General features: G+C 42.6%; 1 protein-coding gene across 2 annotated transcripts; it reads right to left on the reverse strand.

The window, feature by feature from the left end:
* Positions 1-22,370: 22,370 nt before the first annotated feature.
* On the reverse strand, positions 22,371-64,486 carry LOC132569581 (zinc finger protein 366-like). 2 transcript variants are annotated; one of them, XM_060235798.1, is made up of 6 exons: positions 64,325-64,486; positions 38,800-38,869; positions 35,062-36,260; positions 32,662-32,853; positions 24,517-24,691; positions 22,371-23,087 (listed from the first exon to the last, which is right to left on the reverse strand). In XM_060235798.1, the coding sequence occupies exons 3-6, from the start codon at positions 36,130-36,132 to the stop codon at positions 22,567-22,569; spliced, it is 1,959 nt and encodes a 652-aa protein (XP_060091781.1). In that variant the 5' UTR covers positions 36,133-36,260; positions 38,800-38,869; positions 64,325-64,486; the 3' UTR covers positions 22,371-22,566. The 2 variants fall into 2 exon arrangements, with proteins under 2 accessions (XP_060091781.1, XP_060091780.1); XM_060235797.1 differs by having other exon boundaries at positions 35,062-36,367.
* Between the last annotated feature and the right edge of the window lie 71,029 nt (positions 64,487-135,515).

The raw sequence follows: 135,515 nt of genomic DNA on the forward strand, positions 1-135,515 counted from the left end.
GCCACTCAAAATTCAACAGCAAGTGTTGAACAGTGTCCCACTCATTTTTCTACAGCAAGGCTGATGCTATCTAGCCATAAGTCCAGCACAACTGTTTCCAGGCTGCCATCTGTTCAGCTATGGAAAAAGAAGAACAGAACAAAACGCAAGTTTGTTTGTCAGACAACTTGTTTGTCTTCCATCCTCTGGCAGCTGGTCAGCCATTTAGGGTTCAAGGGTCCTGGGACACCTTGGCAAAGATGCATCAGTTCCATAACAAATCAGACTACTGTGCATTATTGTGAAAAGCGTGGGGTGCAGAAGCTTTGTTATGGTGATGCAAACATAGATGCTACAGTGGTCACCACCCAGAAGGAGCCCAAGTGCAAATAACAGACTGCGTGAACTGGAATCAAGAATCACAGAAGGAGCTCAGGTCACATTCTCTGGAGCATCTACCTGCCTCTTCTTGGTGAGAATGCTACTTCTTAGTGAATTCTACTTTTTAGTTGCCCTGGTGTGAGAGCAGTTTGTCCATTATTTTTCAGATTGTAGAGGTGAAAAGCAAGGATGAAAACTAGCTTTTCAGGAAAACATACAGTCAGGACATCAAGGGCTTATTGCAACTATGGCTATCTCGTGGTATTGTTTCTGTGATCTTTACTGTTAAATGAACAGATAGAAAACTTGATACGTATGCTCTGAGTCTACAGTCTTTATATAGCTGCACTGTCCCAGTTACCACTTTTTCACATTGTAAGTGAAAAAGACTAACTTAAAAGGTATAGGCTGTGGTTCTGCAAATTGACATAGCCATACTTTTTATATGGTAGACTCAACAAAGTGGCAATCCTAAGGGCACTTTGCTGGAAATAAACCCTATTGAATAAAATAAAAATTATTTCTGAGCAGGGCTTTTTTTGTAGCAGGAACTTTGCATATTAAACCACACAACCCTGATGTAGTAAATCCTCCAAGAGTTTACAGGGCTCTTCTTACAGGGCCTACTATAAGCTCTTGGAGGACTGGCTACATCAAGGGTGTGTGGCCTAATATGCAAAGGAGTTCCTACTACAAAAAAAGCCCTGCTTCTCAGTATACCTATTTAGAATTGTTCCCTGAAGCTCTTAATCCTGCTCAGGTGCACATTCTGAAATGGAAGGCAGAATTAAAGGAAATGTATTTCAGGTTGAGATTATAACTCTGTCTATGCAAAAGTACTGAAAAGCCCAACTCTACACCCTCTGAAGACATCATCTGCAGCAGCGGGACCATTTGAGGACTAGGGCTCAGAATTTTTGCCAGCTTTGCGCCCCCCCCCCCCCCCCAAACCTTCCATTAGTGCTGCAAATACTAAAACAGGCAGCTTGGATTAATCTTGTACGCTATTTTTTGTGGCTGCTTTATAACATATTGTCATGGGTGCCAATATTGTCAGAAAGATGAAGGATAAGCAATAAAAATACCAATGTAAGTTTTCTTCTTTTTGCTATGGACAGATGTATAAAAATAGGAATGAGCTATAAACTGTGGTAATCTAATTCATAAATTCCAGAAAGCATAGGGCAACTATTCAAGTGTGATCAGACATTCATCTTTTTCATACACAACCCCATTGTTGCAATCCCATCTGGCAGAAGTAAGTGTGTGAATGTCAGAAGCACTTGTCATCTAGCCAACAACAAGGGCAATGATCAGGTAATAGATGACATATTTGACTCCAACAATGCAGTTTTGGTGTTCCTGTGTATGTCACAGCTGCAATTCTTATCTGCATTAGGATGTTGCTCTCCTCCCATACCATAAAAGAGGAAGTGAAAGGGTCCATTTGGTGTGAAGAAAATCTGTAGCCAGTCAAGAGGTACGTCAAGGATCAGGTGGGATAGGTCAATGCACCCATCCATTGGGAAGGAAGGAAGGAAGGGAGGAGGGAGAGAGGGAAGGAAGGAAGGAAGAAAGGAAGGAAGGAGGGAGGGAGGAAGGAGGGAGGGAGGGAAGGAAGGGAAGGAAGGAGGGAAGGAAGGAAGGAGGGAAGGAAGGAAGGAGGGAGGGAAGGAAGGGAGGAGGGAGGGAAGGAGGGAAGGAAGGAAGGAAGGGAGGGAGGGAGGGAAGGAAGAAAGGAAGGGAGGGAGGAAGGAGGGAGGGAGGGAGGGAAGGAAGGGAGGAGGGAGGGAGGGAAGGAAGGAAGAAAGGAAGGAAGGAGGGAGGGAGGAAGGAGGGAGGGAAGGGAGGAGGGAGGGAGGGAGGAAGGAGGGAAGGCGGGAGGGAAGGGAGGAGGGAGGGAAGGAAGGGAGGGAAGGAGGGAAGGAAGGAAGGAGGGAAGGAAGAAAGGAAGGAAGGGAGGAGGGAGGGAAGGAAGAAAGGAAGGGAGGGAGGAGAGAGGGAAGGAAGGAAGGAAGGAAGGAGGGAGGAAGGGAGGAGGGAAGAAAGGAAGGAAGGAGGGAGGGAAGGAAGGAAGGAAGGAAGGAGGGAAGGAAGGAAGGAGGGAAGGAAGGGAGGGAGGAGGGAGGGAGGGAAGGAAGGGAGGAGGGAGGGAGGGAAGGAGGGAAGGAAGGAAGAAAGAAAGGAAGGAAGGGAGGAGGGAGGGAGGGAAGGAAGGAAGGAAGAAAGGAAGGAAGGAGGGAGGGAGGAAGGAGGGAGGTAAGGAAGGAAGGAAGGCCGGCTGCCCCCTCCCGCCAGCCGCCCCCCCGCTTTCGGCCCCCCCTGGCTTACCTTGTTCTGGGCGGCTGGTGCTGCTGGCGGGGCTGGCGGTGGCTGCGGCAGCCGGGGAGGCGGCGGAGAGGCTGGCGCTGGTCTCTGGAGGGCCTCCAGGGACCAGTGCCGGCCTCTCCGCGGCCTCCGCTGGCCTCTGGAGGCCCTCCAGGGACCAGCGCCGACCTCTCCGCGGCCTCTGCTGGCCTCTGGAGGGCCTCCAGGGACCAGCGGCGGCCTCCGCGGGCCTCTGGAGGCCCTCCAGGGACCCACGGTGGCCTCTCCGCGGCCTCCGCGGGCCTCTGGAGGCCCTCCAGGGACCCGCGGCGGCCTCTCTGCGACCTCCGCGGGCCTCTGGAGACCCTCCAGGGACCAGCGCCGACCTCTCCGCGGCCTCCGCTGGCTTCTGGAGGGCCTCCAGGGACCCGCGGCGGCCTCTCCGCGGCCTCCGCGAGCCTCTGGAGGCCCTCCAGGGACCCGCGGCGGCCTCTCCGCGGCCTCCGCTGGCCTCTGGAGGCCCTCCAGGGACCAGCGCCGACCTCTCCGTGGCCTCCGCTGGCCTCTGGAGGGCCTCCAGGGACCCACAGCGGCCTCTCCGCGGGCCTCTGGAGGCCCTCCAGGGACACGCGGCAGCCTCTCCGCGGCCTCCGCGGGCCTCTGGAGGGCCTCCAGGGACCCGCGGCGGCCTCTCCGCGACCTCCGCTGGCCTCTGGAGGCCCTCCAGGGACCAGCACCGACCTCTCCGCGGCCTCCGCTGGCCTCTGAAGGGCCTCCAGGGACCCGCGGCGGCCTCTCCGCGGCCTCCGCGGGCCTCTGGAGGGCCTCCAGGGACCCGCGGCGGCCTCTCCGCGGCCTCCGCGGGCTTCTGGAGGCCCTCCAGGGACCCGTGGTGGCCTCTCCGCGGCCTCCGCGGGCCTCTGGAGGGCCTCCAGGGACTCGCGGCGGCCTCCCCGCGGCCTCCGCGGGCCTCTGGAGGCCCTCCAGGGACCCGCGGCGGCCTCTCCGCGACCTCCGCGGGCCTCTGGAGGCCCTCCAGGGACCTACGGCGGCCTCTCCGCGGCCTCTGTGGGCCTCTGTAGGCCCTCCAGGGATCCGCGGAGGCCTCCGCCACCGCCGCCGGGCCCCGCGCCCGGGCGGGGAAGGCGGTGAGTGAGGGAGCCAGCATCCCTGCGCGTGCGCACACCGCCGTGCGCACGCGCAGGGACGCTGGCTCCCTCACTCCCCGCTTTCCCCGCCCGTGCGCGCGGCCCGCCGCCTCCCCGCTGGCTATACCGGGACTTCTAATGGTCCCGGTATAGCCAGCCCGGGAGCCGGGAATTGGTGGCCAGAACCGGGAAAGTCCCGGGAGACCGGGACGGTCTGGCCACCCTACACATACCTCTGATGTAGTCAATCCTCCAAGCGCTTACAGTAGGTTCTATAATAAGAGGCCTGTAAACTCTTAGAGGATTGGTTACATATGAAGGGTGTGGCCTAATATGCAAAGGAGCTCCTGCTACAAAAAAAGCCCTGATGGTAGCATTGCTTAAGTAAAAGACCCTGGTGCCTTTGCAGTTGAGAATGAAGGGAGTCTTTCTCCTTGGTCATTTGGTATGAAAGAATTCACTTTGATTAGATGCTGAGCAACTGCCACCCTGTGTGGAACAATTTGAATTGACCATGATATATATACACTAGGCTTGCAACATGTTGCCCTCTGCTATATGAATAAATACTACAGAAAAGAATTATTTGCATTTATTTGTCCTTCTGACAATAAAAACAAATCAGGTCCACAGGAATTCTAAAACAAGAGCCCATGCATTGAGGAAGATGGAAATGAGTTTTGCAAGTTGGGAGACAGGAACTAATTTATTGTGCCACTTCTGACAAGAATAATAGGGAATTATACCTGATTGTCATATTTCCTGATCAAGTATTGGACTTATACTAAAGATGTACAGGTGGTTATATAAAGTGCTTTTATGTCAGTCAGTAGTTGTGTACCTTTTTTATGACAACTATCGAATTACACTCCAGGATAGTCCAACATAAGGCTAGATCAAATAACCCAGTTGTCCTTCTCATGTAATTCTGTTTGAAGCTCTTCTTATCTATAAACTGACATTCCTTGTGATCCCTTATCACCATGGTAAATAGGTTGAAAAGAAACCATTTTCAAGAGTCCAGTTTTTTTCTGTATGATCTAAATATCTAAGCACCTCAGCTCCCACTATCATAATCCCAATACTGAGCTTGCCATGTGATCTTTTATTGCCCTATCATGGGTTTTACTTGGTGTATTATAATAAAGTTATGTGATATCGGCTGTTGGAAAAAAGCAATACATACATTTGAAATAGATTTTTAACGTGAGTTTTAAAGTCATCAGCAAAGCCTTGTGACACTGTCATAGATCTGTGGCCATGAGAGACTGATTCACCCCCCCAATCAGGAATTCAAACAAAATACATTCAAATACAAGTTTATGTAAAATAGGAGGGAGATAACTTTTGCAGCAGAAGAAATTGAATTCAATATCTGTTTGTCTTGATTGATCCTCCACATTATTGTTTTGATTAATAAGGAATATTCTGCATTTCCAAACCAACCAAAGAAAACAATACCAACAGTGTTCTTCCATCTTGCAATGAAGGGGCAACTTTATTTTTAGAAAATGTAAGTTGGAAATTATTTTACAGTAAAGAGGAACTGCCCCATTCCTTCAGAGACCTAAAAAATTCCTGCTCCTTTGCTGATACTGCAACATAAAAATGCATTTAATTTTAATCAGCTGCTTAATTCTTTTGAAAATCTAGACTACAAGATTTTCAGCTTTGGTAGCCCTTGTGGGCTACCTTGATGGAGTTTGCTATTCATCTGCAATCTATTTCAGGAAAGAACTCTTTGGAATCCTACACACACTTGAAAGTCAGTCACATAGTATTCAATTAGACTGCCTTCTGGGTAAACATATCCAATGTTGCCAATGAAATAGGAAGTCTGTGATCTTAGAGTCATCACATAATGCATTATTTGACTTAGCATTGCCAACAGAATATAAAACACCAATTTAAAAATACAGGACCCCTAACCAGAGAAATTTAAGTGCTAAAGTCTCTGATGATGTAAGAGACAATATTCTTACTTTGGAATTTTTTGTCAGTTGGTTCATTGCCTGGGTACATTGATTGACTAAGCCTATAGCTGGAGGCTCAGACAGATTTTGGAGAGTGTGAGATATACATATTTAACATAAATAAATTTCTTCTTTGAATGTTCCTTTGCAAGCAAAATCCATACAAACAGATAACTAGTAAAGGAGAGCAAAAGTCTTTACTCCTTCTCTTTGTTTGTTCACTTAGGGTAGAATTCTACAATGTGATCCTCCACCTGTAGCCTAAAACAGTTGTTCACCCTCTAATTCATGATTCCTGAGCAAAGAGATCTGGCAACTAATATAGGCAATGTACTTCTAAGGTTACAGTGATGGAGTGGAAATGCCCTGTCTCCCAGCAGCATTGTTCTTTTCAGTGAAATGCATCTGGATGATTATTATTTGACCATGATTAAACATCTCCTAAGATCTGGAAATGCTCCAACGGAGACCTCCCACTGTGCATGGCAACATACAAGCATTCAGGTGCCAACATCAACAGGCTAAATGATCACGTACATCAGTTCTGCGAAAATAACTCCACCCAGAATTCATTCACATCCATATGTAAAAAATGTACTTCTATGTAAGTCAATTACACATATTTTTTCTTGACACGTAGGCATGCAGCCCCTTTAAACCTAGTCAATGTATAGCTACCCAGCTAGATCTTGTTGTTCTTTGATCTACATTGTAAAGATAATGCTGTGTTTTCAGTAAGAATGGTGTTTATGGTATCTCTTGTTGCTTGGAATTACTGCATGCAACAAACATGATTATTTAATTGACCTGGAACAAGGACACTAGTACCATCTTTGTGCGTGTTTTTCCATTTTGGCCTTAAAATTGAATGCTTTTCTTTTCTGGTTTGATTGGAAACCTCTCTACATCTCACACTACAAAAAAAGGGAAGGAAGGTCTTCACTGACAGCCATATGGTTTTAAAGAAACAGTTCAATTGTAAATCCAATGGAAATACTACATCACAAAAAGGACCAAGTATCAACACCTCCAAAATCCCCCCTCCAAAATCTCTAGTTGCATTTAGCAAAGAGGAAACAGCAAGAGCCACTGATACTGAGCCAGATAGGACTGAACTGGTCACTCCCAGCTATCAAAGCCACAAAGCTTCCTCCACATGGTGAATGAGTTTATAGTGTTCACAAAACACACAATCAAAACTTGTTCTCTAAAATGAGCTATGCATAGAATTGCAGCCACTAACCTTTGTCTTACAAATACTGCACCATCCTGTTGTTGTTCTTAGAGAGCATGTTTTTTTTTGGGGGGGGGGGTACATGTATTGAAATAATTGCCTCATCAGAACATTCTCTTTCCATGGTGGATTGTTAGAGTTCCACATTTGCTGCAGTAAGACGATGTAGTTATGAAAAGGCAGCCACCAGCTTAACTTTGATGTCAAATCCTCCATAAGATTTGCTCAGTCCAGGAGAATTTCAAAGATGATTTCCAGTCAAACAGCTTGTGCAACTGGAGTTCTGTTGCCCATGCATCCCTATTAATCCCCTTTTCCCCACACTAGCCAACTGATTAATACAGGCCTGCTGGCACTTCTGTAGTGTATTCCTTCTGCCTCCTCACAGCAAGAGGGACAGCAGACAGGCATGATTGCCAGAGGCCTTAGAAGAGCTTGTAGGCTTGGGATGAGTAAAGCCTCATAATCATCAATTGCCCAGTCTGGGGCGAAGAGATGTTTTCCCCAAGAGGTGTGCTGAGAACAGCTGGCGCTACTTGCTCCTTGCTACATCACTAATTAGGCCTCCACTTCCCATTTTCCCCCTCAAGAAAGTAAGTTTCTCTTGCATAAAGTAGGTATTCTTCTTAACATGTTCCTTGAAATGTTTGGACAGAACTATCCACAATCTTCTTTATCAATATATCTAGTTCTTAGCATGGCCCCATCTGTGGATATATACATCTGGAGACTGAAGACTGAACAGACAAGACAGATACTTCTATCAATCTGGGGAAAGCTCCAGGTTTGCAGAAAAATCTGAAATAAACAAATAAAAAGAAGCACCTATAGCTTTAAGAAACAAATGCCCTCTGTGGTTATTGTTAGGCAACTACCACAGTATTTCCAGCCTTCAAGTTTTGGTTTTTGTCAGTAAAAGGCAAGGGGAGGGACACTGAACTTTCAAGAGTCATTTTGACCTTTAAGGGAAGACTCATTAGGACCAAGACTGTCAGCAACCACCAAGTGCCTTGACACCACAGAATGTGCATGACTGCTCCAGGTCCAGCTGCTTACTACTGCAGTAGTAGATAGGGGGCCCCTATCATCATCAAGCCGACACATGCGCGCGCACACACAAAAACCAACACAGTATGTTTCCTCATGGGGAAGTGACGCAACAGTCCCCAAGGGGGCGGCTAGGGATCCGCATTCATGGGTGTATCCGCCATGGTGCTACGGAGCCATCAGAATGATGCCCGGCTTTCCCGTATTTAAAGAGAATACTGCGCTGACCTCCCCACCCGCACCCGTTGGTGCGTTTGAACAACGGCAACTCTCCTATTGGTGACGGATTGCAGACCTAAATTCACAGAGGGGGGCCTATCTCGGGATTGTGGTATCACTAGCGACGAGCGTATTACAGAGTAACAAGGTTGTCTAATGTTATGCATTATGATCGCGTATTATATTTTATTCGGTTATATACTGTGGCCCTCTAAGACACGCGTAATCAAAACACCGAATTGCACGGATGCTTTAGAAACTGCAGCAAAGGCCCCAATTTGCATGCCTTTGTATTAAAACTGAAACGCATCTTCTAGATCGTCTTCCGTGTGTTCACAGTATGTATTATAACTTATGACAACGCTATTATGTTCTAGAATATAGGTGCAGCCGTAAACAAAGGAAATAAAATCTCGCAGTCGCCTTAAAAAACTATTTATTTCAACACTATTTGGTTATGATCCGTTATATTTTTGAAGCTGCAAAGTTTGTTCCCGGTGTTATATGCGCCGCTCATAATCTCTCCCGTTTCTCACAAATTGTTAGGATCGTTCTTTTGTTTCAGACGGCGGATGTTTGTGCTCTGTGATGAGTTTAAAAAAAATGTTTACAAATCTGTGTTGGAGAGGCCTGGACAGGATACAGGAGGCAGGATCCATGCACACACGTTCAGAAGGAAAGAGGACAGCCTCGCAGAACTTAACATCTGCGCAACTTACACACACACACACACATACATGGGCAAAAATGGCTGTGGATGTATGTCCTGTGAAAAGCGATGAGCCTATAAAGCGCATCATTGTTGAGTACAGCATCATATGGAAATTTATTAGTAAAGATCCGGTCTGAACTATCTCTTTTTTCAGAAAGGCCTGGGGGTAAAGTGTTCCCACACGAATTCTCTTCTAGCCTAAGGGATACTAAGTCTGCTTAGGAAGGCCCAGCTGCACCCTAAGAATGGCAAAACCTGTTCCTGCATAAGGCGTAGTTGTACTTTTGCCGCAACACAATGGTGTGCGGGGCTGGGGTGTTTAGCCCCCCCCCCCCCCCAGAATTAAAGCCTTGAAACCAGTTTATACGTTGTTCTACTTCTCCCCATGTTCTGATAAGTGTGTCCTACCAGGCTTGTACTTCTTGAACTTACCGCTAGAACGGTTAAAAGCCTCTTTGAAAATGTTAAAAAAATGTTGAAGGAAAAGTTGTGAGCGTGGCTTCTGACATAAATTGATTAACAAATGTAATTGGGGGGGGGATATCAATCCCCGATCAGCGCATTTGTCCCCATAACTGTGATGCCCCAGGAAAAGATGCGTCTGAATGCCAAACCTACAGTCTCCTCAGAAACTAATTATGCATCTGATGCCTCTGATAAATGCTGCAAAAAGTGGCAAAATCTAATCGTTCGACCAAACTGAGTTTGCTTAACTATTTGAAGCTACAGAGGAAGTGTTCCAGGCTGGGGAAACAGTCATCCTGTCAATAATCATCTTTGTGAAATTCTCACTTTTAATCTGAAGTTTTATCTCAGCTCTACAGTTTATGACAATTGTACCTTACAATAATGCTGAGAATCTGCTTGTTAAAGTGCAAACTTTTTATATAATGACCTCTCTCTCTCTTCTCTGTTTTTCTTTCTTTATTCTTATCATTCTTTTTTAAAATACACATTGTTGTTGTTTTAAGCAATAATTTTGATAAATAATGATACAGTTCAAAACTGTATAGCTGTATAGTTGTGACCAGACACATTGTTTATTTAAGGGGAGGGGAGAAGCCAGCATTAATACAAAATTAAAAATTGAAGCTGTAATGCCATTTATAATATGCAGATAGTCACAATGATTTGCAATGAATGAATAAACTTTTTATTACGGTCATAGACCAATATAAAAATTATAACATATCATGTAAAACCCCTCCTAAAATACGTAAAATACAATAAAATACATTAAAACTTTTCCGCACCTATACAGGTCAGGGATAACTAAAATATAATTTAACCAATTTTAAAATCCAGAATCAGTTCAAATTAAAATAAAATCCTTTAAATCCGAATATATAAAATCGTTTATAACCTAAAATTCAAACAGATCATACAAAACCTACCATTTCTTGTTTCTTAGTATGGAACTTCACCAGGTAATGGCAGAATTTAGCTATCTGTCTAAGATGGACTTGCATCCACCAAAAGTTTCTCCAAACACGCCCCGTCGGCATCTGCTATTAGTTTGACTACAAACGGGGAAACAAACCTGTCCCTATATGCTTGGTGGAATGGGCATCGAAAAAACATATGAATCATCGACTCCACCTCTCCCATAGCACAAGAACAGCGTCGATCTTCATACGGAACTTTTCTATATTTCCCTTCTAACACTTTTGAGGGCATGGCTGCGCATCGAGCCAATGTAAAGGCTCTTCTGTGAGCTGGTACCTCCAAATAAGAAAAGTACTTGGCCATCCTCATAACATATTTGGTCTCGGTAGATGCCAAGAAAGAAGGGGCCTGTTCTAGATCCCTTTGTCTCTCTATATCACAGATTCTTTGTTTGATAATACTTTTTGCTTTGGCATTACTCTGCGTCAAGAGGTTTTCAAGTGAGAATCCTATACTTTCCAAATTGCTTTCAACCAATTGCAGCCACCTTGGCCTATAGAGGTCTTGAATTATTAGAGGAAAGAGGCCTTTTTTGTTTGTATAGATTCTTAGCCATTGGTATGCCGAAGACAACATAATTCTGGCCTCAATTCTCATTTGCCCAGTTTCTAGTCGCAAAAGGGCATTTGGCAGACCTGGTGGGAGCTGCAAGATGTTACGGAGAAATTTAGATTGCACTTTCTCAAGAGCCTGTAATTTTTTAGCCGAGATGCCCAGGTTAATACCATAGAGCAGTTGTGTTAAAACTTTATATTGGAACAGTTTCAGTGCTGCAGGAACATAAAAGCCCCCCTTGGAACGAAAAAAATATCAGGATAGTGTACATTGTTTTCTCAGCTTTCTTCACCCTCATATTACAATGTTCAGTATAGGCGCCTATACCCAAATAAGTAAATTTTGTTACTTGTTCTATTTTCTCCCCTTTCATAGTCCAATACCTCTTCTTGGCTTTTTTACCAAATGCCATCACTTTTGTTTTTTCAAAATTTATTACCAAACGTTCGTTTTCACAATACTTAACAAAGCTGTCTAATGCCCTCCGCAACCCAATAGCTGTTCTAGATAACAGTACCACGTCATCTGCATTAGCAGTACTGAAAGGTGGCGAAGAGCCAGCTTTGGGGGGTGTAATTTAATATCAGTCATATGTTCCACCATATCACTGATGTAATAATTAAATAAAATGGGGGCCAAAAGACAACCCTGTCTTACACCCTTCTTAATTTTTATTGGTTCTGTGAGTAATCCTTGCGTATTGCATCTTACCCTAAGAAATGATTCTTCATGGAGGCCACGAATAAGAAATAGGAGCCTTTTATCAATATTGGAAGCCGCTAGTTTTTGCCACAATCGTTGCCTTGAGATGGAATCAAATGCTGCCTTTAAATCAATAAAAGCCACATATAGAGCGGTTGTACCTTTGCCAGAGTACTTCTCAATTAGCTGTTGCAATAGGAGGCAATGCTCAGTTGTCGACCTTTCTTTCCTAAATCCAGCCTGTTCCAAGGGGATAATTTCTTCTTGTTCCATCCATATTTCTAATTTTTCTAAAAGATGTCTTGTATAAATCTTACTTATAATATTTAAAAGACTTATGGGCCTATAATTGGCAGGATTATTTTGATTGCCCTTCTTAAAAATAGGGACAACTATAGCTGTTCCCCACTGCTTTGGAATTCGACCTGTTTGATCAACATAAGTAAAAAAAAGATGCCAGAAACTGTGCCCACCAATTTACATTCTCTTTAAGCACCTCAGCTGGTATGCCGTCTATACCTGGGGCTTTCCTATTTTTCAGTTGCGTTATATGGGCTTTTATTTCTTGCGTACTAACTGGTGGCGACTGAGGGAGGTTCTCTATGTTATCTGAAAAAGGGGGTTGAACATTGTCATCATATAAATTCTGAAAGAAAGCAGTCCATGTTTCCACTGGGATATATGTGTCCAGGGGAAAGGTCGTCTTAAATCCCCCAATCTTTGTTAGTTTCCAAAAAAATGTGGAGTTTTTTAGTTTGACAGCCTGTATCAGTTCCTCCCATAGGTGCCTAGTATGTTCTTTCTTCTTCCTTTGAATAATGTCTTTATAGGTTTTTTTATATCTCACTAGGGAATTTTGTGTCTCTACCCTTTTTTCTATGCTACTTCTCATTGCAAGGTAATACAAACGATTTAGTTCTTTTTTTGCTTGAACACATTCAGAATCAAACCAAGGTTTGGTTTTCCTATGATGCTGATGTAATCTATTCCCTATTGGTACTGTCATAATAGAGTAAATCTCCTGAATTATATCTTGGAAAACTATTAGTGGGTCTTGGTTTTTCTCTAAAGCTGTAAACACTGACACATGCTTCAGCAAATTTTCTGGAGTTAAGATTTCTTTCACTTTTTTATCCAGTTCCCCACCCCACCGTACTCTTCTCCCCCTGATTCCTATCCTTGTTGTATAACGTGCCTCTTTTTGGTTAGTATTTAATGGGAGCGCTATCTGCAGACATAGAGGTAGATGGTCACCCTCCAAGTATGGGAATACTTGGAAATTTTTAATCAGAGGTAATAGAGAATTGCATACCAGCATATAATCAATAGTGCTCATTCTATTCCCAGACATAAAAGTGTATTCGCCTGGATAATCGCCATAGAATGCCCCATTTAAAATATGAAGCTCTCTTCTACCTGCTAGTTTAGCTAAACATAGGCCAGCAAAGTTTGCCTTACAATCTTTAGAATTTCGTGTGAAGGGGAGTCCATTCTGGCCTTGCTCCTGCTCATCTAGTAGGGAATTATATTTGTTTAATAAAAAGGCATCATTCATTCCCATACGGGCATTAAAATCCCCTGCCACTAAAATTTGAGCTTCCGGGTGTTCCAGGGCAAGATTTATTATAAATTGGTCTAGTAATGCCCAATTTTCTTCTATAGATGACTGTTTTGTTAGAGGGATGTATACTTTTATGATAATCAGGCTTCCCCTGTCCCATCTCACCAATAGAGCCATAGCTAAATGGGACAGCGAGGGTTTCAACACACATTGAACCTTAAGGGCATTAGAAATGAAGACACCCAGGCCTCCCCTTAACCTCCCTGGGCCCTTTCCTGGAACTACCGGTAAATTCTAGGAGGAATAACCATCCAACCAAAGAGTTTCTGCCATCCACGTTTCCTGCAATATAATAATATCAAAATCTCTCTGCAAAAAAGGAACCTCTATGTACGAATGGATACATCTTAGCCATCCTGCCACATTCCATGACAAAATTTCAATAGGTTTGTTAGTGATTCCCATCGAGGACAGTCATGAGCGTTTTCCTCCATCTGGAGCATGGGTGACATCTCTTATTTCACATATTTCGGGATCGTCAGCTGCAACAATCAAGTTGGAATTATGCTTTCCTTTGTTAATTATTAATTTGCAATGTTATAAGCAAATATTACTAAGGTAGTGTTATGAATGCCTAACTGCTTAATAAGTACTATACATTGTGTAAAAAATAAAATTTCTTTATTGGGAGATTCATATTGTGGCAAGCACTCTCAGACCACAGAATTAAATTTTTTTAAAAATGTCCATTGCTTTGAAGTGTGAGGGAAACTAATTACTTTAAAACATATAACAAACAGACACAGCCAATACAAACCGGGGTTGCCAACAGTGCTTATAAAAACTTTCCCTCCTCTATTTTCTCCTCATAACAACCCTGTAAGGTTAGGCTGAAAGAGAGAGTGATTAGCCCCAGGTTACGCCCTGAGTCCATTTGCGAAGAGGGTGGGATATAAAGCCAAAGTAATTTAATAAATAAAAAACAAAATTACCACCTAGCAGGGTTTCTTAGCAGAGTGGGGTTTTCAAATTTGGGTCTCCCAGGTTCCAGTCTTTAACCACTATGACACGCTGACTCTAGAAATTCTGCCAGTGGATTTCTCTGAGCTGGATATATTTGGAGATCCTTAATAAGAATTATAAGGCTTTCCTGTTTAGTGCAATGTACAGAAATCTTTTTGTAATTTGCCAAGATTCTTTTGGATGTATTGTTGAACCTGATCCTAGCTTTGGCTTCTGTTTATATCTGTTTGGGTGGGGGACTCAGAAAATATATAGCAACTTGACTCTGAAAATATATTGCGTAAGAACCTAATTTCCTCGCTTCTCTCTGTTTATCTTGACCAGTCTAAGCACTTGACCTTTTAGGACAGTTTGTGGGGTTAAATACTTTTGTCTCACAATTAGCAATATATAAGATCGATCAACTTAGAAGGTGGGAAACGATACCTTGGAATTCACTTTCCCCAGACACGGTTCTGTGAGAACTCATTTGCAAGGTTGTGCGTTTTGTTTTGACAGCCAGAGCTAGATTCTCCAGCCTAGAGACTGGTAACCTCCCTGTGCTTGCAGAGGACGAGAGACAGTTTTCATGATTGTCTGAGAACAGGTTGCTGAAGCTGCTAGAAAGATAGGTTTTAATGTTAATAAGAAACTGTAGGTGTTTGCAGTTAATAATTAACGGGGCAGTGTTATTAGAATGGGTTGCAGAACTAGTCATGAATGTCTTTGCAACAGTTTCCTGATCCAACACGGCTTCTCTCATGTTCTTCTTATGATCTGGAACTTGTGTTTCACAACTTGGTGCACGCTTAAAGTCACTGTTACTTACTTAATCCCTTTTTAAGATTGGCAATGTGTGGTGATTAACTTGTGGAATTCACCGCCGCAGGAGGTGGTGGCAGCTACAAGCATAGCCTGCTTTAAGAGGGGATTGGATAAAAATGTGGAGCAGAGGTCCAACAGCCGCTATTAGCCACAGTTTATATATGTGTGTGTGTGTGTGTGTGTGTGTGTATGTATGTACACCCACTATATTGGGCACTGTGTGACACAGAGTGTTGGATTGGATGGGCCATAGGCCTGATCCAACATGGCTTCTCTTATGCTTTTATGTTCTCAGTCAGAGGGAAACTGTTGCAAAGACATTCATGACTAGTTCTGCAACTCATTCTAATAACATTGCCCCGTTAATTACATGTATAAGGTTAGCCGTGCTCAGTTTTAAAGCCATCATTTTATCTGTTGGGTATGTCTCCTCTCCAAACTATGGCCGTTTAGAACCGTTGCATCTCCACAATTCTCTAAATAATGTCTGTGTTGCAAAACACGCTTTCCCCCAAACAATATGAAGCCTGCTACACCAGTGGCTGACCCTCCTTTCCCCCTTAGGAAGCAGCCGGCATTCCTTGGGGGGGTGGATCCCTAGCCGCCCCCTCGGGGACTGTTGCATCACTCCCCCATGAGGAAACATACCGCGTTCATTTTTGTGTGTGCGCAAGCATGTGTGGGCGGGGCAGCTGTCACTTTGGAATGCAGCTTGATGATGATAGGGGCCCCCTATCTACTACTTACTGCTCAAAAGCAGCCACCTCACAGAAGCCAGTGCAGTGTAGTAGGAAATATTGGCTTGGATCTTGTGAACCATCCATGGGAAAAGTTTACAGTTCTGGATCTTCTTTACCATCCCCTCCCCACTGGAGCCCTTTCCAAACTTTGGAAATTGTATTACCAGGGTCAAGGATGCACATGTCAGATGACTGCACAGGCTGGACACCTGTAGTGGAGAGGTGACAGACCCTTTCTGCCTCTTGTGGAACAGACGTTCTGCTCAAAGAAGAGAAAGAAAGGAGAAATTTTGCCCTCTTCCTCTTTCCTACCTTAGCTACCCAACTTGCATGGCTATTAGTACATGCAAGTCCTTGAAACCTGGCAATAACTTATCTTGGATCAGAAAGGGCTCCAGGGGAAGGGGGGAAGATCCACAATCTTTGCACCTGCGCAATGTGGGATCCAACTCATAGTATGACAGACCACATGTTTTACATAAACAAGGACCAATACTTAATGCCTCTTCCTTCCTATTAAAGGACCTCAAGTTGCAAAACTGTGACAAACTGAGATTCTGTGGAACTGCTGCATGCACTAGGCCAGATGGACCTGACTGTGCTAATGTAGGAAGGTTTTCCATGACATCACTTCATTTAATAGTATCAGTCACAAAACCAGACCATCCACAAACAAAGAAAGAGTTTCATTGTCCTTGGGGGATTTCCTTGGCATGTAGAAAATCTTTACATTGTAAATTACCCTCAAAGGGGGAAAAAACAAAATGGCCAAATAAAAACTGTATTTTTCACAAAACAATATAACCTTGTGATATCTTATTATGGTACAAATTTTCATGGACTACACGTCTTCATCAGAGGCATCTGATAAAATAGGCACTGCTCCACATACACAAAAAGATGCCATAATATACCTGTTAGTCTTTAATATACCCAGTCTTTTGTTTTGGCTTTAACAGATCCCCCGTATGTGTGTGTGTGTGTGTGTGGGAAGTGCTGTTAAGTTGCTTCCAAGTTATGGTGACCCAATGAATTAATATCCTCCAAAATGTCCAATTGTTAGCAGCTTTGCTCAGGTCTTGCAAACTGAGGACTGCTGCTTCCTTGACTGAGAGGAATTGGGCCTTCCCCTTTTTCTGCTGCTTTAGGCTTTTCCTAACATTATTGTCTTTTCCAGTGACTTTTGTCTTCTCGTAATGTGACCAAAGTACAATAGCCTCAGTTTAGTCATTTTAGCTTCTAGGGAGATTTCAGGCTTGCAGTTATATCTGTGGTATTTATGCCCTTAGTAAGCCAGTTAACAAACAAAGTATCTTCAGTATGAACCTATCTGAAAAAAAGAATAAGAAGCATCTTGTAGTATCTTAAAGACTAACAGATTATATTCTGTAAAGTGTCATACACTTTGGGGATGCAATACAAATGATTAATAATAACCAAGACAATATGTTTATACTAGTATATACTGTTTTGTGAGCCAAAGCACACCTCTTCAGATACACGAAGTCGACAGAAATAGATATACTGGCACAAACCATTTCTGCTGAATTTCATAGGAAGGACTCTGGCCCAGGAAAGTTTATGCCACAAAGAATGTTAGGTGTCACCAGACTCTAATTGGTTACAGCCAAAACAACAAATAGAGAGATCTTTCAGGAATAAAATTGTGAAGCACTTGGGACAACTGAGATATTTAATCAGAGGCAACTGAAACAAACACTCTGGCAGTATCTTTAGTATAAGTTTATTCATTTTAAATTAACAAAATCCATTTTACATATATAATTATCAGATGAGCTAAAGTCAAGGGTAACCACAAATCAAAGATTTCACAAGCAAGGGTAACCACAAATCAGTGCACAGATATAGGAATGCAAACAGTTAATACTGTTACCTCTTATTCACCTAAGCAGAAACAGTTTGTAACTAAACACCTGGCAATACTTTATTAAATATTATCTTTGGCTTAATAAATATATTTGGAATTGCACTTTTTAGATTTGAAGCACCAGGACAAAAACAGCAATATTTTGGAAACACTGAGATGCAAAAGACAGAAAATTTGCACAAAGATCTCAGATGAAGAGTTTGGAAGTCATAATTCATAGTATTGGAGTTTGATCCTTTTTTATATAAATGCAGAAACTTCTAATGTAGTTTTTATCCTGAGAGATTCCAAGAAGCTTTAATATGCTTCAAGTCACCAGAAGCAGCTCCATATTGAGAAGGACACGCTGGGGCCAGGAATGTCTTTAGCAGTCTGTAGCCACTTACTAACTTGAAGGAGGAGGAGAAGTTTCAGAGAGGTTTACAATCTCCTTTCCCTTCTCCTCCCCACTACCCAAAGGAGTTTCAGAGTGGTTTACAATCGCCTTTCCCTTCTCCTCCCCACTACCCAAAGGAGTTTCAGGGGGGTTTACAATCTCCTTTCCCTTCTCCTCCCCACTACCCAAAGGAGTTTCAGGGGGGTTTACAATCGCCTTTCCCTTCTCCTCCCCACTACCCAAAGGAGTTTCAGGGGGGTTTACAATCTCCTTTCCCTTCTCCTCCCCACAACAGACACCCTGTGACTTGAGGTAGGTGAGGGTGAGGCTGAGAGAGCTCTCCTAGAACTGGTCCTGAGCAGAGCAGCTCTGAGAGAGTTATGACTGACCCAAAGTCACTCCAGCAGTTGCATGTGAAGGAGTGGGGAATCAAACTCAGTTCTCCCAGATAAGAGTCCATGCAGTCAACCACTACACTATACTGGCTCCTGAGCCAGTGGCCACAAGGACATAGTAATTTGTTTATTGGTTGTCATGTTACAGACACCCTGGATAAGTCTAAGCACATCCTTCCACCATGAATGGAAATCAATATTTTCTTTGAAGTTTCCACTTGTCAGCTTCCCAGAATCTTGTTGCTGAGCTGCCTTCTCTTAAGTATATTGACTGCTGAGTCCTTGAAATACTTTTCTAAGGCCACACGTGTGTTACAGCCTTAAAATGGTCTCATACAGTCATGGCATCCCAGCACTGAGAACTACCATTTGTGAGAATGCTAGGGAATACAAGCTCACTTAGAAGTCTACAGATTACAGTTCCCAGGTGCCCTTGCAGGATAGCATAGATCAGGACATAGATCATAGATAGCATAGATCTGTAGCATAGATCAGGACAGTCCAATATCCTCATTTTCCAGGGGTCATTCTGTTTTCCAGACAGAGAGAAGTAGACATCCTATCCCTATATGACTGAAAATTTCATAGTCATGAGCTGAGGCATGACTAGGGTTCTCCACAGAAAACCCAAGAAGGAGCTTACATTAAGATACTATCTGTTAAGTAAATTTTAAAACAGTTTCTTACAAGTGAAATTTATAAGTGAAATAAGCTTGGTGTTGCTCATATAAACCATCGTCCCAACTACACATGCCAAACTTATGGCATGCTTAATAGGCACTATTACCCTTGTGAACACAAGTTAAACTGCTCTGTCATAAATTATGAGAAATCCTGGGATGCTTTATTTTACATAGACTTTTGTGGACCTCTTTGCTCTAAGTGGTACATATTTCTTCTTTTGAAAGAGGAGATAATATCAGATCCTGCTACAATATCAAGCTGTTAAATAACTACAGGAGCTAACATATGAACGCTCAAAACGTACACTCCTTTCACTACAGTTGAACTCAGTGTGACTTACTTCTTAGTAAACATCTTCAGGATTGATTTGAAACAAGAGAGACAGGTGAGAGATTTTCTCTTGCATACTAATTGTTCTTAGTGATGGATTGCTTAGACTGTAGAACTACCACTGGGGTCAGATCAAAGAAAGGAACTGTTGGAAAGAAAGTCCCTCAGAGTTACTTCCTGAACCAATAGGCTACAGTGGATCATATGTTAAGACACCATCATATGTCAGGCTTGTTTCTTTGGCCTGAACATCAAAAGCACTTGATATTTCCAACATTTCTTGCTATGCAGACTTTCCTAGCTTTTAGATTTTTTGAACCTTGTCGCTGCAGACAGCCCTTCCAGCTTCAAGGGATAAGCTGTGGAATCACTACACCTGATTTCATCCCTGAAAAAATACTACAGATATCAGTACTCATCACTGGGCTGTGGTTCACCAAAGTATTATTCAGCATAACATGAGAAACCTTTCTGCCTTGAATTAATACACCAAGTTCTGTCTCATGCATCAGCTTGGGTCACCAAAGTCTCTGCAAAGCTTTATTATTAAAAAGCCATTGCTTAAAATGATTGGAGTTGATGTCAGTCTTGGAGTTCAAGTGTGCAGAATATAATGAGGTTATGCCAGTTGGTGTTCAGAAGCAGGTGATGACCATGTGTAAGACCTCCATTCCCGCCCCCCCTCATAAAAATGCTGCAGGTGTTATAAAATATTTATTCTGAAAAATCTAGCGTTCTGAGTGTTTGCAGCTATTGCTCTTCTTCAAGACATCTGCAGTTTTTATTTTTGCCAGTGCAATCCTGCTTGTGCAGAAACACACGACTGTGTTGATTGGTTTGTGTGTGTGATTTCTCATTCCCAGCATCACACAAAGAAGGCTGCTCTGAGGAAAATGGAATTACTCATGGTGAGCACTGGGTTTGTACTGCGGATATATCAGGGCAAAAGTTGCTGTGGATATGCTTTTCAAGAAAACATTACTTTGACAGCACTATTCAGATATGGGACTTCAAAAAATCACCACCAAGTTAATTCTGCCTGCTTTTCCCAGAAAGTGCATTTTTATCAGTTTGAACAGCACCTATGGACATTCAACAAGATGATGGATTGTGTTGGCCTGAACAAGTAATGGACTGAAAAGTCAGCTTAATCCTTAAACTTTCCTTTGAAGAGTTTTCTATGTCATTTCATATGAAAAACTGTTAAATGTTCCCCAAATGAAATATTAGCAGAATAGTATCAGCTTCAACTCTGCAAATTTAAGCCACTCCAAACTTTCCATATGCTGTCAATATTTTTGTTCATGTAATGATTGGCTTTTTAAGACTCACCTCCCAATGTGAATGGGGCATTAAAGCCTTTAATTGCAGTGCTATCCAATGAGTTGGCAGAACATATATAAGACATCAAGGACATTTTTTTTTAGCAGGAATGCACAGTAACTCAGTTCTGGCTGGCTTGGTGTCAGGGGGTGTGGCCTAATATGCAAATAAGTTCTTGGGGGGGGTTTAGAAAAAGCCCTATGTGAAACAATGGTGCCATCAGGGTGTGGCCTAATATGCAAATAAGTTCCTGCTGGGCTTTTTCTACAGAAAGAGCCCCGAAGACTCCAGATTGTTTTGGGGTATGCATATTTAACAACTAATCTGCATATGTTTCAACATCATTTGATTGTTCTAATCTTGGCAGATCTATATTAATGCTTTTTCTTTATATGTTAGCTATTATTTGGAGTATATTTGTCCTAAACACTTATATTGGTTTTATGTCACTATAACTTGTCATGACTTCCCCAAGTAATATTTGGCATCAACTGCGAGAAGTCTTTATTACAGCTAGAACTACAGTTCCAAGGCTTCTGAGGGGAAAGGAATGAATGTTCAATCAGTTTCAGTCTGCATTCTCAGTCTATTGTATTTCCCATTTTGGTGAGTATCAAGAAATCATACTTAGCCTTTCTTAATCAAAGGAAAATCATTACACGACCATCCTCCCATGTCTTCCCTCCATCAAATTAACAAAATACCTATCAAAATATTCAGTGTTTCTATAGAAGAAGGGCCTATATATTGCAAGAGCCCCTGAAATAGAGAAACCTGTGTTTGTGCTTAGTATGTGTGGTAGCCATTCACCTATAGCAAAGGGTGCACTAAGGGCCACAATAGGAATGAAGGCTAAACCTACCCTGTCATCTGTCAATCCCTATGTAGACACTATGTGTGAGTTTGGCAGATCCTTGCCAAAAGGGGTGCTACGTGACCTCCACAGGCTTCAAAGAGGGAGGGAGTTTCCTTCACCCTTGTGCTCTCTCTCTCTCCTAACCTTGTTCTTTTCAATCTGAGGACCAAGAGGTGGCATATCTTCCTCGCCCAAATTCCCTTGACTTACAAAGTGTCTGGCTCATCCTGAGGTGAACCCTTCAGAAGCTCCACCCCTCTGGAACTCCCATGGGATCTGAGCAATTCCCACAGCAAGCTGTCATCACCCCAGCATCTCAGCTGTGACTCACTCCCTTGTTTCCCCATCCCTGACTCAAGGTTGCTTCCCAGCTGATTGTCAGGCAATTGACTGTTAAAGGGTCAAACACTGCCAAACAACTAACTTAAAGGCACCATGTGTGTTGCTGGCTTGGTGAGTGGATGCAGAGGGTGATTCCTTGGATCCCCTCAGAGTTGAGAAGCCTTGGGGTTTCTCTGGTCCCCAAAACCCCATATCTGAAGTTAGAAGGGTAGCTCTCCATAGTGTCCCACATTACAGATCAGAATTCAGTGGCAGCTATTGACAACCAAGACCACATAGCCCATCCCCAGGCTGCTTCTTGGTCATATTAGGGTGAGACAGTCTGCTGGAGAGAATGGGATGGAATGCCGAGAATTGCCTTTTAATAGCTCTGACATAACTGCATAAAATAAGAATGAAATAATAGTCCAATGACAAATGACTTTTTTGTCTATCTTAAGTTATTTGTGATTATCTGTGCTCTTTTACCTGGTATATAGCTCACTTCTGTGAAAGAGTTTAACCCTTTCCCAAGGGTTAACCCCAAGGGTTAAGTGTCCATTCATATTCCCAGAAATATAGTTTGCTTTTCCATTTTCCTTTCCAGCAGTTCCTTTAAAGTCTTGTTTCTGTGTTGAAAATACAGATACTCAGAGAGAGACTGAGTGAGTCTGTTATTTTCAAAGTGTCTAAAGTTCAAGTGTTCCTTGTCATTATCCTTAAAGTCTTCCACTTGCTGGCTTTCGTCCTCTTTGTTTTCCTTCCTCTTTTCTCTTTCTCCATTCAGGGATTTCTCTTTACCACCACAGGATGATTCTTCAATCTGTTGTCCCGGAAGGCTTGAAAGCTCCTGTAGTCGATATGCCTTATTGTCACTGTGGTACATGCCAAGGCCTTGCCTCTCGGCCCTGTAGCAGCTGTCTTCCTCTTCCTCAGGACATGAGCTTCCTTTAGCACACTCACCATCAGAATGAAATGAAAGTACTTTTGCTTGGTTTTTTTGAGAGAGGTCAAATGGTTCTTCCTGTTCCAGGCTTTGTGTAGCATTTGCTTGTGATGTTCTCCCCCTTTCTCTACCAAGGCCTGGAAAGTTAAAAAAAAATCTTTATATATTATCTGAGACAGTCATAGCTCCATTCTAATTTAGTAACTGAAACAAACCTATTACAGTTTGAGTCCCATGGTTTCTAAACTATTTATTTGGCAGTAAATGGTAGGGAAGATAAGGGGGATTTTGTTGGTTCATTTTGCATCATCACCACTGACAAGATGCACTCATTCCTGCAGTACTGGCCATGGGGATTTCTAGGCCTGGTCCAAGTTTGAGACACAGGTGGCGGGAGGGAATGAAGGGAGGCCAAGAGAGTAACAATATGGTGGTTGCGTTAGTGGATGAATTTAGAAGATATTTAATTCTCAGAATGACTGCCACCTTGTTCTTTGTGGGTTTTGTTCTATAAGCATTTTGCCTCTTTGCAGAGGGAACATACTCTTTGAGGTTTCTTCCAGTTCTTTTCAAGCCTGAAACCTCATGGATTGGACTGATGCAAGACTAATGTTATTATCTCTAAAATATTCAAATCAGTGCCTTTGTAGTCTGTTCTATTATTCATTCCTTTATTCAGAAGAACTTTAACTTAGATGTCTGGGCTCAAACACACTTAAACACCAATGCTCTTGGCATAAAATAATCTGCCACTGTTTAATTGGAGATTCCCCCTCCATCTTTTTTTCCCCTTTCAATTTAAAAGCAAAGTGTTAATTTTGACTCATGTTTACCAAATAAGATATGATGGAGACTAATTTTTAAGCTGCTGGTCTGCAATTCAAGTATTTTTTTTTTGTGGTTAATGGATTGGGTAAACTGTACTTGAGAGTTATAATCACTGTAAATATTTCTGACTCTTCAAAGTTTATGGATGCTTTTAGACAAGGCATCTACTTTAAAATGATTGCATCAGTAGCCTAACCTACAAACAAATACAGGGAGATACTGGACAGTTGGTTTACATCAATTCAGTTGCATACATCAAATCAATTATGGTAGCATTAGCTGAATGAATGGGAAATGTAGGTTATTACTAAATCTTGGCATAAAAACCACAGTGTCCCTGAACCTGGAAAGCTGTAGATGTCAGGCAAGATTTATTCAATAAATTCTGACAAGACCAGCTAGCCCTGTAAGAGGCACAGGAACACCTAATAGGCCAGAACAAGCCATATGATAAGCTCTGTCCTCTGAACGTTAACACTTTAATGGTCAGGCACCAGGTAACGACTAATAGATCAGTGGAGGGTATGTGACCTGCTCTGTCATTTGTGCCCCACCCCAACCTATCCTTACTGTTTGCTACCCAACATGGCATAATCTTATTATTTGATGAGAGCTGGATTTGACAATTAGGTATACAGGATGCTGACTCTGTGCTGCACAAAATGCCTTTAAGATGCTATATAGATGAGTTTATTGAATCTAATGCAAAACCCACCTGGTTTCCCGTCACTCATTTACCTTGAGAACGAAATCCTCTTTCCATGACTCCATGTTTGACTTTCATGTGTCTGGTAAGGTTCCCCTTCAAGGTGAATTTGCTGGGACAGTAGAGGCATTTGAAGGGTTTGCTGTCTGAATGCAAGTGCATGTGTCCCATTAAATTATGCATTCGATTAAATTCCTTTCCACACAGCTGTCAAAAGACCAATGACAATCAAAATGATTTATATGGAAGAAACACTTTCCAGAAGAGACTGATTTGTTTCACTGAGACAGTCTTTTGCAGTCAAGACAGTATCTCAATGGGTCTGTGACTTACCATTTTGAACTGAATTTACAGAAAAATCTGAATAGTTGCTTCTGCATATATACACATCCTATTGCTTCTATGTGAATGAATTGATCCCAAATCAAATAAGCACAGGGCAAGAAATGGAACACAAGGCCTCTGCAGATAAAAACTGAAGTCCACTTTAAGTGAGATGAGGTCACAGGGAAAGCATGTTCCTGGGTAGGTGTGCCACATAGCTGCCATCTCATTTAAAGTGTTCCTCCAGGAGGCACAGGGCCCCTGAAAAGAAAGCTGAGTAAGATCCAGGAATAAGGAGAATGGAGCTATGCATCTGAGTGCTAACAGCAGAGTTATACTTTATTAGACAGGTACAAACTGTATTAGGAGATGCCTTCCATCTTCCTCAGATAGTCAGAAATAGCAGTGTGTAGGTGGGTATTAACCTGTGGAAGTCATTCTGTAATAAGCTAAAGCTTAGCCATAATTGCTAAATAAGTCCCCAAACAGAGGGATAGTCTATGCCTAAATGATATGGAATTGGTCTTCTTTGCCTTTGACTCTGAAACCAAATATTCTTGAAACTCAAGGCATGCACTAAAGTGTATTAACAAACAGATGTTTGAAAGCATCCGTATTATGCAGGTATATTGTTCTTAAAAGGCTGGCTGCAGCATCTTGTAGAGTTCACACTCTGGGGCAAAGCCATCTTATGTATGTATGTAAAACTCTGCCAGCTCATACAGAAACTCAGGCACGATTTCACACTAAGAGCATTGCTACCTCTTTCCAGGATGGTATTATACTGAACCCATCCTGGTAAGGGAAAGAATGCCTGGAATGCTGCAGGGATATAAAAAGGATGAAGAAGAAGGTTGTGCATTTCCTCTTCAGGCAAAACGACACCTCACCTTCTGACTTGGTCATACTTCTGTCTTCTGTGTCCCAAAGTAGTCCCACCCAGACCTATTCTTCCACAATCTATCCAGCATATTTCTAAGAGTCCTTAATATAATATTTTTTGGTGCTTCTTGGCTTGAGTTTTGAAACAAAATTGTCAGATGTAATGGGAATGGGAAAAGACTGGTGCAAGCAAGCATTACTGTTGGCATGCTATTCCATTCTTTCTGCCCTTGCCACCATGTTAGCAGCAAGACCATACATTTTCTGGCATGGTTTGTGTATAACAACTACATATCTAGTGGCAAGCAAAAATGTCTAACGGAGTAACTTAACAGGACACACTACACTTTCTCTTTATGAAAATCATTTACACAGAAAATGCATCCACCCTCACTGGTAGCAGCATTTGTTAGGTAGCTGACCAGAAATGCAGAAGCCAAAGAAAGAGTTGCATCCCTTCCCCCTCCCTCTTTGGAAGGTTACCACCTCAGTCTGGCCTTGGCCATCTGCTAGAGATTAGCAACAGCAGTGATGTTTTTCTCTCCTCCCGCCCCCTGTCTTTTGAGACAGTCCTGGAGACCAAACCCTATGAGGAAAGGCTGAGGGACTTAGGGAGGTTCAGTCTGGAGATGAGGAGGTTAAGGGGAGACAAATCCAAAGAGCAACTCCATGTAAATGGCTAGCTGCCTGAAGGGAGGGGAGAGACGCATGCTTCTGCCACAGGCCAGAGATGGGGGCCTAATGAATTTTGTCTTTTGAGATTGTAAACCACAAAACAACAGCGTGTGTCTCTTGACTGATATGTCCTTCTTTGGGAATAATCTAATTAATAAGGTAACCCATGATTGATACAAGCCTGTCATTACAAAGAATGACACACCATGCACAGCTTCAAATTGGTGTGAGGATTCCTAGGCCAATGACATGCTAGCAAAAGCAGATTCTTGAACTTGATCTTACCAAGATAATGCTAATGGAGTGGCAGAAGAAGCATTTACAGGAGAGAACTGGTAGACAGAAGCAAGTTCTCACCTCACATTTGCCTTTCAGTTCTCCCCTCACATTCAGTGTCTGACCCTCACATTTGCCCTTGTTTCCTCCATACAAGCAGTTCTACCCTAACTAAACTAAGCTATATGACTATCCTGTGTAATGAGTTAAAGTAGCTGCTCTGTGACAGGATCAATACTGACAAGAGCTGGGAATAGTTATGGCCCCTACCAGAAAATGCATTGCTCTAAACCAGGGGTGGCCAAACTTGCTTAACATAAGAGCCACATAGAATAAATGTCAGATGTTTGAGAGCCACAGGACATGAACGTCAGATGTTTGAGAGCCACAAGGAAGGAAGGAAAATAGATTGGGGGGGGGAGGTAGAAAGAAAGCAATTTTAACTTTAAAATGCATTCTCCAAGCTGCTGGCTGGCTTGGAGATGGGATTTAAAGAGAGAAATGCCTTCTCCAATTTGGCCAGTGGGCTGGGGGTGGGGGTTCCAAGAACTGCACAATATGTGTGAAAGAGCCACATGTGGCTCCCGAGCCTCAGTTTGGCTACTGCTGCTCTAAGCCAAGAGGTAACACCACTTTGAACAGGGTGGATGGTGCCAGAAGAAATCCAAAAGGTTCCAAGATGGAAACAGAAACAGACACCAAAAGAAATCCTGGGCTTAACCAATCATGGCCATCTAGAATCATGGAATTGCAGAGTTGGAAGGGGCCATACAGGCCATCTAGTCCAACCCCCTGCTCAGTGCAGGATCAGCCCAGAGCATCCCTTACAAGTGTTTGCCCAGTTGCTGCTTAAAGACTGCCAGTGAGGGGGAGCTGACCACCTCACAAGATAGCTGATTCCATTGTTAGTCTTACTGTAAAAAAAATTTTTCCTAATATCCAGCTGGTAACTTCCTGCCCTTAATCTAGACCCATTATTGTGAGTCCTCTCTTCTGCTGCCAACAGAACAGCTCCTTGCCCTGCTCTAAGTGACAGCCCTTCAGATACTTAAAGAGAGCGATTATGTCTCCCCTCAACCTCCTCATCTCCAGACTGAACCTCCCTAAGTCCCTCAGCCTTTCCTCATAGGGTTTGGTCTCCAGGGCTGTCTCAAAAGACAGGGGGGCAGGTTTAACATATTTAATGGAAAGAAGTCAAACCACTCCTTGAGACTCTAGGGTCAAAAGATTTAGAAATATATGAAATAAAATAATTCAGAAAAGGAATAAATAAGCTGCCTCAGAAAGCTGTTGAATATCTTTTTTGTTGAAGGCTAAAGATGAGACAGTCATTTATCAGGAACTTGGTAATACAGCCCATGATAATGCAGGGATCATGGAATAAGATAGTCCCCTGTTCATCTTGTAACTTTTTGAGTCTGCTATAGTGGCAAACAAGCCAAGCCCCCACCAATCAGATTGAGAAGACTGGTGCCCACAGTCAGTCTCTTTGGCATGGAATTCTTTACCAATCTGCAGAATCTTTTTAATTAGATTGTCAAATATAATAAAGTCCTGCAAAGATAACATAAGGCATATTTGTACTATTGTAAGCTGCAAAGCTGTACAGCACTTCTGGCTAAAAAGGACATCTACCATAGCTAAAACCCAAAACAAATGTATTGAACATTCCAGAGCTGCTCAATGAGCTCTAACCAAACTTCAGTGAGACTGCTTGGGAGTTTATGGCTTCTAGAGGCCAGCCTCTGACAGAACCTTGGCAAGCAATAGAGAATACAGAAGCACCCTCATTAGGTGAAATATAAACCTCTTCCAGCGTACAAGAAAAGGCCTCCAAATTTTGACAAGAATGAGAGAGGCCAGACAGCCAATAACGGGGATTTTAAAAAACCCTTGTAGGTGAGAATTGCCTTCAACTATACTCTTGTATTAGTAAAACAGGAGATGTGGAATGGTATAGTACATCCCAATCTCACAGATCTCAGAAGCTAATCAGGGTCAGTACTCCGATGGAAGACCACCAAGGAGAACTTCACCAAAGAAAGCAATGGCAAGCAACCTCTGCTTCTCCCATGCCTTGAAAACGTATGGGCTTGCCATGAGACAGCTGTGGCTTGATGACACCTTACACACACACCCGTAAAATAACAATGCTTGGAAGTAAAATCTGCAGGAATGCTTCTTAAAAGAAGAAAACGAAATGTTTGGAATTTACCAGCATAGACAGCAGGTAACATCAGCCTTATAAAGAGACAAACCAAATCAGTAAGGAAATGTGAGGGACAAAGGCTTTCTTCTGCTCTCCAGCCACAGATGGTCTCTGTGTAGCTGTGATTAGCCCTGTAGGAAAGCCCTGTTGTTCTTTCAGTCTGGGAAAAAAAGGCAAAGAAAGCTGCAGCCTGCCGTGAGGCAGAAAGGCCACTGCTGTGCTGTCCTTCCCTTGCATTCTTCTTTTAAAAAAAAAGTTTAATAAGAAGGGTGTTCCTTTCCTGAAAGTAAGAGAGAGGGAGAGGGAGAGAGACTGTAAACTGTCCAAAAGAGCCGTGAGAAAACAGGAAACTCCAAAAAGTACAAGAGAAATCAAGATGAAATCTATTTGCAGGCCATTCCCTAGAGACATGCAGGCCATTGTGAAGCAAGCAGTTCGTACAGCTATATCCTTCCTTCTGCTCCAGAGGAGCTTGGTGCCAAATGGAGGCTATCTGGTCATTGCCTTAACTTATTGAATACCAGCCAAGGGGACTCGATTGAGACCAAGCTCTTCAGGGAATTTTGAACATTAGGCAAAAAAGGGTAGTCAGTTGGACTCTTGGCATCCTCAACCTAGTAAGTGTACTTAATTCCTTTTAGACTGAATGGGAATACACGGCAGGGAACACTGGAGATTCTGCCCCAATAATGGAGATTTTAGGCACTCTTCACATTCCATGTAGATAGTTCCAAGTGGGCAGCTGTGTTGGTCTGAAGCAATAGAACAAAGCAGTAGACAACTTGTCTACTGCTTTGTTCTTCACGTTCCAGTTACTGACCGTAGCAGAAATTGTCAGTTCCTTTTTTTCAGGAACAATTTTTATTCCCACCCCCATTAAATTCCTGTGTTGCTTTTACCCAGAATGACCAAAGAGGTGTATGTAAGTTAACTACAACCACAACATACAAATTACCCTAATTATACAGCGATTAAAATTTCTAAATGCAAAGTAACTTTTCAGTAAATTCCAGCAAAATGAGGCATCCATTATTTGTAGCATTAATCATCTAACGAGAAGATTGTGGAACTGGAAGGGACTAAAGAGCCATAAGGGGACAGCCAACTTTTATATTCTCAGTAGTCACAAGTATATTTTGCATACTACCTTCTTCTAGAGTTGCCAGCCTCCAGGTGGCATCTGGAGACCGCCCACTATTTTCAAAGGATCTCCAGACAACCAAGATCAGTTCCCATGGAGAAAATGGCTGCTTTGGAGGGTGGACTCTGTGGCATTATATCCTGCTGAGGTCCCTCACCTCTCCTAGCTCTGCCCTCCCCAAACTTCAACTCCAACATTTTCTCAACATGAAGGAATAGTACAGAGCTGAAGTCTAACTTCTGAGAACACTTTTCTGATAACCCTTGTTATTTTAACATGGCATGTATATTGTGGCACTGAGTGTCAAAACAGACCAATTATGGGAGTCAATCTTAGCCAGGTGGTGCCGGGGGATTTCCTATCATTACAATTTACCTCCAGATCACAGAGTTCAGTTTCTCTGGAGAAAATGGCTGCTTGGAAGGCTAGACTCTATGGCATTGTACCCTGCTGAGGTCTCTCCCATCCCCAAACCCTTCCCTCCCCAGACTACACTCCCAAAATCTCCAGGTGTTTCCCAACCCAGAACTGGCAACCATTCCTGCTCTTGTCACAGGTCTTTATAGTAAAGCTCCTGAATAGCAACTGGAAGGGCGATTTAATACAAAATATAATTACAATGCAGAATATATATGGCCTGATTCACATATATTCAAAAATAATATACTGGAAGTGACCCTATTTACCAATGTCACTTGGAGGAAGTAATATATGAGTTGGATGTGAATATCCATGCTAACAGGTGGAAGGACCAATTGTGAAACTGCTACTTTCCCTTTTTTGAGGGAGAGAAATTTTGTGAGCAGAGCAGAGGGCTGGATGTGCTGATGCAGTTGTAGTTAGCCACTTTGAGTATCTTTGGAAAGGTGGAGACTGTGGGGTATACATCTCCCCCCCTTAAAACACATAAAGTAAATAAATAATGGGTTGCATCTTGTAGGATATTTTAAAACTAGTGAATCAGGACTGATTCTGTCACAACCTTTGAAGCCAATTCTCTTCCCCCCCCCCCCCACAGGTGTAACTAGGGGTGGAGGTTAATTATACCGTTATTAAAATTTGGTAGAATTACTGGTAGGGGTGAGAGAAAAATGTTTAGTGAGCCAGATTAATCCTGCAGTCCACCAGTTGGCCATCCATGGCAGATTCATGATGAACAGAACCAACAGAATTGAGCCAACTATAGTTCTCAGACTGAAACAATCCAGGCTATGCTGTGCCACACAGCAGATAGTGCCAAGGTGCATGGCCTTTGCCCAGAAAATACCACAGGTGAATCTATTTCTGGCACAACTGCCAGCCCAGCACCACCAGGTCACTGACATTATATGGAAGCAAAAGTCACAAATGTATCCCTGGAACATTTCCCTCAAAAAAATGTATCCCTGGAACATTTCCCTCAAAAGACACAAATGTATCCCTGGAACAGTGAAGTCTAATACAGTCCAAGCTAAAAGCTATTCATGCCATAATATGTGGGCATCATTTGTATTGTGCACTGATGGAACCACCACCACCCCCCACCCCCCGAAGTATATATGGATCAATTCAGGCATTTAGCTGGTATCAAGTTGTTAAGCATCCTTGACCCCCTTGGGGATGAAACCTGCTATGCAAATGCCAGATATATTTATCATCAGCAGTCTAGCAATTACTCTAAGTGCTGTGTAAGAGCAAGTGCATCTTAAGATGAGGGATTAAACCAAAAAGAAATGAATAAGTCTATCACGGAGTGGCCAAACTTGCTAAACATAAGAGCCACATAGAAAAATGTCAGATGTTTGAGAGCAGGGCAGAGGCTGGATGTGCTGATGCAGTTGTAGTTAGCCACTTTATTAAAACTCTTAATACTTTCTTTGCACAGGAAGATAAAATACATATGCATGCACTTCACAAAATGACCATGCTAGCAGTCCCCCTGCACTGATAATGTCACCAAGTCACATGGGGGGTGCCCAATTTTGCGCCCCCATATGACCAGTGCCCTAGGCAATCACCTAGCCTGATTTCACACTCATCTTACACCGCTGTCACATTCGTCTTCTCAGTGCAGCATCCTTCAGATTTCCCACTATCTGTGCCGGGGCTGCAGCAAACATCATGGTTTTCGCATGGCAAATGGAAACCGCTAAAAAACAGTTTCTGTTTGCTGCATGAAAACCGTGATGTTTGCTGCAGCCCTGGCGCAGATAGTGGGAAATCTGAAGGACACCGCACTGAGAAGACAAACGTGACAGCGGAGTAAGGTGAGTGCAAAATAGGTCCTAGTTTGTCTAGTGGTAGGGCTGGCCCTGCTAACAGCTATGATTAGCTCTTCCTTGGTTAAGTCTACTCTTTTACATTTCAGCAAGGCCTAGCATCATTAAAGGATGGCAGATGTTTAACCATGCAATTTTTATGCTGAACTTTCCACTTTAGACAACAAAATTACTTGGACCCGCACTAAATGTACAATAGGTCATGCCCTATTGTGGAAGTGATAGCAATGCACCAATGATTTAACTAGAGATACTCTATTACTATACAATATTTGTTATTTATATAATATCATTTTCTGACTGTATCTAGCAACATATGAGGAATTTTGCATTCCTTTTTAATTTTATACTGCCTTATAAATACTTGGGTACCATTTTGTTTCACTTGGCTGTCTGCATACGAAGCACTCACCTTACATTTGAAAGGCTTGACATCTGAGTGGACAATCATGTGGGCCTTGAGAGTCTGCTTCTGCACAAAGCTCTTGAAGCACAGGTGGCATTGGTAAGCCCTGATGTTGGTATGAATTAAAACATGTCTCTTCATATTGGCAAGTAGTGTGAACTCCCGCCCACAGATCCCACACTTGTGCTCTTTCACACCCTTGAAGGACAGAAAAATAAGGAAACGGAGGATTATGGTTATCTTGGCAATTTATTTCTAATATCAGTAGTGCAAGTAGTAGTCATTCTAAAAGGAATGGCCAACAATCACACCATTATTTTCTCGTTAAAAACTGCATAACTCCTGTACCTGTGGTGGCTATCAAAATGTTAGCCAATATAACCTTTTGCCTATGGCTGAAATATGAAGGTACAAAGATTTCTTTTAAAAAGTCTGGAGAATTTGATTCCTGCTTTGTTTGTTTTTTAAAAGTACCTCAATTAATAAATAAATCTAGTTCTATCAGAGGCTACAGAATAATTACAAGGAGGATATTTTTGATTAATTAAATATAGACATGTCTGAATAGCAGATATTAAGCCTGGAAAGGTTCCCCTATATGGCATAAAGCTTCCTAGTATAGAAAAAAAAATGGGACTAAAAATACAAGGTTAACATACATGTCTGCAGTGGACCAAAGCAATCATGCAGACAAGTACAGCCCTGTGTCTTTGTGTTCATATAAATCCATTAGTAGTGGTTTGTGGAATGCATACAACCACCACCATTTAAGTTGGTTAGGAAAAAATAATGACAAATGAAAAAAATATTATTCTAGACATATTATTTCTATAGGAGTTGTAGATCACTGGTGAAGCACAGGCTTCACATGCAAAAGGCACCAGGCCAAAGCCCCGAAGGCTTTTTAGTCATACTGTTAGGAAAGACCTTTCTCTTCCTGACAGCCTGGAGCACTGCTGCCAGTCAGATCAGAGCGAGGTCTAGACAGACTAACAGTCCAATCTGGTATGTTGATATGACGTACAACGGAGGGAAGAGACACTATAGTTGTCTCCACAAAAGCAGTAGGATACAACTTAGTAAAAATTCATTGCATTTTAGAAGAAACATTTTGCAGAACAAAGAAACACAAGCATTGTCTGTTTCTGTAACCAATGCAGCAATATTCTTCTTTCAAAGATTAAAAAAAATTACACACACACACATACACACACACACACACTGTGGCTAGTAGCCACTGATGGACCTCTGCTCCATATCTTTATCTAACCCCCTCTTGAAGCTGGCTATGCTTGTAGCCGCCACCACCTCCTGTGGCAGTGAATTCCACATGTTAATCACCCTTCGGGTGAAGAAGTACTTCCTTTTATCCGTTTTAACCCAACTGCTCAGCAATTTCATTGAATGCCCACAAGTTCTTGTATTGTGAGAAAGGGGGAAAAAGTACTTATTTTTCAACTTTCTCCATCCCATGAATAATCTTGTAAACCTCTATCATGTCACCCCGCAGTCGATGTTTCTCCAAGCTAAAGAGCCCCAAGCGTTTTAGCCTTTCTTCATAGGGAAAGTGTTCCAACCCTTTAATCATTCTAGTTACCCTTTTCTGCACTTTTTTCAATGCTATAATATCCTTTTTGAGGTGCAGTGACCAGAATTGTACACAGTATTCCAAATGAGACTGCACCATTGATTTATACAGGGGCATTATGATACTGGCTGATTTGCTTTCAGTTCCCTTCCTAATAATTCCCAGCAAGGCGTTGGCCTTTTTTATTGCAATCGCACACTGTCTTGACATTTTCAGTGAGTTATCTACCACGACCCCAAGATCTCTCTCTTGGTCAGTCTCTGCCAGTTCACACCCCATCAACTTGTATTTGTAGCTGGGACTTTTGGCCCCAATGTGCATTACTTTGCACTTGGCCACATTGAACATCATCTGCCATGTTGACGCCCACTCACCCAGCCTCAACAGATCCCTTTGGAGTTCCTCACAATCCTCTCTGGTTCTCACCACCCTGAACTATTTAGTGTCATCTGCAAACTTGGCCACTTCACTGCTCACTCCCAACTCCAAATCATTTATGAACAAGTTAAAGAGCATGGGACCCAGTACTAAGTCCTGCGGCATCCCACTGCTTACCGCCCTCCACTGCGAAGACTGCCCATTTATACTCTCTGCTTCCTATTAATTAGCCAGTATTTGATCCACAAGAGGACCTGTCCTTTTACTCCATGACTTACTAAGACATACTAAGGCTTACTAAGGAGCCTTTGATGAGGAACTTTATCAAAAGCTTTCTGGAAGTCAAGGTAAACAACATCTATTGGGTCTCCTTTGTCCACATGTTTGTTCACCAGTGAGATTTCTCTCAGCCTACCCTTTGAGAATCCAGGCAGACTTACCTTATGAGTTAAAGAATGCTGTTTGAGGTGATGAGGCTGCACAAACTCCATGCCGCATTCAGTACAGATGTAAGGGCGGATGTCCTTGTGCTTCATCATGTGGTTCTGCAGTTGGCTTGGGTACTGAAAAGTTTTATCACATTCCGTGCAGTTATACTGCACAGGGCCTCGATGGGTTGTTAAGTGTCTCTTCAACTGAGCCAAGGTTGGAAAGTCAAGACCACACTCAATGCAAATATTCTCCCGGCCATTCTCATGCTTGGATTCATGGGCTTTCAACTCACTGGGGTAGGCAAAACCTCTCCCACAGGTGCTACAGCTGTAGGGTTTCACATCACTGTGTTGCATCATGTGTCTCTTCAGGTGGCTGGTTTGGGTGAAGGCCTTGTGACACACCTGGCATTTATGAGGCCTGGTGCCTTGGTGGGTCAGCATATGGGTGTGCAAGTGACTCAACTGTTTGAAAAGCTTGCCACACCGAGAGCAAGCATGAGGCTTGATGCCGCTGTGCCCTAAGATGTGAGTGACCAGGTTATACTTGGATGTGTAGGACTTTTCACACATAGGACACTGCCAGCGTTTCTGTTCTCCTCCTACATCAACATAATAGCTGTCATCTATCTGAATGTTGACATCCACCCTTTCCACCTTTTCTTTTTCATCTTGTTCTCCTGACTCGGGGCTCCTGAAAGGGGGCTCTGGGGGCCTTTTCAGTGGGAAGGGACTTCTGAAATGAAAATCTGGAGGCATAATAAAAGGATACATCAGACCAGGATGAATTTTGGGATAGTATGGATAGGGAGTCTGCAGAAAGGCAGTGGTTTGGGGCCATATCACATTGGGCTTTATTGGTTCCTCCTTTACAGGTTTCACTCTAAAGTGTTCCAGAGTCCTGTAGAACTGAAATCTAATGTTACACAGGTCAATCATGTGGGAATTGTACTTTGGCTGTGTGTGGTGCTGGAATATTAAAGGAAGGCTGGGAGAACTTCCAGTGGTGTTTTCTTTGGAACTGAGCACTGGGGATGAAGCATCTCCTGATGGGATGGCAGAAAGCATTTTTGTAGGCATGCTTTTACGTTTACGGGATCCTCCTTCTAATGACCCGTGCAAGCTCTGTATATCTGATGTAGGGCCATATCCAAACTGTGCAAGCTGAGTTCTGAATCTGAATTCTTCATCAAGTGGTGAAGCTATATCTGACTTGGCAACAGGATCCAAGCAGTGGAAAAAAGGAAAAGTTTGTATACTGTCTGTATTGAAATGAGCATCCTCTTTCTTCATCACATTTAATTCCTCCTGCATCCTTTAAATAAAAAGCAATAATCTTTTAATGCTGTCTTTTTCCTGCTTGCTAAGCTATAAACCAATTGTTTACTGCTTTATAGTGTTAACTGGAATTCCCAGAATTTCAGTCTGTTATGAATCAAAGGACTGAGTCCTAAAATGTACAGAGATCCTTCTATTACATACCCATAGAAGGCCCTGTGCATAGATTAGGAGGAAAAGTTTCCTGACCAGAAAACATTGCTTTAAGGGAGTCTGTTGATGAAGAAGAAGATAGTGGATTTATATCCCGCCCTATAACCTGAATCTCAGAGTCTCAGAGCGGTCACAATCTCCTTTACCTCCCCCCCCCTCCCAAAACAGTCATCTTGTGAGGTATGTGGGGCTAAGAGAGCTCTTACAACAGCTGTCCTTTCAAGGACAACTCCTACGAAAGCTATGGCTGACCCAAGGCTATTCCAGCAGGTGCAAGTGGACGAGTGGGGAATTAAACCCGGTTCTTCCAGATAAGAGTCTGTGCACTTAACCACTACACCACTTCCACAGTACAAACTTGAGCACTGATGCCCAGTCTTGTGCAACATACAGGGCATTTTCGCACTGACCTTAATCAGCAGCGACGCCCCTCTTCACCACGCAGGATCGGCGCGGAAACTGGTTTTTGGCGGTTTCCATTTGCGCCGCAAAAGCCGCGGGACTTTCCGGCTCTTCCGGGTGCTCCGCGGCAATTAGTGCGAAATCCGCGCCGATCCTGCACGGTGAAGAGGGGCGTCGCTGCTGATTAAGGTCAGTGCGAAAACGCCCACAGTGTGCTTGGCACATGAAAGCTCACACTTTGAATAAAATTTTGTTGGTTTTAAAGGTACCACTGGACTCTAGCTTTGTTATATAGGTTTATCTAGTACTTTTGAATACCTTGTAATCTATATATTGAGTCTGTAACTCATAAACCGAACTAATTTACTAACTGCACGGTCCTTTACAGTGGCATTACAAAGTTAGCAGGCTCCGTGCCCTGTGTGGGTGTGAAGTACCATCAAACTGCAGCTGATTTATTGCAAGCCTGTTGGGTACAAGGCAAGAGGTGTTCAGAAGTAATTTGCCATTGCCTGCTTCTGCCTAGCAACATTGGACTTCCTTGATAGTTTACCAGCCAAGTAGTAACCAGGGACAGCCCTGCTTAGCTTCTGAGATCTGAAGACATCAGGACTTTTTTTTTTAACAGGAACACACAGGAATGCAGTTGGCTTGGCATTAGGAGGTGTGGCCTGATATGCAAATGAGTTCCTGCTGGGCTTTTTCTATAAATAAAGCCCTGTGTGAAACAATGGTGACAGGGGGTGTGACCTAATATGCAAATGAGTCCCTGTGGGGCTTTATTGACAAAAAAAAGTCCTGGATAAGATCAAGGAATAGATCTTGGCAGTGGAAAGTGCCTTCAAGTTGCAATTAATTTATGGCAACCCCACAGGGTTTTCAAGGCAAGAGACATTTAGAGGTGATTTGCCATTGCCTGCATCTGTTTAGAAACTCTGGGTTTCTTTGGTGGTCTTCCATCCAAATAGTATCCAAGGCTGACCCTGCTTAGCTTTCAAAATCTAATGAGAATTTGGCACATTGTTCTTTTGATCAGTGCTAGCACTGGGCAAACACTGGTGCTAGCCCAGGGAAAGCTGGTGCAGAATCTTCTTGAGATAGGGGCAGTCTCAGGTATAACACTTGGGAGGGGCCAGCCTGGAGATTTTGCACTCATATCCTTTTTTACTGGAAACCCTGTTGGCTAGCACAAGCAATATGATAGGCCTTATGACCTTGTATGTTGGTACTGGTCAGAATGGCTTCTTATGGTGCTGGATCTCTAAAGGGAGACATCATGCGCAAGCACTCCCATTGCCTACAAGCCTGCTAAATGCAGCCACCTCATGGGATGTCTTAGCATATATGCATGGATTATGCTTCTTCATCCATCTACTCTAACTGCAAAAATAGTTTTTCTAGACTTTTTTTTTCAGGCTGTGTACCTTCCAATTCTGTCATTCAGCCAAGAGGATGGAATTCGGGCCAAGGTTGTATAATTGTGGCTCATTGGTCTCTTAGGAAAAGGCGGCAGCAATTCCTCCCAGAAAAGGGGAGGAAGTGTCCCAGCCCCAGACCACTTCTATGTGAAACCAAATGATACCAGAAGGCAGCATGGCTATGTTGAGCCCACATGGACTCCTGTGAGTTCTGTAAGCCAGAATGCAATGGCCAAGGGCTGATGCTGAAACAAAATGTCCAGTCCCCTAAAGTGAAGTCCCCTGCATATGCCCTTCAGAAACTGGGTATGCTGTTTTCTGTCCAGCTTTTAAAATCAATCTTGGCTTATGCATTAGCTTTTTGGCCTATTGTACTATGCTGGCTGAACAGATATGCATTTAGCATAAGAATCAATAGTGCAGCATTTGTACTTACATTAATTCATCTCCTTTGTGCCAAATTCCGCTTTAAATGCATCTGTCTGGGATCCAGAAGGCATTTGTGTCTAAGGGGATAGACAGAATAAAAAAAATAATTATTTAAACTGCGTTGGGGGAAGGTTAAAAAAAATCATATAACATATTCTTATTTGGGGTTAAAGTTCTATTACCATTTTATGGTGCAAAACTGGAAGCAAGGATAAAATAGTCTCAGGACACAGTATGCTGTCTGGTGCATGTGAGTGTGTGTTTTTAAAATAGACCTTTAAAAAGATGTGGATGGGGCTTCTGTTGCCTTTTTTAAGAAGTAGAAACAAAATTGAAATGTTACATTAGTGTAATATGTTCGTGCACATCCCTTGCTGCACTGGGAAAGAGCAACATAATCAAATTAATGCGAGACACAACCAGTATTCCTGCTAAAGTGCATTAGCATGTGCTAGTGCACAAGTTTTTAGCTGGGGATGCACAGATTTTTGCTTGATTGTAGGGCATTTTCTGGGTCCACCCAGCACTTGGCTGCTCCAGCCATGCTGTTGGATGCTCTGGACAAGTCACTCTCTGTTCCAACCTGTGTCCTAATACCAGGGTCACCTCCTCCATTGCCATTGTTGCTCTGGCCTTGGGGCGAGTTCCTGCAGGTGGCACATGAGCATGTACGTGCCAAGGAGGAGTAGGGTTGCCAAGTCCAATTCAAGAAATATCTGGGGACTTTGGGGGTGGAGCCAGGAGACATTGCGGTGGAGCCAAGAACAAGGCTGTGACAAGCATAATTGAACTCCAAGGGAGTTCTGCCCATCACATTTAAAAGGGCAGCACACCTTTTAAAATGTCTTCCTTCCATAGGAAATAATGAAGGATAGGGGCACCTTCTTTTGGGGCTCATAGAATTGGACCCCCCGGTCCAATCGTTTTGAAACTTGGGGGGTACTTTGGGGAGAAGCACTAGATACTATACTGAAAATTTGGTGCCTCTATCTCAAAAAACAGCTCCCCCAGAACCCCCGAAACCTCCAGATCAATTCCCCATTATACCCTATGAGACTCTATCTCCACATAGGGAATAATGAAGCACTCAGCAGATGTTTCCCTCCCCCCCCTTCCGCCATTTCTGGCGACTCTGAAGCGAGGGTGTGGCCTCTCTACTCATGAGTTGCTGCCAACTTCTTCCAAATAACACAGACACACCATCCCAAGAGGAAGCCTTTCAATCGGAGACTGAAGCCTCTGGAGGTGGAAAGGCACATGGTCCTCTGGGGGAGGGGTTCCCCCCCGTCGGCCAGCTGACTGGGGGTGGGAAGGAGCCTGGAAAAATGGAAGAACTCCCGCTGGGACCTGGGGATTGGCAAGCTTAAGGAGGAGGGTGGTTAGCAGGGAGAATGGAGGATTTTGTTCTAAGTATTTTTTTGTAAATGCTTTTTTCAAGATATTTGTCTCCAGTATCCTTTGCTGCCTCCAAAACAATGACAAATTTAACTCCTATTATGCCCATTTCCTGAAACTGGGTTCAAGGCACTGCACAACATATCAGTACAGAGTAAAAACATACAATAAATATGAATAAAATAATAAATGCATACAATATATTCAGATTTCACCACATTTGATGGCATCACATATCTGTCCCGCAAGCAACTGGGGTGGCTAGTGTTACATTATATACCACTGATGGGAAAGTTCTTAACCATGGGGTATGGAAATAAAAAGGTGGGGGGAAAGAAACCTGGAAGGCCACTAAACTTATTAGCCATCACTGTCCTCAACCATATGCCTGGTGGACAGCCCCAGTGCTAGGTGTTCTGCTGCTTAAGGCAGGCTCCTGCACTGCACCCCATCCCACAAACTCCTTTTGTGGAGCTCATTGCGTGCATGCGCAAAGCACACGCGGCACAGTGATGTCACTGGAAGTGACATCCTCATGCAGGGTGGCGAGTCAGGGACGAGAGAGTGACAGGCAGCGCACAAGAGTGCTGCTGCAGCGCCACTTTCCCCCTGCACTATGTTCTTCAGAGGCTTCCTTGGAAGTATCCGAAGAGCATAGTGCACTGTGCAGTGCTCCTCCTGCCTTAAAGTCAGGTTAGGAGGAGCACTCTGCAAGGGGGAGTAAGCACCCCAAGTAGGTGGGGTAGCACCCCAGACAGGCACCTACCCTGCCTACTCCCATGTGCCGGCCCTGCTGGTGGATCATCTCAGTCTTACAGGCCCTGTGGAACTGAGAAGTCCCCCATGGCCTGGATCTCACTAGGAAGAGTGTTCCACCAGGCTAGGGCCAGGTCTGAAAAAGCCTCAACCTGGTAGAGGACAGCCAGACCATTTTGGGACCAGAGACTACCAACAAGTTGGTACCAGTTGAGCATAAAGCTCTCTGAGGGGTATATAGGGAGAGGCAATCCTGCAGAGATGATGGTCTTAGACTATTTAGGGCTTTGAACGTGAGTACTAAAACCTTGAATTTGATTCAATATTCAATCTGGAGCCGGTGCAGCAGATGGAGCACAGGTTGTATATGCACCCTCAAGGTGGTACCCGTAAGGACTCACACAGCTGCATTCTAGATAAGTTGAAGTTTCTGGAGCAAGTTCAAGGGCAGCCCTTCATAGAGCGAGTTGCAGTAATCCAGTCTAGAGGTCACTGTTGCATGGATGACTGCGGCTACATCAGTGTGGAACAGTTAAGGAACCAGCTTCCAGTCTTGGTGAAGATGGAAAAATGCTGTCCTGGCCCTATTAGTGACCTGTGCCTCCAAAGTAAAGGGGGCATCAAGGGTCCCCCACCCCCACCCCCCAAAAAAACTCTTGACAGAGGAAGCTGGTGTCAGTTGTACCCCATCCAGAGTGGGAGCCTGAAATCCTGGTCCTGCCCCTCCCCCGGCCTGCCCACAGGACCTGACAAGAAGCTACTAAAAATATTTAAGAGTTTCGATTTTTTTTAAGTGCATGTAATATTTGGAAGTAAGTAATAAAGTTCCTTTCCTTTTTTGAAATGTGTGAATGTGTGCTAAATGGCTCTAAATATGGAGAATAAATGCTCCTTGAAAACCGGTTGGATCATAAATGTTTGAATAAAACTTCATTGGTCTCAAAGGTGCTGCAAGATTCAAACTTTGTTTTGCTCAGATCAGCACAGCTACCCAACTGATTCTATCATAAATGTCTGTGTGACATTCACTCCAGTTCCACTTAGAATGTGATTGCCTCACAGTATGCATGTTAGTGGAAAACCAATACTAGAGAACTTGAGCTGTGACCAAATGACTTTCAAAGAGATTAGCCAAACCTGCCATTTCTCTCTCTCTCTCTCAAGATAGATTCAAGTTGGTAGCAGTGTTCCCTCAAAGTTGTGTGTGTACTTAGTGTCTCAAATGTAGGCTTGCTCGCAAGTTTAATGCTAGTCGGTCTTTTTGCTCACAAAATCAAATTTTACCTCACAACATCCTGCAGCTTATTTTGTTTGTTTGTTTTGATTTGATTTTTAACCCACCCTTCCCAAAGAACAGGCTCAGGGCAGGTTAAATTGCACAAACCTCCGTCCTTTTATATACATACATATAAACAGGATTTTTTTTGATAGCCTTTTGCACTTTTTCAGACCTAAGATATCTTTTTGTATGTGGGACTATAGAATTGTATATTCTATTCACCCCATTATCCCTTTCCTAGTAATCAGTTTATACCCCATCACTGTATCTATAAAGTTATAACATTTTGCATAAGTGTCTACTTTGTACTTATTTCTGCCCTCTGTTTAAATGGTTAAGATCAGCATCCTCCACAGTGGATGCTGCCATAGCCTTTATTCTAATATGAATGTACACTTATCTAGTAAATGAAAGGATCATTGGTATTACCAATTATTGCAGCATTGCTTGGGGAAGTGGCATGCCCATAATTTCCATCTCAAAATTACATTTTGACCTTTGATAGGCTCACACATTGAGCTGCTTCACATTGATAAGAGACTATTTGTTCCTCATGATTAGTAGGGATGCACCCTGTAAAAAATATTGTTTTTATTCCATATCATAATTTAAGAAAGTGAAGGCATATTGGTTGTAAGAATTCTGGGAAATGATGTGTTGTGAAGACTCATCAGGTTTCATTTCCATTTTCATTAAAACTGTATGTTTGCCCATTGTTTTCAATGCATGAAAATGGCAGATTTATCTGAGATAATATTTTTCCACCAATGATATGAAAATATCAGGGAACTTCTCTTCTAGACGTTGCCCACCTTTCAAATGAGTTCAGTTTTACAGTCCCTTGAATAGGCATCTGCAGAGTGAGAGAGAATGCAGAAATGGCTGCTGGTTTCCTGAAACATGGGTTATTTTTTACCCAAGGGGAGTAATTTAGTAACCAGGGCTGGTTCACCCACGAGGCTAATTAGGCATTTGCCTAGGGCGCTGGGAGGGGGGCACCAAATTGGTCTCTCCCCTCCTCCTGGTACTCAAGACAAATGCCTAATTTCCCCCCTGCTGCCGCAGTTGCTGTTTGTCCAGTGGCTGGCAACGGGCAACCTTCCACACACACCCCAGCCCAAGGACACACTCAGAGGAGTACCATCATCCTCAGTTCTACCCGCTTCGATGCGGGCATCTCAGCATTCTCTCTTAAGAGAGACCCCGATGAGGCTTCACTCCCCCTCACTTCCAGTTCTGGAAAAGAAGGGAGTGAAGTCTCATTGGGCGCTCTCTTGAGAGAGAATGCTGGGATGCCCACGTCAAAGCAGGTAGGGCCAAAAATATCAGCACTCCTTTGAGTGCACTGGGAGGGGGGCGGCAGAACGCATCGCAGTATTGTGGAGCTAAGGAAGGGAACGGGAGGGGGCGGTGGGTGGTGGGGTGGCCTGGGGTGTGTGTGCACATGCTTAGGTCCCCAGGTGCTGAGGGGGGCGGGCAGTGAGTCTGCCTGAGGCGCCACACACTCTAGGGCCAGGCATGTTAGTAACTGCAAGTAAATGTAGTCTTTCCAGAATGTCTGTCTAATGGGGTGCCCACCTACCCTGCCAATTGTCATGTGGAGGAAATAGATTGTACCTGTCTAAATCTAAGCCATGAAAAATGCAGAATTGCCTCCAAATCACTAATTAATCTGCAAAAAGGTTGAAAACAGGTAACCAACTAAGGCAACAAAAAAAGGCAATAAACCAAGAAAAATAATGAAAAATAAGAAACACAAAAAGAAAGGCATAAAATCAAAGCAAAACAAATATTGAACCCTATAGAACACAAAACAACAAAAAAGATACCACCCCCAACCTCCACCCTCAGAGACCAAACACCCTCTCCCCTTTTAACCTTCTGCTTGAGGGAAAGGAGGGAGAAAAGGCTAGCTAGCTGTAATAGTAAATTAGTCAGACAGGTCTGTTAAGAAGGCTGTCCATACAGGATGTGACCAGCCAGAGTCTAGCATAATACAAGCAAGGCATCTCTCCCATGATGCAAGAAGCAGCAAGTACAGCACACAGCATGCACATACACACAGCGCACACTTGGCCCCAAATGGCCAACCTGTCATATGACTGCAGTTTTCCCTCCCTCCAAGAGAAGACTGTGTGATTGATTAGTCAAGGCAACTTGTCTGATTGGTCACTGTATCTGAGCTAAGATTGGCTGGAAGAAATACTGTTTCCTTAGCAACAAAAATAAAACAGTTTTTTAACTGATGAGACCAGGGACTGGTAGACTGTTGAGATGCTCTACAGCTGAACTCCATAAGATGAGTTCTTATGGTAAATTACAATGCATTTTAGGATATAATAAAAATGTTAAAATAAAAATGAACAGCAATAACATTTTAACAGTATATATCAATCAAATAGCAATAAAAGCAGCAGCATAGATGGAGATCAAGAATCCAACAAAAATAACAATCCATCATCAAAAGTTCATGGAAATAGAACATGTCTTTATCTGGCACCTGAAATTTTAAAAAGAAGTTGTCAAGTTCAGAGAGGGAATTCTCTAAATAAGACTCCACTACAGTAAAACTCCTGTCTCTGGTAGCCGCCCTTCTCAGTTTTAAAGATGAGGGCACACAAAGCAGGGCCACTGATGGAGATCTGGCAAAGATAATTTCTGTAGAACTTAAACTCAGGGATAATGATTAGGGGTGTGCATTCGGTTCGGCCGAATCGAAGAAACCTCCGAATAACCCCTGATTCGTAAGTATATGGTGCCGTATACTTCCGAATCCAATTGGAATCCATTATATGGGAGCCGTATATGGCTTTCCGTATACTTCCAAATCAATATTCAGAAATATATGAAACTCCATAGAAAAGGTGGGAAAGGAGCTTCTGCAGCCTCAGGGGAGCTGCTTGCCTTCTTTCCTGCCTTTGGAACCCTTTTCTTGCCTCTCCCATAGCCTCCCTGGGATCAGGGAGGGAGGGGGAGGGGGAGAGGAGCCCCAGCAGCCAATCCAAAGCATGCATTTGCAAAATGTATTGCAAATGCATGCTTTGCAGGGCTGTTGTGTAGCTGATGGCTGGGCTAATCCCCCAGCCATCAGCAACATTGTTGTTCTTTTGTTTACTTGGGTATCCAAGTAAACAGTGTTCTCTGGCCAATCACAGAGCAGTTGTATTTTTTGAAACTGCTCTGTGTAGGGCCAGATAAACTTTTTAAGGAATCTGCCTGGCTGGATTCCATTCCATTGCTGCTGTGTTGGTGTTGGTGTGCTGTGCTGGCCCTTGGCCTCAGCTGCTGCTGCTCTCTTTCAGCCTTGCCTGACCTGCCTGGAGAAGAGAAGACATCTAAGGTAAGACAGTCTTGGGGTTCTTGTTTTTATATTAGTTAGTAAAAGGACTTTTTAAGACTCAGAGTTCCCTTACTTATCCAGATTTGGGTGGGTGGGTACTGGGTAGCTTATTTGGGGTTAGGGTTAAGGGGTTCTGCTGGGGGTGGGAGCCTGGGATGGGAGGGTTGCCAATTTGCCTATAGCTTACTTTAGTGAGAGGACTTTTAAAAGTGCAGTGTCTTTTTACTTTTCCTGATTTGGGTGGCTTGGATTTCTTGGGGGAGGGTGAAGGTTTTTTTTGGGGGGAGGGGTTGGTAAAGTTCCTGTATTGTTAAAAGTCAAGTTTTTTACTGTTTTAAAAGGATTCTGTGTTTGATTGGTTGCTGCTGTGTTGTGCTGCTGTTGTTCCTTTTCTCTTCTGGTTCTGGTTCGTGGAGAGGGGGCTGTTTGGCCTAAGCTTCATTGTTAAAAGGGTCACTTTTTTAACAGTTGAGTTTGTTGGCCTTTTCTCAGTGATTTGGATCTGTTGCTGTTGGTTTTGCATCGTGCCCTGTTGTCCCTTTTCCTGGTTCTGGTTTTGTGGGGAGTGGGAGTTGTTGGCTGATTTGGCCTGAGGTTTTTTATTGTTGAAAAGGTCACTTTTTTAACAGTTGAGTTTCTTGGCCTTTTCTCAGTGATCTGTTTGGATCTGTTGTTGTTGGTTTTACATCCTGTCCTGTTGTCCCTTTTCCTGGTTCTGGTTTTGGAGGTGGGTGGGTTAAAAGTTACGTTTTTTCTGTCACATTTTGGGTTTTTTTAATTACCTCTGGTTGGTGTGGGGGTTGGTGTGTGGGCTGTGTGGGGTGGGTCACTTTCATGTTTTTATAGAGTTATTTTTGGAGTCTGAGAGTGCTTTCGGTTTGGCCGGAGTGTGATGAAGAAGAAGGCCCACCTTGGGTTCTTCATCGAGGCTGCTGTTGGAACGTCCCCAGCAGAGGTGCCATTAGGTGCTGGCACTGAGCAGGGGTCTGCTGCTCGGGAAGTCTCTCCTCCAGCTGATGTTGCTCAGCCTCAGCAGCTGGAGGAGGGGCAGCAAGAGCAGCCCTCCTTGGAGATGAGCTTTGGGGACAGTTTTCTGTCCAAAATGATCACCCCAAGGAGGGTGCAGAGTGTCATGCAGGAGTTGGAGGAGAAACTAGTTGAGGAGGACCAGCCCCCTTCTTCGGTTCCTTCGGGCACCAGCAGTCCTTCAGGGGATGACCAGGAGGGGAGACCGCATGGGGTGGAGGGGAAAGAAATGGAGACATATGAGGTGCCTCCATCTCTGCCCACTTCATCTCCATCTCCGCCCACTTCCCCCCGCTGTAAGCCAAAATGCCCTCAAAACGAAGTTGGGGAATTGTCAGGTGGACACCTGGCTTAATCAGGATCTTTTACCTGTGTATACAGGATTCCACGTTCAGAAATTAATGCTTAAAAATATTAGGGACCCTAATTAAGTAAAACAATTAAAATTTATTCCAGAAAATATAGGCTTACATACAAGATAAAATACTCATAAAATCATACAAACAGTCCTAAGAAAAATAGAGAGAGACACAACACATGGGTAGACAAACAGGGTGATAATTACCGATCATAGTCTTCAAGAAGGCTCCAATGGCGACGATAGAGGACGGGGGAAATGGACCCAAAACTAATCAGGAATTGGGGATAGCTCTAAACAGCGGAAATAGGGTACTGCTAGATGCACACGAGTGGAGTTGGGTCAGAGGTTAAATAGACTACCTTAGACCCTCAGGGGATGGGAGGTACAGGGAGGAGAAAAGGGAGGCTCTGCAGTGACCATAAGGGCTGGACTTCTGAAGTAGCCAATAGCAAGTTGATTGGTGGCACCTAATTGGGTACCCATAACTGTCCAATGAACAAGCTTGGGCCCGGGTTACCTGATTGGCTGTACAGGTAACCATGGGCCAAGGGGGAGGCTCCAGACTGACAGTTGGGGAGAAGAATGGGAGAAATTACTGGGTGGAGGGGTGCTTAAGATTATTATACTAATCTAAAAAGGTGACAATAGATGGCCAAATTACTACCTAGGTAACACCCGGTTTGCACAAAGGAACTTGGCTCTGGCTGAAGATGGTCTTCCTCTTCTTTAGTGTTCTTCTTGCCACCAGTCCTTGTCTTGAGTTCCGTTGGACAAAGGCTTAGGCGGTCTGGCAGGGTCCACGCCTGGATATGCTTGATGGCTCCATGGGTGGGTAACATCTGTTGTGTACATGTGCTTCCCGTTGTGCTGAAATGGAGTTTTAGCACTGCTGGAAGATAACTGGTATTAGCCTCCCAAAGTGGATTCTATGGTCAAGGCTGAAAACCACATGGCCTGGATAGTTCCTAATGGCGCACTTTTTTCCGCTCCAAGACAGAGATGGCATTCGCCCGAAGCGACTGGAAGCCATTCGTTCTCCTTGCTGGCGCTCTTCCAGAGACATGGGGTGCTGTTTTAGCATTGTGGCTGTTAGTACTCATAAGTCCATTCCCGTCTGGTAGGCAAACCCACATCCTTCTGGCAGATGTGTGAGAGCTCTGTCTCCAGGCACTCTGGCAACCAGATGGGTGACTACGATGTTCTGGAAATTAGGGGCATTTCCTTACACCACTCACTTCCCTCCTGCCACCCCGAGACACGGTGTGTCTGCCCCGAGCACCTCACAGGAGGTAGCTCCGGACAACCAAGCTGCTGGTCAGCTTGGGCATCTGTACACCCCCGAAGTCTAGAAGCATTTCTGACTTACGGAGGATCCACACTATGCACAGTGCCAGCTGTGCAGTGTCCAGGTCAGTTGTGGGCGGGACCCTGCCCACCTGACTCTGGGAGGAATGCGGAACTACCTGCGGAAGCACCACCAGGCAGTGCTTCTTAAGGGGGAGAAGCAGGCTGGTGCTGGGGTGCCCAAGTGGCCAGCACCACCCAGCCAGGAGGTCCGTCCCATCGCAACTACCTCCAGAGCTCTCCAGGAGAGTTCCCTGACAAGGCAGGAATACCAGCCATCTCTGCTTAAGATGTTTGGTGGGGGTGGCACCTGTGTGCAAAGAGAGGGAATCAGGTACGAAAGGAAGGTGATCGCCTGGAACCTTGCCAGGTCGGTCGCCCATGGGCTTCCATTTTCAATGGTTGAGAATCCTGGGGTGCTAGGGTTGCTCGAGTACCTGATGCCCTAATTAGCCGGACCATTGTGCCATCTGTTTTCAGGGTGACCAGATCTGTGGTGAAGGAGCATTTGCCCCGTGCTGCCGGGGGGACTGCTTATTTCACCTCAGATATCTGGAGTTCCCAACATGCGTTAGAGGGGTATCTCTCCCTGACTGCACATTGGTAGCAACCCAGTGAGCTGCAGGGTGGGGGTGGCAGTAGCGGCAGGAAGAGTCAAGGCCACCAGGCTGGCTATCACTGGGCCTTGCTGTATGCCGAAGCAGTCGACGAGCCGCACATGGCAGACACTCTTGGAGCTATTCTCTCAAGGCAGTTAGAGGACTGGGTAGGCAATGGGGATGTCGCTACGGGCTTTGTGGTGACTGGCGGTGGCTCCAACATCAAGGTAGCTGTCCAGCATCAGGGCCTAAAACGCCTTCCTTGCGTGGCCCACCTTCTCCACCTCATGGTTAAGGACGCATTGGGCCAGATGAAAAGCCAGAATCGTCGGTATCTAGCCCCGACCCATGAGTACTGACTTCTGCTCCAGAAGTGTCGGCACATCATGGGTCACTTCTCACGCAGCAATATGGACTCATATCTGCTGCGTGGGAAACAGACACTGACAGGCATGCCAGGGCATCGCCTGATCGGTGACATCAGCACACTCTGGAACTCCACCTGTGCCATGCTGCAGCGCATGGTGGAGCAGAGAGCAGCCCTGGATGCCTTTGTCTCTGAGATGCGGGTCTTTTAGGATGAGAACCATCTCACCCAAGAGGGTTGGGTGGTCATTTCTCAGACCATGGAGGTTCTTGGGCCCTTCAAGGCCCACACAGAAATGCTCTCATCTGACACGGCGAGCATCGCACTGGTCATCCCCATGGTCCACATGGCCCGTGAAGACCTGGCCTCATTTCTAGTGCCAGCTCAAGGCCGTGCTGACGTTCTTCCAGTGGTGCACACCCTGGTTGTTAGGCCGCAGGAAGGGCTTGAGACCCGCTTTCAGACTTTCACACAGGATAAGGTCTACATGATGGCGACCATGTTAGACCCGCGCCTTAAGGGCACGATCGTTGAGCGGGCCAACGAGCTTGATCACTGGTGAGACTAGCTCTCCCAGAAGGTCAAGAGTTGCAGAGTCAGGGCGGGCCCAGTGCTGGTAGCTGAGGAGGAGGGGGGTGGAAGCAGTTCATCTGCCACTTTCACTGCTGTTCATCCCCAGCCTCCATGGCTAGGCAGTGTTTCCCACCAGACTCACGCCAAGAAGAGTGCCGAGATGACATTCATCGGGCAGCTCGTTGGCCCCACTGGGAGCGGTAGGCCCCTGAGAGCAGAGACAGGTGCTGTGATGGTGAGGGACTATCTTTCAGAGCTCAACAAGTCACAGGAAACATCTCCTTTGGACTACTGTGTCGCGAAGGAGGGGGTCTGGCCAGCCCTCTCCTCCGTGGCCAAAGCATTCCTCTCACGCCCACTGACGAGCATGCAGAGCGAGTGCATCTTTTCGCATATGGGCGACATTGTCTGCCCACATTGCAATTGCCTGCAACCCAGGACAGTTGAGCAGTTGGTCTTCCTGAAGGTCAACTTGCCTCTGTTCAGCTCCCCGAACATAGACTTTGAGAGTGAATGAAGTGAGCACCTACTTGTGCCTGCATCCTCTCTTGGCCCGCACTTGGAAGGTGGTTGTAAAATGCTCTCCCACTAAACATAGACTAGAGTCCAAAGACAGCCCAAAAACTCACTCACAAATTGATTGGCAGTGCACCCCCTCACCCATCCCCAAACCAAAAGTGAATGCTGGTTTAAAATCTGCAAAGCAATCCAAATTTCCCCAGTCCCCATCCATACATGCCTAATAATACCGAAAAGGCCATTGCAGCCCCCAACTGTAACTGACAGCACCCACAGGCCCAGCCAGGATAATCCAGTTTTTTTTTTTTTCAGGGGCAGGAGGAAGAAAGCAGGAGGTGCCAGTGATGATGACAGGCAGCCGGCAGCCATACCAATGCTGAGGTCCCTCTAATGGGACAGTGATGTTGGTGTGTTGCTGAGCTGAGAGAGAAGGAATGGTTCCCTTCCTTTCACACAATCTGAGGCCCTCCCAGTGATCTTCCTCATTTGGGGTGCAATTCTGGCTCGCCTCCTCGTGGTGCACCCTGGGTAACGCAAAAGACCTTGGCCCAGCCAACCATCCATCACTCAAGGTAAATCTAAATGCTTCTTGCTTTGTGTCAGATACAGAAAGATGTGGAGCTAGGTGTGGTCCACCGCTTCTCTTGTTTGAAAGTTGTGCTGTTTGGGGCAGGGCTGAAGAGCTGGCATCTGTAGACTGCGTGTTCTGTGGCAGGGAAGCTGGCATCTGGGTGAGAGACCCAGAACCAGCATGCTTGTTGTGCTTGGCCAGCTCTCCCCACAATGTTTAGGGCAGGGCTAGAGAGCTGGCATCTGTAGATTGCATGTTCTGCGGCAGGGAAGCTGGCATCTGGGTGAGAGACCCAGAACCAGCATGCTTGTTGTGTTTGGCCAGCTCTCCCCGTGTTGTTTGGGGCAGGGCTGGAGAGCTGGCATCTGGGTTTGCTGCAGCCAGGTCTGCAGAGCAGACCTTGAGCAGATTGTGTTTTGTGTGGCAGTGGTGTTGGCAACTAGGTTTATATTGGTTCCAGGCCAGCAGGGTTCATAGAGTAGATAGATGGATGTAGTGCATTTGGGTCCTATAGAGATTCTCTGGTGTGAAGTTAGGTTTGGCTTTGGGTGCCCCAGGAATTGGACCCCCTGGTCCAATTTTTTTTTGACCTTGTGGGTTTTGTGTGGGACACTTTGGGGGGCTCTCCTCAAAACCCTCTGCTCCCCAGAGCCACTTTCCCCATGCCAATTACAGTGGGGGAAGTGGCTCTAATTGGTTTTTTCTCACCATTCGGAACAGTGTTCCTTTTGGGGTGCCCACAGATGGGTGCAGTCTTTTTGGGCCAGTGGGGTTGCATGTGGGAGAGTCCCCTGAAGCTGCCCTGCAGTTTTGGAGCCTCTCCCTCAAACTGCCCTCTGGTCAGAGCCACTTTCCCCACAGCAATTATAGTGGAGGAAGTGGCTAATTGGGCTTTCCCCAACATTGGTGGCAATGGGCCTTTTGGGGAGCCCAAAGACAGAGACCCCCTAGCCCAATCTTTTTGGGACTTGGGGGTTTTGTAGGGGAGAGTCCCCTGTGGGTTCCCTGCAGATTTGGAGGCTCTCCCTCAAACCCTCTGCCCCCAGTAGCCTCTAATTATGCCCTATGTTGCCATTGATTTCAATGGCCATAGGGTATAATGGTGGAATAGGGGCAGCCTCTTTGGGTGCCCCTGGAATGGGACCCTCTGGCCCAATCTTTTTGGGACTTGGGGGGTTTGTAGGGGAGAGTCCCCTGCAGGTCCTCTGCCAATTTGAGGGCTCTTCCTCAAACCCCCTCTCCTCCAGGCAGCTTCCAATATACCCTATGTTGCCATTGATTTCAATGGCCATAGGGTATAATGGGGCCGTATATTCGGAAATAGCCATACATCTACCGTATATATGGCTATTCCGAGTACTGGTATTCAGAAATATATGGTATTCTGAATATTTTGGCCCCATACATTTCCGAATCCAATTAATTCCGAATTTTTTTTTTGCACACCCCTAATAATGATCACATTAAATTTAATCATTCCACCATGTTTCCAAAATTGCTGACAAAATCTGTGTTCTTAATTGTTAATTTTTAATTATTCTAATAATTTTCATGGTTTTATTATTTTATCATATTTTGTAAGATGCTTCGAGCAGCTTCTCTGGATAGGCAGCATATATAGTTTACAGTCTTTATTTCTTTATTCTCAAAGTTATCACATCATGCTGAAGTCCTAATTTATAGATCACTGCAGAATAGTTTGAATCCGGTTTTCTTAGAGTCAGGCCTAGTACACAGGAATTTTCCAGCACAGATCACCATTGCCAGATTTCTCTGGCAACACGTCAGTGCTTTATGATGTAATGTCACTGAACACAGTCCTGGAAACGACACAAAAATATACCTATTCAGGTCAAAATAAACTTAAAGCCATGACAAAGAGAAATGGGAAAATTTTCTGGCTTACCCTGATGACATTCCATTTCAGCGACTTTGTCATTGGTCTTCCAATGGATATTAACAGATACTTAAATGGGAACTTCTGTACCCCTATGAAATAAGGTTTTGCATACAGTCTCCATTGTAGATCAGAAAAAGCAAATGCAGAATAGATACCAATGTGTTATCAGGTTGCAATTCCATCTGAATACAAAGTAACCAAGCTAGTTCCCATTGCTTTCACCTTGTTGGGTAACACCATCTTTGAGCCAGCATCAATACAAGGACTCCACATCTACTTTGACTTTGCAACCACTAGTATGCTAATGTAATTGAATGTGCTTCTAGCTATTAATAATATAGTCCTTGGGAATGTGTAGGAGGTGTGAAGATCGTCGAAGATACTTAAATTATAAGCTCCTATTTCTCTTGGAGGGAAGTGCCAGTCTTGTGAAAAATAGGTTTTCCAGACAAGGATAAGCATAAGGAAAGAATATTCATTCTTGATGTTGTGACCCGAGTATTACCTCGACACATTAAAAATGTAATAGGTAGAGCAAATCTATTGACTGCCAAAGAGAAATAGTTTCTAAAGGTATGCTGCAGACCAATAGGTCAGAAGGACAAGTAGCATACATATAATTGATTAGGATGTGTTGGGGTGAATTGTTAAACACAGTAATAGAAGTACACGTCTGCTGCAGCAATTAGCTTAAAACTTTTCATGCTTGGTTGTCGAGTTCTGCAAATAGATAAATAAAATGATTCCATTCAAAGAAAGCTATAAAAAGCACAAGCAATATTACAGGAGTGAGAATACCAAAGGGCAACAGCATGTTATCACCCACCTCCATCACTGGGGAAGAGAGCTGGCACAAGCAAATTTAGTGCCAGCTATTTATAATGCCTGTGAGTTTAACTCTTTTAAAATATGTCACCGTTTATCATTTCTAGGGAAAAGGAGTTCCACTCTCTGCTTCTGTATGTGGCATTCCATTTATAAATATATGTAGTAGGTGCTAAATATGTAGTAGGTGCTAAATGCTGACCATGCTGGCAAACTAGGATAGCACAAGCAAAGGAAGACAGGCTTCCTGCATTTTAAATAGCTGTGCTAAAAGCAGGAATTCCAGTGTGGGCAGGCAGCTCCTCTTACAAATGCATGACTAGTTGAACTGATGAAGGGATAGAAGCTCTGCTCTCATCCTTTGTTCCTGGCCATCATATATCACATAGACTTATCTGTCCTCAGTATTTTTTGGTTTTGTGGTGAATATAGAAATAAAAGCCTCTTGGAGTGCAGCTTCCACATCAGACCTGGAACTGACTCCATATGGTGGTGGTGGTCTCTTTCAGCAATTCTAGTTGCACACTTGCTTTTGTTTCTACATGATGTCATCTTCTATTTCTGTACAAATCATGAACAGCTCATTTTTTCCTGCTAAAACTCTACTTTTTAAAAACCAGACAAAAATGGATCATGACGATGGCATCATAACAGCAGGGGGAGGGAATGCAATTTGCATGTCGCATGAAAGGGGTTAACCAGTGTCCTTTTTGTAGAAAAAGCCCAGCAGGAACTCATTTTCATATTAGGCACACCCCCTGACATCACCAATGTTTAGCATAGGGCATTTTTGTAGGAAAAGCCCAGCAGAAGCTTATTTGCATATTAGACCACACCCCCTGATGCCAAGCCAGTCGGAACTGTGTTCCTGCTCAATAAAAAAGCCCTGGGGTTAACCCATGTGTAACAAGTGTTTTTAAAAGTTAGAGTTCATTGGCACCTTTAAGATCAACAAAGTTTTATTCAAGGTATGAGTTTTCGTGTGCACACACACTTCTTCAGATACAATGAAATGGAAGATAACTGGTCAAACTTATAGACAGTCTGAACAGCAAATTAGCATGTAATGTGATGAAGATATTTTTAAGATATGGGGAGACAAAATGGGAATAACAAGTTGAGTTTATAGGGTAAGCAGTTGTATGGATTTAATTAAGAAAGCACAACATTGAAGCAATAAATATGTCAAAATAGGAGATTAATGTGTAAGAGAATGCTTTCTAATTGTGGGAAGTTAACTGAAACCTCTTTCTAATTGTGGGAAGTTAACTGAAACGCTCCATCTATCTCTTCCCAAGCACGAAGGTAACAAACAGCATTTTTGTCATTTGTTGAGGTGGGGTGCAGTGTCATGTAGGGGACTATATTTCAGTTTTCATTGCATTACATTACAATCACTATATATTGTTCTAAATACTATACCAATATATTGTTCTTTAGAGGTGTTATGTCAGAAAAATCTATTCCCATATATTGTATTGCAATACAAACACTGTTCCAATATATTATTCAAAAAAAAGAAATGCATAAAAATACAGAGAATATTATAGCCCTTCTTGGTGAGATTGAGTTTAACATATGTAAGGAGATAAGAAACCAATATCCCTGTTAAGCCTGGAGTGTGTGTGTTTGTTCTGAGTGTTGTAATAACTTGTAATTCAGCAATTTCCCTTTCCATTCTGTTCCTGAAGTTTATTTGCAATTAAACAGCTACTTTGAGGTCACCCATTGAATATTCTGGGAGGTTAAAATGTTCTGCTACAGGTTTCTCAGTCTTGTGATTCCTGATACCAGATCTGTGCCCATTTATCCTTTGGCAAAGGGTTTGTAAGATTACTTTGTGCTGTGGAATCTCTGTGGTAAGTGCAAACCGAGTGATAATTGCACCAGTAACACAACCACAATGGACAAATCACTCTGGGTGGAATCAAACCTATAGTGAACTGATTCTAATGCCTTGACTTAGCTTCTTTTGTGTTTTCTACCTATTCTTTCACTGCATATGAAAACCTTAAATGAACCTGACTCAAGTGTAGTGGCTATTATAACTTTAGCGCATCTTTTCATGGAGGGACTCTCATCTAGTTGGAACAATATCCTTTAACAAAAGATGTTTTACAAAAAACTTATGGGATGCATTCAACCAGATTTTCTGTTGGTGGAAAAGGAATGTGGAAGAACTGCTAAATTCTTTGCAGACCCAAGCCAGAAAAATAAAGCATAAAGAGCAGTAGCAGGAACTGTTGAATAGCACATAGAAGCAGCCCTGCACTTGTTTGAGATAACTGAAGGGTTATCTTGTTCATGATTAATGTTTGTTACTTTGAAAACTATAACACCTGGAATGTTTTTTCTTTAAAAAGCAATTTCATATTTGTTTGCCAGGCTACAAGGGTGCTGTCATTTATTGAGCTGAACCACCCCCATCTCTCCAATTGCTAAAGTTAATTTAGAAGAGCCATCTTTTTAGCTAGGGTCCTGCTAGGTTGCACATACATTTAGATGAGTGTTTTGTGTACACATTCTTTATCATATTGACAGTGTAATCCTAAACAGAATTATACTCATTGACTGCAGTGGACTTGGAAGGATATAACTCTGCTTATGATGGCACTGTAAAAGACACGATGTCCAGAGCACTGTCCACTAGATGCCTGCAACCAGCAGTGCCAGTGCTCCTGAATGCAAATATTGCAAACAATGACTGGTCTTCATGCCAACCCAAGTTTCTGAATATTATCACCTATTCACAGTCAGAGGGTCATAAGCTTCTAACTGTGCCATGACAGCTATGAAAACAAAACAGCAATGTGTTGTGCTGCCCCAGAGACAGCTTATTTTGATCTTCTTTCCCCCACCCCCTATTTTCATAATTCATAGCATTGACACTGGAAACAAGCAGGCAGCTCCTCATGCCTGTGACCTTAAAGAGTTGAATGCAGGAAGCAGAGAAGGGCAGAGTCTTCCACCCATCCCCCAACATGGGAAGGCTGATTGATATTTAATTTTTAATGGGAAAAAATAATCAAGTACTGACCAGGGCTAGAGAATAAAATGTTCTGCAATTTCCAAACTGAGAACTAGGGATGGGCACAAACCAAAATTTGGCCTGAACTTGGACTGGTTCAAAGTTCACGAACTGATATTCAGGGAAGATGCCTTCCCCGAACATTTACCAGACTTGTGGCCAGTTCAGTTGTTTGGGGGCAGCCATTTAAACCTAACAGCTGACCAGCAAACTAAACCCTTCAGTTTTGCTATCCCCTTTGAAGCAGGGGGAAGTGAAACCTACATGTTAAATGGCCTTAAGCCATTAAACCCCTTGGTTTGAATCCCCTCTTCAAAGCAGGGGAAGCAAAACTGATGGATTAAATGGCTGGCAGCCATTTAATCCTTCCTGGGCATTCCGCCTTTTCTCCTGGCCCCAGCGAGCCATGGCTGGGAGAAAGGTAGAAGGGAAGTCCTTTCCAGGGCTGTCTCCACTCAAACTCACTGGACCAACTTGGTTTGGGTGGGGGCCTTTTGAGTCAGGTCAGTTCAGGGTTCAGTTTGGGAATTGCCCTGGACCACTTTTGAGAGGTTCATGCGCATACCTACCGAGAACCCCTCTCTATCTTTATTAAATACTATCTACTTCACTAAAGTAGAAGTTTTCATTTGACTACCCTTTTATGGTTTGATCAGGAATTGGAAACAATGATAGAGAGACCTAGTGTGACTTCAGTAAGGCACAACTCCTATCCAGCACTGTTTGTGCCATACAAGCAGAGTAACCAAACTGGATGACGCAATCCAAGCATTGTTTGCCATGTAGGATTTCCAGCTTCAGGCTGAGAAATTGGAGATATGGGGGAGATTGCAGCCCCAGGAAGACAGGGTTTGGAAAGGGGGTACAATGCCATAGAGTTTACTTTCCAAAGCAGCTATTTTCTGCAGGTGAACTGATCTGTCACCTGGAGATCACTTGTAATAGTGGAAGAAGTGAGGGGCTGGAGCTCAGTGACAGAGCATCTGTTTGGCATGCAGAATATCCCAGGTTCAATCCCTGGCATCTCCAATTACGAGTCGGCAGGAGGTGATGTGAAAGACCTCTGCCTGAAACCTTGGAGACCTGCTGGCAGTCTGGGTAGGCAGTACTGACTTTGATGGACTACGGGTCAATATAAGGCAGCTTCACTATAGTCACACTATTTCCGCTGTGACTACAGTATGTGTGAGATCTTTAGACACCACTGGGAGGTTGGCAACCTCGGTGGGGTAGGGCGGGATATAAATCGAATAAAGTAAGTATATGCCATTCCAGAAACAATGCACACACCTCAGTCCTTCTACTGTTTCTAGCCGTCTCTCTGTAGATATTCGCTGCATGAAATGGTACAAATCTGAAATATTACAAGGATTTCATTTCTAAGTAGGATTGGGCCAATCCACAGGGGCTATTTTTATGAACACTTTCCTCCACTACAGAAAGCACCCCTGTGGTATGGGGGGAGAGTGACAGGGTTGCAAACAGGAGTGGACATGTTCATGTTGTGGTTCCATCCCTAATTCAGAATGAAGGTACATCTTCATGCCTTCACTTTGAATTGGCTTCATGATGCCATGATGTCACCAAGCAGACTTGCCACATGGTAATGTCACAAAATAAACAAGCTGTAAAAAAGATGAGCAGCAGGAGTTTACCCCTAAATCATTTCTTTGACACCAGAAATATTGAGAACATTGCTTTCACTCTGTTTCTGGGGCTCACTTGTTCATTTTGTATTTTTTAAAATAATTATAAGCTACTTGTCTTCACTTCCAGTGAAATCAGGCACTCTGCAGTAACACAGCCAATTTTAAAAGACATCAGTTTTAAAACTTCAGCTGGCAACCTAACAGATAAGAACAATCAAGTCAATTGGTTAATTTAAATTAAAACAGGTTTGATTTACACATCTTGCATAATATAGAAAGGGGTGGTATAGTCTCAACTTCAGTTAGCAGCCATAACTCTGAGGCTATCACTGAATAAGCCCTTGAACAGACTGCCAGTTCATGCCAGTCTAGGCACTTGCTCAGTTTCCAGTGTGACTACCGTTCACCCCCTGACACACACAAACACACCTAGTACGTTCTACAAAAACTCAAAATTCTGGGGCACAATTACTGTGTGTACATATTTACCATCTGGGTACTATGCTGAATACTACCAGCCTATAGATGGTTTATGACTTGTTGCCAATGATGTGGATCATGGTTTCTGTTAATTCTGTAATAATGATATTATCTAATCTGGATGTGGTTTGTTTAATGTTTCTGTAAGTTTTTTAATATTGTAAGCTGCCCAGAGCCCACTTGCGGGATTGGGTGGGATATAAACTGGAAAATTAAATTAAATTAAATTATTTGATACACTGAATGCATTCCACAGTAGTAGAAGAGGGCTCTTATTTGTGAGTAACAGGCCTGGTGGAATATGGGGGTGAAGGTGAACTGTTAGAGACCAAATTGGTCTACAACATCTCAAAAGGGCAGGTTTGACCACTACAGTACAACCACATTATTCTGCAATTTACTGCTAATATACATCCATGTACTACAGAGGAGGCAGAGCTATATTCAGTCTTCCTTTGTGTGATGCCATATTTGCAGGTAGTACTTCAAGACAAACCACCTTGGCTTAATCACTTGCTTTGAAAACCCCATGGAGTTGCCATAAATTGGTTGTGATGTGAGAGCACTTTAAACACACTTAGATTCAGATGAGCAGCTGTATTGGTCTGAAGCAACAGAACAAGGTTTGAGTCCAGTGGCACCTTTAAGACAAACAAAGTTTTATTCAAGGTATGAGCCTCTGTGTACATCTAAGGAAGTGTGTGTGAACATGAAAGCTCATACCTTGAATAAAACTTTGTTGGACTTAAAAGGTACTATTGGATTCACACTTAAAGACATTAATAGAAAATCAATGCTTCCTTCATCAACAACAGATATCCTCTCACAAAGCCCACGTTTATAACAATGTCTGTAAGCTGAACAACAAAAATTATTTTAAACTGTAAGAACAATTTCCATACATTACTCCTTGAGAATTCTACCATACTCAAAACCATAGTAGATAAAGGATTTCCCTCCCCGATCACTTAAACACGGTAAGAGTAATAATGACCTTGAAAACCCAGCCTGGAAGGTTGGTCAGAACTGGGTACATGTAACACTGCTATGATTTGTGGTTTTCAAATCAGAAATATTCTAGTACCGAAACCAAGATTCTCAATCATTAAATGAAAGTTGGCTCAAATTTAAAACACCACTTTAAAAAAACCAAACATATATGGCCTGTTTGCCCACTGCCTCCCTCTGTCTGAGGTTCTGATGGAAGGGATGCTATCACAAGAATTCCCAACATTATGAATATCTTGCCAAGATTAATTTGTGATTCTATGTGTTCGCTAGGATGAATACTTGTTATCTTCCTGTTCCCTTGTAATCAGTCCCTCATTCTCCCCCTTATTATCCATGCTCTTTTCTGTGTGGTTTTTTACTGTCTACCCAAGCCAGATTTTTTCAAAACCGGCTGACATTCAACTGCATCTCCTCAAAGGGCCAGTGCCAACAAAAATACTGCTTGTTCTACTAAACATGACCCAGAGTGCCTCAGGGGGCTTGTACTCTTCCTCTTTTTTCCCCCTTTTCCCTCCTTCCTTCCCCCACCTAGAAAGGGATGGACAATGGGAAAGAGGGTTAGGCTGAACTCTTCCTTTAACCACTCTCAGGCTCTTTAAGTATAATTTACACTGGGGTCACAGTTCCATTAGAGTTGCAGAACCTCTAAAGTCTGTGGATCAGATCCAGTCTAAATGTTGTTCTAATGGAAGAGATGAGATAAATTCCACCAGTTCCCTCTTCCTGCTGCAGCCCCCCATGCTATTCTGCTATTGCCACTCATGCTATTCTGGAAGGTCCCCTGTCCCCCAGGAAAGAGCATTTTGGGGAAATCAGTGGGCTGCAGTGGGAGGGGTAGAGGCAGGAATGTTTTGTTCCACTGACAGAAATGCTTTGCATGAATGGAAAATTTAGTTTGGATCCAGCCCAGCAGGCTTGAGAAGATTACTGATAATCAAGCTAAGGAAGTCCATTTCTCTACCTTGTGCTATGGTTTGTGTAGCTCTTTTCTCAATCAAATTGCTACTTAGGAGTAAATTTTCTACTCTAGCATCATAAGAACATACTACATACATAAGAGAAGCCATGTTGGATCAGGCCAATGGACCATCCAGTTCAACATTCTGTGTCACAGTGGCCAAAAAAACCAGACGCCATCAGGAGTTCTATCAATGGGACCAGGACACTAGAAGCCCTCCCACTGTGCCCCCCCCCAAAGCACCAAGAATACAGATCATCACTGCCCCAGGGCCTAGACAGAGAGTTCCATCTATACCATGTGGCTAATAGCCACTGATGGACCTCTGCTCCATATGTTTATCCAATCCCCTCTTGAAGCTGTCTATGCTTGCAGCCACCACCACCTCCTTTGGCAGTGAATCCCATGTGTTAATCACCCTTTGGGTGAAGAAGTACATTCATATTAATCAGAAACATGTTTCAGAGATAATAGCTGGAACTGATGACAACAATAATGCTCAGTTTTTAACACATTAATCAGAGTCCCTGTTTTAGTGCCCCGATATTCTGTGTTCCTGCCTCACTTATAGAACTGCTTCTCTATTTGGCTGGTGTGTACTATGACAGCTCTTAGATGATAAGTAAAACTGATAAGTAAAACTGACATTTAATGGTGTTTAGTGGCTTTCATTGATGTTACTGGAGCTGGGCTGGTGTTATTGTTGGCATGTGAATGTAATAGAGATCTCCTGCTAGATTTCAAGAATGATTGATTATTTTATGGTGATTTTGTTTTATATATTTGTTGTAAACCACCTGAAGGACTACAATGGAATAGAAATCTGGTAAATGAAGAAAATGTATGAGACAATCTGGAAAACATTTCAGCTGTGTGATCTACAGATCCCTTAAGTGATATTTTTAAAAGGTGCCATTCATATTAACATTTATGTTGTTCAAAAATAGCTCTGTATAGCACAGCTCTTGCTATCAATGTCAATTTATACTAGATATGCCCATTTTGATTGTTTGGTTGATTTATTAATATGCTCATATTTTATCATGGGTTTGAAGCTATGCATGTCTCATAATGTTTCCTAGCGTATCTGTGCCATTACCAATGTATCTATGCAATTTTTTTATATTGCCTTGGCCAAAGATAACTAAATGCCAGTCAATTGTTCAATCTGTGAGTTTTGCAGATTTATTAGATAATAATGACAAAAGAGTGAAAAGCAGAAAGCAACAGAAAATATGGATACTTATGATGCTGGTCTTAAAGGTTAGGTGCAACTTTAAACCAAGATTTAGCTCTTAGGTCCTGATCTGAAGACTCTGAAAGTCTATCAGAACATACACTTCTAGATCTTGGCTACAGCAGCAGCAGTAGTAACTTTCACTGTTACAGCTCATCACTGATCCTGCTCTTCCCAAGGAAAGTCTCTGAAATGGAAGGACTTTTGCCATTCGGTTGGTTTGTAAAAGGTTATTATGGGGAAAACAGATTCATGGGATGGTTTGTTAACGGCTAAGAGTAACTCTGCTCCCTCCTGGCTACTTGCTCATGCCCAAACCAATAGTATAATTGCTCCTATGAGGCACAGCTGTACCCCTTCAAGACTACAAGCAACCACTGACGTAAAAACACCGATGCCTACTGAGCAGCAGCTATGGCTCATGGGTTCATTTTTCATATTTCTAAAATTCCGTCCCAGTTAACAAAGCTCTCAAAGAATCCTAAAACATAATTAAAATCAATATTATAAAAACCTAATTTCAAAGAGTGGCACTTTGAGGAGCTGTTAATTAACTATCCTGCAGCTTTGGAAATGTGAGGTCCTGGAGAGGCATAAAGGCTGACAAAAGGAGGTCTTAACCTAGCATCTAAGAGTGTCACATGACAGAGCCTTGAAAGCTGATCACTTGTGCATGCAACCAGTCCAGGTGGCCGAACCACCCTTTGACTGTACAGCTATGTGAGCATTATCTAATACCAGAGCAAAAGACACCATCATAAAGTTTAGCTTACTTGAAACAAATTACATCCTTCTACAGTGCAATCCTACCCAAGTCTACTCAGCATCCCATTCAAGTTTACTCAATGAGGCTTAATCCCAGGAAATTGTTTTAGGATTATACTATTAGAAGGGTGACTTCAATGGACTTTGAAGGGTTTACATCTGTTTAGAATTGCACTGGGGCAGAGAATTTACACTTAATAAGAATACAACACAACACCAATAGTATTCAATGGCCAAAAAGCAATCATAAAGTTATGCCCTTCTAAATCAGATGCAATTCTGTTCAGGATTGTATTGTAAATCTGACACCCTAAGTGCCTTAGAGCTGAGGAATGTAGGACTTCAGTGTCACATGAACAGGGCATAGGTGTTTTATATAATGTCATCTATAATGTCATTTTTTCCAATCAGTCTGTTAAAGGATATCAGGCATTATTGTACCTCTGTGATGAAGTGAAATTTGATGGCTTGATAACATGTACTTGCTTTTGCTAGCTGAAAACTGTAGAAATTAAGATCTTAATGAAGCATGATTAATGGCTTTAAGCACAGAGTATCTGGTAACCTCAAGGCTTTTAAAACTAAAGCTAGAACTTGCTAAGAATGTAACCAACTTGCAGGCTATTGTTTGTGCATGAAGATAAATGCATACTAAGGCAACAAATATATATAATCAAAGGAAACCTAAAAGCCCTTCAGTGTTCACAATGCAAATTGGTGGATTCATTGGCTTGGTGTCCTCTGAACAGTGAAGATGTGTGATACATTAAGACACATATAGCCTCTGCCTTCTTTTCTGTCCTAGAATTGGTAGGGATCGAAAGGCAATTTTGTTCCTATACCCTGCTGTTCATCTTGCAGAATTCAGATCACAGCCTGGGACTAGCCCCCTCTCCCCCATTGCCCCAAGAAATAAACTTGGATGACATTAAAAGGTTATCAAAATCATATTATACGAGCAGAACATATGAAAAAGCACAGAAACTTGAACTTGTAGTTAGTCAGTGACATTTTTCCATACCAAAAGTAGCAAGCAAGACCCTGAACATGTATAAAATCTACTTTATGGGCTCCCCAAGTAACTGGGGGATTCACTGCACTTCATACAAATCTCTTCTAATTTCCCAGTGTTTGGACACAGTAAATTTATAACTGAAACCCGGAGTTTCAGAGAAGCAGAGCAGCTATTCTTATAAGATTTGCCAGATCAGACCTTCAGAAATGAGGGATATTTTAGTGCTATGCAACTATTCCATTATATATCTATGGCATTATAATTCTCAGCAATAAAATATGAAGTGTGTTTTATGTGGCTGTGCTGTCCTGGAATAGGAATAATCTCTTAAATTAAGAGACTCTGGCAATCATAAATGCACTCCAAGAATTCTTAATCTTTCACCTTTGCAAATTATGATCAACCTTTCTCTTTCTCACATTTCAAAGCACTTGCTTTAGTATCTACAAAACCAGAATGTCACTAATTGTGGGAAATATTACATTTTTTCAAGTTTCACATGTTATATTAAGTATGCTTGGAAGATAAACTTACCAGCTGCTGACACTGGAATGGTGGTTGACCAAGATCTAAACCTGCTCCCTAACTGGCAACCTCTGTTGCTTCTTGGGTAGCAACTGCAGTGAATTATGAAAATGAAGAGGGTCAGTGTTCCAAATAACTTAAGAAAGAGAACAGGAACAATCACTTCGTTCTCTTTTTTTTCCCCTTCAGATAAGTTCTGTACCTTCAGAAAGAAGGAAGGAAGGGAGGGGAGAGGAAGTCAACAACCCTTAGCTTTCCTGCAGAAAAATAAGGAAACGACAGATAGCCATCTCGTTTTCTCTCAAACAAAATGTTTGGAAAAATAAATATCACAAAACCAAAAGAAATTCCTCAAGTATTATATCTTTGTGATGGCTTTCATAAGATATAATTTGTCACTTGATGGGTGAATGCCATCAAAACAAAATGTTCCAAAAGTAGTCTTGCTTTCAGAATAAGATGCCCAAAGCGGAAGACATTTAACTGCCTTAGTGAAAAGAACACATGTGGGGGGCAGGGGGGAATCAGGCAGATTCAAAGATTCCACACAAATGAAACTAATTTCGAAAGTTGGTTGTGCTAGTCTGCAGTAGAACAGGTAGATTCAAGTTCAGTAGTCTTAGAGACCAATAATATTTTTCAGAGTATGGAGAAGAAGAAGATATTGGATTTATATCCCGCCCTCCACTCCGAAGAGTCTCAGAGCAGCTCACAATCTCCTTTACCTTCCTCCCCCACAACAGACACCCTGTGAGGTGGGTGGGGCTGGAGATGGCTCTCACAGCAGCTGCCCTTTCAAGGACAACCTCTGCCAGAGCTATGGCTGACCCAAGGCCATGCTAGCAGGTGCAAGTGGAGGAGTGGGGAATCAAACCCAGTTCTCCCAGATAAGAGTCCGCACACTTAACCACTCCACCAAACTGGCTCTCCACACCAACACTCTCTTCCTCAGATACAAATAAAACTAATAGCCTTCAGGTCTGTAAAATATACATGTATATAATAAATAAGATGGGTTTTTGTGACTTATACCGAAACATCATATTATATAAATTATAAATTTATTAGATAATATGCAAATTAAATTGTGACTTAAATTGATACATTTATATAAAACCAGATAATTATGAATTATGATTATGTAGATTAGGAATGCATCCAGAATCTGAATTCCAGATAGCAATTTTTAAGGGGCACACATGTTCAGACAGTATATATCTATCCTCCTGCAATCATCACTGACCATTTTACCTCACAAATACCTGCCTGGACTCCCATGGTTGGGGGGAAGTGGTTTGGGAGGAGTATCAGGGGAAAGTGGTTCATGGTGTAAGAAGCATCAGACCCAACCCAGCTGCTTTTAAAATTCAAATTATACTCCCTGTCAGTATGTTTGCATCATTGTTGTTGTCGTCGTCCTCCTCCTCCTCCTCATATTAATTGCCCCATCCCAACTAGTGTAGGACTATGGAGATTTGCATCAATAATACAAGATTATTACAAAGATTATTACAAATAATACAAGATTATTACAAAGTGGACGCTGGGATTCAGGGGTTGGCCTTGAACAGGCTTTCCTCCAGGGTCAGGGACAGAGGTTGGCGCTAGGAGAAGAACTATCCCAACGACACCCACTTATATGTGGTGTGCTGCAGGGAGCGGTTCTTTCTCTGATGTTATTCAACATCTACATGTGCCCCCTCACCCAGGTTGCCCAGAGGTATGGGCTGGGTTGTCACCAGTATGCGGATAACATCCAGCTCTATCTGTTGATGGGCGGCCAGTCTGACTCCACCTCGGAAGATCTGTCCGCAGCATTGCAAGCTGTGAAGGGGTGGCTCAGGCTGAGTAGACTGAAATTAAATCCAATGAAGACGGAGGTCCTGTATCTGAGTCGCCGCTTTCCGGGACCAGAAGTCCGTTTACTGACATTCGACGGAGCCCAGCTCACGCTGGCGCCAAGGTTAAAAGCTTAGGATCCCTCTTTAACAATGGAGGCCCAAATAGCTGCTACTGCCAAGTCAGCCTTTTACCATCTGCAGATGGCAAAGCAGTTGGTCCCCTTTCTCGAACACAACGACTTGGCAACAGTGATCCATGCAACAGTCACCTCGAGACTGGATTACTGTAATGCTCTCTACATGGGGCTGCCCTTGTCCAAATCCGGCGACTTCAGCTAGTGCAGAACGCTGCAGCCAGACTGTTAATGGGAGATCCTTTACGGGAACACATCCAGCCTGTGCTGAAAGCGCTGCACTGACTACCGATAGGGTACCGGATTCGCTTCAAGGTGTTGGTCATTAGCTTTAAAGCCCTGGGTCCTGCATACCTTAGGGACCGCCTTTCCCTGCACATATCCCAGCGAGCACTTTGGTTCAGGTCTCAAAACCTGTTGACAGTTCCCAGTATCAGAGAAGCGAAGTTCAAAACAATGAGAGCCAGGGCCTTTTCCGTTGCTGCCCCTAGCTGGTGGAATGAGTTGCCGGAGGAGGTTAGGGCCCTGCAAGAGCTTTTACAGTTCTGCAGGACATGCAAAACAGCACTCTTCCACCAGACATTTACATGAATGGTAACATCTGCAGCAATGGGACTGGTCCATAAGAACACCACCAATGGCCTACTGCATTACACTATGGCAATACTGAGACCTCTGAGTATAGCTAACCACCAGAATTAAAATTGCTGCCTGAAATTATGATAGTAGCACATGCAAATATTTTAAATTGTTTTTATGTTCTATGTTTTTATTGTTGTTTATTGTATCAGTCACACTAATGTGTTAGTGTCGACCCTTGTGAGCCGCCCTGAGCCTGCCTTTGGTGGGGAGGGCGGGATATAAATTTAAAAAATAAAGTTAAAATCAATAAAACAGTGAATATAAGAATATTTTATAAACCCCAATGGCATTTTACTAATTTCTTAAATCGCAGGCTGTCAGATGTTTTATCGGGGGGGGGGCGGGGTTGGAGCTTGGAGGAGAATAAAGGTGCATTGGTATGTAATGTGTAGTTCACCCCCATGCAGGCCTTCTGTCTGCCATTTCCCATCTACAGCAGCACTATGTGGTTTGGAAGCTGCCATGGGGACACATAGAAAAATTTAAACTGCAGAATTTTACTCTTCAAAGCTGGTCATTTAGTCACAGTTTACTGACTTGATGGCAGTACAGCAGCATATAGATTACTGCATTGTGCTGGCTGTTTTTTAAATAATTTTAAATTTTTTATTATGCTTACTTATCTGGCTGGATAGAAATAGTAAGGAGTATGCTTTTTTCCAGTTTGGGTTGATTCATCAGCTGCAGCCTTTTCTGGAAAAGGCATGTCTTAAAGGGTGGGATGTCACAGCTGCACATGCCCTGCTAACATCCAGGTTGGACTGCTGTGACATACTGTATGGGGGTGGGGCTGCCTTTGAAGGTGGTTTAGAAGTTTTAGTTGTTTCAGGGACTGTATTTACAGGAACTGTACACAGCAAGCGGATCATTCCTACCTTGTAACAGTTGGGTCACAGTCCAATACAAAGTGCTTGTGCAAACCTTTACGTTTCTAAAGAGTTTACATCCAAATGGGTTCCTAGTGCCCCTACCCATACACACTGGCTAATATTCAGTCATCAGGGAAGACTTACTGCAGGAACTCCATCAACGAAATTCAAGACCTATTCTTGCAGCCCTGCTCTTCGGAATTTGTGTTCTCCCCCACCCCCCAGCAGATATTTGGGTTTCTTCTTTAAAGACCGTCTGGCATCACCTGAAAGCTGAGTATTCCTGAAGAACTTTTTCAGGGAGATCTGTTCCCAGTCCTCATAAATGTTTAACAACTGATACAGAGTCATAGAGTTGGAAAGGGGAACACAGGTCATCTAGTCAATTCCCTGTTCTAACTGTTTTGTATGGATTTTATATTATGGGCTGCCTTGAGTATTTAGTTTTTAAAAGAGAGGCAGAACATAAGTTCACTAATAAATAGATAAATGACTATTACTTTCCCCTTGCTTCTGCAGTTCTGTGCAGCTGGCAATTAAAGCAGAGTTCATTGTGCCATGGAGGGAAGAAGCATTCTGTGGTGGTACGTTTTCTGGCAGATGGCTGATGTTGTTGGGCTGATCTTCCCCTTGTGGTAGTGTTCTTCCTATGACGACTGCAATCTTCTGATGGCCTTTGACCATAGCTGTTACTGAATCACTGCTTACTTACACTTTGAAAGGACACTCCTGGGTAGGGGCAGCACAGGTGAATACTGCCTGTATACTTTTTCATGTAAATTTGGCAGCACAGATGGAAATTATGTGAAGAAGACTGCAGATTTATACCCAGCCCTTCTCTCTGAATCAGAGACTCAGAGTGGTTTACAATCTCCTATATCTTTTTTCCCCACAACAGACACCCTGTGAGGTGGGTGGGGCTGAGAGGGCTCTCACAGCAGCTGTCCTTTCAAGGACAACTCCTGCAATAGCTATGGCTGACCCAAGGCCATTCCAGCAGCTGCAAGTGGAGGAATGAGGAATCAAACCCGGTTCTCCCAGATAAGAGTCCACACACTTAACCACTACACCAAACTGGCCTGCATCATGGCTGAGTGTTGATTATAATGTGCAGAGTCTGTTATATTTAGGATTACTGAGAATAGGCATAGATCAGTTGTAGTCAATGATATATGTAAACAGATGCACTGGAAGTGGTCTGTAAAAACGGACTTGAAAGCAGTTGATCACATGGTATTGCACTTCATTCACTGCAGCTGCTTCTTCAGCTAATACCTGTAGCACAGGTCTACTGGAAATCTGAAATATTTGACAAGGAGTAGGACCAACTGGGGTGAATTGGCTATTATAACCACAGGGAAATTTCTTAATGGGCTGGTGATCTGCCCTCACTTGGACCAGTCCAGCTCAGGGTACAACCACCACACTAGCCTGCGAAATATGGCTCCGGGCCCAGGGAAGGTAGCTCTGAGAAGGCCTGAGTCTTTCCTGACTAGGCTTACCCTTCCTGCTGTTGTTCAGATGGGCTATCAGTGCATTCATGGAAATGCTCCAGGATTCAAGCAAACCTCTGTGGTTAAATCATATAAATTTGCCTAAATACTAGTGCATTCCTAGCAACACACTGACATCACTTCTGGTTGCACCGGAAGTTATGTCAGTGCATCACCTGGAATGTCATTCTGTCACCAGCAGGAGCCCCAATGCTTTCCTTGTTCAGGCAACCCTATTCCCAGTCTAGGGAAGGTAGTTCCTGACATGCATGGCCCAAGGAAAGTACATGATGCTGTATTTTCTCCTCTGAATCCTACAGAAGGATAACTGGTATTCTACATATTGTGACCCGTAACAACATTTGTTCCCATGGCCATAATGTACATTTTTTCCCTGACATTTAATTGCATTATCTTATAGATATAAAACCCATGGCATGGTGGCAAATCCCAGCTCCCTCAATTGTTTGATGTGGGGTATCAACTATTGACTAATGAACCGTCTGTCACTGTCTTTGACCTCCCATTGGCTGAATCTCCTGTCTTTGCCTACTGCAGGCCCAGGAATGGTGAACAAACCATCAAAACAGTCTACAACTAATAGCTGATGCACAAGTCTTACCTCAGAGAGAGACATATCTCTGATGCTTCTCTCTACCCTTTCTGTCAACAGGCCTCAGAAAAGCCTGCAGCTCTACTGCTGCCTCATGAAAGGCATCATGGTTGCCACTGGCAACAGACCTCTGCCACCCTATCAACAGCTCACACAGACAATGTCCCACACATGCAGCCTCTGAAGGCCACTGAAATAACCAGAGAGCCTGGCACCACCGGGTGTTTCCTCAGAAGGAATGGCTGTCCCACTTTTGCTGTCTTTCCTGCCTCTTTCCTGTTGCTCCCTTTCTCCCTCCTTCCATCAGCCTCACCCCAGGATGGTTGCCTGAGAAGGAGATAGGAAAGCCTCACAGGGTTGTTGTTAAGATCAAAGCAGGGAGAGAGAAATGAGGAGAATGATGTAAGCTGCTCTGGTTCCCCCCCCCATGAAGAAAGACTATCCTTTTCCTACATAGAGGCTGCAGGGTTGCCAATTCCAGGTTAGGAAATTCCTGGAGATTCAAGGGATGGGGTTTGAGGAGGGGTGGGACCTCAGACAGGTATAATACAATTTCCTCCTGGGGAATCACTGTTGTCAATCTCCAGGTGAGGGCTGGAGATCACTCAGAATTACCACTGTTCTCCAGATGGCAGAGATCAGCTCCCCTTGAGGCGGGGGGGGGGGAGTGAATGCCTTCACTTGGGTGGGTGGGAAGATAGCAAGGGTGGGGGCGGGCACTCACCCACAGTCTCTTTCTTGAGCCCATTGTATTCTTCTTCACAATGGGCCTTAGTCCTAGTTTTGTATAAAGATTAATCTTGCTATCTTGGTATTCTGAACTTATTACACTTGTGGCACTATACAGTGAACTATAAATAAAGTCAATTAAAATTAAAATATAAAAAGAAGGCATAATAAAATCTTTAACAAATGAGAAATCTAATTTTATTTCACAAGTCAATGTGATATAGTTCACCTCGTCTTTCTCTTAAATATTTAATTTGAATTGAACACTATAAGTTGGCAGAATTCTGGAAAGATCAGTCTTGAAGCCTAATGGTTTTGCCTGTCAAATTTCTGTCTGTGAAGCTTGTCACAAAGAGATTTGCAATAATATGTTATGTAATCACTACTTAATTAAGATTTTTTTCATTAATTTCAAAATGGAGTTTTATGTGTGATATAATAGGGACCTGTATTTGAGTTAAAGAAGCTGGATGAATTGAATAGTAAATATTATTTGGAAGGCATGTAACAAATCACACTGACAAACAGTTCATCACTTCAAAAATGATTCCTGCATTGTATCACTGACGCCTGCTGGTAGTCTGTTACACAGATAAATGCTGCCCTATGGGAAAAAAATCCTTAGACATAAACATTTAAAATATGGATCTAGAAATTTAGCATATTGGCAAAAACCTTTCTCCCTGATATCTGGTTTCTACCCATATTTATGATGTCTAGTTTGGCCAATGGGCTACTTCACTTTGCTAAGCTAATTTAATTTCTGTTCTGAGAGAGAAAAACTTTCTGTCAATTCAGACTCGATAAATGGAATTCTACCACATGGTGAGGCATATATTTTCCTATTAGAATGCATGTCTGAAGATGGTCAGGGGGGGGGGTGTATTGCAGCACCCTTTTTCTGCAGACATTTTGAAAAAAATTCACTGCATTCTACCCTTCTAGGCTACGTTATGTGTTCATGGAATAACAGAGGTCCAAGTTGTGGGCAGTAGTTAAAATAAGAAGTCAGCCAGAATAATTGAATAGTTTGTGGAGGGGGGGCGCTCTTAGGTCTGCAGCATTTCCTCAAGCAACAGAGAAGGGGAGTTAAAAGAGGGTATATTTGAAATAAATATTTTGCTTAAACCATCATTGTTTAATGGAGGAGTGTTTTGTTGAACCTTAAAACACAGGAAAAACCTCCGTTTACCGGAAGCAGTTCAGACTAATTCTGGAAGTTTTACCACTGGGCTTTTCCAAGCTGGATGTCTCACTATTACAGATTAATGAAAAATAGCATCTTTAAAATTCTGTCCATCACTAAATATTACAGAAAGTTCAGTAGGGTTGCCAATCCCCAGTTGGGGGCAGGGGATCCCCCATTAGGAGGCCCTCCCCCCACTTCAGGGTCATCAGAAGCAAAAGGAGAGGGAAATGTCTGCTGGGGGCTCCATTATTCCCTATGGAGATTGATTTCCATAAGGTATAATGGAGAATTGATCTGCAGGTATCTGGGGCTCGGGGGGGGGGGCTGTTTTTTGAGGCAGTATAACATCCAAGGACTCTCCTCAAAACACCCTCCAAGTTTCAAAAGGATTGAACTAGGGGGTCCAATTCCATGAGCCCCAAAAGAAGGTGCCCCTATCCTCTATTATTTCCAATGAAGGGAAGGCATTTGAAAGGTGTGCAGTCCCTTTAAATGTGATGGGCAGAACTCCCTTTGGAGTTCAATTATGCTTGTCACACCCTTGCTCCTGGCCCCACCCCCAAAGTCTCCTGGCTCCACTCCCAAAGTCCCCAGATATTTCTTGAATTGAACTTGGCAACCCTAAAGTTCAGGGAAATTAAAGTGAGGGGATATAGGTTCGTATTTCCTCTCTAAGTGGAAAAGTTCCTCAAATGTTCCACAGAATGAAGGTATATCAAAAGTAAAATTTTAACCAGTAACATTTTATCCATTCTTTCACATATTTAAGATATAGGAAACCTCACAAAGATTAGTGGGATCCACATTTCAGTAGGAATGGTGAGGATAGTTGTTACAGAATTGCACCATTTTTAACTCATAGATTTCAATAACCTCTGCTTAGGATGGCCCCATAAGGCTGCTATCCTTATGGGGCCTGGGAATCAGCCCTATCCTGGGAATCAGCCCTGCTGAATAAAATGGAATGTGCTTCTGTGCTTCCTGTGCTCTTTAAATATTAGTTGTACACAACTGCAGTAACTAGGTCAAAACACCTGTGCAGAAACTTTTACCCCACAAAGTTCTTTATCTAGCTAGAGAGAGAAACCAGTTTTCAAGGGCTTTTGTCATGTAACTGAATTGGTGCTTGTGCTTATTTAAACAAATTGTCTTCCCCCTCCCACCACCAAGACTTATTAGCACTAAATAAATACATAATCTCTTTTTCAAAATCTTCACAAAAAGCCAACATTTAACTCCCATACTAAGTCATGCCTGTAGCATGTAACAATTAATTCATCGTCCGTCTTGCTGTGCATCCCCACATTGGGACTGCCGCGAGGCAGGCCTGCTGTGGAGGTTGATTGTCAAGCCTAGAATTCTTCTAGATACCTGGAGGTCCACCGTTAAACAGTCTACATTTGCACTACCCCCGTTTAACGGACATTAGTCAAACAAGACAGTTTCATAAGACAAAGACGTTATTTGTGTGCTATTGGGGTTCTCAGAGAGTAGGGTTGCCAAGTCCAATTCAAAAAATATCTGGGGACTTTGGGGGTGGAGCCAGGAGACTTCGGGGTGGAGCCAGGAGACATTGGGGGTGGAGCCAGGAACAAGGGTGTAACAAGCATAATTGAACTCCATCACATTTAAAGGGACAGCACACCTTTTTAAATGTCTTCCTTCCATAGGAAATAATGGATAGGGGCACCTTCTTTTGGGGCTCATAGAATTGGACCCCCTGGTCCAATCGTTTTGAAACTAGGGGGGTACTTTGAGGAGAGGCACTATATACTATACTGAAAATTTGGTGCCTCTACCTCAAAAAACAGCTCCCCCAGAGCCCCTGAAACCTCCAGATCAATTCCCTATTATACCCTATGAGAATCGATCTCCACATAGAGAATAATGAAGTGCTCAGCAGACGTTTCCCTCCCCCCACCCCCACCCCGTTTCTGGTGACTCTGAAGTGAGGGATTGGCCTCTCTACTCATGAGTTGCAGCCAACTTCTTCCAAGTAACACAGACCCCCCTTCCCAAGAGGAAGCCTTTCTAATCGGAGACTGGAGCCTCCGGAGGGGGAAAGTCACATGGTGGCTTTGGGGGCGGGGCTTCCCCCCACTGGCCAGCTGACTGGGGGCGGGAAGGAGCCTGGGAAAGTGGAAGAACTCCCGCTGGGACCTGGGGATTGGCAAGCCTATCAGAGAGGAACTCCAGCATCTTCTCAGACCTTATCTAGATGGCTGGTTACTATTATTGGCCATCGTTATAGATTAGCAGGGGTCCCCTGTCCAGTTGGAGTAAGAGCTCATTCAATGAGAGCTATGGGTTCATCAGTAGCTGCAAGGAGAGGAATTCCATTAGCGGAGATCTGGAAAGCCACAACATGGTCCAACACTGTTTTTCTAAACCTCCTGGGATAAAAACACTAACAATGAAGCATTATGGGCAGGATCAAAACATGCAATTATTGTGTGAGAAAACCAGTGCCGTGGGAAGTTCTCAATATTTAATGAGGCTGGGGCTTCCAGAGGAGGTGACAGAGGAAGCTCAGAAGAAGATGAGGCAGAAAATATGCTGAGCAATAAGAAAGGAAGAAGAGGGTCATGTATCATGTAACCTGATATGTGGAGAACTCAAGCTGGCAGTAGTTCTGCTAGGTCAGCTTCCATTTCTAAACCTGTAGGAAGGCAAAAAGGAAAGAGAGGCTGAATGACAGCACTCTCATGATGTAATCAAAACCAATTTGCCCCAGTACTGAAGAACCCTGCCAACCACAAGCCACAGACTAATCACAATATAACAAACCAAACAATGACACCATGTCTTGTTAAGAATGGGTTAATAGATGATATAGAAAATATATGAAATGTAATATGACAGTTACAGTGCATCAGTGTGCTAGATACAGAAGAGGGGAAAATTAACTTCTACTAATTGGTGAAAAATGCATTCCTCCAGCAGTAGTCAGATATGAACACACATTTTCTGAATCCATAAGTACATCTATTGTCTACTTGTAAAAAAACCTCCACTTTATTCAAATGGCTCGGGAGGACAGACAATAATCACAAAGACTAGCAATGAAATGTCATTAACAGGCATAGTAACCTGTAGATCCCTTAAGAATTACACTGTGGAACCTTTGATCTGTCCTCAAAGGCACAATAATTGGCACATGATACCTGTCTGCTACAATTATCATGTCACTGGGAAACCCTTTTGTTTGAGAAGCATTGCGGAGGAAGATAGCTAAACAGGTACTTAAGTATATTGGAAACGTATTGATATGTCTTTTGGAAAGCAAGTTCTTTTGAAACTTCAAGTGCCAGGAGAATTTGGAAAGTGCTCATTATAGGGTTGCCAGGTCTGACTCAAGAAATATTTTGGGACTTTGGGGGTGGAGGCAAAAAGCCAGGAGCAAGGTTGTGACAAGTATGATTGAACTCCAAAGGGAGTTCTGGCCATCACATTTAAGGGGACTACACACCTTTTAAATGCTTTCCCTTTTAAATGCAACCTCTTCTGCTCCACGGCCGAGATGGACGTCATACAGAACGACAGGAAGCCATCTGTTCTCCTGGTGGGCACTCTTGTACAAGTCTCGAGTGCCTTTGTAGCATTATGGCTGCTAGTACTGCATAAGTCCCTTTCGCCCCTGGATAGGTTTACTCACACTCTGGCCAGACGTGTGTGAGCTACTTCTCCAGGTGCTCTGGCAACCAAGTTGGTGACTACGATGTTCTATAAGGGGTTTTTCCTCACAAATCTTTCTGAAACTTGGGGGGGTGTTTAGGAGAGGTGTCATATGCGATGCTGAAAATTTGGTGCCTCAACCTCAAAACAGGCCCCCAGAGCCCCATGGGTCAATTCCCTATTATACCCTATGGGAACCGGTCTCCATAGGGTATGATGAAGTGCCCAGTAGACATTTCCCTCCCCACCCTACTTTCTAATACTCATGAAGCAGGGGGAGGGCCTTGAAGCCGGGGGATCCCCTGCCCCCAACTGGGGACTAGTAACCCTAGCTCATCATGGACTGAAATTTCATGTCTATTTTCAAGCACTTTAATCAACATCATTCATGAAGCAAAGAGTGCTTGTGATAGGCAGCAAAATGGCTTGCTTGCAACGTCACCACTTGCAGATCTCATATTTGAACAGGGGTCTTCTTGAAACTGTTTCCTGAATTCTTTAACTCTTTTAGTTCTCAAACACAAGTTCTAAAGGAGAATTAGGAACATAAGAAGAGTCCCGCTGGATCAGTCTAGTCCAATGGTCAATCTAGTCCAGCATCCTGTCTCTCACAGTGGCTAACCAGTTAACATGAAGGAGCAACAACATGGTGCAGAGGCTGAAACCTTCCTCTGATGTTGCCTTCTGGCACTGGTATTAAGGGTTTGCTGTCTCTGAATGTTTGCTGTCTCTGGATAACCCATAATACACTCCATTAATTGGTCTAATCCCTTTTTAATTCATAGCTCTTTTTCAAAACCACATTACTTTTTCAATTTAGTACTTCAGATTAATAAAAACAATAGTTTTGAGAATGTTCTTGGTCTCCCTCTACTTGTCCTTTAAGTGCTGGGCTGTCTTCACAGACATCACTTTGAACACTAATAGTAGATACAGTCCAGAAACATATATCCATTTTATATTAGACTGTTGTCACTGATTTCCTCTGGGTATTTTCTGTTTGTGATTTCCAGCTCCCTCTCACAGAACTACACTTCTCAAGGTTACTAGGAGAGAAGGAATTACTAGTCTGTGATGTAGATAAAGCCATGTGTATAGAGTCATTTTGCAGACAAGCTAGCCTACTTTAATTACTGCTATTGAAAAGAGCACACTGATGCACTCTGACAACCCCATGCAAATGGCCTTTAGTATTTGGCACTTGGATTGCCAGAGAGGGTCAGTTTAACGTACATTCCAATGAATTACATCAGGCATACATTTATTTACACCCAGACTCTAGAGGTGGGTGGGGAAGGTGGGGACTTGTGTGGGTGCAGTTTATTTAAAGAAGAACAAAACAGCCACTCCACACCTTCAAGGAAAGGAATCAAACAACTGCTGGAGATATATATTTATGTAGATTCTCTCATACTGAAAGTTAAAACCTTGTAGGGCAGGAGGCAGACAGATAATTTCAGTCAGTACTAAAAGATTCTTCTCTCTCTTATGGAACTCAAAAACAATATAGTGCATTCACAGTGCTTCACAACATGTACTGGGAAGGTGGAAGTGAAAAGTTAACATTCATTCCAAAACTGCAGGAGAAAATGTAGGTCAGTGCAGTGGGGTGTAAAAAATGAGGCTGGAATTTCATTAAGACTTGCCACAAGTTGTTTCCTGAAAGTACCGCAGGATCACATGCATCATTTTCACTCGTCACTTTTTGCATTTCCCATGCTTGTGTTTTGTAATTCAGATTAATCTCATGCTCAGAAAGGCTTATTTGTTTTAAAAGCAAACACTTTTGCTTTCTATTCCACTTCAGCAGTATGGAGAAGTGATATGTTACTGACTAATAAGTGTCTTTTTCATGTTATTTATGATATTTGCTTTAACATCTCATGGAAAAAGAAAGCACTTCCCAAAGTTGATGGCAAACAATTATCTCAACAGGTCACAACTTGTTCATTCAAGGACAGAGTGCCATCTATTGACTTTAACCTTAGTCAACACACACAAGAGTTAGAAAGCCGGCATATTTTAATAAAACTACAGCTTAGACTGGGGTAAAAACACATACAGGATAATAACTTTTGTCCAAGTTTCAGAACACACACACACACAAAATAAAGAAGATGAAGATATTGGATTTATATCCCGCCCTCCACTCCGAAGAGTCTCAGAGCGGCTCACAATCTCCTTTACCTTCCTCCCCCACAACAGACACCCTGTGAAGTGGGTGGGGCTGAGAGGGCTCTCACAGCAGCTGCCCTTTCAAGGACAACTCTGCCAGAGCTATGGCTGACCCAAGGCCATTCCAGCAGGTGCAAGTGGAGGAATGGGGAATCAAACCCGGTTCTCCCAGATAAGAGTCCGCACACTTAACCACTACACCAAACTGGCTTTCTATTTAAAATCCTAATTTAGTTCTAGAAGAAAGATCTTTGGTTAAAAATAATATGTCTTCTGGTATTTTCTGATTTCCTGAAATAGAGTATTTTACACTATAATAGAGCAGTATTTAAAAATAATTATGGAATAATGTTCCAAAAAAATTAAGTGATGGAAAGAGTGATCTTAGACTACCTTTAGCTCACTGAATTCAATAATTATGTATTCTCACCCCCCCCCCCCGCAAAAAAAAAATGTTACAAAACATCCCAGTTGCTACTTGCATGAAAGATGTGAAAAGTTGTTAACAAGAGAATATGCTTGCAGGGATGGGAAGGGAAGTAGAAAACTATAATAATAATAAAGCAATCCTAAACTGCTCTACTCAGAATCCTGCTTAAGTCTACACAGAGGTGCTTACTCCCAGGAAAGTGTCCTTAGGATAAATATTATTCTAGATTATCAGAAGGTTAGAGTTCTTTTGTAAGATCCCATTTAATGCAATGGTTCATAAAATAGGAATGACAGAGTCCTTATTTTCCATAGAAGACATATACAGAGAAAGCTTATCAAGTGCTCAGTGCAGATTGGTCAAGTATCTGGCAGGCAGAGTAGCCAGCTCTGGGTTGGGAAACAGAGTGGCCACAGCTGTGGCATGGAAGGCAGATGTGGTTGTCTGATCATCCTCTTTCAAATCCGTAAAGGTACCATGATAATATCAGCACAAACTGCTCATGTGACTGCAGCCTTTGATGTGCTGCCAGTTGAAGTCTTACAGCAACCTCATAGAATCATGGAAGGAACCTCCAGGGTCATCTAGTCCAACCCCCTGCACAATGTAGGAAACTCACAAATACCTCCGCCTAAATTCACAGGATCTTCATTGCTGTCAGATGGTCTCAACTGAAGGAGCTGTAGAATTCTGGGGAAAGACCAGAGATTACTAAATGTGGGGCTAGGAGTAGAGAGGGGCAGAGCTGCTGATGATCACATAGTTTGGGAGCGGACTAAAAGAAACTTAGCTGAGCTATAGATTGGATTGAGCAGTTCTATTGAAGCTGGTAAACTGTTCCAAGCCCCATAACACAATGACTGTGTAGCTTCTTCCACCATGTCTCTTTAGTAGAGCTTGTTTAGGCTTCTGTGGGGACTTCACAGTTGTTGTTTTTTCAGGGGGGTATCTGTGTTGGTCTGAAGCAGCAGAACAAAGTTTGTGTCTAGTGGCACCTTTAAGACCAACAGAGTTGTATTCACGATATAAGCTTTTGTGTGCAAACACACTTCTGCTCACCCTCTATCTATATGTACGGACTAGTAATTTCCATTTCATTGTATCTGAAGAAGCGTGCATGCACATAACAGCTGATGCCTTGAATAAATCTTTGTTGGTCTTAAAAGTGCTACTGGATTCAAACTTTCTTCACCTTTTTTTCAGTAATGATCTTTTTAGGTCTTCTGTAAACTTCATCCCTCTAAAGCTTAGAAACTGCTTCCCCATTCCCAAAACAAATACTGCAGAGAATAGTTTTAACAGATTGCCTACTTGGGGGGAGACTAATTTTACAATAATGCAATTTATGACGTGATAATTGAAACAGATATTTAGCTCAGCCTAGTTTATACTACTAATCATGCATTCCTGCTTACTGCCTCCAAGCAGGTAGAGTTCAAGCCTCAGTGAAGGCTGATGGTTATCTAAATGTGACACCTAGTGTTCAACTTTGGTGGCTGTAATTTAGAAAAAAAAGTTTCTGAAGAGCAATTAACTAATAGTTATATTTTTTTCTAATGTGTTGAAGAATGTGGAATGGTATAGTATAGCCCACACTCATCAGATCTTGGAAGCTAAGCAGGGTCACTATTTGGATCGAAGACCACCGAAGAAGATATTGCAGAGAAAGGCAATGGCAAACCACCACTACTTAATCTTTTGCCTTAAAACCCTATGGTTTTTAAGCCATAGATTGGCTGTGACTTGATGGCATTTTATATGCACACATACAATGTATCAAAGCGAGAGAAGGTTATAATACAACTCTAATAGTAATGTTCTTATTAAAATATTCCTACTTCTTTCAAAGAAATGCATTGCAGAAATAACATAGAACTCTATAAAATGTCCTTCTTAGAGAATATATACTTTATTTAATTAATTTCAGACTTGGAAGGGACAGCGTGCTGCAACTCTCTGCCAACATAGGAACTACAGCTATAAGATCCCCAACAAGTAGGCATCCAATAGATACTTAAAAATCTCAGATGATGAAGAATCAACAACCCCATGAAGGAGACTCTTCTAGTGTCGAGTACACCTCACCATCAGGAAGTCCTTCCTTAAATTTAGATGAAACCTCTTTCGCTGTAGTTGATATCTATTAGTCTTAGTCTTGTCATTCAATGCTACTGAAAACATATCTGCCCTATTTTCCATATGGCATCCCTTTATGTATTGGGAGGTAGCAATCATATCACCTTGCAAGCATCTCTTCTCCAGCGTAGAGATTCCCAACTCCTTCAGCCTGTCCTCAAAGTCTCCATACCCCTCACCAGTTTCATTGCCCTAGATCATACTTCTACAAGCTTATTAAAATCTCTCCTAATCTGGATGTTTAGAAAGGACATACAGTTCCACTAAGTACAATTTCAGTATACAATGAATAAATTATTTATAAAGTCGTAAAGAAAGAAGTGCTAAACATTGCCAGAATTTCAGAGAGGTAGATGCCTTTTGCTGTTTAAAATAGGTGCATACAGATGTAAATCGAGTGTGTGGTTTCTTGTTATTTCCTGCAGCTCCTGTACTAGCCTAAATACCTGACTCTAAAGTGACAGATGACTGCATCAAGTGAGGAGAAGCAAAGTCTGTTTTGTTCTGGGATTTCCTCCCCACCACAACCTTCCCTTGCATGGTTAACCAATTAAATGTTTGTTTAGTATTTTATATTTTTATTTGTGAAACTTAAGGAAAAGAGGGAGCTTCAGGACTGAAATGATAGTCAGTCATTGTATATGACCTGGCTCTGAGAAGAATGGAGGGATGTGGAATGGTATAGTATAGCTCAATCTCGTCAGATCTTGGAAGCTAAGCAGGGTTGGTGCTTCGATGCAAGACCTCCAAGGAAGCCTTTGCAAAGGAAGGCAATGGCAAACTTCCTCTGCTTGATCATTTGCCTTGAAAATCCTATGGGGGCATCATATGTTGGCTGCGACCTTGACAGCACTACACACACACACAAGCAAGTTGCTTTATGATTAACACAAAGGCTTCCCAATCAGCATTATACAAATAGTTTCTCTTAGAATAGGAAGAAGAGGGGGTTCACCCAAGCCCAGTGCTGGTTTTCCTTCTGAGTATACTGTTTAGAATTGCTCCCTTAATATTTAAGGTGCCACAAGACTCTGTTGGTTTAGCAGATATTACAAATGACTTTAAATGGCTGTCTAATGACAGATTCAGTACTGCCAAAATTGGTTCATATGTTAATTAGAAGGTGGCAAATGAGTACTGTTAAAATGTATGTGTGTTTTTATATACTTCTGATATAACAGAAGTGGAATTCAAATAAGGCTGGTAAACTGAGAGGTAATCCTCAAACAGTAACTGTGAACCCCCACCATGGCAGAACTTGGAGAAACAGCAGAGTAGGATAGAACTTTTCAAAATAATTCCTATTGGTGCCAGGGCTTGAACTGGTAATGCCAGCATCAATCTCATGGAGAGGGCTACAGAGATACTAGCCAAAGAAACCTTTTCACAGCAATAGACTAGAATGAGTCCCTTGATACTCCTCCAGTCCTTACAACAACTTCTCAGGCTGGCTTGCTGATTTGAACAACTAGAACATTTGATTCCACTATCCAGATGCTGCCTGCCACCCAAATGCACAGCAAATTAAGGCATCTATCTGCAAGCTGTGCTCATTTAAATGAATTGGCTCATACTGCCTTTGGGGAATGTATTTGGTTGGTGCAAATGACATCCATGGATTCTTAATTAGAGACAATTAAAACCCACTGTCACTTTTGATGATTTGCTTCAGAATTTCTGTCTTAAACTAGCTGAGTGTTAGAAAGTCTACTTGGCTTTAGATAGACTTTGGTCTGTCTATTTTCAAGGGTGATGCTATTATTACATATGACATTTGGAAGCAGGATATTCTTTATATCCAAGTTCTTTATTGTTCATTTATTAAATGATTATTCTAAGATCTACATTCCAGATGATAGCGATGGTACTGTATCTGATATGGATGTCTTTATCTCGCTTTCTTACATCTTGATAATGTAGCAGTTCAGGGCACAAACTTTGGTTTGTGTCACAGCAGCTATAAGGCAGAATAGAGCCATGCTAACATAAGAATTACCTTTGGACCACAAAAAAAGAGGACTATGTCAATTAGAGGAGTTGCCAGAATTCTGAACAAACTGAGGGATGCTCTTTGCCTGGGTCATATTGTGCTGAAGGCAAAAACAAACACCAGATGCTGTTCCATCTGTGGTAAAGTTTGGGTTGGGTCACATGGCCGAAGGCCCAAACTATAATTAACATTCAGGTGTGTCATCCTCCTATATCCTTTCCCTCGAGAGCAGAAAAGTAGCTGGGGTAAAGATGTATATTTGGAAAGCTGCTAATAAAAATCCAGTAAAACATGCCTTATTCGTTAATTCAGTTCAAATTAATCCAAAGTAAATTTCCTCCTGTTTTTGATTCCCTAACAGTTAGGCCTGTTTTGGCCATTTTTAACTCTGTTGGTATCATGAAACTTCACTCTGATTTCAGTTTCTGTTTTCCTGTGCCAATTGTGGGGGGGGGGGGGGTAGGAGGAGAGAAAAGAGTAAAAAGTAGGGTTACCAACCTCCAGGTGGGGCCTGGAATTTTCCCAGAAATACAGCAGGTTTTCAGACTACAGGGATCTGTTCCTCGGAACAAATGGCAGCTTCAGAGGGTGGACTCCATGGCATCACACTCCCACTAAACTCCCTCCCCTCCCCAAACTCTAACCGCCTCAAGCACTGCAACCAAATCTACAGGATTTTTTTTCTGAGCAAGAGTGGCAACCCCAGATAAAGGTATGAACCCGACAAGCACCAGGGGTATTGCCTATGGTCATGGGAGCTAAAAGTTCCCCAGGCTGTGGGTCAGATTGCAAGTTAGACGTCTATAAATACATGCTGCTCAGGAGGAAGGTATGGAATCTGTAATACTGGCAGGCACAGTGATGCAACTGCTATTAATAATAATAATAAATAATAATATAATAATTTTTATTTATACCCCGCCCTCCCCACCGAGGCAGGCTCAGGGCGGCTCACAGACATGGGAGTGCCATGATTACAGTAAATACATTATACGATAAAATACAATTAAATACATTAAATTAATTAATTAATTAATTAAAACCACTACAGTTAAGGTGCTATAATACAAGGCAGTGTATGTCAGATGGCTAGGTGTCATTTCAGGATTCAGTCTTGTAGGCCATTTGAAAAAGGATAGTTTTGCAGGCCCTGCGGAACTGATTATAGTCCCGCAGGGCTCGAACCTCCGCTGGTAATTGGTTCCACCAATGGGGAGCCATTACTGAGAAGGCCTGCTCTTGGGTTGTTTTCAGTTTGGCCTCCCTTGGTCCAGGGATTTTTAAGAGATTTTGGGAGCTAGATCTCAGTGCTCTCTGGAGGATATATGGAGAGAGGCGGTCCCTAAGGTAGACAGGTCCTCGGCCATATAGGGCTTTAAAGGTAATAACCAGCACCTTGTAACGAACTCAGAACACAATTGGCTGCCAGTGCAGCTCCCGCAACCTAGGCTGCACGTGCTCCCACCGAGGTAGTCCCACTAACAGCCTGGCCGCCGCATTCTGCACCCACTGCAGTTTCCGAGTTCGGTACAAGGGCAGCCCCATGTAGAGGGCATTACAGTAGTCCAACCTTGCACGGATCACTGTTGCTAGGTCGCCACGTTCCAGGAAAGGGGCCAGCTGCTTCGCCCTCCTAAGATGGAAAAAGGCGGCTTTAGCAGTGGCTGCTATCTGTGCCTCCATTGTCAAGAAAGGCTCCAGAAGCACTCCCAGGCTCTTGACCCTGCGCACTGGTATCAGTGACGCACCGTCAAAGGCTGGTAGGGAGATCTCCTCCCCTGGCCCGCCGCAGCCCACGCAAACGACCTCTGTCTTCGCTGGATTCAACTTCAGCCCACTCGACTTGATCCACCCTGCCACGGCTTGCAACGCTCTGTCCAGGTTTTCAGGGATGTCTCCAGTCCGGCCGCCCATCAATAGATAGAGCTGGGTGTCATCAGCATACTGGTGACAACCCAGCCCGTACCTTCAAGCAATCTGGGCAAGGGGGCGCATAAAGATGTTAAACAGCATCGGGGAGAGAACTGCCCCCTGGGGCACCCCACAAGTGAGTAGGCGCCTCTGGGACACCTCTCCCCCAATTGCCACCCTTTGTTCCCGACCTTCAAGGAAGGAGGAGAGCCCCCGTAAGACTAGCCCCCGAATTCCTACGTCGGCAAGGCGGCAGGTCAGCAGCTGATGGTCGACCATATCAAACGCCACCGATAGGTCTAACAACAGCAATATCGCCGAGCCGCCTCGGTACAGATGCCGCCGGAGGTCATCCATGAGGGCGACCAACACTGTCTCCATCCCATGGCCCGGGCGGAAGCCAGATTGGAATGGATCTAAGGTGGAAGTGTCATCCAAGAAGTCCTGAAACTGCAACGCCACAGCCCTCTCGATAATTTTGCCCAGAAAGGGCAAATTTGACACCAGCCGGTAGTGAGCCAATTCAGCCGGGTCAGATGTAGCCTTTTTCAGGAGAGGGCGGACCATTGCCTCCTTCAAGGGCGTTGGAAAAGAGCCCTTCGAAAGAGATCTATTTATGATGTCCCATATAGGACATCTTAGCTCCTCCCGGCAGGCTTTAATTAGCCAGGAGGGGCATGGGTCCAGATCACAAGTAATTGGGCGTGCAGTGACAAGGATTCTGTCAACTTCCTCCAAGCCGAGTGGGCTGAAGTGGTCCAGGATCAAACCAGAAGACACACACAGGGCCTCGAGTTCACTTACTGTATCTAATATGGCAGGGCAGTCGTGGCGTAGCGACTGGACCTTGTCCACAAAAAAATTTGCAAAAGACTCACAGCCTATCTCCAATTCCTTAACATTTGGTTTGCCCTGTGGCAATGTAGTAAGGTTCCGAATTACCCTAAATAATTGTGCCAGGCACGAATTTGCAGACGCAATCTTAGCCGCAAAGTATCTTTTCTTTGTGGCTTTGACTCTCATCTCATAGGACCTCATAAACTCCCTATAAGATGTTCTAGTCGCTTCATCGCGAGTACGGCGCCATTGCCTCTCTAGCCGTCTAAGACCTTGTTTCAGCTGGCTTGTATCATGAAGCCAGCCTAGTCTGAGGTCGCAGAGGGCATCGTGGTGCGATCTCATCAATGGCCCTAGAGAGCCGGCTATTCCAGGTCTCAACCAGGCCATCAAGGGGGTCGCCAGAGGGCCAGGGATCCCGCAGTGCTGTTTGGAACTGTTCCGGGTCCATCTGGCTCCACGGGTGAGCCATAATAGGCTCGTTGCCTAAACAGGTTTGGGGTGGCGTGTCTACACGAGCCTTAAGAGCAAGGTGGCCCAACCATGGCACCACTTCAGTGGCTATATAGTCCACCATAACCCCGGCCGCAAAGATCAAGTCTAACATGTGTCCGGCCTGGTGAGTGGGGGCTGTAACCAGTTGAGAGAGTCCTAGTGCCGCCATGGATGACACCAGATCCGTCGCCTGACTAGAGGCCGGGTCGTCAGCATGGACGTTGAAGTCACCCAGGACTATCAACCTTGGGTGCTCCAACGCCCAGCTTGTCTCCGCCTCGAGTAGGGACGGTAAGGCGCTGGCTGGTGCGTTAGGCGTACGGTATACCAGCCAGACCGCCAACCCCTCTCCAGCCTCCCACGCCAAACCGGCACATTCGGTACCCTCGATCCTTGGGGCCAGGAGCGCCCTAAAGGAGTAAGCCTCCCGTATGAACAACGCCACTCCTCCCCCCCGCTCGCTAGTCCGCAATTGGTGAAAGACCGAGTAACCTGGTCCTATAGAATTAAACAGGAGTCCAGTGGCATGTTAAAGACTATCAAAATTCATACCAACATAAACTTTAATGAGGTGGAGCTCACTTCATGAAATGCATGAAGTGTACATCTATTATGGAAACAAATTTATATTTAAAGTCAAACTACTATCATTTTTGTTACTAAGAGAGGCAAGTTTAAAACAAGATCCAATCGAAAGAGTAACCAATCCACTCACAGTTGCTAGATAGGCAGAGTGAATAAACATAGAATCAGATGTAATGCAAGAAAATGCAGAGTGAAAAAAATTGAAAGCACATAAGCAGATTCAAAGGTACAGGGAAGGGCTTAGCTGAAATAATTTTCAAGTGGGTTATATTAGCATCTAAAGTGAATAAGTAATCCCAAATCCTTGTTTAAATCGGGCAGGAGATAGTTGGGAATATCCTGATGAATCCTAATTCTATACTTTCACTTTCTTGCTTTAAAACTCTTTTGCAGGAAAACTGTGACCGTTAGGACATCAACAGAATTCTTTGGAAGGTCTAAATGTTCCCTATTGGTTTCTGAATATTGTGGTTTTTAATGTCAAATTTGTGTCCATTTATTATTTTTCATGATTGGTCTTTATTCCCGAATGTAGAGATCAGAAGGTCATTGTTGACATATGATGGCTAATCTAAATTGGAGAATGAATAAGTGGATGAGAATCAAGATGGTACAGCTGGTGTCGTGTGATTATATTGCTTGAGAATATGAGGGAGGCGATTGCCATCTAGGTTCCATCTAGGTTAGTTGCAGTACCTGGTTCTTAGAAAATCAAAGTCCTGTTTAATTTTGCTGCAACAGGCTAACAAAGCTGCCCCTCTAGACTTATCGTAATGGAAGTCCTATTAAGATTTCTCATTTGAAATCTGACCTTTGGTTGAACATATTGTGAGAAGTCCTTCTTCACCATGGACAGTGCCACTGTTGAGTAGGGTCTAGTTCTCCAGGTCCTCAGCTGCCTTCTGGCCCACAGTCTGAGTTTCTGATTTTCAGCCCTTCAAATGGTGACTGTCATGTCTGTAAATAGGTCTAACCAGAGTAATATATATTCATTAATTTTTTTTGTAGAGCATTTATATGCTGCTTTTTTCCTGCAGAGACACAAACAGATTTACAGAAGTCTCTAAAACATAAAATAGCCAATTTACATAATATGATATAAATAAACAAATGAACAAAGAACAATCACATACTGGAAGGGTCCATAGTAACTGGGTTGGCTAATACAGGTTGCGGGTTGTCAGACACAGACCACACCTAGGCTTAATTACCTGTAAGAAGAGAACAAAGGAAACTGAGTCCTGAGAGTATTCAGCTGCTTTCTTCCCTGCAGGGCAGCTGGTCCAACAGATCCTAGATGCATTTCTCTCCTTTACACCCTCAAGATGCCCAACAGGATATATGATCACTGCCCAGTCAGCATAAACCAGAAGAAGTCAACAAATCTCCTCTTTGTATAATAAGTTTCTGTTCCTCTTAATTATTCTTAGCAGAACATTTAGCAAGTTTGGGTTGTAGCTGAGTTCCTAATATTAGACCAGAATAAGACCAGACAGGTTCTCTTGATAACTCCAGGGTCCTGTCCTGCAATGGCTCTAAGGGGCAAATTATGACACTACTTTACTATCTAATCATTCCTCCTGAATGATCTTCCAGAAGCAATTTATTTGGACATTGGGTGAGCAGAAGAGTCCTTCTTCAGATATATTTAAGACATACTTTCAGTAGTACTATATACCTTATCAGAACTTCCCCTGAGCTGTAGTAGGAAGGATAAGATTAAAAAACTAAAAACAATTAAATGTTTCTCTGTGGAAATGAGCCAAGAAGCTATCTGTGATTACCTCATGTGGAGCAAGTCAGGGGACAAGCAGAAAGGTTAGAGAAGCAACTGCTGATATTGTGGGATGAGAATTTGGCTGCTTATTGCATTCCTTTACTACTACTCTCTTTCCAGGAATGAGTTGTGATCCAGCATCCAAATCACCTCAGGCATATCAAATGAAGACACCTAAGGATTCCAGGTACTCACTTTTTAAATTGAAAACTTGGTTGTGCAGCATGGACAAATGTTTCTTCACCAAAGAAGGCTTTGTCACCATGCCAGTTTGGTGTAGTGGTTAAGTGTGCAGACTCTTATCTGGGAGAACCGGGTTTGATTCCCCACTCCTCCACTTGCACCTGCTAGCATGGCCTCAGCCATAGCTCTGGTAGAGGTTGTCCTTGAAAGGGCAGCTGAGAGCCCTCTCAGCCCCACCCACCTCACAGGGTGTCTGTTGTGGGGGAGGAAGGTAATGGAGATTGTGAGCCGCTCTGAGACTCTTCGGAGCGGAGGGCGGGATATAAATCCAATATCTTCTTCTTCTTTTGTTTAATATATTGCTTCAAATGTACTATATTGACAACATTCACTTCCAGTGCTCAGCTGCAGTATCAGTGTTGGTTTCATTTGGTATTAATGGGATATCCTTGGAAAATGAATGCATCTATCAGATGTCATCTTTATATGCCACATAAGAACATCCTTCTGGGCACTCTGTCTATTTCTATTCCATTTTCTTCATAGTTGCTTGTTCCATATTGTTTTCCCTTATACTATCTCCATGTGCAACCTGACTCCCTGTCAGTCTCATGTTGGCCACTGTGTACTGAAGTTTCCAAGAGAAACTTCAGTACACAGTGTCCCTCTCCTATTTACCTTTATACATTTATATATACTGCTTTGCTAGTTCTCCACTGTAATAATTTAATGCCATTTTATCACTGTTTTGCACTCCAGAGAGGGGGGAAGAGAACCTGTTTTTCTGAATGAACGCAAAGGAGATAATGTTAAAAAATCAAACTCCAGACAAAATACAAAATAAAACAGTTTTGCATTAAAATGAATAGTGCTAGGCCTTGAATTCAGCAGGAGCTCACAGGAGCATGGCTCCTGAACCTTTCTGAGGGTTCCCCCTCTTCCTACCTTGTCCATTGAATAGTAGGTACAGCTGCATAACAATCCCTAGATTAGGAGAGCAGTCAGCCAGCCAGTCACCAGGGGCTTTGCCACACCCCTAGAAGCCCTCATTAACCCTGGAGAAGCCTTTCTCCACTTCTTATGTGATTTTGGGTGGTGGGTGGCTTGCTGGCCTTTTGACTGGGGGGGGATGGGGCAGCCAAGGTATGTCCCAGGTGCACAAGGTCTGTTTGGGCTGGCTGAATCTCTAGCCAGCCCAAGCAAGCCTCGTTCGCCTGGGGCACTCATTTCTTGCGTTGGGTTGCTTTTGACTGGTGGGAGGACAGCATATGGTAATGAGTTATGCTAATTGCTTGCAAGACAGCTTTATTTCAACTTGCTTTTAATCGATAGCCACATATGAAGATACTCAGGAAGACTGAACTAAAACAATTTGAATGTATTATTAGTACCAAATTGTTTTTAGATGTTTTAATTGTTATATTGTTTCAAGTTTTAATTAATGTTTAATATTTGTACATGTTTTTACTGTTCTGAGCCGCCCTGAGCCTGCTTCAGTGGGGAGGGCGGGATATAAATCCAATAAAAGCTCCACCACCTATTTTTCTCCAAAATGACCCCTGAATAGTGCAATCTGTTGAGCAGTGAAGATCTCTTCCATTTCTTCAGAGAATAGTTCAGTAACTGAACTTCAGTGTTCATTCAAGTCTGTTCTGAGATGACAATCTGTAAAGTTATCAACTTCTGGACCACATGATACAGCAACCTTACTGATGATAAGCAGGCCTGGGTTTGGTTGGAACCTAGATGGGAAACCTCCCATGAACCCGATGCACATCACCTTTCATTTCATGGACGAAAGAAGGAATATAAATTTTACTTTACTGAACTGTTGCCTAATTCAGAATTCTGAGTAAGGAGACAGCAAGGCTTCCATTCTAGGCTTTTAAGTTCAATAGTAGCCCTATTACTCAGCCAGCAGGTCCCTTTGAACTTTGATATGTATTTCGGAGGTATAGAAATAATAAAAATATAAAAATTGAATATTTTCAAGTAATAGGTACCCCCCCAACAAAGTCTGCAGTTGCATTTCCCTTAAAAAAATAAAGTATAGAATTAAGTAGTTTCTCTAGTCTAGAAAAAAAATGTAATGTTATGTTGTTAATTTCATATTAATCAGATATGTCCCATCAAAATAATTAAAAAAACAAAGAGAGAAAAGTTTAGAAAAATGCATAGTGCTTATCAACATTTTATGAGAAAGAAAAAAAATAAGTCCAAAAATTCTTTAAAATTCAGTTTGCCTTTTATGGGTCATATTTTGCTTTTCATATATTCTGGGCGATTTTGTAATTTGTTGAAGTGTATGTTGTTATACTCTCGGTATATCCTCTCATCTTTAAATTATGTATGGCAGAATATTCATGGCCCATTAAAGTCATTTTTGAAAAGCAAGAGTTTCTTCATCAGTGCCTTTTGGATGCTGGAATGACTTCTTGAATTTCAAGTCACAACGCTACTGTGTGTTAAATGGTCTGATCAAACTTTTAAGCAGTGAAGCAGTAACTATGGCTGGAGCATGGTAACAGTTGCTCATCACAACAATATGCAAATATATATATTTTTGCATTGCCAGAAAAGAAAACAAACACTAATCATTTGGATAGGCCAGATATGTTGCCTGGTGGAATCAGTCACCACCTGAATAAATTAATGAAACCTGTAGGCAGTGGTACAGCTTTCTGAATAGTAATGTGAATTGTTCAATTCATTTATCTTTCTGTATCTTGGCAAAATGCTCTTTATTACTGTTTGCATGAGTCATGTAGTTGAAGAGAACATTTGGTTCCCTAAAATCATCTCTCCTACCTCCACATTTTTAAGGCTGAGCCATAACATTACTTAGAAAAATCAAGATAAAGTCAGGCCCATATGCCTGAACAAAAATGCATATAGGAACTTGACAGGAAGTTTCAATTGGTTGGCACTTGCTTTTCTTGATAAAGAGGGAATGCATGAAGTCTGCATGCCTCAGAGCAAGGATGTTATTGCCAGACTGGACATGATGAGGCAATTGGATCTCGCAACATATAATTTAAGAGTAAAAAGCAGTCACAGGATTCCCTGATATATACTGCGGCTAGGGAAGGGTCCTCCAGAATTTACCCATCCTTTACAGCACTGGCAGTCCTCTTCCTGCTAACTGTCTCAAACTAATCAGACATTCTCCTTTTCATTTATGACTGAGTCCTAAAATGAGAGTCTTCTGATCTATGCAGTGATGCTTAGAGATGAGTCACAAAAGTTGATTTTGGAGTAGATGTTCCAAGTACAATATTATCCGTCCAGAATGCAGCAATGTTCAGTTTATCTTCCCTGACCTGAGAAATTTTTTACCTGAGAAACAAACAACTGGTTTAGGTTTCTGTCTGTTAGTGTCCCTCTATAGGTCTTTGCTTGTTAACTGGAGATGCTGGGGACTGAGCCTGGAACCTTCTTCATACAAAGCAGATGCCTACCACTAAACAGTCCTCTCTGGTTTCCTTCCCTGATTGCCTGTCTTTCTTTTTCTTTGCATCCCTCTATAGACTTGTTCAGATAGATTCCTTGACTTGTAAAATGAAGAACTATGCCTGAAGGGCCCACCTGTGCTTTGCTGATATTTATCTCTGTTAGTCTGTGAAATCTGCCCAGTACTCATTCCAGCATGGTCCCATTTCTACTACTCATACTGCATGTGTTTAGTACCGATAGGTCGTTTTACTCCAGATGATAAAGGTGTAATCTAATCCAAAAGGAATTTTTGCAGTGTTGTGGTAAAAATAGCTGAACTTGAACAGAGCTGCTTTATATTTTAAAAAACAAATCCTGGAGTAGTATCCCTAAAGCTGCATTTTCAAGAATTCACCTATCCACTGAGTTGAATTATGCTTTTTTAAATGGAGGAGGGTAATACAGAAGCTGTGGCATGTCATCCATGCCATTCTTTAGAGCTTGGATGTTTGGAAATAAAGAGCTTCCTTTTTGCCTTAGTCATCTGCAATGCTTTGAAATACTAGGAAACTATTTAAAACTAAGGCTATGGCAAACCACCCCGTAAAAAGTCTGCCGTGAAAACGTTGTGAAAGCAACGTCACCCCAGAGTCGGAAACGACTGGTGCTTGCACAGGGGACTATCTTTACCTTTTTTTACTTCTGCTTTAAAGATTCCTTTGCAGCCCCTCAGACATCAAACTCCAGGATGCTGAACAACACATATTGTAACATTTCACTTCAAAATATTTTCAACATACATTGAGGGCAGTTTTCAGTGGCGCTGTTTATTTGAGGATTGGGATCTTTCTGGTATCTTTGTCATGATCTGGTTTTGGTTTTTGTTTTTCATATGCAGGTTGAACAGGGACTGTGGTGGCACAGTCTGCTTTTGTAAAATCAGGTGCCCTGAAATCTCTAACTCACTGTAGAATACCACAAGCAACATGTATCTTTTTTGTGAGGCTCCCCCACCCCTGAGACAGTCTGCCTGCCTTCTGCTATCATGCCACCAAAGATAGCATCTCTCCCACTGTCTCAAAATTGGAAAGGGGAGGGATTTCCAGCACTTCCAAGGCTTGGGGCTTCTTCCTTTCCCCAAGCTGCCCCCCCCCCCAGTCTGAGTTCAGTTTGTTGCTCTCTCCCTGCAAATCTCCAGATATTTCCCAACCCAGAGTTGGCAACCCTAGTCAGGCCCCATTCTCACCTGGCCTGTATCCAATCTCCTTCCACCTGGGAGACTATACAAAGAAAGGGAAGCCTTTCCAGCTTCATATCCCTGCTGCCTGTCTCCCTATCCTGCCTCAGCCTCTTGCATCCTGGCCTTCTCCAAGACTAGGCCCAGCCTTGCCTTCTGACCACACCCATCCTGCCTGGGTCCCAGTCCTTTTCTTAGCAACATTGAAGCAGCCTGCCTGGGTCCCAGCCTTCTTTGCATGGGTGAGTCATGTCCATGGCCATCCTCGGGCTGGGTAGCTGGGGTGGGGTTGAGTCATGATCATGAACAAGCATTGTCTCCCAACACTTTCCCCTGTACGCTGTTCACCACATTCAGACTAGATAAAGCATGGTCAGTGCCCCCCCTCCCAATCTTGCAGGTTGATAAGACTCACAACATATTCTCAGAGTAGAGGGGAGAGATTATCTAAAGAGCAGCTCACTGGTCCATTTTGCTGCATCTTATAACCTACAGAGATTTAAGCCATACTAAGCTGAAAAGAAATTCAACAAATATCTGAATTGTCCTAAAAGCTTAAAAGATGAAATCCCGCATGGAGAGTTAAACAAATATAGCAGACCTGTAGTGGCATTTCATACTGATGAGGAGATTTTTTCCTTCCTCCCACTATTACATTATTTCTGTGAGGGGACAATTACAGACAAGCACATTTGAAAGACAAGAGCACCTACACAATATAAAATGTATGTTGTTGTCAGCTACATTCCGTGTATAAAAGCATGGCAAAAATCTGGACTACACAACAATTACATAGCCCATGGTGGAAGAGAAGGACTCTTAGCCTCAGCCTCCAGAAAGGGTTACAAGTGAGTTTCCTTCCTGTTTACTCCGCCGCCTCTGTCCCTTTGATGTGTAGACTGATACTTTCAGAAACTGCTTCCTTTCTTCAGTTCTCACTCTCTTTGCTTGCTCTCCATCTTTGACAACATGGATGTAGGACATGCATCTCTGCATCTGCATCCATCATAGTTAGTTTAGTTAGATCCTATCTCTCTCTCAGTTGAGCCTTGTGGAGCAAAGTGGTAAAGCTGCAGTACTGCAATCAAACTCTCTGCTCACAACCTGAGTTCAATCCCAGTGGAAGCTGGGTTCAGGTAGCTGGCTCCAGGTTGACTCAGCCTTCCATCCTTCCGAGGTCGGTAAAATGAGTACCCAACCTGCTGGGGGGAAAGTGTAGATGACTGGGGAAGGCAATGGCAAACCACTCCGTAAAAAGTCTGCCGTGAAAATGTCGTGAAACGTCGTAATGTGATGTTACCCCAGAGTCGGAAATGACTGGTACTTGCACAGGGGACTACCTTTACTTTTACCTTTATCTCTCTCTCATCTATCCTATTTAGAATGGAGTTCACTAAATAAAGAACTCTTTATTAGTTTGAAACTGACTTGGAGGGCTTTTTTGCCATCCTAGGAGTTGGAACAGGTGTCATTGAGACTTGGGGGAGGCATATGTGAATTTCCTGCATTGTCTGGGGGGTTGGACTAGATGATCCTGGAGGTCCCTTCCAGCTCTATGATTCTATTATTCTAAGTGATTCTGTGTAACTCTGTGACTTTGCTAGCACATACAGAACAAAGAAATTATTGATGAGTGTAGCCAGTAGTGTACTCTGCTAAATAAAACAGATTACTGGCTTACTATATCAGTGAATCTAATAACCCATTAATTCAGGCAACCCTGCTAGGTCCCAAGTAGAATTATGTTTGATTTCTAACTTCTCTGAAACAGCTGGTTGACCCTCTTTTACACTTGTCTGCAATTGCAGGCATCCTCCTTTCATAGCAGATCTTCTCTTCTCATTTGATGGCCTAAATCTATTTGATATTGCTATGGGACAGAGGACTTTAGAAAATCTAGAACCAAACAAAGACTTATGTCCTTAAATAATGAATCTGAAAGGTAACGTCACACAAACTCTAGGACTCATGGGCAGAAGTTTACTTTATCCCTGTTGTAAAGGTAAACATTACCTCCATCTAAATGGAGACAAAGGTTAGGCCTAGGGTTGCCAACCTCCACGTGGTGACTGGAAATCTCCTGGGATTGCTACTGATTTTCAAGTGACATCACCTGGAGAAATGGCTGCTTTGGAAGGTAAACTCAATGGCATACCCCACTGAAGTCACTTCCCTCCCCAAACCCCACCCTCCTTAGGTTCCACCCCTCCCCAAATTTCTAGGTATTTCCCAACCTGGAGTTGGCAACCCTAGCTAGGCCTCCCTTTTGCTCCTTGTGGATTTATCAGCTATCTTTGCCACAGTGGAGCATGCCATCTTGTTGAGGATCCTGGAGGCAGGAGTAGGCATCAGGCCTTGTGTGTTGGACTAGTTCAAATCATTCCTCACGCACTGGACCCAAAGAATTGCCATTGGAGACCAGTTATTATCAGTGTGGGACCTATTTTGTGGGGCCCCACAGGGTGCAATCCTATCCCCCATGCTCTTCAAATCCTTAGGCCAAATCATTCATAGTTTTAGAATTGGTTGTCATCAATATGCAGATGATACATGTCTACAAATATTCTTATTCAAATCTCCTGGTGATGTGGTAGAGGTTCTAAATTGCATTTATCCTCAAAGCACATTGTTTTTATTTTGTTCCAGGTTGGAATTACTATTTGCAGCCATGGCCACTTAAGAGACCTTGGATACTGACATGCATTTTGAATGTATTGAGTTGTGGGTGAGTTCTGCACACTGTTATGTCATTTACTAAGGTATGTTTCTGCATATTTATGATTATCTTGGAGGGTATACTTTGTATGTTATCTATGTATAATATTATTTTCAGTTCCAGAAAGAATAATTTTTGTCAGAAGAAGAGCTGCCATCGAAACATGACTTTACCAGAATCATGACACAATTCTATTCATTCTGGAGTTATGAACTTTGGCACCTTAGCAAAATATGGACTTTTTGGTCTCTGTTAGTCAGTGGACCATGCTTTTTTGATTATGAGTTGGTGTATATAAATTGATTTGTACATCATTCTTGTTATCTAATGTATGTTCATAAAGTATCAGCAATTGCTTGACTCTATGATATAAATGCCTACTTAGAAGTACATTTAATAAGCTCAGCTATTAGCAGGAGCTAGATGGTGTATGCATATTACTTATATTTTACTGTCACTCAACTGGCTGCCCATCAGTTTCTGGGCTCAATTTAAAGTATTGGCTATAACAGGGGTGGCCACACTTGTTTGATGTAAGAGCCACATAGAATAAACGTCAGGTGTTTGAGAGCTGCAAGACATAAACATCAGATGTTGGAAGGAAGGAAGGAAGGAAGGAAGGAAGGAAGGAAGGAAGGAAGGAAGGAAGGAAGGAAGGAAGGAAGGAAGGAAGGAAGGAAGGAAGGAAGGAAGGAAGGAAGGAAGGAAGGAAGGAAGGAAGGAAGGAGAAGTGGAAAGAAAGCAAATTTAATTTTAAAAGCATTCTCCAAGCTACTGGCTGGCTTGGCTTGGAGAAGTGATTTAAAGAGAGAAATGCCTTCTCCAAGCCAGCCAACAGGATGGTGGAGGCTTTGAGAGCCACACAATATATCCGAAAGAGCCACATGTGGCTCCCAAGCCACAGTTTGGCCATCCCTGGGGGCAGGGGATCCCCTGGTTTGGAGGTCCTCCCCCCACTTCAGAGTTATCAGAAATTGGGCGGTAGGGGGAAATGTCTGCTGAACATGCCATTATACCTTATGGAGTCCAATTCCTATAGGGCATAATGGATAATTGACCCATGGGTATCTGGGGCTCGGGGGGCTGTTTTTTTTTTAGGTAGAGGCACCAAATCTTCAGCTTAGCATCTGGTGCCTCTCCTCAAAATATCACCCCCCAAGTTTCAAAAAGATTGGACCAGGGGGTCCAAGTCTGAGCCCCCAAAGAAGATGCCCCTATCTATTATTTCCAAAGGGAGGAAAGGCATTTAAAAAGCATGTAGTCACTTTAAATATGATTGCCAGAACTCCCTTTGGAGTTCAATAGTGCTTGTCACACCCTTGCTCCTGGCTCCACCCCCAAAGTCCCCAGATATTTCTTGAGTCGGACCTGGCAACCCTAGACAAAAGCTATATACATAGATACTGGTCCTGAGTATATTAATTCAAGCATGTTAAGTAGCCCTCAAATAAATGCTACCACAGTTTTCATTATTATAGACACAACATGGCAAATGTCATGGGATGGATCTTGCCTAATATTTCTGTAGGTGGAAATGATGTTGGTCAATTCCCCCCTTCTGCTATTCCTCCACCCTCCAGGAGCAGCATTTCAGGAGACATTTTAGGCTGCAGTGGGAGGGGAGAGGCAAGCCCACAGAGTATGCTCTCCCCTGGTTTTTGGTCTTTCATACACAAAATCTTACCACCCCACATTATTGCAGAGCTTTTTGGTTTGCAAGACTGAACGTTATACCTACAATGGTTTCACAAGGGGGACTTTTGAATAGAATTTGATAGAATTTAGCCTTGTGGTCTTAACAGGATTGATACATCCTCTTATGCTCCGCTAGAATGCAGATATTTTGAGATTATGAAAGATTACTATATTAAGCTTTTATTCAACCACCTCCCTCCCCTGTTCTCCGGAAACCCTGGCTCTTTTGCTCAGTGATAAGGATCCTAAGATTGCAAAATTTATCTCAGTCCTTTTAGCCCTTGCATTAAAAAAAATAAAGAAATAAATGTCTTCTGCAGCTCAAGATTTGTGAATCAATGAGCTTCTAAGGGTACAAAAGTTAGGGGGGGGAGAGGCACGAAAATCACATTCCTCCAATGAAAAGCCTTCCATTATCCGTAATTTTTGGTAGAATATGAGCTATTATTTCTTCAGTATAATTGCCTCCATATGTGAAGCCTCAGGAGATATACTTCTAAGCACTAGATGAAGCTGGGCAGATGCCCCAGTCCCCAGTTCTTTCAACAAACCTGGAATGCAGGGGATTCACACATCAGTGGCCTATAGATGGTGGTCCATCATGTCCCAATTTTGGATCAGCTGGGAGAGGGTGGTTTCTCCATCTTCAAGGCTCCCTGACTGGCAGTTCTCGCATAGGCATGTCCTGTAGACATTTTTATTAGGGATCCAATTCAGTTTCCAAACAACCATCATTTTTGGCCTTTGCTGGCTTCTCTTTCTTTAATCTTTCCTCCACCTGTCCTTGGCTCTCCTTCCTATGTCTCAGCTGAAAAAGCTTTCATTGTCCATCCAAGTGGTTTTGGGATATCACTACACCTGGTCTGGCTATATCCGCTTCTGGCCAAGCTGATAGTTCTATGGAGCCACTACATTGACCCTAAAGACATCCCCTAACAACCAGGGAGCCCAAAATTGTTACTTATTTTGTATGACCACAGCCTTTGGGGGGGGGGGCTTGGTTATATAAGCTTCAATGGTATATTTTCACAGTTCCTGGTTCATTCTTGCTTGTTTCTATCACTATCAGATGCCTTGAATTTTGGGTCAGCGTTTTCAGTTGTCTTCCTTGCTCCCTTACTGGCCCTGCCTCCACTACCAAAGTAATAAAGTAATTAGTTACACAGTAATTGCACTCCATTTATTTTGTGCAAAAACATAAGTTTTAAAATCAAAAGAGTAAAAATGAGTGCATATGTGCAGGTGTTGCTGTGGGTGCCAGAATATCCATCAGCAACTTTCCAGGTGCCTGCCAAGATTTTTAGAAAGTGGGTGGGGCCAAGTGAGGAAGGCTGCTAACCAGCAGAGCTTTTGATTGCCCACTAGAGATCTGAATAGCTGTGCCCGTGGTTCAGCAGCAGCTGTCACTGCATGTTAGTTTTATTCTCTTGCTCCTCTTCCCCAGGATATTGTTTAAATTACCCCTGTTCTCCCCTGCCTTTGGGCTTCCTCTATGTTTGTGTGTCTCCACCTCTTGAAGCAGCTAGTATATGACTGCAGCTATCACCCTGTGTTAGAATTCCAAATAGGTTTTTTGTGTTGGGGTTGGATAATACCTGGAGACTTTGGGGGGTCAGTCCAGGAGAGGCTGGAGTTTGTGGAGGGGATGGGCTTCAGCATGGTACAATGCCATGGAATCCACCCTTCAAAGCAGCCATTTTCTCCAGGGGAGCTGATCTCTGCCAGCTGGATATGAGTTGTAAAAGCTGGAGATCTCCAGGCCCCACTTGGTGACTGGCAACCCTAATGTGTTCACAGGTTTTAAAAGGTTAAGAAACCCTGCAGGTTCATTTAAATAGTCAGTTCACCTAAGTTCTCATTTTAACAGGCCAAAAGCTAATTCAAGGGGAAGTAAATCATCTTCCTTGGCAGATTTTCTGTCAGTCACTTCATTTGGGATAGTCGTGAGATGGCAATGTTTCCTGGTTGGTGTTTAACTGGAACCAATGATCACAGAGGAAAACATTTCGCAGAAATAATTCCTTTATTTGGAAATGTCTCTTTCCTATGTTTATACAGCAATCAATGTGGATTTTAGTAGCTACCATAATATAAATATTTACTGAGGTTCTCCATTTTGTACTATTTAGCATGGCTGTCATTCAATGACATTTGGTACTTTTCTGCAGTTAAAAAGGAAAAAGTCATTATTTTCATAGAGGACCAGATTCTAATGCTTTGATACTGAAGAAACACTGGTTCTCTTTAGACAAGTCATCTGTTGGGCCTGAGGAACTTTTACTTAATATTTGTAGAGGCTGCTGCTTGTTCTCCAGAACCCGTAAAAAGTCTGCTGTGAAAACGTTGTGAAAGCAACGTCACCCCAGAGTCAAAAACGACTGGTGCTTGTGCAGGGGACATCGATTAGTGGATTCAAGATCACTCACCATCATCTGACTCCTGGGCAGAACTGATCTCCTGTTGGGGAGGGACAGTGGCTCAGTGGTAGAGCATCTGCTTGGGAAGCAGAAGGTCCCAGGTTCAATCCCTGGCATTTCCAACTAAAAGGGTCCAGGCAAATAGGTGTGAAAAACCTCAGCTTGAGACCCTGGAGAGCCGCTGCCGGTCTGAGAAGACAATACTGACTTTGATGGACCAAGGGTCTGATTCAGTATAAGGCAGCTTCATATGTTCATATGTTCACCAAAGGGAGGTTTGCAGAATCTTCGGCTGTCTTTGCAGCTTCCGCCAAGCACTCTACAAGGTAGGGTGTGAAAAGGGAGTATGAGGCTTTTTTAGCACTTGGATGGCATGTTTCACAGCATGACACTGTGGGGTGGTTAGGGAGGTCACCTGGGAGCAAGGGAGACGTACACATATTTTGAGCTGAGGAGGCGTGGAGGATATTGAAATGGTGTCACCGCATGCTCTGCATACTGCGAATTCTGCTTACCTTCCCCCTCGTGTGGACTGGAGGACAAGGATGACTCCGAATTGCTTACCAGCACAACACCTGCAATGCATTGAGAGAGAGTGGAATTTCACCATGCAGTCTTAGGAACTTGCACAGGGTAATCGCTCAAGAAGGGAACTCCAAACCTGGGTCCCTCACCTTCTGACTCCTCCAAATGCCCACCGGTGTGTTCCCTAATCCCGTAAGATGCTGCATCAAAGGAAGACCTCTTTTTTGGTTTCTTGAACCCTGTGCATGTTAAAGACAAGGGTTTTAAATCGATGCCACCTCCAAACTGCAGACTTTGGTCACTTAATTTTTCCATATCTATGAAGTGGCAGGAGTCCAGGTCCACGACTCGGACAGCGCTCAAAAAAGGACCACTGAAAGCTTGCGCAGGGTAGAAAATTTGAGGAGGGGAAAAAAGGGGGGGTTTACTCATGAGGGCGGCATTCACGCCATCCCGGCTTTTCACCTTGCTCCCACAGCTGTTGTGGCAGATTGAAGTAGGGTGGCCTGCCCTCCATCGGTGGAATACAGCCCCAGTCCTCCAAAGTGTCAAAGAAGGTGGCCTTCAGTTTCTTGAATTTGTCCCGCACCTGATCCATGGTCCTCTTGTGGCCCTTTTTAGAGAGAATATTGGCCACCTTTTCGAACACCGAGAGGGACTTGAGAGGTGTTGAAGGCATAACTCTCTTGCCTGCATTAAGCCGGTACATTGCTCTCAGCATTCGTCTAACCTCCCTTTCCTGTCAGTAAACACCTCTCTTCTTCGTCTCCATGGCGGAATACAATAAAATGGGCCTGATCGAAAGTGCATGCGCGGTAATGTGAGGGTCTGTGCTCACCATTTGTCCTACGTGCAAATGTGCGCCACAGGAAGATCCCACGATGAGATACAATGGTCCGCCTCATTGTGCACCAATCAAAGTCCTTTACTTCACAACGTCAATTGATGCCATCTAGGTCCTCGGACAACTTGCAAGTTGTTAACACCGCCTTGGACTGATAGCCTATGCCAGTGATGGCTGACCTTTTAGAAACCGAGTGCCCAAACCACAACCCTAAACCCACTTATTTATCGCAAAGTGCCAACTGGAGAGCCAGTTTGGTGTAGTGGTTAAGTGTGTGGACTCTTATCTGGGAGAACCGGGTTTGATTCCCCACTCCTCCACTTGCACCTGCTAGAATGGCCTTGGGTCAGCCATAGCTCTGGCAGAGGTTGTCCTTGAAAGGGCAGCTGCTGTGAGAGTCCTCTCCAGCCCCACCCACCTCACAGGGTGTCTGTTGTGGGGGAGGAAGGTAAAGGAGATTGTGAGCCGCTCTGAGACCCTTCGGAGTGGAGAGTGGGATATAAATCCAATATCTTCATCTTCTTCAACATGGCAATTCAACCTGATTACCAAGGTTTGGGTTTTGAAAAAACAACTCATAGTGAATTAACAAACTTGAAAGAACATCTGGTCTGGATAGTGTTTGCTTAGGAAACCAATAAAACAGTTAACATGGCAGAATGGCAGAATGATGGTGAGAGTGTGATGAGGCAATAAATGGAGGCTGGTGCTCTGCTGCTTGCAAGTCTGGGTTAAACTGAGAACACTCCTTTCCCAGACGTGTTCCTGTCCACCTAATTTACTTTTGAACATGTAACATACATTATGAACACCATTCTAGTTTGCCATTAGGAAAACAGAATACATTAAAATATAGTTTTAGTAGGAGCTGATGGTTGGGATGCCCAAATCAGATCTGGGAGGTCCTGACACATGTGCCCACTCTGCCCTGGCAGCTCGCTACGAAACCTTGGTCTAGTAATCTGAGATAACTCACCTCATAGATTGGCTGTGAGGATAAAAGAGAAGGGGAGAGTGTATCAAACCACCTAAGTGTCCTTTTGGGGGAAGGGGGCGGGGGATACATGGTGTTAGTTAATAAATCGAGTTGATGAAAGGAGTCCATTGATTTATATGGCTAGATCTGAGTCCAGCAGCACCTTGGAGAACATGATTTTTGAGAGTCAAAACACCTTTTATCTAATCGAGGGAGCTATAATGCTGGAAAGCTTGTGCCTCCCCCCCAAAAAAAATCTTATTGGTCTCCAAGGTGCTTCTGGGTTCGAATCTAGTCGTTCCACCATGGACCAGCATGGCCACCCTTCGGGGATAATCTGATTTGTATTAACTAGAAAGTCTGATGTGAGAAGGAGGATCAGTTTGGTGTAGATGTTGTCTTTGAAAGGGCAGCTGCTGTGAGAACCCTCTCAGCCCCACTCACCTCACAGGGTGTTTGTTGTAGGGTAGGAAGATAATGGAGATTGCAAGCTGCTCTGAGACCCTGAGATTCGGATTGAAGGGCAAGATATAAATCCAATATCTTCTTCTTTATTTAAACTAAAATTGCAATCCTGTGCATGTGTAGAGAGTTGGTGCCAAAGTGCTCACTGGAGATCACTTCCAAGTAACCACAGAGAGCAAGCCCAATGAGGAAAGGCTAAGGGACTTGGGGATATTCAATCCATAAAAATTTTCCACCCCATTTGAGGGATTTCTCTAAAGTTTGACCAGGACAGTTTATGAACACAAACACATGATGTAGTTTGGCAGGATTGTCAAGTGGCATATTTACCCTGGGCCGATCATGAGTTTGAAGAACTATACACTACATTTGCTTTCATCTGTGAACCACACATGAAGAGGTCACAGCCGAAATGACTTAACGACCACAAGATTCAACAGATGGCTATTGACCCAGCATACTCGTAATGGATTGATAGATGATGTTAGGAACCTCTCCCCCCCCCCCATACGTGTGTGGCCGTGTTTCTCGATCAATTCCGGAAGTGCTGATATAAGCTAATGCGAGCTCTTGCATGCAGATGTCCTAGGTTGGTCACTGAAAGACAATGGCATTCTCTGCTGGCTTCTACTGCTGTAGCCCAGGCGTAAGCAGGGTCTTTAAATGATGGTCGCAAGCGGCATTTGGGAAAATCAGCACATTTGCTGACCTGGTTCCGGGGAGCTGTTATATTACCTGAATATCAGTTTTGCCGCTCCTGTGGCACATGGGGGATGTAGAGCTCTCAAGCAAGATATTGGCAAAGTGGCATTTCTGGCCATCCATTCTGCAATATTGGTTGGGGGTGGAGATGAGGGTGCGAGAAGCATGATCACTATACAAACAGAGCACTAGCCACAGCAAAGTTGCAGCATAAAGCTTAAGTGCCCTCCCCCCATGTGAATCAGCAGATGTTAAGGGTACCATCGCTTGGGGCTCATGGAGTATGAACCACACAGGATTCCTCTACAGCTGTCAGATATGGAATAGCCCTGCCGGGATGTTGAGCATACCCTCATGCACACCATGTTGGGGAGCGCTCAAAGGAAAACACACAGGGTTAACGTAACGGACGTCGCGTTTATTTCTCATTTTTTTTTAACAATGAACGGGAACTGCCTTATCTGTCACATTTGCTGGAAACCTTCAGCATGCATTGGTCAGTAATTACATTGGCACAGTAAACCATTGTTCCTACTTATCAACAGTAGCTGCTTTAAAAAGAACTGTTTTAAGATGGACATCCAGCACATAGACAAAAGCAACAACACCTAACATGATGTGGAAAGCAGAGATATTGGTTATTGCAATAAATTATGCAACTCTTCTCCTAACACGCTGCAGATGCGTTGTCAACGCCAAATGCACCTCTCTACCCTCATTCGCTACCTCTCATCCACATCGTCATCATCCCCTTCCTCTTCATCTGGAACGACAGGTGGGTCATTCAATGGTTGGACTGGGGCTTCGTAATCTCTGGCATCGCACAAGTTGTGCAGAATTACACAAGATGCAACAATGGCATTGACATTCAAAATTTGCACAGGAATCTCAGATAACAAGCATCACCAACGTGCCTTCAGTCTTCCAAAGGCATGTTCCACCACACAACGAGCTTTGCTGTGAGCAGCATTGTATCGTGCCTGCTCGGGGGTGAGGTGACCAGTGTATGAGGTCATGAGCCAACGATGAATAGGGTAGGCTGCATCACCCAGAAGGAGTGGCAGCACCTGAACTCCCTCTATCATGAGTGTTGGGTTTCCGGGCACCCACTCGCCTTCATCCATCAAATCGATGAGGTTGGAGCACCGCAGGATGTAGGCATCGTGGCACTTCCGGCTGTACCCAATCACTACGTCAGTAAAACGACTGGTGTGGTTCACTATGGCCTGCAAAAGTATTGAGAAGAAATATTTCCTATTCCTCCACTTGCCCTGCTGGTGCTCGGATAGAAATATGGCACCTGTCCAGTTCCTTCACGCGCTGCGGAAATCCCAAGCTGGAGAACCCACGCATGATCAGTTAAGAAGAAGAGAGGAAGAGAAAACTTGCATGTTATCAACGGAGTGGGCACCGAGTTATCTAGGACACAGGATAATGAGAATTGAAGCAATGAGAAAAATTCGTTGTGCACTCGCACCAAATCGATATAAAATCAAAAATTGAAAGTAAGCTTGGGAGAGTTGGCACCGTGGGGATGGGGCGTACTAAAACTCAAAACAGCGGCTGCCCATACACTATACACGCCTGCCCATAGAGAAAGCACACCTGCCCATAGGGAATAATGGGGACTGCAGTAGCGCATGGGGAAAAAAGGGAAATCAAGCTTGTCTTAAGAAAACCTTTGCCCATTGACCATACACGCCTCCCATTGAGAGGGCACACCTGCCCATAGGGAATAATGGGGACCAAACTAGCCCATAGGGAAAAAGGGAGATGAGGCTTACCTAAGGACAAATGTGGTCCCCATTATTCCCCATGGGCAGGTGTACTTTCTCTATGGGCAGGCGTGTGTAGTCTTGTTGGTATATGAAGTCTGCTGTGAGAGCATGATTAGATTATGAACTGTCAGAATGACAGGTGTCACATGACAGGAGTCACAGGACTGATGTGGCTGATGCAACCAGAACTGGTAATAGCTGGACTTTCTAAGGGAGTCACAGTGAGTAAGCCGAATTAGCTGATTGGTGGACTGGACTATATAACAGCTGAGTAGCCAGCATGCTATCTCTCTCGATGTAGATGAAGGACTGGCGAAGCATTCTGTTACTCAGGACTGTGTTTGTATATATCTTTACTTCTGTAAATAATTTGTATAATACACTGTTTGTTCTGGAAGAAACTGGTGTGTTGGCTCTTCTTGCTGGTGTTCCTACCTATAGGAGACTTCACGGTGTGGTCTGGGAGCGCTCTGCACACACTCCAGCCGACAAGTCTATGGTCAGGTGTTGTCCTTAGGCCAAGCTTGAATTTCCCTTTTTCCCTATGGGCTAGTGTGGTCCCCATCATTCCCTATGGGCAGGTGTGCTTTCTGTATGGGCAGGCGTGTATAGTCTATGGGCAGCCGCTGCTCCAAGTTTTAGTACATTCCATGGGGATTGCCGACATTGCACCTCTCTGAGAAATCCATTAGGAGAGTTCACATCACACATTATGGGCAGTTGGCAACGGATTTCTGAAGGTTTTTGGACACAATCCAGGGCTAGGGATGAGATTTTGAGCAATGGTCGATGCTCCATAAAATCATTATTGCCATCCACATGCAAACGTTAATGCATCTCACCCTTATGGCTCAGCTACCCATCTTGCTGTAGCATATTGAAGCACCCTGACATGTGCTTTGAAAACGCAGAATGCTAAGCAGCAGAATGTGTGACCTCATATCGAAGTTAGACATCCCCCAATAAGCAGCAGTTAGAGTGAAGGCATCTTAACCATCATTCCCGGAGGAGTCCACCCACCTACCCTCTCATACGGTCCTAGGTAGATGGCACGATTTAGAAGCTCCTGCTCCATGGGCAGGGTAACCTCCACCATGATTCCCGCCACCGTTGAGCATGCCAGGCTGAACTGATTACCCACGAGCCTGTAGCTTGTGGTGTTTGCAAGCCATCAAACAGCGATTGCCACCCTTTCATCCACGGGCACCATCTCACACATTTCTGTGCTTTGTCGCTCCAAACTTGGTCTCACCTGCTCAACTAGCCAGTTGAAAATGTCCCTGCAAAGTAATCACATTGGTCAGCATAGTCACATATTGAGGGGAGCTTTGATATTATTCCTCAGAATCACAACTGCTCTCCAGATGGCAGAGATCGGCCCCCCTTGAGTTGGGCGGGGGGTTGAATGCTTTCACTTGGGTGTGTGTGAAGACAGCAAGTGTGACAGAAACTCCACCAGAGTCTTCACCATAACCATTTCATGTTTATGTCTGCTTCCTGGAGATTCCTTGGTGGACCGCTGTCTGAAAGGTCTCACCACAGGCTGTGGGGGAGAACACATTGGGGCCTGTTCTGACTAGGGCTGCCAGTTCCAGGTTGGTGAGAAATTCCTGAAGATTATGTGGTGGACTTTGAGGAAGGCATGGGAATTGGGGGCTTCAAAGCTGGTTATGTGGGACCCACGTTCTTGCTGTGGAAGATGACTGATTGATTTCAGACCAGTCACAGACTTCCATCCTAACCTTTCGCATGGGGTTGTTGTTCAGATCAAAGGGGGGCAGAAGAGAAATATGTAGGCCACTTTGGTTCAACGCTCCACACTGCTTGGAAAGGCAGCCTATGCCGGAGGAACGGGGAGGGGGAAAGAGATGGGAAGCTGAAGTCAGAGGGCCGGGTAAAGGGAAGGATGTATGTCTCCAACTCCCCGGGTTTGTAATTCCTGAAAATTTAAGGTGGGGGGTGGGGTGGGGTGGAATGGAATGGAATGGAATGGAACCTCATACAGGTGCATCACCATGTCCTCCCAGGGAACAACTGGAGATCGCTCAGATTTATCACTTCTCTCTAGAGAGCAGAGATAACCTCCCTTTGAATTGGGGTGCATAAAGTTAATGCCTTAACTAGGGCGGGTGGAAGACAGCAAGGGGGTCAGGCACTTGTCCAGAACCTCCTTCTATAGCCAGTTGCATCTCTTCTTATTCCTATCAAGCCAATAAATTTTTAAAGAGAACCCAAGCAGCCTTGTTGTGGGAAATCACCTTGACATACGGAAGTGCTCGATCCACTGCTTGTTCTCCCACACAAGCTAGAAGCTCAGCAGGCATAATTACTCCATACATATACACGCAATGCTTCACTTTCAGTGAGCTGGGCCATTGATGGGGAGTTTTAATGAAGATCTAACACAAATGGTGCCCTCACCAGGATATCCAGGTTATCTTGATCTTGTTAAATCTCAGAAGCTAAGCAAGGTCTGCCCTGGTCAGTATTTAGATGTGAAACCACCAAGGAATACCAGGGGTGTGTCTCAGAGCTATAAGGCAGCTGTAACTTGACAGCAAAACAACAAAAGTACAGATGGTGGAAGCAAGTAACTCAGGGTCACAGGACTAGAGTTCCCTAAAAGTAGGTTGAGGCCCTTCACACAAACAAGGATCCCCCAACCTCTGGCCCTCAGTATCTTAGGCAGGCAGACAGGCAAGGAGGGGAGGTGTTATGTATGTGAAGGCAAGCCTGGACATGTTGAGTGTTGTGTCCTAAGCCTGAAGCGCAACACAATAGACTGAGAGGATCTGCATCCTGATTGGCTGCTTAATTCAAACTGGCCAATCAGGAGACAGTATCAGAGGATCCTAAAATCTGTCAATAAGGCATATTCTAATGAAAGATCCAAAAAGGGCACAATCACAGAATGTTTTCTGTTTTTTTTGGGGGGGGGCTGGGTTTCCCCTGCCCCAACTGTATATATTGCTGCATGTTCTGGTACTTAGTAGTTGTTTGTAGTCACTTAGTAGAGATGCTGAATCACGAATAAAGAACTTTCATCACCATGCAAGAGCCTCCTCATACATCGAACCCAGTATTTAATAGCAGGTCAATCAGGCTAGGGATCGCCACTGGGAATTCTGAAGAGACAGAATACAAAGTGCGTGCTAAAAAGGGCACCAGCTAGCACCAAGCTTAGGTCAGAGTTTTCTGTAATATTCATACCCATATAAGAAGACATATGTATTTCCATGGAATTTTGGCCTTGTTAAGTGTTCTGCTGAGTGTTCCAGCATGGGATGAGATGACAGCTCAACACATCCTGGAATATCTTTACAAGTAAGAGCAAGCTGCAGCCTCATCATATCTGACCATCCAGAAAATAATTTCACTGTGCCAAACCTGTGGGTGAAAACGATATGCTTAGTTCACCATATGACAAACAAGGGTAAGTTTCAGCCCTATTTCAACCCAGTTGGTGCACATTACCATTGTGACTTTTTACTAATGTCCATCTGGTGTGAGGGTGCAGCAGGTGCCTGTCAGAATATATTGCATTAATGTCATCAGTTAACTGAGACCTTGGAAAGGGCCTTTCTAAAGAGCGAAGAGGTTCCTTGAGTTTTCATATGTTTTTCAAGCAATTATGAGAGCTAGGGCATTTGGTTTTCTAAATTATTAGAGATATATGCCATTTCCCCCATTTTTGTTCCTGTTCATTTTTTGCTAGATTCATTCTATTCACAAAAGGCTTGCAAAATGTTATGTAACAAAAAACCCTCAGTTTACTACTCTTAACAATTAAGAATGGAATTAAGTATGTAATGCAATTTAGAACAGTAAATTTAAATGTAATTCTCTGTTCTGGGGAACAAGAAAAACACACAGCCAATGCCCCACTTAAAAGAAAAAGATGCTGTAAAATTTGCCTCCATGCTAAAGATGAGATGGATGGTATCTGATGACAGATTCTTACCATTAAGGTTACATCACTCTCCAATTGTGACATATTTCTAACCTACGTTATTCCCCCCACCCCATTGAACCCAAACAGATTGTAACCATAAACCAAGCTTGTTACTTTTCATCTGTTAAAAAATATATCTTCACCATTTTGCATGCTACTCACCCTCTATATGCACAACGGCTTTTCCTAATTCCATTTCATTGTCTGATGAACTGTGTGCTTGCAAACAAAAGCTCACACTTCAAATAAAATTTTGTTGATCTTAAAGGTGTCAGTGGACTTGCTAGATTCACTGTTACGCACCCCCATTCTTATCCTCCTTTCCTCCTCTACTGTAAGGGCTGGTGTTAAGGTTATGGTCGGAGGACTGCCAGGCCAGGTTAAGAAATGATGAGCTGAGAATATCCTTCTCACCCCACTGCCCCAATCAGGCTTGCCTTAGTCTTTACCTTAGAGATTAGGAAAAATTTCTAGGACATCACTAGAAGGGATGTTACATACATCCTTCCCAAATTCCATCCTCCCCAGACAACTGCTCTCACAATCTTCCAGCATTTGCTGAGGCAGTGCTGGAAACCCTGCCTCCATTGCTTCAAACATTCCTTCTGAAGCATTCACATCTTGGAAACCTAATCCATGTGTAAATGCCAGCTACGTTTATTATTTATTTATTAGATTCAGCTTATATTCCACCCTCTCTGCAAGCAGGCCCAGGCCAAGTTAGAACAAGAGTCAACTTCCATTTCAGAATTACTACAAATAGTTTGAAATTATTTTAAAACAGTCCGATAATGACATTTTAAAACATTTTATTAAATATTTAATTTATTTATTAAATCATTTATTAAATAATTACAATTATTAATCTGAAGCATCCTGGGACTACATTTCCCATAGTGCCTTGGATTCATCAGAAAGAATGTATATTATTAATTATTATCTAAATGAAAATTATGATTAATACTTAGTGTTGTGTTTTTCATGAATTGGTCAGAAATACTAATATCCTTTAGTTTGGTTAATATATGTTACTTCCTTTGTGGAAAAATTCTGTTTTTGTGTTTGTTTATTTTTTTTTCTTTGTTTTATGTAGAAAATTCCAGATGAAAATATTTTAAGGAAAAGAAAGAATAGCTGAGTCTTTAGAGAAGAAGGGTGATGCTATCTTCTCAGTAAATCAGCTCTTCTTAGCCCTGCCCTGACTAGACTGGCAGAAATGGCAGCAGCAGTTGCTTCAGCCCTAGACACGCAATATCTAGAGGGAGCAGAAAAATTTCATGTCAGTCACATGATCCCTTCTCCTTGACCTCTACATCAGACAGCCAGGAGCAACAATAACAAAGAGATTTAAATGTTAACCAATGCTACTCAATACTGTTAATTTTAAAATCCATTTTCAGTGTAATGGTCTTTTTAATGAAAATCCTTAGAAATTTTAAGTTTTCGTGCACTACTTTGCATAAGAGTTGGAAAGAGTGTACACATTCATGCAGTACAAGCTGCTGCTTGGTGATATTCTAGGACAGGATCCTGGGTGATGTTCTAGGACTGGGGTCCCCAACCTTTTTGATTCTGTGATAAGGTTGCTAGGTTCAACTCAGGAAATACCTGGGGACTTTGGGGGTGGAGTCTGGAGACTTCCCCAGTCCCTAGAACAAACAAACGAACGAACGAACAAACGAAGGAATATACAGCAGTGCAGTTCCGTGAATAGCAGTCTTCATTTCCTCCACCTCTTTTTTACCTTCAAAGAGCTCCCCAGCAGCTGCACTTCCACTAAATGAAAGTGAACACACACATACTTGCAAAGCAGCCAAAATAAACAGTTTGCAAGTCCACACTTTTGTGTTCTCACTGGGGCAGTGGTAAATTGCTTAACTCATGGAAGTTCCTGAATGTAACAATCTGCTGCATTTCAACCAACTTCTTCAGACTAACACAGGAAAATGAAAGTAAGGTAGACAGACATCTGGGGGTGGAGTTTTCCTCGATTCCATAATCAGATTCTAGCTAACTCTTTACTCTACATTCTACTATACAAACGACTTCTGAAAGGAATGCAAAACAAACAGAGGAAATGTGCTCTCCTCCTCTCTCACACACTACTGGGAAGAGCCAGGATTGTCCTTTGAATTTTGTCCTTCTAATCTTTCTAGTCTCCCTCCTTCTAGAAACCCTAAACACAATGAGAAAAGGCTTGAATTTTGGCAGGCATAAAACATCATGGTTTTGTGCTGTGAGGATGTGATAATCCCACAACCATGCCTTTTTTTGAGCAGGAACACATAGGAATGCAGTTCCGGCTGGCTTGGAGTCAGGGTTAATAGGCAAATGAGTTCCTGCTGGGCTTTTTTTACCAAAAAGCCCTGTGCAACACAATGGCGGTGTCAGGGGTGTGTGGCCTAATATGCAAATTAGTTCCTGCTGGGCTTTTTCTACAAAAAAAGCCCTATCCACAACCAAAACACTACATGGAAGGAAAGAAGGTTTGTATATTACAAATGGGAAAACAATTGTACTAATGCTTGATATTCTCTCATTGTTTTCCAGCACTTTCTTCCATTACAGGAATTCTTTCATTTAAATCCAATCTTTATTTAGTTGACAGGAACATGCATTGCCATCCTATGCATGTATATTCAGAAATAGATCACATTGGAGTGGAGCCAACCAGCTTTTCCACTGATGAAAAAGGCGGGATGGTCTCCTTTGACCACCTGAAAAAAGTTATTCTTGGGATTACAAAACCTGTACAGACAAAAGCCATGTCTGACAGAGCCTGTAGAAAATCCTTTTCCTGTCAGCTGATCACAGATACAAAACACAGTCACCAGAAATGAGTGAACCAAAAGTCCCTCTGATATATATATATGAAACAGAAAAAGTAACATTTGAAGGTTTTTTTAATTTAAGGTTCACTGTTGAGGATGCCTAGGAGTTTTCAAACGTTATAGACATTATCTCTGAAATTTCTTCTTAAACAACACTTTTAAAGTATAAAATGAAAAATTCAGAGTTGCTCAGATATAGTTTTCATTGATGCAGATATCAGTCTAATTTCACTCTCAATGCTGGGATCAATGAGCAGCACAGTCGGGGTAGTTGCTTGGAATGGGTCCAGTGTTGGGAATTACATGCAGGTGGATCAAGTTTCAAAGTTACATTTAGATTTCATGGACTGGGAATGGATGTCTGAGCTCCTCTCTGAATCTCATTTCAATGAGCTATGACAGTTATTAAAGCCTTGGGCATTCCTACTTTGGCTCTTGCTTGAGGTACGTCAAATGTACATGCAATCCTGAATAGATGCACCTGTCAAGAGCAGTCAAAATCTCTCCAGTAGACCATGCCATCTTCTCCATAACATTTCAGGAATACTGAACATGTAGGTGAGTTATTCCAATCTGATTTTCGCCTACATGTTTTAACTTTTATGTTTTCCCAATCTGATTATTTTGAAGGTTACATGAGGCTATATAGAAGTTAATGTATCTCTCCCCCCACCCCCACAGTGGCTGGGATACATGACACTTACTATGCATGCATACAATGGGGGAAATATATCCAGGAGAAAAAAGTCGGGGTGTGGGGGAATGATAATGCCACTATGCCAATGCAATGCTTGACAACAGCAGCTTAGTGGTTTAAAAGGTTAGCAAATATTGAGTTCTTCTCCCAGCAACATGAATTGTTTGGAACGCTCATATGTTTCTCATATGACCTAGTTGGGCTGAATCCAATCATCTTCCATTAGATTCCATTGTTCAGATTTGCAGTTCAATCTCCAACCACTGAACACCAAATCTGACATACAGCTACAGAAACAAGAGCATCACTGGTAAATGAAGGAATTCCAAAAGTGAAAAGACACATCTGTAAAATAGCTATGAATCAGGACTTTCCAATTCAACTCTTGTATTTTTATCAGTGAACTCACTAGATGGCCTTAGGCTAGCCATTCTCACTCTTTTTCTCTAATTTTGAGGATAATCATGCTGACACATTTTACCAGTTTGCTGTAAAAATTACAGCAATATTATGTAAGTGCTTTGAAAAGTCTAAAGCTCTCTATAAATGCTTGCTATTGCTGCAGTATTAACGTCTGTGTGACACAATAAATGCCTGGATGCCTTCAGGATGAGAGTTTTATGTCCATATCACTACAATATATTACTAGACAACTAAAAAATACAGTAAAAATAAAATGCTTTGTTTTCTGCAACAGCATACTTGTTTCATTCTTGTGGATCAATGACACTGGGGTGAATTTATCAAATGTTAATGAAGAGTTCTCTGTCACTAGAGAGTGAAATGAATGGCCCTTGTATTTCCTTCCATATCTCTGGGTTTTTTAAAAACAAATTATTTTATTCATGTGATAGTACTGTCATGCACACAATATGTCCACAAGCAATGGGAGGAATCCAAGGTGTAGTGCTTTCCTGAGTTGGTTCCTTCTGGAGGAGAGTATACAGTTTTCATTTTTGCAATATTTGTCTTATTTACAAATATAGAGCTGGATGGAGGCATTTGTACAGAGCTGCAGAGCTGCTGCCTTACATGAGATCTCCAGAGAGAGGTCCAGCGCTGCCAAGATAATGTAGCTGACTTCCATTGTTTGTCTGCTTCTCTGTATCTTCCAGAATCTAAATTCCTTCTCAATAGACACCGATCATTCTGACCCCTCCTTTCTTGTAGGCAGGTCACCTCTTCTGAGCTTTGATGGGCACTGGGGCAGACCAATTTCCTGACACTTAAGGCCTACTGAGGTAGGGTTGCCAATCCGCAGTGGGGGCAGGGGATCCCTGGTTTGAAGGCCCTCCCCCTGCTTCAGAGTTATCAGAAAGTGGGGTGGAGAGAGGGAAATGTCTGCTGGGCACTCTATTATATCCTATGGAGACCAGTTCTTATAGGGTATAATGGGGAATCGATCCATGGGTATCTGGGGCTTGGGGGAGGGGCTGTTTTTGAGGTAGAGGCATCTGGTGCCTCTCCTCAAAACACCCTCCAAGTTTCAAATAGATTGGACCAATAGGTCCAATTCTATGAGCCTGCAAAGAAGCTGCCCCTATCCTTCATTATTTCCAAATGGAGGGAAGGCATTTAAGAAGGTGCATGTTCCCTTTAAATGTGATGGCCAGAACTCCCTTTGGAGTTCAATTGTGCTTGTCATGATCTTGTTCCTGGCTCCACCCTCAAAGTCCTCAGGTATTTCTTGAGTCAAACCTGGCAACCCTATACTGAGGATATATTTCTGTTCATTAGGACTATTTATTCTGTCCTGTAGGACAGACTGATTCACAGTAATCAAAATCCAAGCCTGCAACTGTATCAATATGGTTTCTTACTCTTTGTGATAATATCAAATGTCTCAGATACTGATCCCATAGAATAAGCACTCCTTTCCTACTACCTGAACCACCAGAATAACTGTCCAGAGGAAATATTATAATCACTTATGCAAAGAAGCTGGAAGTCAAGTAATTCAATGATTTTAACAGCAATCCATTATTCTTTGGTGACTTCCAGGATCTTCTCAATTCTCCACTCTTAGGAGTGTCTGAACTAAATTCTGGACTTCCTGTTGCATTTTCCTTAAGATTCCCATCTGTTTTATTGATCCTGTTCTTCTGCCAGTAATACCTGTCAAGCATGCAAAGATTTAAAAATATTAACCTCCCTCCCCCCATCTCTATATTTTCATGCCAGTAAAGTTTAAAGAACTGAACTTTTGCATGTCGGACTACTTTTAATGTCACAAAAGCCAAGTCATTTAAAAGATGGCCACAGTGTTTTGAAGTGCGTCAGTATTTAAATCTGAGCTACACTTCTCCCAGCAAACAGAAAGACAGTGACTTCATTAGTTAAACCCAAATTGCATTTTTTAAAAAAATACAATTTCTGGAAGTCATCATTCTGTGCATAAACATATTAGCTGTTGGTCACGAATCTGACAGGAGTAGGAGTCACTAATTGACTTGTGTTTCCTGTTTACAAATAATTAGCAATTGCAATGTGGTTCAGGGGACCATCTGGATTAAAAGTACTTGTATATGAATATAGGAAACACAAATACTTCACAAGAATAAAGGGAAAGGGTGGTTGGGTATTAAAGGCTAAATGGGAAACAATTAATTACTTGAGGATTAGAATACACATCTTCATTCTTACTAATCATCTGAAAAACGTTCCTGCTGATGAGATTTCTCAGTTTTGTCTTTTTCATGCGGCCAGACTTGAAGCAGTTATAGTGACAGAAGCACAAATTCTCACTGGATGGGATCCAGAAACCAAGCTTAATGCTGTTTGGCAGCAGCCAAATTCCACAGACCAGTCACAAAATTTTCAGAACATGGTGATCATCCAAGTGTGCTTATGATATTGAATAATACATTTGGTTATTTCACTTTAGTTTGCCATGAAGCCTGGCAGATCAAGATAATAGTCACTGTCTGATGAAAAAAATTGGAGATTGGTATTAGGCCAGTCTTTCAAAAAATCTAAGTGTTGCTTTAAATTAGTGAAAGCAACATAACCATAAACTGACATTCTGTGTATTCTCCCGCAATTCCACTCATCAATGGATTGTTGAATACATTTCTAAGGTGTGTTCTGAAACAGCACAGGCTTGAGCCTGTTAGTGGCTGCCCTTGCCTGTAGAACAGCTAATCCAAGTGGCTAGTTGACACAGACCCAGGCCATAATGATCACATTGGGTGTAAGTTCACTCAGTGGGCACTTGGCTCAACTTACTCCTGGCTAACAATGACCCTTCAGGGCAGCAGCCCTCCAGGAACTTTCTTACTAAGCTGAAGGACCAGTCCACCCCTGGGTCAGGGATGTTTCTATCTTTCTGGCAAGTCCGTAAAACAGAATTATTCCAGAGAGTTTTGGTGGCAGTCTGAGTCTTGACAAAAAGGAATGTGGAGAAATGCTCTCCACTTTAGGTACTGCACATTATTAACAATTTTGGGGTGACAAAACCCATCCACATTTGAGAAATTTCTCTCTTGGTACATGGACAGGAAACAGCAGAAAGATAAAGTGCTCTCAATCTTTCCCATCCCACTGATAGCTCTTGGAAGTTCAGAGTACTCAAGTCTAGCAGTTGGTAACATATTTCCACTGAAATGGCAGTAGCACCGCCACCTCACCTCCTAGGGTGCCCTTTAGCTCAAGATGTTACAGATCTCTACACAATACTATGACCTTGCAGCTTCCTCCAGCTCTACAGCATATGGCTAACAGTCTCCTCAGAGCTTTTTTTTGTAGAAAAAGCCCAGGAGGGACTCATTTGCATATTAGGCCACACTCCCTGATATCATCATTGTTTCACATAGGGGGTTTTTTGTAGAAAAAGCCCAGCAGGAACTCATTTACATATTAGACCACACCCCCTAACACCAAGCCAGCCGGAACTGTGTTTCTGTGCATTCCTGTTCAAAAAAAGCCCTGGGTCTCCTTCTCCAGACCTCAATTAAGTATTCTGTGTGCATTGATGGTGTGCTCAGCGCCAAAAAGACTTTCCTCCTTGCTTCCAGAAGTTTTATCTTCTCCCTTTCCCCTCCCACTGACCCAGTCAGGCAAGGTCAAGGAAACTTTTCCTGATACCACCAGAAATTTCTGCCTGAGGTTTTTCTAGTCTTAATTCCTCCAAGCCTCTCTTGCCTGCTTGATGGAGGGGGGTGGCCAATCCAGTTTTCTCTAGCTAGACCAATTAGCATTTGTAAGAAGGTGGGCTGAGGTAAATCTGGAAAGCAGTTGAACTGATTTTCCCCTTTCCTTTGGGTTGCCAGGTCCTCCCTTGCTGCTGGCAGGGGATCCTGGAGCTGCAACGGGAGCCTTCTGCCACATGTGTGATGCCATCACCTGGAAGTGACATCATTGCATTGCTGACATCACACACAGCAATCTAGGTTTTAGTCAACAACTCTATGGGGGGTTTTGCTACAAAACCATGGAGTTTGTCCCAACACCAGAACATCTTCATGTGACATCGCTGGTACAATGGTGTCACTTCCGAGTGATGTCATTGTGTCAGGGACATTGTGTGACAATGCTCATTTGGAGGATCCCCTGTTCAGATTGGGGTCTGTCAACCCTACTTTCCAGCCTGTTTTCTGATCAGATAGAAAAAAACCTGCTCAGATAGAAAAAAACTCAGAGTGAAGGCTTTGCTAGTTTCAAACCTCTAAAGAAAAAATGCATTTCTAAAGCTTCATAAAAGGAATATGTGAGTCATTTTTCTTCTCAGCAATATAATAATCTGTTTTTTCTTTGGTAACTTTCCAATGCTTAGAATGCTTCCAGAGGTACAAAAAACAATTTACTGGGCACAATAAGTGGGAGTACTGATAAATGCTCTAATTGTCTCCATCCGTAATATGATTCCCTTGTAGTGGCTAGCCCAGAATCTGCTACAGTTTACATTCTGTTATTTGTAAGTCCATTTATGCTAACACCAAAAAGCTTGTAAGGTGTTATAAATGCTTAAATTTCTGTGGAAGGAGTTGGCTTTCATTGGACACATGAAATGAAGAAAAAGTATGGAAGATGTTCATGCTGAATGAGAACATATCTGGTTTTTGAATGAAGGATTGCGTTAATAACTAACAGGACACAATGCAACTATGAGGATCCAGAAGAGGATCTCCTTCAGGTCCTGAATTTTCCTTCCATGATCCTTCTACTCTTATTGCTTTGATGAGTAATCCTTTACTTGTAAAATGTTATTGGAAAAGTAGTCGCCACAAGCTGTACTGACTTCCATATCTAAATCCAGATGGCTTGGGATTTTCTCCTAATTGTGGAAGCAATTTCAAGGAACTTTAACTACAACCTATCATGTTTAGTAAGTACACAAGTTTACACAAGCTTTTTGGTTTAATAAATTGGCTCTTCTACCACAAAGCATGCTCCTTGGTATGAGTTCAACATTTCTTCAGGCTTCTCAACTGTCTCTTTAAGATGCTGCAACGACTGGACAAGAATATAGCTACTATGTGAGGGTCCTACTGGAGGAAGGGGAATGTTAAAAGCACCCTCTGTGGTGTCACAAACGTACTGTCAGGCAGAAAAGTCCATGCAAACACCATTATTTGATACACAACAACTACAGCTTCCTGTAGTTTCCTTCACTCGGGCTCTTCCAAACCTTCCAGGGCTCCCTTGCTAAGTGCTGCACTCTTGCCTTCTCTCTTCACTGCTTCTACTTTCACTCCCACCTTTTCCTGTTTCCTCCCAAATGTGGCCCTCTTTCCCTTTTGTACTGCTCCACCACCCCAACTCCTTCTGTCTGGTCTATACAAATGGGCGCTGCTCTAGTGCTAGGATTGTCAACTCCAGATTGGCAAATTCCTGGAGATTTGAGATAGAACCTCAGGAGTGCAGAGTTTGGGAAAGGAAAAGAGCTCAGCTGGATATAATGACAGAGTCCAGAGCTTCCATTTTCTCCAGGGAAACTGACTTCTGTAGTCTGAAGATGAGCTGTAATTCTGGGAGATCTTCAGGCCCCACCTGGAGGTTGGCGACCCTGTCTAATGTACAGCCCTGTTCTTCCCAAGCTGCATTTTCCTGGCCCGTTAAGGCCCTCTGGTTCCTCTTCAACCAAACTCTCCCCTGAAGCAGAGCTTGAATCTGCACCCTGAGTATGGACACCTCCCCTGGCCTGGGTACTGCTGATTTCTGTGTGCTACTACAGGAGTCAGCTGTCTTTTAGCCACCCCCATCCCCAGGTAAGGCTGGTCTTTTGGTGTCAGGGCCAGATCTGGGGATGGGCAGAGGGGGTTCCACTGGAGGGGGGGCGCCAAATTGAGTATGGAGTCCATTCTTTTCTATGGAGCCAGAAGATAGAATGGGTCTACAAGAGAGTGTAATTTTTTAATTTTGCCCTCCCTCAAAAAACATATAGATCCAGTCCTGTTTGGTGTTGCCTCTGCAGGGCTGCATATAATAATTTTCACTGTAAATATAAGTAAAACACTGTGTAAATGGACTATGAAGCCAATAACTATGGGCAGATATTTGAATAAAGCCAATAGTCCATTTACAAGGTGTTTTGCTTCTATTTTGCCTGAATATTCACACTGTGGTCCTGTATTTTGGTTTAGTTTCCATTTTTGGACATGTCACATTGGACCACACAGTTTGCCTATTCTGAACTTGTCAGGGACTGTAATTTTTTTGCCAATATGCCTGCCAAGTGCCAACCCTCTTGAAGCTTTTGTTGACTACTGGGTGATTGATTAAACTAAAATATATCAAAGCTATGATAGATATATTTCAGATGTTCTCAACACTATGAACTAATTATATTGACTTCTGGTGTAATCTTTTCTAGTGGGCTTGACTTTTTCTGCTTGTGTCCACTTGTACCTCTAAGCAAGTTCTTGAGCTGTTTACTTCCTTTAGACTTGAAGACGATAGTCTTTGAAATGGGATTGTATACTGGCTGCCCATATCTTCTTGATCTTCTTGCTCTTCAGCTGTTGTCTGGCTCTTTAGCTGTTTATTTTGGGCTCTTTATTGTTGTTCATATGTACTTATTTTGGATTATATGCTTATTTGTCTTAAAAAACTGTAGAGTTGAACTGTAGAGTTGTAACAAAGATTATTGTGTTTGTATTTTGGTATATAATATATTATTGTACATTTATTATTTATTTGATGCTGAGGCATTATTATTATTATGAGCATTGATTATAATAATTACACACAGCGGAGATTTCATTAGTTTATTAACCTTGGAATTCTGGCAAAGGGTGGTGGGCACAACCACAGCATGACAGCTGAAGAGGTGACATGATCGTGGCTGACAACTGAGAGGTGACATGATAAGAGGTTTACAAAATTATGGGTGGGACAGAGAAGGCAGAAAAAGAAGTACTTTTCTCCATTTCTCAAAATACAAGAACTCATGGGCACTCAATTAAATTAATGAGCAGTAATTTTAGAACAGATTTTAAAAAGTACTTCTTCACCCAAGGAGAAATTAGTACATGGAATTCACTGCTGCAGGAAGTGATAGCAGTTACAAGTATAGACAGCTTCAAGAGGGGACTGGATAAACATATAGATCAGAGGCTCATCTGTGGCTGTTAGCAACAAAGTATACAGCAGACATGTTATATGTGGCCCAGGGGCTGGAACCAGCCCATCTAGGGCTCTTTTCTGGCCCACAAGCAACTGGGAGGAAACCTATCTGTGAACCAGAAGGGTATTATACCTTCTGCTGAGGTCCTTCCCTTCCCCAAATGTGAGCTCTTCCCAGGGTCTTCCTTCAGATCTCCAGAGATTACCTGACCTGGAGTTGGCAACCTTAAGAGACAAGGAGGACTGATTTGGCCCAAGCTCTGTGCAGCCAGCCCCCTTGTGGCCCACTCACCAGCTGCCTGCCACCACTACCTCTTCCTCCAGCCAGAAAGAATCATAGAATCAGAGTTGGAAGGGACCTCCAGGGTCATCTAGTCCAACCCCCTGCTCAATGCAGGAAACTCACAAATTCCTCCCCCTAAATTCACAGGCTCTTCATAGAAGGCTCTTGCCTCTGCTGCCTGGGCTGGAAAGATACTTGCTTTTTCATGTGTGGCAGGCAGAAACTCTTTGGCCTCTCTTCCCTGAGCCCAGCCCAGTTGTTTCTGACTAGTAGGCAGCCTGGGCTCCGAAGGCACACATGGGCACATGTGCCAGTGGAAAACATGATGCTCTGTATTGTTGGTGCTTGGGGGCAACAGTGAAAGGGCTTCTGGAGTTCTGGCTCCGCTGGTGGACCTCCTTATAGCACCTGAGTTTTGGCCACTGTGTGACACAGAGTGTTGAACTATATGGGCCATTGGCTTGATCCAACATGGCTTCTCTTATGTTCTCTTATGTTTCCATGACTGCTCCAGGAAATGTCTGGAAGTGAAGTCATGCTTAACTCTAATAGTAAGTAGCTCTTTAATGTTTCAGATAGATGCTGTGTTTAACAGGATAACTTGTAAAATAAATATATTGTTTAAAAACATTTCTTGCATATTTTTTAACCTTCAGTCATGAAGATTCTTGTGTTGTGATGGCAGCTGCTGCCAAAGCAATGTTTTATTTTTTAAATCTGCACAGCCAATCAAATCTCCTGTGGCTAACTGGAAGTATTGTGGGGCAAAATCTTCACCTGATCCAGCCCATCTTCTTAAAATACTTGGGTACTAGGAAAGATGCTAGTAGACACCATGGCTCCCATAGGCACCATGTTGGGGAACTCTGATCTAAGGTGACTATCTCAGAGGCCTTGTTTTTACATTCTGATCTCTGTTTTGGGGGCCAGAACCAAGATTCATGCAGGAGATCATTTTAAGGTTGTATCCTGGCCAGTTCTTCTAGATGTCTTGCTTATGAGCAAAGACTGTTGGTTTTGTAATTCTGGATCATATATTGCGATGTACTTTGTGCCATACTGGAAAAGGTGAAGTAATCCACTGGTTTTTATGCATGTGTGAAGCGAGGGATAGAAGAAGTGAGGGCTACTTGTTTTACAGACAATTAAATGTATAAGAGAGGGCAACTAAACATGTGCATCCTCCATTTACACACGCACCCACATATATATATATATATATAAACATGGGCAAATAATTGAATAAATACTGTTAGATCTGCTGTCATTTACTTGAAGTACGGTATTTTTATTATTTATAGGAACAGACAAAATTATCTGGTTTTTAAATTCTGGTCAGGCAATACAATTCATTTTTATATGGCATTGCACATTTGTTAGACAGAATGTTGCATTTTAAAATCTTTATTCCAGTTAGGTAATTTTGCTGTGTGGGTGGTCATACATCTAGAATACTTTGTCTATGTATAGCATTTCTGTACATTCTGAGAAAAATAAACTTCTGAAAGTTCTAGTCTATATCCACAAAGTTGAACTTATGGTAGGAATATTCTCCTATGACATATAAAACCATGTTTTTGAAATAGTCTTTTAATGTTAGATTCTACAAGTTCTGACATAGTTTCTACATAAGTTTCCACTGTTTTGTCAGTGACTGTAGAAATTTCTGCCTACAGTAGTAAGAAATAATACGGAGAAGCTACATTAAAGGGTAATCTCTTTTCACTGGAGAGTCTGCACAATAGAGATGATCAAGAGTGCAAGTCATTCTGCATACCATAGCGGCTTTATTAAATGACTGTCAAATGAAAGTTCTTTCAGTGATCATCTTCCTGTCATGATTATAATGTGTAGCCTGTCCCATTGTACTGGCAACTAAAAATGTTGCTTTTCTCAGAGATGGAGAGCAGCATAACACAGGATCTCATGAATAAATTTGATTAGGCTTCATATGGGGAAATTATTGTGGAAAAGCCTATGCAGGGGTTACCAGGATTAATATTTATAAATCTCCAAACTACATTACAATTGAATTAGATCAGATGACCTCTATGTAGAGCTCTTCATATATAGTAGTGAGAGCTTGAGCATTCTGCATTCCATACAAATAAAGTGTTTGATACTAGGCACAGAATTCAGCATTTGCAGAATCTTAGGCTTGGGGATTTTCAAAAGTCTTGAAAATGAGTGGGAGGTTGAATAGAATTTTTAGTGGTGTCAAGTAGAAAGACTGTCTTTAGGACCCTATGTTATCTGGCCTCTTCCCATGCCTACCAGAAAGAGAATAAAGTATGCAAAAGAAAATGTTCATATGCAAATTTACCTAATATACATAATCTGGGTCACTGAGTGCAGAATATTGATTTATTGTTCACATAGTCTTGACAAAAGTTTGTGTAACTATGTTTAAGATTGCACTGCCAAAAGTTATTGGGGGAGGGGGCTGTTTATATGCATTGTATAGCATATGGGACTTTCCCCGGCACTGAATGGGCCTGCATCAGTTTGTGTTGAGCATCATGTATACATCAGAGGCCCATGGAGTCTGGAATCAAAGAAAAAGACCGTAATACTGAAACATGCTATGGAAGCTCTTTGTTACTGAAGTGTGTGTGTGGGGGGGGGCAAAGGCTTCTATTTTGGGAGATGGTGTTTTCTCTCAAGAGTACTTGTTTGCCTAATGTATTTGTTGAAAGATGAGCTATTGCCTGCCTACACAGACACTGTACTTGCAGTGTTATTACTGTAATTGACATGATCCATGCAGCACAAGGAAGCTACACTTGTCAGAAGGGCTAGCTTGCTCAACCTGCTCTTAATGGAAATTTGCAATCTTGTAACTTGAAATAGTAAACCTATTGTTGGGGCTTTTAAAATGAAAGTTGAGTAATGACTCCTTCTGAAGAATGGTGATCCCCTGTTCACTAACTATAATCTGTCTGTTTTAAGAATTCTGAATAACTGGAGTATATTTCAAGCACACTGCCTTTTAATCATATAACAGCAAAACAACATGAATGACTTTTTCATAGTGCATAAAGAAACAATAATTTCAGAGGCACTAAAGACAAGAATACTGTGGTTTTTAAAAATGTTGGAAGTTAAAAATGAACACATCAGAAGAGGTACAAGTATAATTCAATTGTACAAGAGGTACAAGTACAGAGTCAAGCAAAGCTTGTAATCTACTCCCTCTCTAGTGAAGCAATGACATTTTTTTTACTGCTTAAATTTTTGATTAATTTTCCAACCATAACCACCAACTTTACAATACAACAAACAGCAAAACAGATACATAAATACATGTACCATACATAAGGCACTGTTATCATTAATATTAATCACAATCAAAGCACTCTTAAAGTTTCTAACAATTTATAGTTATACAATTAGCATACCTATTTCCACTCTACTATCTTTCATTATATTATATTACTTTTATGAAGACGGGCTTCAATAGTACGAGAAGTTTATATATATATATTTTTGGAACGTGTTTTTTAAATTCTTCTTCAGAGTTTATATAATTAAAAAAGGGAACCATTTCTCTATAAAATTGTTGTCTTTGTGCTGTAAGTCAATAACCCTTATATGTATAACTAATTTATCTAAAGCTGCTACTTCCCATACCTTGGACATCCATTGCTGTTTATTAGGAGATACATCACGTTTCCAATATTGAGCTATAAGAAGTTTTGCTGCCATCAATAGTAGAGTTACAAGCTCTTTTTTCAATGACGATAGCTTCATATTTGGCCAGTAGTTCAAAAGAATTGATTCCGGGGTAAAGGGAATATCGTTCCCTACAATGTTGTCTACTTTATGTTTAATTTCTTTCCAGAATTTATTCACTTCTGGGCACAGCCACCAACAATGCAAAAATGACCCTTCCTGCTTACACTTTTTCCAGCAATCTGGGGTGGGCTTGATATGTGATAGAAAAAGCTTTTTAGGTGTCAAGTACCACCTTGAGAATAACTTATAATTTTGGAGTTTTAAATTCAATGAATAAGTATTATATAGTGGGGACTCCCATATATTCTGCCATTCTTCCAAAATAAATACTATTCCACAATCCTTCTCCCAGGCTTTTTGCTGGCTAGTGATTCCAGACCAATTTTTAACATTGAGAAGGTTGTAGATAGTTGATGTTAAAGTTTTAGCTTGCTTTGGACTCTTTTTCAACAAGTTTTCATATGGTGTTAATGGTCTGTCTATAATGTCTACAATTCTGGGGTTGTGTAGGACATAATGCAGTTGTTTGTATTGGAACCATGGAATGGATATTCTATTCTGAGTTTCCAATTGTGCTTTAGTTAACATTTGCTTATTTTTAATGATATTATGGAACTGATATATACCAGCTTCCCTCCAGATTTTAAAGTCATTGGTTCCACGACCTGGCTTAAACCATGCTTGTCCCAGGAAGCTTGCCATTGGTGAGATAGATGGTATTAGAATTTTTTTATACTTGTCCCAGATTTTCAGAGTTAAAGATAGGTAAGGATTCTTATGAGCCTTAAAATGTCATTTGGTGAATTCCAAATAGCTTCCCATAACTGGTCCCCTACGAAATAGGATGCTTCAATGTCTACCCAGGCTTTATCACAACTTTTCATTGCGTACCATAGTGTGTTCTTTAAATTAGCAGCTAAGTAATAAGCCTCCAAATTAGGCAAGCTCAATCCACCCTGCTTCGTTGGTCAAGTCATTAACTTAAAATGAAATCTAGGTCTCTTATTTGACCAAATGAATTTGGTAAAAAGGTTTTGTCGTTCTTTAAAGTCTTTAGAGGAAATATAACATGGCAAATTATAAAATAGAAATAAATATCTAGGTAATACAAAGGTTTTAATCATATCAATTTTTTCTAATAAGGTTAGATTAAGCTAACCCCATTGTTCCAGGTTTGATTTGATAGAGCAGTCTAGTGGTTTGTAATTTACTGTATGAAGGTCCTGTAAATTCAATGGTATTTGAACGCCCAAGTGTCGAAAGGATTTTTGGACCCATTTAAAAGGAAAAGCATTTAATAATTCCAATTTGGAAGTTGGCAGCAAAAAAATAGGGTATAACTCAGATTTCGTATAATTGATAGTAAAACCCGACACTGCACTAAATTCTTTAATTTGATGGAGTAATGAAGTAAGTGACTGAACCGGGTTGGTTAAATAAATACAGCATCATCTGCAAAAAGACTTAGCTTATATTCCTCTTTTCCTAATTGAATGCCACTGATTCATTTATCATTTCGAATAGCAAACGCTAATGGCGCTATTGAAATTGCAAATAGGATGGGTGATAAGGGACATCCCTCTCTTGTACCCCTGTATAAATTAAAGTCCTCCGATCTATAATTATTTATATAAAGTTGTGCTTTTGGTTTCTCATATAAAGATTCAATGGAGGTTAAGAATTTTGGACCAAAGCCCATATGCTGTAATAGAGTAAGTAGGTAGGGAACCTCCACTTTGTCAAACACTTTCTCTGCATCAATGGCCAAGAGAATTGATTCCTCCTTTTTGTGTTTTCCTAGAAAAATCAAATCCAAAGTTTTACAAATATTGTCTGTAAGGGTTTTAGCTGGGATAAAACCTGACTGATCACTATGTATGTAATTTGCAATGATTTTGTTCAGTCTATTAGCCATTATAGCTGAGAAGATTTTAAAATCATTGTTTAAAACTGATATCGGTCTGTAGGATGCAGGATATTGTTTATCCTTCCCAGGTTTGGGTATTACCGTAATTCTGGCCTCTGACCACGTAGTAGGCATAATTCCTTTGACCATAACCGAATTGCATGTTTGTACTAAGGGGATTACTAACACAGATTCAATTTTTTTTATAAAACTCAATAGGTATGCCATCTCTACCTGGGGCTTTATTATTTTTGATATGTTTTAAAGTCTCAGACAGTTCAAATTGCGTTATATCTTGGTCCAATAGTGAAAAATGTTCAGGGGTTATTTTGATGTTGTAGTTTATAGAGTTAAGATATTCCTTAATTTTATTTCGTTCAGGGTTTTCTGATGTATAAAGCTGTTGATAATAATTGAAAAATATTTGAATAATCTCTTTAGATTTAGTGACCAGGTGTCCCTGTGAATGGCACATGTTATGAATAAGGTGTGATACCTTTCTTTGTATGGTCCTTTGTTTAAGTAACCTTATAGATTTTGGCGTTTTGGTAAAATATTTTTGGTTAAGTATCATTAAATTTTTTTGTACTTGGGAAGTTTCTAATAAGTCTAGTTTTCTTCGTTCCTGCTCTAATGTCCTCAGTAGTTTTTTACCATCTTTTTTTGAATATTGAAGTTCCAAATGTTTAATTTTACTGGTGATTTCTACTAATAATGTTTGCCTCTCTTTTTTATAGGTGGATGCAATTGCTATTAACTGCCCCCTTATGACAGCTTTGAATGCGTCCCATAGCGTTTCTTGCGGAACATCTTTAGTCGAATTGTATTTAAAGTATTCCTGTATTGCGGCTGTTACTTTTTTGCATACCAATTCATCTTGTAGCAATAATTTGTTTAATTTCCAATGATATCCTTGGTTGTCATCATTTTGAGTAGAAAGTGTACCTGTAACCCATGAATGGTCTGAGATTATACATGGCCCTATATCAGCCTCCTGTATCTGATTAGCTATCTTTTTACTTACCAACAGATAATCTATTTTTGTATGAATTTGATGTACATTAGAGGAATAAGTGTACTGTTTTACTCCAGGGTTTAAGAGACGCCAAATGTCTACCAAATTAAATGAATCTATCATGTTTAATAAATCTGCAGATTTTGCTTTTTTTTCCCCTGATTTGTATGTTCTGTCCAGTTTGGGGTCCATTATATAATTCAGATCTGCACCAATTATGGTTTCCCCAATTTGAAATTCTGCTAAGAGGTCAAGCGTTGTCTTAATAAATTTTTTCTGATTCACATTTGGAGCATACAAAGATGCTATTGTTAGTGGCTGGCCATCTAACTCTCCTCTAACAAAAATATAATGACCCTTAGGATCAGATTTTATTTTTTGGCAATGAAAAGGTACTGATTTAGAAAACAAAATTGCTGCACCCCAAGATTTTGAGGTCCCTGCAGCCAAATAACTTTGATTAAACCAATTTGAAGATAACAATTTTTCATTAGCATTTTTCAGATGTGTCTCCTGAAGACAGACTATATTTGCCCTATCCCTCTGCACAGTATTAAGAAGCCTCTTGCGTTTCACCATGTTGTTAAGCCCTCTACAGTTCCAACTAAGAAGTTTATACATGTGTGCCATCTTTGAAATTACTTAGGAGTTTTCAACAATATTCAAATCCCAACACAACTTAACAAGAAAAAACTCTAAACGTGGCCCCCTAAATAGGGAAACTTTTCAGAAACTCTTCCTTTTACAAAGGAAAGAGAAAAAAAGCTATTACAATGCTGTAATCAACACCAGCACAGGCAACTATTGCTGATGGTTGAGAATGTAATGAGTTTCTACTAGTTATAATAACACAGAAGAATGAACAAAAACACTTACCCCTCCCTTGGGGCTCAGTTTCACCAACCCCTAAACTTAAGGAGAACAAGGGAGAAATACTTCAGGTACTCCCTTTAAGTGAAACTTCTTGGTTTCTCCAGGAGAGCAATCGTATCTATATGTTCAAATACACACACTTATTATTTCTACTCCATCACAACCCCCCTATAACAATGGAGAAAAAAGATATAACCAAACTCTAGCTCCAGTGGGACCAAATCAGGAGCAGCAAAAGTTAGATAAAACACCAATAGTGCATACACACAAACATGTACCTTTTCCAGGATGACTCCTAGTGGCTTTGTAAAAATAAAAATAGCTCAACACGTTAGGTAAGGCATTTAGTATAGCAACAATTAATATAATATACATAGCTTTTATAACTCAAATTTTCCACCCTCAATTCATTCCATCTATATGAACCCCATTAAATAACTTTTAGAATTTATCTATCGTTTACGCAAATCATGTAACACCTACACTCTAACATCCTATTGTCCCCACATTTATCCATGCATCTATCACAGACTAATATTTTCACATGACCAATCAGAGCCAGGCATTAAAACCAATTATTACCCATATAGCACACTCTCACCCAAACTTACTTATCATTACAAAGACTAATGCTCCACTCTGCTTCAAAACGATCCCATATCTGTACACACTCACTCATAACTCATTTTACTTTCATTCATACACCATACAACGAATACAATGCCCCCAATTCATTTGTCAACACCTACCATCCAAATTTACTTAACATTACTCACACTAATGTTCCACTCTGCTTCAAAACGATCACATACCTACACACACTCACTCATAATTCATTTTACACCCATTCATACACCATTCAACGAATACAATCCCCACCAATTCATTTGTCAACACATACCAACTTCTCCAGCAGCTATTAAGATGACTGTACATAATAACTAAGCCTATCAGTGGCTTCCGTAATTGACGGTCCTTTTGCATAGTGAGAGCTGCACGCGCTCCCAGGATGACGACATAGTTACTACTGTAGCTCAGTTGCCTCTGTACAGCAAAGAACGGCCCTTTTTTAAAAAAGAGAGAGAGCTGCACGCGCTTCCAGGATGACGACAAAGTTCTGGTTGTAGAGTAGATGCCTCATTTTAGCAAACAGCAGTCCTTTTTAAGGAGAAAGAGCTGCGCATGCTCCCAGCATGTCAACATCACCATGTCTGTAGATCATATGCCTCCACAACTCGATGCCGATCCATATAGTCCTCGCACAACAGCCTTCCTCCGGTGAAGTCGTTCCTTAATGCCTCAGAAAAATTCACCAACTCATTCCACGATACTCAACATCCTTTCCCCTCCCAGCACCTACCCACTCACATTCACCAACCAACACACACCTCGTCACACCACTCCATCCCTCCTCAAAAGCTGCTCAACCAAAAAACCTTCGCCACTCACCCAAACAACATACACACACCCCTCACCGATCCACACACACACCATCCACTCAATCCGCAACTACTACAACAATACATTATAGCTATACTCTTCCATAGCTTCAAAAATTAATGGCCCTGTAAAAGAACCGCGCAACTTTTCAGAGACGCCACAAAACCAACAGGAGTTCAAATACAAACGGTTATGGCGCCTAAAAGGCAAATCTCTTTAACTTGCAGCTGATCTACTCAAACACCACTCGCCATATTTTCTCCTGCGGCATCCTCTTTAGAAAGCTCCTCCTCCTCCAGAGGTGTTAGTTTTTTAATGAGTTCAGTAGCGCTTTCCCAGTTTCTGTGTTAGAAGCTTTGTACATGGCTCCATTTTTAAAAACTAAAATGTCCGAAGCAGAGCTCCAACGGAAGCGTATGTTGGCAGAATGCAATTTTGACACGAAGAGCCTTAGTTTCCTACGCTTCATTAGGGCTTCAGGAGGTAGATCTAATAGAGCCAGCACCTTTTTACAATTGCACGATAATGCCCCATTTAGTCTCACCTCCCTCAGTCAGTCAGTCAGTCAGTCAGTCAGTTTAATACGGCTCTAGGCCAATCAACAACAACAACACAACACATCGATAACAGTACAACACAACACAACACCAAGCTAAAATATCACATAACAATATAATAACTATATACAACCATCAAAGTAGTAATAAAATTATCTGATGTAGGCAATACTTAACTAAGGGCAACTTTCATTCAAATACAAGCAGTGTTAAATTTCTTCCTGTCAAGGTCGGAAACATATAGAAACTTAGCAAGATCCAGGGAAAGTTGATCACACCTCCCTCAGAATCATACCTCTCGTTTTAGGGAAAACAAAGTTCACCAAGACATCCCGTGGTCTCCCTCTTCTCGCCGACGCCATTGACCCTAATCTTTGTGCCTTCGCTGTTGCGACTGACGACCCCTCCTCCATCTTAAGGACTTTTGATAAACATTTTTCCATAAATAAAGATAAATTTATATCTCCTTCCTCCCCTTCCTCCAGTCCTCTAAATTTAAGGTTTGAAGCTCTGTAGCGATGTTCCAGCATACAAATTCTACTTTCAAGCAGTGATTCATTTTTTTAAATAGAATTTACATCGTCCTTAAGCCCCATAGCCGCCTCTGCCGACTGCTCCGCCAATTTGGCGGTTACTGAAAGCTCTTCTGAGAGCTCCTGGATTTTGGACTGGATGGGCTTGAGGAAATTCTCCATCGATTCAGTAAAAAACCTGTGGATATCAGTTTTTAAGATATCTAAATCTCTTTTGCATAAGGGAGCTTCCTCGTCTTCTATCGCTGGGGTGGGAGAGGGAGAGTTACTAGCGGCCATATTTGGAACTGAGCGAGTAGCAGGGCGACTGACCTTTTCTGCTTTGTCTGCTTTAAAGAACTCTGCCACCGATTTTTTTTCTTTTGAAATCGACCTCCGTTTAGTTTTTGTTTGCTGTCCCATTGAAATAACTCCCAAAATCTGACTTTGGTGAGAGTATAAACACGACGTAGTGGGGGTTGTTCAGGAGCTCCTTCAAGTTGCATCTGCCATGTACCAGCGACGCTCCGCCCCCTTCAAGCAATAACATTTTTGATCATAAAAATCAGATATTGGCTGCATTCTCCCAGTGACAATTTTCCATATTCTGTCCACTGCCAATAGTGGCAATGGAGTGTCCACATAGTAATTTTTCCCATTTGCAGCATTATTGTTTTCATAAAGTCCAACAAAATTGTCTGGTGGCATGAGCAGGAGAAAGGCAATCAAAGGTATCAAAGGAAGGAAAATGAGGCTGATGTAGGTGGGACCTGCAAAAACCCTCCTGTCCACACAGGATACAGAGGCACTTTGACTGTGCTCTTTCCCAAAAGATTGAACCAAACCAGATCTGGGGGAAAATTGCAGCCAAGTGGAAGAAAACAAAGAAGGTAGATCATTGGAGGATGATGCCAGCAGGAAAAAGAAAGAAAATCCACTCTAATTTATACACAAATTTGGAGCAAAGGCTCCAGACATTGTGAGCTTTCTTTACAGAATCTGAGGGATGATCCTTACAGTCTGTCTGCCTGTTGCAAACTATTTTGGCTCCGGTTAAGGACATGGTCAAAGCAAAATTTTCCTGCTTGCAAAAGCTTCTTTATTCATTGACTGACGTATTAAAAATGATACAAGATTAAAGCTCAGCAATTAGACAATAAAAGATTATCTCGATATAAAAGAAAATTATAAATTACAATATATGATTTTTCAAATCAAAGTCTCATAGAAATCCAATTTTACAGTATTCACCACTAGTTATTACAAGAGCAGACTCAATATCATCTAAACCAACTGACAAGAATCCTACCATAAGCATACACAGTACAAACTATGGTCTCAGTTTTCACATGGAAACTGCCTTTCTGCCTCTGGTTATCAGTCATTATAAAGCCTGATGCTCACCAAGCTGCCCAAAAGTGAGGAAAGATGACCATCTCATTTCTTTCAGCAATGACAAAATTATGTTTGCTTATTAGATGGCATGCCAGATTTATCTAGCACTTGCGATAGCAATAAATGATTGTTATAGACATCCTGCCTAAAAATGCACTTGCAGTCTTTCAAGTTCGTAAGTTCTTTCTATTTAAAACACATGTCACCATGCCTTAGTGTTTATGAATATTCTGGCAGGATGCAATATGATAGCTGTTTTTAAAAGTCTCTATAAGAAAGGGTCTCTCCTCTCTGTAAAGAAGTATGTACTGCAGTTCAAATTTAATATAACCAGATCTGTCATGAGTAACTAAATATGCCAACTTGAACATCTGGCATTTCTCATTCCATATATGGTAACAGTCTTTATTGTAAGATTTTGAGCATAACTTTACTTGCATGAGAAATTAACATGATGGTCCAATAGCTGCTGCAATCTTTGATGTCTCCTTTTTTTAGGATTGGAATATAGATTGAGCATTACCAGTCAGTGGGTCATAGTTTTGTTTTCCATATTTGTTGGCATATTCTTGTTAAGATTATGATGGGCTCCATTTCTGTGGCTTGAAAGAGCTCTATTGATATCCATGTACTGGTGATTTGTTTCTCCTAATTACTTTGAATGCAGCTTTCACTTCTGTTTCTAAAACTGAGTTTGTCTTCAAAAGATTCTTCTTTGAAGAATTCTGTCATCCTTTTATCTCTTCTGCATAGTTATAGGGAAAAAGAAAAAGAAATCAGTAGAAGAAACATGGAAGTTTGGACAGCAAAGTAAGTTAACAGGAAGAAAATTAATTAATTGGTAATATGGTGTTTTGGGAGAATTTATGGATACCATGGGCCACCAAAAAGACAAATAAGTGGCTTCTATATCAAATCCAGCATGAATTCTCATTAGAAAAAAAATGAATAATCTTAGGCTATTGTTCTTTAGTCACATCAATGAGAAGACAAGACTCATAGGTATGGACAAAAATACCAGAAAAAGCTGAAGACAATAGGAAAAGAGGAAGAAACAACATGGCTTGATAGTTTGACTCAATAAGTGAAGCCGTGGCCTTTCATTTACCTAATCTGAACAAGGTTGTTAATTAATGGATTTTTTGGAGGTCATACATTCCACAGGTCATCATAGAACTGACTTGATGGCACATAACACATACACAGAAGAGCTGAAGTAGTGAGTGGGTAGATATGCACAAAAGCAGATCCTTCAAAGTACTTTTTATTTAATGTTTATCCAGCTCTTCCTCCAAGAAGCTCCAGGAGGCATACCATGGTTCCTTCATCTCAATTTTATTCTCATAAAAACCCTATGAGATAGATTAGCTCATAGTTTTAGATCCATAGCTAAGTGGGGATTTCAACTCAAGTCTCTTCAGTCAGAAACTCAAATTACCACACCTAGCTTAGTGCATTGTATTAGGAAAATTGTATAACCTAATGTCAATGTAGAGTTTCCTTTGTTGCTAAGAAAAAAAACAGGCAATTCTTAAGTCTGTCTCCTCAGACTAATCTTTTTCAGGAGATGTATTCTAAAAGTCATATTTATTTTGTTTATTTCTCACATTTATATCCTGCTTTTTCCAACATGAAGCACTTGTAGCAGTTATCCATACTCTATATTCCATCAACAGTTTATGATTAATTCAATACCCATGGACAGAAATGCTTGCAGATTATTAATAATATACACCATCCATGTGGGGGAAGTTGTATAAATAAAGCTCATGCTTGATTAAAACCTTCAATATATTTTTTAAAAATCATTCCTGTGGAAATGTCAGCTATGGTGAATTGCTTGCTTTTTTATTAAGATTATTTAAACTAAAGAAGGAGTAATAGAGTAGACATCCTCAGTTTCTTTCCACCATGCTTTGAATGTGACTGTGGGTAGCATACAGAACAGATATCATTTTAAGACACCACCAGCATACATATTTGTAGGATTTATTTCTGAGCTCAGGCCAGCTGAATTATGGATGTAAGCCAAGAGATGCTTGAGCACAGATCTCTTGGAATGCCTCCCTGGTGGTGGTTCACAGGCAGTGAACTGCATTAGGAAATCATGCTGACACAGAACAAGGCAGCAACTGTTACATTCCTGCATAGTTTGGTTGAATGCAGAATTTTTTATTGCCAGTAGATGGATTTTGTGGTAACCCTTTAGTTCCCAGTGACTAATGTGATTTGGGACTAAAGTCATGCCATAACATAAGCTATGATATTTGAAAATTGGACGTTAGAACTGTCCCATACATAATAATGGCAAGAAACCTTTGTAGCTGCTGAAGACCAATGATTTTTCTGTGACTAATTGTTTCAATTTTTTAAACATACAGGGAAAGAACCATATAGTTATCTAACAGTTCACCTAAAATATTACAAAAAACATTTGAAAGTCTGAGTTTATCAGAGGATTGGCTTTTGTATTCAGATGTGCATTTCTAAGAGATCCGGGGAAATACATCAAACAGAAAAACAATATCATCTCACCTGTTGAACAAACTGGACACTTCTCTTAGACAAAAGCACAGCACAACTGTTAAACAGACAACTTCTGAATCCTTTCCTCTTGTCTTTGTTGCTACCCCATGATTCAATTATTATCCCCAAGCAACTACTGCCTGTACACCCAAGCAAAGCTGTACAATTCTGGTCTGAATGCTTACTTCATACTGTTACTTGAAACTGCAAGTCTTACTAACAGGACTGCTCTGAACTTCTTCCATTTGGAAACAGTTCATCTATCTCTATTTTCCTTTCTGTTCATCACTGATTAGTGCACTCTAGCCACAGGTCAGCCATTTTCCCCCCAGTGTTTAACAGGTCAGCCATTTTGATAGTTTTGAAGAAGGATTAAATTAAGTGTGCTGCAATGGCCCAGGAAGAGAATCAGCAGTGGAGGAGGAGAGGAGGAGTTTGGATTTATACCCCGCTCTTCAGAGCAGTTTACAATCTCCTTTCCCTTCCCAGGCCCATAGCTACAGTGGGCTCTGGGGCGGGGGTCAGGCCCATCCAATCTGAACAAGTAGCATCACTGCTGCTGGTCTTTTTGCTTTTTTCTCTCTCCTCCCCTAATACAGCGTGCAGAACAAAGTGGGGTGGGAGGAGAGTCAAGAGGTCTCTGTCTCTCTGAGAGGCACATAAGAAAGAGGGTGGGGGGAGCTGAGCTGCTGTGACTGCCCAGGCAAAAGGGGGTTAACTTGTGGAGCTCTGTGCTGAGAGCCCAGGGCCACCAAATCAGGTGGCCTCCTGCCCCCCCAAGAACAAATCCTGCAGTGGGCCCCACCAAACCTGAAATCCTGGCTATGGCCCTGACCCTTCCCCTTCCCACAATAGACACCCTCTGAGGTAGGTGGAGCTGAGAGAGCTCTTTTGAAAACTGCTGTTATGGGAAATGCTTGGGGTTTCCTCTTTTAGATGGGGAAATTAGCAAGAGGGAGACTTAGGTAGAGTGAATTAGGAGTGGAGATCTTGTCCACCAATGATACAAAGGTCCAGTTTCAGAAACAAAGACTCCAGAGTAGGTATATTTTTATAATGTTTACTAGAAAAGTATGTAAAAATGTATGTAGGAACATTTTATAATGTTTACTATAAAATTATGTTAAAAGGCAGAGATCTTGTCCACCAATGATACAGAGATCCGGTTTCAGAAACAAAGACTCCAGACTAGGTATATTTTATAATGTTTACTAGAAAATTATGTAAAAAGGTACAATCACATACACAAGCAATAAAATACACGCAAAGAAGGGCTAGGAAGGATAGAGCAATAGGAATTTTTAGGGATTATTACAAAGGCAATACTACCTGTCCAGATGTGCAGAGGTCCATTTACAAATAAAAGATGGAGACATGCATTGCTATCATGCCATGTCTGAGGGGCCCCTTACTCAGAGTAATGG

Source organism: Heteronotia binoei, chromosome 4 (genome assembly GCF_032191835.1).
Source record: "Heteronotia binoei isolate CCM8104 ecotype False Entrance Well chromosome 4, APGP_CSIRO_Hbin_v1, whole genome shotgun sequence".
NCBI lineage: Eukaryota > Metazoa > Chordata > Lepidosauria > Squamata > Gekkonidae > Heteronotia > Heteronotia binoei.

Excerpts from the sequence above, each read along its gene's own strand:
- LOC132569581 (XM_060235797.1), bottom strand. Across the intron at positions 32,854-35,061 it reads AGCATTCTTTAACTCATAAG|GGTGTGAAAGAGCACAAGTG; the intron begins GTAAGTCTGCCT and ends CTGTCCTTCAAG. Across the intron at positions 23,088-24,516 it reads AAGAGGATTTCGTTCTCAAG|GCCTTGGTAGAGAAAGGGGG; the intron begins GTAAATGAGTGA and ends TTAACTTTCCAG.